This window comes from Lacerta agilis, chromosome 7 (genome assembly GCF_009819535.1).
Source record: "Lacerta agilis isolate rLacAgi1 chromosome 7, rLacAgi1.pri, whole genome shotgun sequence".
Classification (NCBI taxonomy): Eukaryota; Metazoa; Chordata; class Lepidosauria; order Squamata; family Lacertidae; genus Lacerta; species Lacerta agilis.
This window is the reverse complement of record NC_046318.1, coordinates 20,360,900-20,505,078: the sequence shown is the minus strand read 5'-3', so window position 1 is coordinate 20,505,078 and position 144,179 is coordinate 20,360,900. Positions and strand designations below refer to the sequence as shown.

Below are 144,179 nucleotides of genomic sequence, written 5' to 3'. Positions count from 1 at the left end.
AAGGCTGTTTCTGTTCTTATTGTGTTTTTAGGCTCAGCACTTCTGCTCTGGGCTCCTGAAGTCCATCTCTGTGTTACAAACCTGTGCTGGTTTCACTATCGTGGCTCCTCTCAAAGAAGCCTCAGGATCAGGGCCGTCTTAAAGGGATCGGCCGCTGTGGCGCAATGATCCCTCGGCGCCCCCGGCGTGCCGCCTCTCCGCCCGCCTCCCTCCTGCGCTGGCCGGGGGATGAGGGGCGTGGCACTGGAGTGGCACAGGGCTTTGCGCGCCCTTCCCAGCACTCCAGCTGGGGCTCCGGAGGGCGGCCGGCTTTCAGCTTGCCCGCTGGTGCGCGAGCGCCCGCCCGTGGGGGCGGGGGCGGGTTGGGGAGGGGGCGCCTGGTATTCCGGCGGGCTCACGGGGGCGCCCCTGGGGGGCCCGGTGCCCTGGTGCGCCGCGCCACCCAGCATCTATGACGAGACGGCCCTGCTCAGGATTTTACTTTTGTAAAAGCAATGCACAAACTTAGGCTCAGATTGCGTTTAGTTTGGATTAAGTCAAACTATTTCCTAAAAAGGAAGCGGTGGGGGGGGGGGGAGAGATAAGAACCAGGAAATATATTGGCTTAATCTGAGCCAACCCTACCTATCCTACATTTGAAGTACTCTTATTCTACTTTAGAAGAATCATAGAATTATAGTGTTGGAAGGGATCCCAAGGCTCATCTAGTCCAACCCCCTGCAATGCAGGAATAACAATTCCTCCCCCCCAAAAATCCTGAAGCTTGTAAAAGACATTGAGTTTTGTAAAGGACACTTAGAACCTTAACAAACTACAGTTCCCAGGATTCTTGGGGGACAGTCATAACGGTTAAAGGGTGCTTTAAATGATTTGTGTGGGTGTGGCTCCATATCAATTTGGATTTCATCCCATTTGATCCCATCCCATCCATCCTTCCTCCAAACCTTGGCCTTGCTATCCATGCACCCACTCAAGATATTTTGAACCACTTTCATTCCCTCTCGCCCACTTTCCTTTCTGCCACCGCTGCCTTGGCTGTTTCTCTTGCCCATTTCCTGGGATGCTGCTACACTCTGTGTACTTTTCAGATTAGTTTTACTGGATCCAGCTCTCCTACTTTTACTCAGATCCCTTAGAAAAGCAAAGTGAGCTTTCATGTTTGTTTTCTCTCTCTTTATGCCTGGGGGTGGGGAGACAAGTGGACAAAGTACCGGTGACCCACGGCACTCGCTCAGAACTCGAATGGAGCTGAAAAACTTGGCCAACTCCTCTTCTGCATAATCACTGGCAACATAAATGCGAAGGAGACAAGCAGAAACCGAACAATGAAGCATTCTGCTCCCTACAACTTTTGCTTGCTTTCCAGTGAGACTAAGAACAAAGCCCTTTGTCTGAACCTGACAGGAGTATCAAGATTTATTGATCTGAGAGAGAAATCTTTTTCAGAGATAATGTTTCACCTTGAGAAGTAATACAGTGTAGCATTTCATCAACAGAAGAAGCTGTTGCATAAGTTCAGGATTATATCCATTTGAGCAAATTAGGCTGGCACATTAGTTAATGGGAAACCAGACCAGCTCTTAAAAACAATGTTCACAGGGGTTGTTTATGTGATCAGGGACTATTTGGAGGTTGTTTAAATAAATTTATGACCTTCCAAGTTGGCTAATAATTTGTGATCCTGTTGTGATTTCCTTGCATGTGTTTTTTTGGAATTATGTTTTCCAAATTACTTATATTTTGTGATAAAGCAAAGAAAGCAGTGCAGCAACAGAGAATGGAACTTTGTTGGAAAAAATACGATGCCATACCATAATAGTTTAGGGTCAACAATAAATGTGTGACATACAGGAGGCTCTATGTGTTTGTATCATTTTTAATGCATTTAATGAACAGCAATCAAAATAATGTATACAAAACTTTATAGGATTAATACTTTGCCATCAATACTGTCCAACTTTATTGCACCCTTCTAAGGTTGGTCTCCCATGGACTGCAAGAAGATCAAACCTATCCATTCTCAAAGAAATCAGCCCTGAGTGCTCACTAGAAGGACAGATCCTGAAGTTGAGGCTCCAGTACTTTGGCCACCTCATGAGAAGAGAAGACTCCCTGGAAAAGACTCTGATGTTGGGAAAGATGGAGGGCACAAGGAGAAGGGGACGACAGAGGATGAGATGGATGAGATGGTTGGACAGTGTTCTCGAAGCTACTAACATGAGTTTGGCCAAACTGCGAGAGGCAGTGAAGGATAGGCGTGCCTGGCGTGCTCTGGTCCATGGGGTCATGAAGAGTCGGACACGACTGAACGACTGAACAACAACAAGGTTGGTCATTATTAACACCATTTTACGTTTGATAAGAGAGCAAAGGTTGGACATGACACCTTTTTTGCATTAAGTTTAACTCTGTATCTGCTGGGTTACACTCGTTTTTTCAGTCGGAACATTAATTATCTGCATAGACGTTTCATGTCTTATTCTAAATTTAGTGTGGGAGATACCATATGATAATCAAGCCGAAGGAATCTGCAGGGGTAATCAACATAAACAACTTCTGGGAAATGTTCAGGTGCAGATCTCCAACAGGTAGACCCAATAGTGCAAGGTCGAAGCCCAGAAATTTGTCTCTACGTGCTTTGTCATGTTGCATGAATGAGACAGTCACAAGTAAAATCTGTAAGATCTTGCTTATTGTGGTTGGCCCTCAGTGCAGATGTATTAAGGTATGTAGGGCCTTATAACCCAACTGTATGTACATTTACCCAGAAGGAAGCCCCACGTGTTTTATTGAGCCTTTGCATCAAGTAAGTGTGTTTAGGATTACAGCCTGAGCTAGTTAAGCCTTTAGAAGTTAACACTAAGACTGTGACAAATGTTTGCCTGTTTCAGTTTTCAGGTTGAAAAGAGCACTTTGGGAGGGAGGGGATATTTTCTGACACCCCCGTCAATACTACTGTAACTTTCTCCCCCAAAATGGTCCACTGCCATTCCCCTACTCTCTGCACACAATTATTTGCTTCTTTCTACTTTATTTCTATTAGGGCTTCATTCAGACATGGGATCTCATTCAATCACAGTTGCGGTTCATATTATGAACATGACGGCATCCATTATGCTAAGCAGCTAATCACACTGGGCTTGTGCCGATGTTGCTGGGGGGTACGCACAGCCAATTTGCAGGTAGGGAGATGCTTCCTGGAGTGGTCACATGGGCAAACTTAGCCAGGCAGGGTCAGGGAAGGGCAAACAAGATCTATTTAGCTGGAGGGCAGTGCTTCCTGAGCAGCCAACCTTTCTCCTTTTCAGTGCTAATGAAAGCATCCCCAAAAATTGCCCCTTTGCCCAGCCATGCCCTTGCTAAAAACCAACACCTTGAATTGCTGCCACTGCATTTTGGGAGAGCTGTAAAAAGGACGGCCCTTTGGACGGTTCATGACCTTAAGTTTATGAAGGCATATACATGCAGGACCTAAAACTGTCCGCTATTCCCACTAGCAACAGTCCGAATCATAAAACCCAGGAAGACGGATTTCAAGTATGGTTTATTAGTGCTGTCTGTAACTTCAGTAGCGATCATGTCAGACCAGTGAAATATTCTCCTTATAGGTGCGAACGGTGCCACAACGCCATCATCCCTGTCACATTGACACAAGCTGTATGTTTAGGAATGCTTAATGAATTGAATTCTTTCCCCCTCCTTCCCTGACTGACACATCTTATTGTCACTTACCATTTCAGGAAGTCCCATAACCTTGGGCCCTCTACTTGAAATGTCACTGTCTTATGATTAATGAACATAATGTGGCAATTTCTGTTATGGAATATGTTCTGCGAGAGGCAGTCCTTACTCCCATAACACTGGGACAAAAGTGCATCACTCAATACATATCTATGAACTGTATTATGACTGATTTTAGTTACAGGCCAGCATTCTTAAATGGCAGTGATTTTTGAAGATGAGCGTTTTAGGGTTGCCATTGTTGATTTTACTAATACTGGATATCTGGGTGTGGCTCAGGATCAGACCCAGTGCAGACAACAGCAGCTGGGTCAGAGGCAGAGCCAAGGCAAAACCTTGTGGGTAAGGGAAAGAGCCAGGGCAGGATTTTGGGTGTCAAGCTCAGAGAACATCATTTGGCAAGCATTTTCGGAAGCAGAACCTGAATTATCCTGTTTCTACACATCCTGGTAATAGTTAGATGACAGAAGATGGTTTTACAGATTAGACTAGCAAAATATTGGTTGGTTGGCAATCCTACGAGCATGTTGTTTTAGCAAGCATGATCCATACAGATCTCTGTGAATGGCTTGGCTTGATGGATCATTTGCAAAAGGGTGAACTCTCCCACATCCATCACTCTCAGTAGTGAGTGAAGTCTGATTGATGACGATGTCTATAGCCTATATATAATGGGCATTGCCAAAATTGACCATGTGCCTTGGGATGGGCGCTGTAACACATGGTTGGTGCTGTCAGAGCTGGCTGCGCTTCAGTATATTTAGCTCAACTACCCCGGTATGTACGCTTGTGTGTGAGAGGATATGGGGATCTTTTTCTTACTAAGTTATGGACTTCATTCCAGCAAACTGGTCACAACCGATGTTAGCATACATGACTTTGAAGGGGAATTAGGCAGCTACATGGAGAATAGGGCCATCGTTGGCTATTGGGCGCACTAGAACCTTCAGATTCAGAGACACTACTAGTTGGTGCTCAGGAGGAGCACCAGGAGCTGAGTATTGTCTTCTAACCTCTAGGTTAGATTACTGCAATGCATTATACATAGGGCTGCCTCTGAAGATGGTTCAGAAACTTCAGCTGGTGCAGAGTTAGGCGGCAGCCAGGTTGCTCATTGGCGCCAGACGGCAGGGCCGTCTTAAGGGGATCGGGCGCCCTGGTGCGACGATCCCTCGGTGCCCCTGGTGGGCCGCCTCTCCGTCCACCTCCCTCCCGCGCTGGTCGCCCCTCCGGAGGGGGGGTGGGCGAGCGGGGGATGAGGGGCGTGGCGCTGCAAGCCGGCCGCCCTCCGGAGCCCCAGCTGGAGCGCTGGGAAGGGTGCGCAAAGCCCCGCGCCGCTCCAGCGCCATGCCCCTCATCCCCCGAGGGGCGGCCAGCGCGGGAGGGAGGTGGGCGAGCGGGGGATGAGGGGCGTGGCGCTGGAGCGGCACGGGGCTTTGCGCGCCCTTCCCAGAGCTCCAGCTGGGGCTCCGGAGGGCAGCCGGCTTGTAACTTGCCCGCCGGGGAGGGGGCGCCTGGTATGCCAGCAGGCTCGCGGGGCGCCCCTGGGGGGCCTGGTGCCCTGGTGCACCGCACCACCCAGCTCCTATGACGAGACGGCCCTGCCAGACGGTTTGAGCACGTAATGCCAATACGTTACTTTCCAGGCCCAATTCAGAGTGCTAGTTTTTACCTATAAAGCCTTAAATGGCTCAGGACTGCAATATCTCATGGTCTGCCTCTCCTCATATGAACAGACCTTGACCTTACAATCATTATCTGAGGTGCTTCTTCGTGTTCCTGCTCCGTGAGGGTGGCAACGCAAGAAGGGGCCTTTTCTGCAGTGGTTCCCCGTTTGTGGAATGCTTTCCCCAGAGAGGTCTGCCTGGCACCTTCATTACATATCTTTAGGCACCAGGCAAAAACATTCCTGTTCTTCCCAGGCCTTTGACTAATTGAAAAATCGATAGCTTTTTAAACTGAGAGGGTATTGTTTTTGTTTGGTACTCTGTTAAGCAGTTTTGTGTTTTTGTAAACCACCCTGTGGTCCTTGGATGAATATAGAAATTTATTAAACAATTTAAAAAGAAAAAATGTCGAAATTCATGCGCTGCTTGTGGATTTCCCAGAGCCACCTTGGGTGGCCATGGTTAGAAGCAAATTAAACATAACTTTCAGTAGATCCAGCAGAGCTCTTCTAATGTCCTTACGATCAATGCCATAATGTCTTGCCCATTTAAAACAAATACTTTCTTTTTTACACCAAGGGTGCTCCATGATTGATGAGTGGCTATTTAGCTTCCTAGTGAAGCATTGAAATCTAAATATGTGCTAAGTAGCCAGCAACCCCCCCCCCCCAAATCTCCTGCTACTACTGAAAGAAGCAATTCTCACAGCATACAGACAATCTTGTTTTACAACGCTGGCCTGCTTGGCATTAAATGGTTACGACCTTGAACAATTTTAATTGGATAGTTTGGGGGTCAGTTCACATGGGAAGGAGGGGAATTCATGCAAAATTATTACGATGTTGTAGTAAAACCTCTTCATTAAGACTGTAAGCAACATTCCAATGTAAACCTAACAATCACTTCTCCAGCTTTGATAAAGAAAGACCCTTTCTGTACGAAGTAGTCCTCACTGGTATTCCACAGGCTGATTCTTCTTATGCCACAAATGTAAACAATACACAAAATTTGAAACTTGATTATAGTTTGGGGACTATCTGTTCCATTGACTTCTAGCTTGAGTTTTGGAAGTCTGTTCTTTCAAAAATATGGGGGGAAATAACACTCTATGTTGTTGTTTAGTTGTTTAGTCGTGTTTGACTCTTCGTGACCCCATGGACCAGAGCACGTCAGGCACTCCTGTCTTCTACTGCCTCCCACAGTTTGGTCAAACTCATGTTAGTAGCTTCAAGACCACTGTCCAACCATCTTGTCCTCTGTCGTCCCCTTCTCCTTGTGCCCTCAATATTTCCCAGCATCAGGGTCTTTTCCAGGGAGTCTTCTCTTCTCATGAGGTGGCCAAAGTATTGGAGCCTCAGCTTCAGGATCTGTCCTTCCAGTGAACACTCGGGTCTGATTTCCTTCAGAATGGATAGGTTTGATCTTCTTGCAGTCCATGGGACTCTCAAGTGTCTCCTCCAGCACCATAATTCAAAAGCATCAATTCTTCGCTGATCAGCCTTCTTTATGGTCCAACTCTCACTTCCATGCACCACTACTGGGAAAACCATAGCTTTAACTAACTGCATAGTCAGAACGATTATTCATTTCTTAGTGTAGGGGCACAATTCAGTGTGTTTTGTGTTGTATATTTATCACACTTAGTACCTGGCACAAAATAATGCAGTTTATTTTATTCTGCTCAGATCGGTGGCAGGGTCAAAGGGCCAATATTTATATATGTACATGCAAGTGAATGAGTGAGCTCTCTCACAATGCCAACTTATCCATTGTGCTTCACGGACATTATGCAGTGAATCCAGCCCGGTCACCATATAAGGCCAATCGGAACACCAAACTCCTGCACACTGAAATTTTTTGAAGTGAATAAACATTGTTCCAATTGCTACTAGTGCACTAGAAACATTGCTGTGGGGAAACCATGAGTATGCTCACATTTGTGGTTTGAAACGTTGTGAGTTTGTTCCTCCCGTTGCATTTTCAAGTTGCTTTTTCCTGCCGAAGTTCACACTGAAACAGGGTCAGGAAAGTCATCTTGGGTTGCAATATGTCCTCTTTTTCCCGGACACATCCTTTTTCTCAGGATTAAAATTTCTGTCTGGGCGGATTTTTAAAATTTGGCAAAATGTTCAGGTTTTTTGTTGTTGTTGTTGTAACCCAAGAAACAAATTATAGTGCTTTAGACTCAGATCTAAGGCACCCGGCTAAGCTAGTTTGCAGCAGAGAATCACAACAGAGCAGCATCTTAAACTAGCTACATACTATAGAAATCCCTTCTCCTGTGGCTGAACTAAAAGGACGCTGACTCAGCTACAAGATCTTGGAGAAGGAGTCTGGGAGGGCAAGAGCTAACACCCCCCTGCGATGTGAACATGAGCCCAAATGCTTTCACGTGGCAAGGGAGGGAGCAATATGCATTATTATTATTTTGCTCTTGAAAGTTAAGAGCATTGCTACTAGCAATATATCACAGCTTCAATAGCCTACATATAGTAAAAGCTAAAGGTAAAGGTACCCCTGACCATTAGGTCCAGTCATTGACGACTCTGAGGTTGCGGCGCTCATCTCGCTCTATAAGCCGAGGAAGCTGGCGTTTGTCCACAGACTGCTTCTGGGTCATGTGGCCGTTTACCTTCCTGCTGCAGCGGTACCTATTTATCTACTTGCACTTTGACATGCTTTTGAACTGCTAGGTTGGCATATAGTAGGGGTAATTAAAATGAGCGTCATCACAGCGATCTGTAGTTAAAAGTTGTTGTTGTTGTTGTTCAGTCGTTCAGTCATGTCCGACTCTGTGACCCCATGGACCAGAGCACGCCAGGCACGCCTATCCTTCACTGCCTCTCGCAGTTTGGCCAGACTCATGTTAGTAGCTTCGAGAACACTGTCCAACCATCTCATCCTCTGTCGTCCCCTTCTCCTTGTGCCCTCCATCTTTCCCAACATCAGGGTCTTTTCTAGGGAGTCTTTTCTAGGGAGTCTACTTTTTCTAGTTAAAAGTAGAAGTCGGCAAATGTGTCCTCTTTTTTGCTCTTCAAAATATGGCGACCCTAAATTGTCTTCACTTGATTATTTCCTTCCCTGTGCTGAACTCCAGTTCTCTGCATGCCCCAAAGCTGCCTGAACTGTTCACTCCACAGTGTAACTGTGGCTTCTGTTATGAATTTGCATGGAACCTGGTTTGATATAAAGTACATTGAAGAGGGGTATTTCTCTAAAAGCTACAATACTTCAATGCTCATCTGCCCCAGTCAGTAGAAGGGTGATGAGCAGGGGCTGTAGCCCTGTGTGTGTCTATGTATTCAAAATGTTTCTACCAAGAAAAGCTGAAAAGATACAGGAGTATAGAGATGAAGGCAATCTTTCTAGAAGTGACTCATTTTTATAAACGAATGTAAGTCTGCAGGGTATTAGCCGGAGAGTTTTCAAAGCAAAGGAAAAGGTTGATTTTGCAGATACCAAGACCTAAATATTAATCGAAACTTAGCTGCGATTCTGCTGACACACATAATGAAGTTTTCCAGCTGTCACTCACTTTCGCTCCTGACAGTTCTAATGAAATGCTGCTGGCATAAAGGGTGCTCCTCAAGGGCCTAAAAAACTGAAACAGGTTTCTGGCCTTTAAAAAAGAATAATTGCCAGCTATCTGCCCATTTTCCTCCCATCTAGAAATTCAGAACACTTTGCGTGTGCACTGGGCCAAGAAGCAAAAATTAGAGGCTTTGTAATCTAAGATGAGTTTGAGAAACCACACATGCCTACCTCGGTTTCTGCTCCTTCAAAAGTCCTTATGGAGGGCACCGGGAATAAACTTGACTGCGAGTGCGGTATTTAGGGCACAAGTCTAATTAAGGAAAGCCATTTTTGTTTCCTTTTTGAGAAGATGGAAATGTCACAGATAATAGCCATTAGTTAAACATTGGCAGCTGGTGGTAATAACACACCAGCCGCAAGGAAATATTGTCTGGGAAAAGGTTGCTCTGTAACCGAACTGCGTTAGGAGCAAATCATCGGCTGCCTTGAAGCTCTTAGCAATGGGGTGTGATCTCAAGCTTATAACACGAAGAAGGGCAGGTACATATAAGCAGCTGTGACAATCAATCCGGTCCTAGGATTGTGCAGAATGAAGCAGCTGCTTTAGGCAGGTGATGCTGGATTTCATGATCAGATTGTTGGATGCTTACTTTATTATTGTGGTTTTACTACCAGGGAGTGGAGAAGAGGCATTTCTGGTGGTGGTTGAGGTAGGGAGGTTGTCTCATGACTTTCTTCTTCTTCTTCTTCTTCTTCTTCTTCTTCTTCTTCTTCTTCTTCTTCTTCTTCTTCTTCTTCTTCTTCTGCAATCACTCATAGCCGAGTAAGATTGTCTTCCATAAACCTGGTTTTAACACTGGTTCTGTAAGTGATTGTGGAGGCCAGTTCTGGATCCACACGTCCTTCCACAGTGGGGGCATAAGTTTCCAGGCGGGAGTTGATCATGATGAGGGTTTGCCAAGCGTTTCTTCCTCTTAGCACGTTTCTCCTTTTCACCCTGAGTTCCAGCGTCTTCAAAGCCCATGACACCTTTGTGGTGTAGTGGTTAAGAGTGGTAGACTCGTAATCTGGGGAACTGGGTTCACGTCTCCACTCCTCCACATGCAGCTGCTGGGTGACCTTGAGCTAGTCACACTTCTTTGAAGTCTCTCAGCCCCACTCACCTCACAGAGTGTTTGTTGTGGGGGAAGAATGTTAGCCGCTTTGAGACTCCTTCGGGTAGTGATAAAGCGGGATATCAAATCCAAACTCTTCTTCTTCTTCTTTGGTAAAGGCTGTTTTCCAATTGGAGCACTCGCAGGCCAGTGTTTCCCAGTTGTCGGTGTTTATACTACATCTTTAAAGATTTGCCTTTAGAGAGTCTTTGAACCTCTTTTGTTGACTACCAACATTACGCTTACCATTTTAAAGCTTGCAATGGAGTAGTTGCTTTGGAAGACAATAATCAGGCATCCGCACAACATGACTAGTCCAACAAAGTTGGTGTTGAAGAATCATTACTTTGACACTGGTGATCTTTGCTTCTTCCAGTACACTGGTGCCCATGACTGAACTTGGGTACCAGGCACCTTGGCTTGCAGTGGAGGCATCCTAGGGTGCTTCCAGACTGTCACTATTGTTGGGGTGGGATTCAATCACATGCTGGCAAATTCAGGTCGTGCAGTTATAGATGATTGGGAGGCCTTGTGCCAACAAACCTGCTTCCCCAAAAGTATGGGGTAAAGCACCTCCTCCATAAAAGAGGGCACGTGTTGCGGTGTGACCTGGCCACCTGACCCGGTGTTGGGTGGGTGGTAATCTGGAAGCAGCCACAACCCCTGATAGGTCGGCCCCGTGTTGCTGGGGTGCAATCTGACCAATGGGGTGTCGAAAAAAAGCAGCAACGCAGGACTTATTTAAGCCCATGCAAGGCTTACAAGCTTCCTCTTTGGGGCTTTCACAACGGAACACCTGCCCACCTCTCCCTATATTTAGGGCTTGTGCTTGACTTTGCTATGCCAGCGTGTGTCTTCTGCCATTGGGGCAGGGGCATGGCAGGAACTTTCCCCACTTGGCTGATTGGCTGGTGCCATTTGGGTTTCGCCTGCAGCGTAGCAAATAGTCACAACTTGCGGATAGGCTCTGGTTCAGGTGATAGGCGTGGCACGTGAGATGGCCATGCCTATGCAAATGAATTCCAGTAGAGGAATCCAGGGAATCATTGGTTTGGCATTCCCCGAAAGGGGTTTGGCCTGCGCCCAAGTCCTGGGGACAGCCGGGTGGCTGATTGGTGCTCCTCCCAGAAGCTGTCCCTGGTGTTCATCCCCTGCAAGGGTGCAGGGAGTTAGTCGAACTAGAACCTATGCAACCACTCACTTGGTTGTAATCAATAAAGTTGTGGCTTAAATTTCTGCCAAAAACCAAACCAAATATCTGACTCTGGTGTGAATTTATTTGGGGAAAGGTAAAAGGTCTAAACACGCAACATTTGCTCTGATGCAGTGTCATCTAGCCTCCCGCTGCAAACAAATCAGAACAAAAGCTCATTCAATAGCAACACCATCTAATTCCTTTGCAATATCGATAAACAGATAATCGGGAAGCTCCCCTATTCAGCACTTAATAGCTTTTAATGTTTGGTCTGACCAATAGCATCATCCCAGTAACTGTCATGGACTGGTTGGATGCAGAGGAGTGGTAAGAGCAGGGGTCGGCAAGGTTTACCTTGCCTGGGCTAGTTCACTCCAGCGGACATCCCTCCGTGGGCTGGATCACACATGCTCATGAGTGTGCGTGGCCGCAATTTCCAGCATCTGCGCAGACAAGATTTCCGGTGTCGGCATCTGTGCAGGTGCAATTTTTGGCATCTGAGCACGCACAGATGTGATTTCCAGCACCGCAGAAGCAAGTCCCCGTGCTGCACTTTGCCAGTTTAGTGCAGCTCACAGCGGCTCGCTGAGTGGGCAGCTCAGTTTGGGGGCCACTCATGGGCCGGTTAAATGACCCCTGTGGGCCACTTGTGGCCCATGGGCCTTAGGTTGCCTACCCCTGGGTAAGAGGAACCAGCTGGGGAGCCCCAAGGGTAGAAGGGTTAGAGTCCGTGGATTGGTGGTGGGACGATAGTGAGAGGGAGAAGACTGGGAGAAGGACGTGTTAGAAGCTGTAGCAGTAGCAGGGTTTAGTGAGCAGGAAGAGGCTGTGGCAGAGAGCAGTCCAGAAGCAGAGGCAGAAGCAGAGGCTGGAGAAGAAGGAGGCCAAGAGGCATAGATGAGTAAGGCTGGTGAAAAAGTACAGGGATCTCCTGCTTCTATCACAACAAGCTCTCCTCCCGCTGGTCTGCTAAGACCAGGAGAGACATGAAGTGGGAGCAGCAAAGGCAGGCACACCTGCGTAGTCTGATTCCTTGGGGGAAAACCTTGGAGAGGTTGAGACTTAGGCAGCTGAGGGAACCTTTAGTCTCTGCAACTACCCTGTAAGAGGCAAGACGTATGAGAAAAGTTGCTACGCTCATTAGGCCTGGCAACCCTGAGCAGGCCTCATTTCTTCTCAGAAAGAGTTAACTCCACCTACTCTGTGTGATTTACTGTGGGCTCGCTTCTGACAGCAGCAATCAACTAACCTAGATTGTTACAACCTGATTTGTAGCATCACATCTGTGGTATCTGACATCACCTACAACTGCATTACACACTGTGATTGCTGTGGCAAGCCTTTATACATCAAATATGTAAAGGCTGAAGTTAAAAACATAGAGAAATGCACTCCCCCCCCCAAACAGTCTGGGCGAATCAGCTTTCCCAGACATGAGTACATGGGTGTTTAAAGATGTTTGTACACAGCCTTTTACTAACACACTTAACATGTTTGTTGTCGAAAGACACCGGGGTCTGCGAATGGCTGCAACAATGATTAGAAGCAAAATGAACGGTGCATTTGGAAGCTGAGCATGGCTTCTCTGTTCTCAGCTGAAATATCTGGGTGGCACAGCCTCTCTTCTACAAAATGAAAAAGTTATTAATTTTTAAAGCGTATTAACATATAATGAAGTGCATACATAATTCAGCTTGGTAAGCTCTGCTGTCCATGCCTCTTAGTAGCTATAAAGTACCTATTTAAATATACTCGGTTTTACATTCGGAGGCTGAACGCATTCCTGCAGATGCCACAGTTCTGTTTGCGTTGTTAAGGCTCGTGCAGAACTAGAAATATTGGTAGATATAATGTGATTCCCAGCATCCTGGTTCATTTGTTTATTCACTAAAAATAAATACAGAGCTTCCGGTTTTTACAATGACCTTCATACATAGAATGTAAGTTCTCCCACCTCTTCTAATGTGGCTGTCACTCCTGCTCAATGGTAGTAAACATCTAGGGGTGTCTAGGGAGTCTTATTTCCTAGAGCAGGGGAAACTAATCAGATGTATTACAAATAGAGATATTGGAGAATTCCAACAGGAACAGAAACGGCCGTGGAAATTGCCACAATTCCAATGTTCATCCAAGATGTGGAACACAAGCAAATGCAGTTGTACCTTGGTTGCCAAACGCCTTGGAACTCGTACGTTTTGGCTCCTGAACAATTGAAAACCGGAAGTGAGTGTTTCAGTTTTCGAATGAATTTTGGAAGCCGAACACCTGGTGCGGCTTCGGTGGCTTCCAATTGGCTGCAGGAGCCTTGGTTTCCAAACAGTTCTGGGAGTTGAATGGAATCCTGGAATGCATTCTGTTTGAGAACCAAGGTACGACTGTATGACTGGTATTCGCTATCAGTTTTTATAATCCTCGAATGATACATAATTATGTTTTCTGCATTTTTTGACTTTTCCCATCCGTTCAGATGCACTGAAGTTAATTACGTAATTAGTTACCTCATTAATTACATAGGTTTTTTGTAAGAGTGGATAGCGAGATGAATGATAAACATTTTAGTGGAAGCTGAACTGCAACAGAAGAGGAACAGCACTGATTGCAAGGGATTCAGGAAGGGCTAGAAATCGCTGGCTCCTTACATCCCTAATTACAAGGCAATTGGCCAGGTCGTATGCATTATGAAGTTTGCCTGACCCATGTCATCATCTGTCCATAAGGAATTCTAACAAAAATAGCTGCTCTTTGCTGGCAAAGGAGTGTGTGTTTGTCAGAGATTGGATAGCTCAGTCAGTAGTAGAGTATGAGACTCTTAATCTCAGAGTCATGGGTTTGAGCCCCACATTGGCAAAAAGATTTCTGCATTGTAGGCGGATGAACCAGAGGACCCTTGCGGTCCCTTTCTATTTTCCAATTCCAGTGTTACTTTTCCAGAAAAAGAGGTGCCAGGACTCACCATGAACGCCTCCCTTGTTCTCCTTTAATGGCAATAGTGCCCACCTCAGAGGTGCTGAAACTGAGTTCCAGTGAGTTCTGGCTGGGGGGAAAAAAAGCCCTGTGCAATTCTATGATTTCCTGAGCTATTATCGCAGAGCTTCCATGCAGATGTTGCACAAAACATCCTTGGATCTAGATGACCCTCAGGGTCCCTTCCAACTCCGCAATTCTACAGTTCTATGATCCCACCCCCCTTGCCCCTAATTTTAGCGGCAGCTGAGGCCTGCCACATTATTTTCATGGGGGCTTGAAATTGCTTATGTTCCATTTCCAATTGCGTTCCAGAAGAAAGTTTCTCCTGCCCAACTTGAGTGAGGTGGTTGTCTAGTTTAGCTTCGTTTAGTACAGCTCCATTTGCATTACTTTGTAGCAATCGTCATGATAAAGGAAGGAAAATGGAAAATACATTACAGTACTGGCTTTTTTTTTCTAATTGCTCTGCTCCAACATTTGTTTTGCCACGGGCTATTTCCAGCTGTACCAAAGTTTGGCAGCGCACTATCGCATTATCTAAATTTAGAATTCTGTTAAGATAACATAGTGCTTAAGCACTTTTAATTGGACATGTGTCTCCTTATGTCTCCTTGTACTGATAGCACACTCTGAAATTTCTCTTTTCACAAGGAATCAGAGGAGAGTGGTATGACCTGCCTTGCTGCTTTCAATTTAATGAACAACTTCTTTTAAAAAAGGGGGGGGGAGATTTGTGTCATTTGCAGTAATGTTTAAATCATATTTCATCTAGGCAAATAAGTGGAGAATCCTCGGGTCAAACATAAAGCGAGTCGTTTGTTGCGAGATTATTGCATTGCATGGTAATGTAATATAAACCACGGATGATGATGATGTTCCTTTCTATTAAGAAACAGTAATTATGTCAGACTTTCCCTAACTACATATAATCTATGTAGTCCTTGTAAAAGCTTTGAAATAGGCCAGACAGGATCTGATATCTGATGTTGACTGCATGGTGACATACAAGTTTGTCAGCAGTTCAAAACCCCTTGACGGGTTGAGCTCCCATTGCTCTGTCCCTGCTGCTCCTGCCAACCTAGCAGTTCAAAAGCATGCCAGTGCAAGTAGATAAATAGGTACCACTGTGGCGGGAAATGCAAACGGCATTTCTGTGCACTCATCACAGTATCCCGTTGCTGGCCACATGACCCGGAAAAGCTGTCTGCGGACAAACGCCAGCCGCCTGGACCTGAAAGTGGAGATGAGCACTGCACCCCATAGTCAAATTTGACTGGACTTAAACGTCCAGGGGTCCTTTACCTTTACCTATAAAAGTTTGTGTAGAAGTAAGTCCCATTCAGTTCAATAGGCTTTTTTCTAAGGTGCGTAGTTTTGCTCTGTATGTGGCTTGACTGTGTCCACTCAATGAGTTCATGTCTCTGTTGAGATTTAGATCAAGTTTGTTCAGGGCTTGTTCTCCTAATGACAACGTTACACTAAACCACAAGTAGCTCAACACCATTTGTTTGCAAATCTACTTCAACCCATGGCTTGCAATTCTGGTTTGCTGGCTGATCATGAGCTATGGTTTAGCCAGTTACAGGTAGGTAGCCGTGTTGGTCTGCCATAGTCGAAACAAAATAAAAAATAAAAAAAATCCTTCCAGTAGCACCTTAAAGACCAACTAAGTTTGTTCTTGGTATGAGCTTTCGTGTGCATGCACACTTCTTCAGATACACTGAAATAGAAGTCACCAGATCCTTTATATAGTGAGAGGGTGGGGAGGGGTATTACTCAGAAGGGTGGTGGGAAGGGGTCCATGGCTGATAGGCGAGGTAAACCTGCTGACTGTTATCGACTGCAATTGGCCTTGCAGGAAAAAGCAAGGGGTGAGATGGCTAGAAATAGCTTTGTCATGTATAATGAGATAAGAATCCAGTGTCTCTATTCAGAACAGGTCTCTCCATGGTTTTAAGTTTGGTGATAAGTTGCAATTCAGCAACTTGTCTTTCCAGTCTATTTCTGAAATTTCTTTGTATTAAGACAGCTGCTTTGAGATCTTGTATAGAATGTCCTGGGAGATTGAAGTGTTCTCCTACTGGTGTCTCTGTCTTGTGATTCCTGATGTCAGATTTGTGTCCATTTATCCTTTGGCGTTGTGTTTGGCCTGTTTGTCCAATATAGCCACTTCAGGCACTACCCCTTTCTTCCTTGTTCAGCATGTTGTCTCAGATAAGCCACAGTCTTGCAAGGTGCTCTGATTTTGAATTAGTAATTTGTTCTTCTGAATTTTCTCTATTCGCTTGTAGAGGTGCAGGTTTGTTTTGTTTTTTAATTGAGAAAAACAAGTGACAGAGAAAATGAAAAAGCATTGAGTTACCACACTGGCCTCAGTATTGTTGATCACTCAAGGGCAAAGCTGGTTAGTATGTGCTTGACTCCAGGATGGATAGTGAGGCCATTAAAAGCACTGAATTAATTAATATAAGTGGGGGGGGGGAGGTTTCAAAAAGAGCCTAGGACAATACGTTTTATGTTCTGTGACTTATTGCAGTTATGTTTTTTTTACACCAGCAATAGATTTGTGCAACGAAAGAAAAAAGAAAATATTTTTGGATGGTTCTTTCTGCTTTGTCCTGGTTCTGCCATGTGCAACAAAACAAACTCATTTGTTACTCTCACAGCAAGGGATGTATTTGTAAGGCGTGACACTGAGAGTACATTGTTGCTGCTCCCTTCTAGTCCAGCAGTTTGGTGTTCTTCCATCTCTTCAGAAAGCAAAGGCAGCCTGGGTAAAATTAATAGAAGAAAACAAACCTATTAGGGTTTTGCTTGCGTCCTTCTGAAGGGCGGAAAACAGAACTCAAAGGCCTTGTTGACATTAACCTCAAAGGCTCGGCTGGCTTTTGTTCAATTCACGCTTCAATCAGTTCAAAAGGAGGGTCAGTCTCCTGCTAGAGTAAAATTCTGCATACCTCTTGCATAGGTAGTCTTGTTGCCAAGAATCAACGAGGGAGGAGTGGGGGACCCTGGTCTGGCCTTTGTTTGGGAAATTAGAAAGACAAACAAGTCTTGAGAAACTGTCTTGAAATTTTGCTTCTCCTAAAAGCTAATGAGCACACAATGTTGACTGGCATGTTTATTAGTTTAGAGACAGTACGTGGCATCAAAATTGAGCAGCACAGATGAATAAAATAAAGCAAGGCATTTCATCTGGACCATCCTTTATCATTAAAACAATCCATTATAAAAACTATTAAAAACCAAAACCAAAACCAAAACCCAGGGATAGCCAAATGGCCATCCATGCACACCAGTAATTACTCCCGCACCTGCAAAAAGTCTCAGTGTATATTTACACAACAGATAGTTTGTTCTTCCCACTCAGTTCCTGTTTCCACTGGCTCAGCCTTTCTTACAAAGGGCTTCAGATATGACCACATTTCACCAGTGTTATGTACTGAGTTGAATAGGATCCAAACTGCAGCAGTCTGATTGGTCCTAGAACAATAGGATTGAGATTGCAGCAGTCTGATTGGTCCCAGAACAATAGGATTGAGATTGCAGCAGTCTGATTGGTCCGCAGGAGCCACCCAATCCAACTCCAGGTGGAAGTGAATCTGCACTCTGATTGGCATACAGGAGTATCCCGGAATTAGCCAATCACGTGGGGCCCATTGTGTAAATAGTGTATATAAAGCAAATGTTACGGGGGGAACTGCATTCCTCACTACTATGAGCTGAATAAAGAGCATGAAATTCACACTGGACTCCGAGTACATTTCAACCAGATATCAGGATTAGACACCCACTCAACCCTTCTGGTCTGAACAGAGGAGAGGTGAAAAGCACTCCTCTCCTTGAGCAAGTGTTCTGGGTGTTTATGTAGGTACCTTTGGCTATATACACACTAACCCATATGTAGCACAAAAAAATGCACCGTATACAGTGGCACCTCAGTTTAAGAACAGTCCTGTTTACAAATGATTCAGTTTACGAACTCCGCAAAACCGGAAGTAGTGTTCCGGTTTGCGAACTTTACCTCCGTCTACAAATGGAAACCGAACGGTGGAAGGGCACCGGCGGCGGGAGGCCTTGTTAGGGAAAGCGTGCCTCGGTTTAAGAATGGATTCGGTTTAAGGACGGGCTTCAGGCACGAATTAAGTTCGTAAACCGAGGTACCACTGTACTTCAAATAGCAGCTATTCTCCAAGGTTTGTGGTGAATGACCACCCCCAGCCCCACTTCCACGCATCTTTTAAACAGGAAATCCTAAGGACTGAGTTATCTTCAGCATGCAAAATAAGTTCTCTGTCCAGTGAGATACCAACCCTCCCCCTGAACATACCTGCTCAAAATTCTTCCACCTGGATGTTATGATTCCTCAAAGGGGGCCGAAGCTCCATCTCGAGATCAGCTAGCTTTCTTCAGTCCTACCCTTCCCGGTGTGAGTGACACTCCTGGGATGCAGGCTTGCATCTCCGATGCAGTTTGCCAAAGGACGTGCCAGAACATCTTTTGGAAGTATTGCAGGTTGTATTTCTTTGAGCTGGCTTAGGTAGTTCAGGGTTCAGCCTGCGGAGAGCTAAGGGCTTTTCATGGTATTGTAATGTGATTGGATCTTATTCTGTCGGAATAGGATTTTAGTATTTAAAAAAACGATCTGCCCTCAACCTTCAGGCTGAGAGTGAATGATAACTCTCAGTAAATCGACATTTTTCAAAGTAACACTTGAAGTTGATGTAGTCTCTGCCCTAAGCCTTATCTGGGTCATCTTTGTGTGCTCAGCTAGGCTTTTTTTCACATTCTCATCTAGCAGATCATTGCCTTGATTGCTGCAGTATGAAATTGCATCCCTTGAATCGCCAAGACAGTGCGCAGTTGACTCCCTACACCTGCCTTCAATGAAGACTGTTCTTCACTAAAAATCTCGGGAAAATGGCAGTGGTTGCATCAGGATTTGGGGGAGCCCTTGGGCAAAATTTCCCCCAATGGCTTGCCTTCTCTGGATGGGACCCACTCTTTGCCATGGTTGCCATTGCCCATTAACTTGCCATCACCTTTGAGGAGACTGATTGATTGATTATTTAATTTTTATACTGCTTAATATATTGAAGGTATCTTGAAGCGGAATACAAAAAACTGAAACAACAGGCAACTTAAACAAAATATTACAAAAATTCACAGTTGCATATAAAAACGTTACATTAATCTAAAGTTACTAAAATATATATACATTGGTATTGATTCCTTTTCCTTCTGGCACACATTCCCTCTCAGCCAGGGTCCGAACAAACCCCTCAGCTCACCGACAAGTTTCACAATGAAAAGAGTTCCTGGAAACAGCAGACATCACCCTGGTCTCCCACTCTAGACTTGCTTTTTATGGGCAGCCCCAAGGTGGATGGTGCTTCCTCAAACTGCCCACAGGTGTGTCCCATTTAGCTGCTCTGTCCACACCCAGTTTCAGGTGCAGCAGGTTTGTGGAATTTCCCAAGGGGTCTATAGGATGGGGAACGGTCCCCCCCTCCATTCACAGCTCTTTCTTAAAAAAAGAAAATAAAAGTTTTTTAAAAAATCACTTTTAACATTTGTCATCATACACAAATCATAATCATGTTACAAATAGGATTCTCAGAATCCCCGAACTTCCTTCCACCCCTCCACAGTTTTCCCAGATATTCTTTTCAAACTGCATCTTATCATAGTCTCCATATTTTATTAAATCTCAATTTTTATCATAATTCTCACTTCATTGCAAGTGTTTTTAAAATCCTGCCAATGTTTCCAATTGATTTTCCCAGTCATTTTCGCAATTTGGTATAGTCCATAATCTTTATCAGCCATTCTTCTTTTGCAGGTAAATTGTCCTCCTTCCATCTTTGGGCATCCGCACAGCTTTTGTAGCATACAAGAATAGTCTCTTCTGATCCTTAGCTATTTCCGGACCTAAAATTCCTAGTAAGAAAGCTTCAAGTTTTCCCCCCACGAAAGTTATTTTAAACATTTTTTTAACTCATTATAAATCATTTCCCAGTATGCTGCATTTTTTTTGCACGTCCACCACATGTGGTAAAATGTGCCTTCCTTCTCTTTACATGTATCTGTCTCAGTTCTATACATTTTTGCTAGTTTAGTAGGAGTTAGGTACCAGCGATACATCATTTTCATATAATTTCAACATGCTGTTCACAGCTCTTTCTTCACCCTCTGTCCTTGCCGCCTCCACCGCCTCCAGTTTCTCCAGGGGAGGACGCCCAGAATGAGAGGACAACGTGAGTGGAGGCAGCTAGTACTTCTCCTTGCTTCTTCAAAAGCCAGTGAAATGGCATTATAGGTGGGGTCTCTCCAGGATGGAAGTGAAGGAGGAGGAGGTGGAGGACCATCGGGCTCCTTGGGTTGGCAGGGGACCCTTCTGCGGTGTGGACCTTAGCAGGCAAACAGTGATGCTGACATCTAACACTGGCCCTGACCAATTGCATCTCACTGCCTCTTTAAGGCTTGATTACATAATTATAAATGGATAATGGTTACTGACTAGGATGCTTGGCAGGATGTGAGCTGCATGACATTGATAGTTAAAGCCAGCCCAACCCAGCCCAGTACTTTGAGAGAGTTGAAGGACTGGCTGTATTCCAGTAAGAGAGGTCTAGCCTCTGCAAATGAAGAAAGCAATCTTTCTGAGCTTCCCCAAGCCCAGTGGTGGCCAAACTCAGCCCTCCAGATGTTTTGGGACTACAATTCCCATCATCCCTGGTTCTGTTAGCTAAGGGCGGTGGGAGTTGAAGTCCCAAAACGCCTAGCCTGTCCTCCCTGGTTCCTTTCTTTATAGCAGAGCTTTCATCCCTCTCTCTTCTAGATCGGAGCACAGGACAGCTTACAACACAACACAGAGTATAGGTCAGGCATAGGGAACCTTCGGCTCTCCAGATGTTTTGGCCTACAACTCCCATGATCCCTAGCTAACAGGACCAGTGGTCAGGGATGATGGGAATTGTAGTCCAAAACATCTGGAGAGCCGAAGGTTGCCTATGCCTGGTATAGGTAGTTAAGGAAAGCAAATCAAAACAGCACCCTACACCCATTGTAAAACCAGCCACGCCAAGCCTCAAGTCCACCCATTATCAACATCATCGGGTTCAAAGGTGTTGTGCAAATAAATACATGTTCATCTGTGGTCTGAAAATAGCCAATGTGAAGGAATGCCCCATTAATATATATCTGGTCTCTGTTTATACTTGGCTGATATTAAAATAGTGGTAGCGCCAATGCAGTCCTAATAATAATAATAATAATAATAATAATAATAATAATAATAATAATAATTTAATTGATGTCCCACCCATCCGGCTGGGTTTCCTCAGCCACTCTGGGTGGCTTGCAGCATACAAAAAAACGCAAATAAACATCAAACATTAAAAAAAACAGAATATCCCATGCAAGCAATCACAATCAGTTTGAAAACATTCCTGTTTACCCAGGCGCTGGAGAATACTGTTCCAGGCAAACTCAAGATCACTGGATGGAATGATATTCTTAACTGTAACTGCCATAGATGTTTTTAACAGGGTTTTTTTTTAGGGGGGGAGGGGGGGAAAAGCATTTTAATCTTCTTTGAATTCTTTTTGGCTTTGCTTTTGTTTTTAAGTCGTATATCTCTTTGCCACCCCGAGCTCTTTGCCTCTTCCAGGAGTCAGCAAAACAGCCCTTTAAGTGGGACACAATATTTAACGCAGGTTTTATACCATATACAATCGTAAATAACTTTTCAAGCCTTTTAGGCGCCAGTCTTCGTGGAAACAGATATACAGATACAGATGAGGAGAGATCTGTAGCAAGAAGCTTGTAAGCATTAGCTCGGTAGCATTAATCAATAATACCATATATTGAGGGTACGTTTATAACTGCACTGTATGTTTAGATTAAATCATTTTGGAAAGTATAATATCAAAGTGGGGCTGAAGCCCTAGATGGAGGGAAAGGGAGAGGGGGAAGATAAAGTTAACCTTACAGGCATGGAAGCCTTTTAAAGGAAAAATCTCACTCTAGTAGGGTGAGATTGTCCTGAAATAACCGTCAGGGACTAGAATACAAGAAGGCTAGGTTAGAGACACTGAAAGCTGTAAATAACAAAAAGACCAGAGTCCAGGGGCGTACCCAGGATCAAAACAGGGGGGGGGGGCAAGCCATGGTCGTTCAGGTTGTGACATTTCAGCACGGAAAGGCGAATGAAACCAAAATTTTAGGAAAAATATATATAATTTTAGCAGTGCTTTATTACGGTAGTTATTACAATTATTTGCTTGAATTTTTTTTACATTTTTATTCTAGTTACATGTCTTATACCAGGGGTGGCCAACTCCCAAGAGACTGTGATCTACTTTCAGCTCAAAGTTGTTGACCTTTTTTGGGGATGAGGAATGCCCCGTTTTTTAGGGGTTCAGTTCGTTTTTTAGATTACTGACCATATTATGTAAACAGCAAACAAAAAGAGCTTCAAAAAACAAAAAAACTTTCCCCCCCAAACAGAAAGCCCCCAAATGGCTGAAAAACTCAGTTTCCCAGGATCCTCAGCACCTTGCAAAGGAACTACTCACCATGCAAGGGAACTGTTTCCAAAGCTCCTTTGCAACGATCAGCCGGCGCAACACACACACACACACACACACACACACACACAGTGGCCGGTTGCCGGTCGCAGAGCTCAATTGTTATTTAGATTTTGGGAGGGGGAGAAAGACCAATAGTTGAGCTTTTTTTGGAGAGCTTTTTTTCCTTTTAGGCTGCCGATAACCATTTAATTATTATTATTATTTCGCTTCGGGGGGGCAGGTGCCCCCCTGCTCCCCCTGGGTACGCCCATGCTAGAGTCCTAAGCCAGGGAAAATAATGAAAAGGGTATCACATTCTCTTCAGATTTTTCATTCCACAGAGATATAAAAATAGCCAATTTTTCTATGAAGTTATTCTCATATATTGCCTGGAAATAACAAGCAAATTTATACAAAACTGCAGCGATGGTAATTCTACCTCCCCCGCCCCAGTACTTAGCTATTGTCATTTTTTGCTGAGATAAAAAGAACAAAAAGCATTTCATATCCACAGTTTCGACATATCCGCCCAGATAATTTAAAAGTATATTTATCGGATCTACGGGTAATTCATAATTTGTCCCCACTCAGTCATGAAGTTCTCCTTGGGTCAATCGCGGTGTCTTAGCCTGACCTGCCTCACAGGGATTTGAACCCTGGTCTCCCAGGTCCTAGTCCACTATATTGCAGTGGCTCTCAAAGTGGAATACTAAGGAAATGACAGGTCATGATTTTCATCCGTGCCAGTGTGCTCAGTGTGACACAGCAGTGGACATCAGTGGACATCTCGCCACCATTTATGCATGGGCATGCTTCTGTTCCCCCATAAATCCCCTATGGAAATAGTGGGGAAATTGAGCCCTGGTGCTGAAATCCACTCTGAATGTCAAGCAGGTATGGTTTGATATTTTAGACTGACAGCTGCATGGTAGCTGAGTCAAACATACAATCAATCTTTAGTACAACCAGGAGGTTGGTAGGTTAAACCGACGTTCTGATTGTTGAGACTATTATGAATTGCTGTGTCAAGCATTTATTGAATGGCATTCTCATAGAGGAATCTGAAATGCAAATTATAGTTCCAAACTGTTCATGCTGGTGGGCTTTTGCTCAATTAGTGCTGTGGATTTCTCTCAGTGTAGTGTGTTTCGGAGAGGACGATGGCCTTTCTTTTCTGCTTGGGACAGATAAACGAGTCTCCGCTAAGGAGAGCAGTGTTTATTACATAGAAACGCCCCTCTTAGAAGCCTGTTTTGCACCAACAGGAGTGTAAGCCTCATAATTCACCGAAGTTTTGTGTGCGTTTGGCCTGATGCAGCCTTAGCCGAGAAGATTCATCTCTGAAAAACACCCAGAGCTGTTTGCTAAATCATTGAGGCCCATTCTGCTGAAGCCTTCAGTTATGCCTGGCCTTTTCAGTTATGCTACCCTTGGTATTTAATTAGCATGGTACACGAATGGCCTGGATTCCATTGTGTCTTTGCTGAGTTGGAAGCTTGTTGCCTGCTCATCCTCTGCAAAACACCCCAAACCTGGAAATACGTGTCCCAGTGCTGGAAAGTGGGTGGCACCACAGTCGCTGTAATATAGAAAAATAGAAAATATAGAAAAATAACGCTGCTTATATCGACAAATTCCTTAGTCTTAGAAGACAGCTAAAAACCTTGTTTTCTGGAGGAATAGTCACAGAAGGGATGTTTTGTTTCAGCCTCTGGAGGGTCCTTCTGTAGCGCTTTTGTATAGTGCTACTCCATCCCAATCTACAGTGGAGATGAACGAGGAACTGACTCACGTTGTGTGCTTGTCCTTCTGTTGCTGGCTAAGCCTTCACTTTCCCCTGCAATTCCAAGGGATCCTTCTGTCTCCAAGTAGCCAATTACTCCTGGACAGCAGGCAAAAGCACATCATGCGCCATCCATATATGCCATGTATGCCTCTTCCTTCCGTGACCTATTTACGGCACTAACCACATGCCATATGTTTTCCTTAGGATAGATTAGAAGGGGACATATTAAAGAGTCAGGAAGACCATATATTAGATGCCTTTTTCCTGCCACAATCCACCTTCTCTTTGTGTACTGAGCAATGCTTAATGCAAAAATTCTGCTTTGTAAATACACTTTAGCTATATTTATTTTATCTATTGCACAGGGAAGATAAAGGAGTGGTTCAGACACTTAAGCGTGAGCCTTCTTTTGGGGGGGTGGGGATTACGGCCACACACACACTCTTCCTGCCATACGGACATGTGCAGTACATGCCTATGTTCATTTAGTTATTATTTGGCATCACAAGACACTTTACAAAACAAAAATAAACAAAATAATACTGTATTGTTGTTATTGTTAAATCGGGTCCTCCCTTAAAGAGGGCACGTATTGCGGTGAGGCCTGGCAACCAAACCCTGTGTTGTGGGTGGGGTTGATTGACAGCCACAACACCCAATCGGTAGGTCCCTCAATGCAGGGTTCAATCTGACCAATGGGATGCAAGCTAAGTGGATCGAGGGACCTATTTATTCCCATGCACGTGACCCTGAGCTTCCTCTTTTCAGCGCATGCATCGGAACACCCGCCCACCTCTCCCTACTTTTAGGGCTTGTGCACTTGACCTTGTTATGCCGTCGGTCGTGCGTTGTCTGTCATTGAGAAGGGGGCATGGCAGGAATTTTTCCCACTTGGCTGATTGGCTGTTGCCATTTGGGTTTCACCTGCCGTGTAGCAAACCGTCACAACTTGTAAGGTTGCAGATAGGCTCTGGTTCAGGTGATAGGGATGAGAGAACGCTCTCACCATCCCTATGTGAAGGGTATTTTGTTAAAGGAATTGAGGGACTTTGATGGTTTGGTCAACCCCTGAGAGGGGGTTGTGCCCGTGCCGGAGTCCAGGGGGACATTTGGGTGGCAGATAGAGAATGTCCCCCGTAACTCCACTTATCCAGGTGTTCACCCTTGGCTGACCTATGCTAGTCGAACCAGAGCCTATGCAACCAATCACTTGCTGTAATCAATAAAGTTGTGACCTAAATTCTGCCAAAAACGAAACCAAAATTTGAGTCTTGTCTGAATTTATTTGGGGTAAGGTTAAAAGGTCTGAACAAGCAAATAATGCTGTAATAATAATAATAATAATAATAATAATAATAATAATAATAATAATAATAATTTATTTGTACCCCGCCCATCTGGCTGTCCACTGGTTATCCGTGAAAGTGCACCAGATTTTTTTTTTAATAGTGAACCAGACACAGAACCTTCCTTCCTTCTTTCTCTGCTTCTTTTTAAAAAGGCTTGATGGGAGGAAATCCATCTAAAAACTGCCAAACAGAGGGCTAAACAAACTTCTTAGAGGAAGAATTCCAGAGATTGAGGGGCCACCACTGAAAAGGCCTTGCCTCTGGTACTTCCTTAATGGCAGGCAGGGATGTCGGAGAATTCTGACAGAACTGGGAGCAGAAATTGTTGATGTTCGCTTATTCACCCCATGTCTCAATTGTACTTCAAAGTGGCATGTGTAATATTCCTACTTTCATGGCAAGGCCATAAGCTATTCAAACTGCTGTAGCAGCACATAACCTATCTTGGTCTGCACCAGTGTGAAAGTAACGACACGGGGCTTCTTCTGATGGTGAAAAGCTATCCCTCAAAGTGTTGTGCCGGCAGATGACTCTCTCCCAGAAAGTGACGAAGTCACAGCCACTGGGGGTTAGTGTTCATGCAAGGAACATCCTGACCCCCCAAACACCTGCTTTTTCCTCTGCTGTGACTAAGTGGCGCTGGAGAACAGGAAAGGCTCAGTCAGGCCTCTCAAGCACAGCAATACTCTTGCGGAAATGGGGTTTGGGCAGGAGAGGTTTAATGGAGCCAGACGTACGGCAAGAGAGAGACTCCCTTAACAGAAGTTGCTGGGCAAGTTTGTCTGTTAAGAGAAATTGGGAAGGCTAAGAGATGGTTGAGGAAGATAACTCATTCTTACCACTCCCACTCTTACCAGCTAGAGCGAAGGGGTGAGTTAGGAGTGTGAGCGTCTGTCAAAGGAAACAAAGAGACACAGAGTGCAGAGTTTGGTGGTGGGCTCTGCAAGTTAACATTGCAAGGGGGTGCAGGGGTGCCACTCTCTAGACATCTGATATGGGGCAATGGGCTCTCCGCTGGAGTTTTAAAATTGGATGTCTTCACCTACACTCAGTCTTTTTGTTTGTAAATGAATTCAGGGGTATTTTTGCCGAACTGTCTCTGCTGTCCTCCCCCAGCACTGTTCTCCCAACTTCCCAGAGCCAATTTGAGAGGTGGGGGAGCACAAAAATTATAGCAAAGGCTATATTTTCTGAAGAAAGAGCAAGTCTAATGTCATGTTAAACTTTCTGTGCACCAAGCCATTTATGGATCTGCAGAGACACAAAATCGGCTTCCAATGACACACTTGGCTGACAGGCATGGACCAGGAAGTGTGTCAAGCGTGCTAAGAGTGTAAAAAAGAAAGAACAAGGGAGACACAATTAGAAAGTTATGGACTTCTGTCCGTATGCTATAGCTCAGTGTTTTTCAACCACTGTTCCGCGGCACACTAGTGTGCCGCGAGATGTTGCCTGGTGTGCCGTGGGAAAAATTGAAAAGTAATTATAAAATACTTTCTTTGTGTTTATTTGATTCCTATTCAAGAGAATTACTTTATATATAGTCAATATAGGCACAGAGTTAAAAATTTTAACATTTTCTAATGGTGGTGTGCCTCGTGATTTTTTTCATGAAACAAGTGTGCCTTTGCCCAAAAAAGGTTGAAAAACACTGCTATAGCTAACCAGTGTAAACTAGAAAATGCAATCTCAGACCATTGTCGATTATTCTGTACAGTATTTGTTTTCCTATTTACATATTTGAGGTTTCCCCCTTACTTCTCCTCCTCTCTAGACAGCCTTAACCACACTGTGATGCCCAGTTCAAAGACTTTCTATAATGCCGCCTGCATCCCAGGGGATTTAAGAGTATTGCTTCCTGGGAAATTAAGCTGATCCAACTCAGAAATGCCAGGCATTAGGTTTTGTTGATTCTGAAACTCGTTGGTAATCCCACTGCTGTATGGGAGTTATGAGAGCAGCTCCTCTTCCCTCCCAGCGGCATTTGCTATAGAGGCACAAGTTGCTGTTGGTAATCTGTATGCAACTACGCAGTCATTTGTACTTAGGAGCAATTGTTTTACACAGCTACATAATGGCTATTAGGAGAAGCAAAGCATGCAATTGGCCTTTAACTGAGAAAGATATGCTTGGCTGGTTTTTTTTAACATGTTGCCTTTGCTTGTGGTAAATTCAAGGTGCGTGTAAAGAGAGAGACAGATCCTAGCTTGTGGTCCGGGTAATCCAGGCAAAATCTCTTTTTGCAATGCCTTATTTCTCATACGAAACCTATCCATCAACAGGCAAATCTTGTCTTTTGAGAGTCCTTCATTGATTTTGGCATTGTATATTTTCCACGGAAAACAGGAAGTTGGGTGCTCATTCCCATATTGCCAAACCATGGTGTTATATAAGAAAATACTGCTCCTTTTCCCTTATGGGGTATCCAAGAGCTCGTAGAGAGTCCTTAAGTAGGTCCCCTATCGGAGGGAAAAAATAACAAAGGCCAACCAGATAATATTGAGAAGCAAGGAAGCTAGTAAGCCTGATCTTTATTAACAGTTGCAACAGGGTGCTCACTACCACACGCAGGAGGCAGGAGGGACCCAGAACAATGGTAGTTGTTGTTCAGTCGTTCAGTCGTGTCCGACTCTTTGTGACCCCATGGACCAGAGCACGCCAGGCACGCCTATCCTTCACTGCCTCTCGCAGTTTGGCCAAACTCATGTTAGTAGCTTCGAGAACACTGTCCAACCATCTCATCCTCTGTCGTCCCCTTCTCCTTGTGCCCTCCATCTTTCCCAACATCGGGGTCTTTTCCAGGGAGTCTTCTCATGAGGTGGCCAAAGTATTGGAGCCTCAGCTTCAGGATCTGTCCTTCCAGTGAGCATTCAGGGCTGATTTCGAATGGATAGGTTTGATCTTCTTGCAGTCCATGGGACTCTCAAGAGTCTCCTCCAGCACCATAATTCAAAAGCATCAATTCTTCGGCGATCAGCCTTCTTTATGGTCCAGCTCTCACTTCCGTACATTACTACTGGGAAAACCATAGCTTTAACTATATGGACCTTTGTCAGCAAGGTGATGTATTTGCTTTTTAAGATGCTGTCTAGGTTTGTCATTGCCTTTCTCCCAAGAAGCAGGCGTCTTCTAATTTCGTGACTGCTGTCACCATCTGCAGCGATCATGGAACCCAATGGTATGCAAGCCCTTATATAGACTTTTGAAAGGCCCACCCTGTAGCTCAAGACCACCCCCCCAAACATCATACATCCATCACAGAAGGAGGCAGCCTACAACAGAAATCCTGTCTGGCAGGATACTGATAATGGTCACTTGGTTGCTTTACCTGGGCTGCCTGGCCATTCCTTTTGAGATGCTAAGTACTTAGTTCCTGAATCCAGTTCACAGGCTCACCCTATTCATACACAAATACGCCCTAAAGACAGGATTTGTAAGGAAAAAATGGGAAGGGTTTCCCCATTTCCTTCCTTACTGCAGAGGAATATTTGAGGTCACTGGGAGACTCAAAATGGTTTCAGGATTGCTCTCCTGTAGTATTTTAGACATGTGGTTTATATACTTATGCATGTGTTTGCCTTGTAAATTTATGAATATATTATAAATTGTTTTGGAACATTTTGGAAGTTGAACAGACTTCTGGAACGGATTCTGTTCGACTTCCAAGATACGACTGTAGCAATAACAATAACAATAACATAATAGCCTTCCAGAAGACCATCTTTAGAGCACTGAAGAACTCACTTTGATTTTTTTTAAAGCAGAGCAGCATAATATTTTATTAAAAATTAAATGAAGCTTTTCACTAAAAATAATAAAAATAATAAAAAAACCTGTTTACCCAGAAGGTTATCCATGTAAAAATGTTGCCCTTGGGCTGATAAAGCATCCCTTGCTATAGAAAATAAGTGAGTTTAGAATGCCATCTCAAGACATGATCCAAATCCCTCCAGCCCTCCAGGGCCTTTGTATTGTCTCCTGCCCAAAGAAGTGCACCGTCTGTTCCAGAAGATAAGTACAGAAACAAAGCAAGCTGGCCCGTATCAAGTCAGAGCCTTGATCTGTCTAGCTCAGTGTTCTCTACTCTGACTGGCAGCATGGATATGCCCAGGGATTGCACCTGAGCCCTTCTGCATGCCAAGCACCTTCTCTGCTAGCGAGCTCTGAGCCTTCCCCAGCACAGTCGTCTGCTCACAGAATCTTCGCCTGTGTTAAGCTCATCCTCTCCCAACATTTCTCTGGCGAAAATAGGGACGTCCGAAAAGCTTTCAGTGGTGTATTAGACAGCTGAATCACGGCATTAAGCTGTGATAGAGTGGGCGGAAGATTAAGAGTCTTTAAATATTTGAATTAAGTTTTCAAATACTGCTCTATGGCGAGCAATAGATACACACAGCAGACAATGACAACACATTCTTGCAGATGGTTCTGACGCAGGGAGAAAAGCTGCTCCCAGATTCACAAAGAGAGTTCCCATGCTTTTTTTTGTTTACTTTGTCTTCATCTTAGTCATGCTACAGGTTTATCCGGACTCGATAATATTTCTGTGGTTTTTTTTAAACTATCTTTGTAATTACTATGTAAATTACAGACTATGCTTGGATGTTTGAAGTGAGGCATTACAGATAATTTCTGGGATGCAGGTCCAGTTTCTATGGCAATCTGAATAATTATGAATTAATTGCTGGCTGCTGTCACGGCGCTTGGCGGTAATTCCAAGTTGATAATATTGTTAACCTACAGGGTTATGCTTTATTCATGTCTTTGGTACCTGTCAACATGCTCTCTAGGATTCTTCAGGAATCTTTTAAGACTCCTAATTGGGATGTTTAAAAAAAGATAGTGAAATTATCCCCAAAAAGCAACAAGCAGCCAGCTGGCATGCAGCTTGTTTTCTCTAGGCCAGATGTAAGTTTGCTGAAGGCACTTGAACCCTTTCTGGAGTAACAGAGGCTGCATTCACACTATACATTTTAAGACCCTCCAAGTGTCCCTATTTTTTTCCAGGGACAGTCCCGGATTTACAGAAGCCATCCCGGTTTCTCATTTGAACCTGGAATGTCCTGCTTTTTCCTTAGGGATGTCCCTATTTTCTTTTTCTTTTTCTTTTTAAATAAAAGTTTATTGGATTTTCCAAATTAAGCCAAATACAAATACCCACGTCCCATTGACAACACAATACACCCAACACACACAAAAACAACAATTATTTATAAATCCTTCACTTCTTCCAAATCTTACTTGGGACCTCCTCTCGCCCTCTCTTGTGCGTTCATTTCAAATCTTCTTTAGTAACTTTATAACATTGTAAAATCTAAATCTTTACATCTAATCATAATCTTACAATTATAGTCTACAAATCTTATATCATAAAACTTATTCTTGTCTAATACAAAATCATCTTCCATATCTTAACTTCTTATATCCTTCCTTCTCTTTACTTAGTTAAGATGTTGCTATTATTACTTCTAATTCCAATCATCAAAAATATTATAATCAACACATTTCCATAATAACCTAAATATTTCTTCCATTCTCCATATCCTTTTAACCCTCTGACGTCGGAGTACTATGGTTAGCCTTCCTCTTAAATCTCAAATCCCTTTACCCCACCCCCCTATCTCAGTCTCCCACCAGGCCTCCCCCCAGCATTTTCCCAGTCCAATTTTTTCTTCTCCCAAGCTCATGCAGTTCCCTTCTTCTTCCATAATGTCCCATTCTCCTTGATACCTAGAAACCAAAACATTGTCACAAAGTATCTTGCAGAACCAAACATTGTCACAAAGTACTTGTACTCCATTCTTCAAATCCAGTTGTAATTCCCAGAGTTTTTGTTCCTGCATTTCTGGACTGCCACCCCAGAAAGCCGTTATACAGTCTTGATTACCAGTTTCGGACCTCTCACATCCATGAAACTTTTCTTCTTGTACTTGTGCCTTATCTTCTTCAAATGAATTCTCTGGAAAATCCTTCCCTCTAATTGTTCCTAAAATTTCCTCAACAAAGTTTTTGCAAGTACTTTGAATCTCAGAAAACTTGTCAACAATGTTCTGTTGCAAAAGTTGTAGTTCCAATAAGATTTTCCTCTGCATTGAAGTCATCGCCGGGTCTAGAGGGACCGTGGGAACCAAGCAGGAGTAGGCAGGAGTAAGCAGGAAATAACAAAGTCTCAGTACTTTTCCATCTTCACTGCTCAGATCCCATCGGCCATTTCCCCCTTAATCAGAGGGTAAACTTTTCTTTCAAAACTATTCACCGTCAAGCAGAAGAAATAAATCAAATTTCTCAGTCTTACCCCAGACAGGGGTTTCTTAAGTCATCAGAATCAGAATCCATCTAAAACTTCCAAACAGTCTTAAATAGCAGCAGCCAAATCCGGTGTTACTTTGATCTTGCCGCTTCAGAGAGAAACGGACTTCCTCATTTTGCGTCTCTCTCCATAAGCCTAATTAAATCATTTTATATCCAAAATAAGTCCGTACTTACGGATTTCTTTTTTAGAGTCCTGATTGAGGAAAAGCAGAGCGCTCAGAATCCAGTGGCCACCTGCCGCTTCATTCCCCCGGTTGGAGACGGCTTCCACAGCCCCATGCCGGAGCCCGTTCACTCAAGCCTCCCTTTTACAAGGGAAGCCTGAGAACGGGTCGGCACCACGGAGCCCGCTGGAAACCCGGGACCATGGGACACTCTTCCCGTGGCTTACTGGAGCCCGCAGCGCGGTTGCGGGGCTCCAAAACTCCCGGGGGAACCGGAGCTGTCTCGGAGCCGAGACAGCTCCCAACCGCTGGAGATGGCGCTCACACCGGAAGTCCAGGGATGTCCCTATTTTCATTGGAGAAATGTTGGAGGGTATGGAGTTATGTGACCCCCCCCCCAGCCAAGGAGATAAGTAACTATGCAGCCTTTATAAGATATCTGAAGGCAGCCCTGTATAAGGAAGTTTTTCAATGTTTAATGTTTTATTATGTTTTTATATATGTTGGAAGTCAGCCAGAGTGGCTGGGGCAACCCAGTCATATGGGCAGGGTATAAATAATACAATCATCATTTACAGGTGGGTAGCCGTGTTGGTCTGCCATAGTCAAAACAAAATAAAAAATTCTTTCCAGTAGCACCTTAGAGACCAACTGGAAGGGTTGGAAGGGAGGGAAGTCACAATACTCGACAGAGTATAGGGATGTATAAGGAAAATGTATGGATGTATAATGGTTTTTAACAAGTTTTGGAATTTTTCTTTTTTATGTGGATTCTTTAATGTAATAAATAAAAGCATAATAAAAATTAAAAAAAAAAGTTTGTTCTTGGTATGAGCTTTCGTGTGCATGCACACTTCTTCAGATACACTGAAACAGAAGTCACCAGATCCTTAAATATAGTGAGGGAGTAGGGAGGGGTATTACTCAATTGCAACTAATCACCAAACTTAAAACCATGGAGAAACCTGGTCTGAACAAAGACATTGGATTCTTATCTCATTATACAAGACAAAGCTATCTTTAGCCATCTCACCCCTTGGCTTTCCCTGCAAGGCTAATTGCAGCCGTTAAGAGTCGTCAACAGGTTTTCCACACCTATCAGCTGATCACCCATTCCCACCACCCTTCTGAGTAATACCCCTCCCCACTCCCTCACTATATTTAAGGATCTGGTGACTTCTGTTTCAGTGTATCTGAAGAAGTGTGCATGCACACGAAAGCTCATACCAAGAACAAACTTAGTTGGTCTCTAAGGTGCTACTGGAAAGATTTTTTAATTTTGTTTTGACAATCATCGTTATAATTATGGAATAAAGGTAAAGGTAAACGACCCCTGACAGTTAAGTCCAGTTGCAAAGACTCTGGGGTTGCAGCACTCATCTCGCTTTACTGGCTGAAGGAGCCAACGTTTGTCTGCAGACAGTTTTTCTGGGTCGTGTGGCCAGCATGACTAAGCCGCTTCTGGCGAAACCAGAGCAGTGCACGGAAACGCCGTTTACCTTCCCGCCGGAGCGGTACCTATTTATCAACTTGCACTTTGATGTGCTTTCAAACTGCTAGGTTGGCAGGAGCTGGGACCAAACAACGGGAGCTCACCCCAGTTATGGAATAGGGCTCCCCTGTTTTCATCAGAGAAATGTTGGAAGGCAATCCCCTCCAACAGTTCTCCAATGAAAATAGGGACATCCTATTCCATCCCTTCCAATATTTCTCTGAAGAAAATAGGGACGTCCAGTGCTATTTTTCTAGAAAAGGAGGTGGGAAAAACTCACCACGAACCCTTCCCTTGTTCACTTATAATGGCAATGGCACCCACCCGAAAGGTGCTGGAACTGAAATCGGGTGTGTTCCAGCTACAAAAAAGGCCTGGGGACACCCTATTTCATACCCTCCAACATTTCTCCAGTCAAAATGGGGACAGCCTAAGGGAAAGGGGGACATTCTGGGATCAAATCAGAAACTGGGATGGCTTCCGTAAATCCAGAACTGTCCCTGGAAAATAGGGACACTTTGAGGGTCTGGGAGGGGATGCATTTTAAGGGCTATTATTCCACTTTAAATAGTCATGGTGCAACGAACCTCCACTTCACACTCTCCCCTTGTTACTAAGTGAATTTTTAATCAGGTGTTCTGGGTCAAATTTCAATCCACCCCACCTGTCCCTCTGAGGTCCGTCTGTGATGTCAATCCCCTTTTATTTTTAATCTGGGAATCTCTTAGTAATTGGAGTTTTCCTGTCCAGCGGCCGTGGCCGGTTATATCCTCTGCTCTGGGCTTCAGGGGTTAAACTCTTCTTTGCCTACAGTTCGGGGTCTCTCTTTCATTAGTTCCCTCACTATATCAGTTAGCTAAGCCCTCTTAGCAACTCTGTGGCAATACCAGGGTTTCTGCCCGCTGGCCCCTCCTGAGGGAACTCCAAGACACAAACTATCACCCTGCAGGTCAGTTTTGTCTTTCCCTGAGTTCACCTCCTCATGAGCATACATAACTTGCTGGACCAAATGAACGACGATATTTTCTTAGCTCAACAATAAGAAGTCTTTATTTCTTTCAGAACATAACGGTTTCAGTAATGGTTTATAAGCTTAGTTTCATAACAGTGTAAACTCTTTCTTTCAGCATCATATACACATCTTCAACGTATCCTAACCTACCCTAACCTACCCACCACTATCCTGGCCCCACACCCTCCTTCTTCCAGTCACCACTCTCCCTCTCTAATGGCTGCTCCCTCCTTTTAAAGAGCGGAATGTCCCGCCTCCCATGAGATACCTGCCACTCAAACTGGGGTGCCCATTAACTCATAAAACACTGTGGGTTTTGGAAAATCCCTTAACTTAGATCCGTTTCGTTACACATGCCTTCCCTCAAAGAATTCTGGGAGCTGTTGTTTAAGGGCCCTGAGAGTTGTTAGGAGACTCCTATTCTCATCACAGAGCTATGGTTTGCAGAGACCTCTGGGAAGAGCCATTGCTTGTTAAACCACTCTTGAGAATGATGCAGACATAGACTTTTAGGGGTGTGCAGATAATTGACTTTTAGGGGTGATAGTTTAGAAATGGTGGAGTTGTTCCTTTCCACTCCACAACAGCAAATCCACAAGGGGCCCCCTGTCATGATCTAAAATCCTTTCATGAAGCGAACCTCCTAGGAAAAATTATGGTCCAGACGTGCATCTTAATCCAGGAGAGACATAATAATAAAAATATTACTACTACCCATAATTTACAGAGCATTTAGCATGCAATGCGTGTTCGTTCTTATCTTCACAGGATTCCTATGTGACAGGTTAATTTCTCCCTCTTTTGTACAAATAAAGAACTGGGGCCGTGAGCTCAGACCTTAAGCCTGTAGTTCAGCTGGAATCTGAACTCAGATGTTGGAAGTTAAAAACTGTCTGTTTACATGCATCAGGCTCATATGGGGCAGGTTTTCTTACCATTCAGAATGCAAGTGGCGGGGTTGTTACTTTTTTTTGGCATATTTAAATATTTCTCTTCACACCTATCTGCATACAGAAAATGAATTCACCAGGGAGGTTAAGCTAGAGTCTACACAAATGGTATCGGGGGGGGGGGGGGGTTAAAAGACGCGGTCTCCCTTGTGATTTTGGTTTCTGTGTAGATTGCAGACTGCAGTTGGCTCCTGTTGACTAGTCATGTCACCCTAAAGAAACTGAAAATTAAATTTGGGTGCTTGGATAGCTCTTTCACATGATCTCCTGAGCCCGGCATTTTTGGTCAGCCCAGAGTGGCTTTTCCTTGCACTGCTATGGGCTCATAATGTCATATCTAAGATAAGCAGAGGGGTCTGTCCCTTGGTAGTTCCACCTCCTTCAGGAGTTTGCTTTTTGGGGGGTGTGGGGATAGCCAGCAGATGGGACGACCAGTAATCCCGGAGTTCCTGCTCCCACTGCGTTGTGAAAGGGTCCGCTGGCTATGATCTGAAGGTAGTTGTCGTGAGTTCTGAAGGTTGCTGAAGGTTTCCGAAGGTTTTCTGCAGGTATCTGGAAGTTCCGAAGATTCCGGAGGTCTCCGGAGAAGAAGATAGGCTAAGCTAGGTAGCGGCCAAAACTTAGAAGGCCAAATAAAAGTTTTTTAAATAAAATGAAATAAATACTAAGAGACTGCAGTCAATGGTGAAGAAGCTCTCAACTGCTCTGTGCAGCTGGTTTTACTTTCGGTTTCTCTCTGGCTTGTCTCGCACTGATGTTCTCTCTGGCTTGTCTCACGCATTCTCCACACACGCTACAGAGAGCGGAGGCTATTTATTAAGGAATCAAACATCGTCATAACATTTACGTAAACCAGTCACAACCTTGTCTCTATGCTGGTTTCAAGGCGGGAAACCATCTATTGACCGTTACATTGGCTAAATTGGCGCACTTTTCCCAAACGCGGAGGGATCCATGCAGCAAACTCCCTGCTGGATCCTTTGCCCTTCCTTCCTAACGTGGAAGGATATCCCAAAGTAAATACAAACAAATAGGTGCAGTAGCACCTTAAAAACATATTCCCACAGGGGGGTGGGGATTGGGTGCTGGCCCTGGAGAAGGAATTATCTGTGGCAGCCCTTAAATTGTAGAATACCCTCCCCTCAGAGATATCTCTGGCGTCTTCTTTTTTATTATTAAAGATTTTCTTGATTTACAAAAGTGTGTGCAATGTCTCTCTCATATTTTTTTCCATGTAACCTTTTTACAAATCAGTTTTGGTTGTTGAGACATTAGGGAGAGAAGGGGGAAAGAAGTGGGTGGGGTGGGGTGGAGGATGGGTGAGATGGGGTGACAATGTTTCTATTTTACTTAATATACCGGTATGTAGGGTTTGGTGTCAGCATTGTTTGTGTAGGTTCTCTGTTGTTCGCTTGTGCTTCTTTGGCGGTGAGAGAGGTAGAGATTGGCATAGGCTGTGATTGTTAATTTGTGGTTGGCTGTGGTGACCTTTGGTTTCCTGTGTGAGTGGGGTGGGTGGGTGTTTTTGATCAGGTTAGCCATATTGATTTGTATGCTGTCTGTAGATTTTTGTCATCGTCTTGTTGGGCTGTGTGTGTGATGAAGGGGTACCATACCGGGGTGAAGGTGTCTATGTCTGCCTTCTTCAGTACAGTTACAGCTTTCTTTGAATGAAAAAAAAAATGGGAAGGGACCACAAGGGTCATCTAGTACAACCCCCTGCAATGCCGGAATCTCTTCCCCAATGTGGGACTCGAACTCACAACCCTGAGATTTAAGAGTCTCATGCTCTATTAGCTGAACTATTCCAGACTTCCCGAAGACGCAGCTCTTTACCTTGGATACCTGGGACGTGTGTTTTCAGGACCTACCCTATTTCCGTGACTGTAATCTGTTTTAGCTGCTTTTAGTTTTGAGTGTTAAATCACAGTAGGCCTAACCTGCTCCGGGGACATGCTGGTGAATGGCGGGCGATAACATACAACTACTGTACCTAACTGCTGTTTCTCGCTTTGCACTGAGTTCAGGAAATGTGCTTATTATTGATTCAGCAGAGGTGTTTTTATGACTGTGGCAGTGCAGGGCGAAGTTAACCAAAAGCTGCACAGAGGACAGCTCTCTGTTTGAAAAGTTGATCTACCCAAGTCCACTTTATAGACAGAGAACCATAAGAAGACAAAGAAGACCTTGAATTGCCTATTAACATTTTGCACTTGAGCAAAAACACCAATCACCTGGTTGCCAGTTATTCCCTGCTATGGTGAGATGATGATGATGATGATGATGATGATGATGATGATGATGATAATTTTATTATTTCTGCCCCACCGATCTGACTGGGTTGTCCCAGCCACTCTGGGCGGCTTACAGTACATATAAAATATATTAAAACATCAGACATTAAAAACCTCTGGATACAGAGCTGCCTTCAGGTGTCAAGGGAGGGGAGGAAAAGGCAATCTGCTTTTATTCAGTTAGTTCTGTGTTAAGGTAGTAGTGCTGCTGCTAATAATAAAAATAAAAATAAAAATAAAAATAAAAATTAGGAAGCTCTGCTCTTCTAGGTAACCTTTGTTGGGATCTGTCTGTCTCTATTCAAATTACAGCCGCGATTTCTGAATTTGAAGGTTTCCGTCACATTTTGGTCTGGCGTGCATAAAAGCAAGTTGTGAAACGTATCAAATGCCAAAAAGTTAACAAGTGTCATAATTTGAGGCCCCCTTTTGAGTCTGAGGCACCAGGCCAAATGTCACTTCTGGCAGAAACAAACAAACAAACAAACAAACAAACAAACAAACAATAAATTGTATACACCCCCATACCCACAGGTCTCAGGGCAGTTCACAACATAAAATCACAATATAAAAACACAAAATACATAATATAAACATGTCAAGTGCCTGGTTGAAGAGCAATGTTTTTGCCTAGCGCCTAACAGTGTATTTATATTTCGATAATTTGCATCTTGCTTATCCAATCCTGGTTCTTTTATGCCTCATTCTTAGGTGTTTTTAATTTTATTTTGTATCGATATTATTGTTTCGTTATGGCTGATGCGATGGCCAAACAGTTTCTTAATTTAATTTCAAAATTCTCTCTGTGCTCTGAGGTAAAAAGCATCAGGAAGACCAACATAAGTTTCCAGATAAAAGCAGTCATGATTACTGGGTATGGCAGCCATTCTCTCTCCTTCTATTCAGCGATAATATTCTATGTATTGTAAGTTTTCTCTTCCTTTCTGTTGGAATTGCTATTTAGATTCCCCCCTTTTCATTTTTATTAAAGGTTGTTGTTGCTTTTTTAATGGCAAATGGGGCACAGCTGGGTGCCGCTGCCCTACTTGCCAAGTATAGGATAGTACTTTAGCTGCCGCAGCACAAAGAAAAATCGCACTGGTTTTGCTTGTTTGTTTGCTACAGCAGTACAAATTGATAAATAGTATGAGGTTGTTAGTGGATATTTATTTCTCTTTCACTCTTGCCATTAGAAATGAGTTTATTGTATGAAAACATTGCAGAGCTTGGAAAGTTCATTCTAAAAAGGAACTAGTAGTTCTAGTTCAACTTCGACACATCCCAAAAGGAACTAAACCAAGTTCAGATTTGTCCCTTTGCAAAATGAACTAGTTTGCTTCAGGTTCAGCTCACAGTTCAATTCGAAACAAAAAAAATAAAAATAAAAATAAAAATTCCTTCTAGTAGCACCTTAGAGACCAACTAAGTTTGTTCTTGGTATGAGCTTTTGTGTGCATGCACACTTCTTCAGATATCCTGAAACACAGGAGTTCAATTCGAGTTCATCCAAAGGCTCCTCGGTTCAATTTCCTTTGCAGGATTTAGAATATTACCAGCAGCTGTGCTGAAGTATAAAACATACTTAATAAGACTGTTTAATTTGTTTTCCGCAACGGTTATGATATTTACGCTTGAAGGCCCATATTGTTTAAAGACTTGAAATGTAACATGTAAGAAAATAGCCCTGAAGAAAAGCTAGAAGTTGTTCAAATTTCTACAGCAAAACCAGCTTGATTCATGTTCAGTTCAATTATGGGCACCTCTTTCAGGTGTAGTTCAGAGATTTTTGAACTTCTTCAGTGAACTTTGTTTGAACCAAGCTAGTTCTTTCCAAGCACTGAGGGAATTGACATTATTCTACCTTTTAGGCGGCTTTGTGCCACATCCTTTATTCGAATTTGCATGATGAAATCTGATGTCTGAAAAAAAAAACCCAGCGTGGAGAGGCCTAAAGAGAAGAACATATTTGTGTGGGGGTTTTTTTTGGTCACTTTTGTGTAGGCTACTTTTTAACAGCCTTCTTTTCACACTGCATGCTATGTTAAATACATAATACTATGTTACTATATTATAATACTATATTATGTTAAATACATAATACTGCATGCTATGTTAAATACATAAAAAAAAATGATTTTGAAGGAAAAGCAACTCTGCCAGGCCCCAGACTGGATGAAACTCCTAATGCCAATTTCTTGCTGAAAATAGCTTCCCCCTCCATTGCCTGGCTTCTGTTTACCCCGAACAGCCTTTTTTCTTGCAAACAGCATTTTTGAGGGCAAAAAAAGTAACAGAGGCAGGCCAGGGGAAGGTTTCTTGACAGAAAACCTGGTCTAGAAGAAGGAGACACAGAGGACTCAACTGCCTTCTCTTCACTAATGAATAATGCTTTCTACGGCCATAGCACCCTCAGCCACATGCTACTTTTATTGGGCCTCCGTCCAAAAATAATGCGTTGGTTCTGGACACATTCTGCTTTATTTGTTGTTCTGCACTACTTCTCCTGCATTACTGCATTATTGTTGGAGGAGGTCACTCTTGTGCTATAGTGAAACAAAGCCCACACCCACGGCGTGGAACATTTGTGGTATGAAATTTTCAGCAGGAAGTTATGGGGCCTGCAGCGACTGGGAACAAAGCAAGTCTGTCCACTTTTGCAGGCGGAAACAGTATCAAAAGCAAGATCACGTATAACTGCCCTGAGATCACCAGGAGCACAAATCATGATAAATGCACAATAAAACAAGTGTCCGGAGGGACCCTAAAACCACATCTGAAGCTACATGAGCAACCCACCTGCCAAGTAACACTGATCAAGAACGAAAAGGGCACCCTTAGGGCCACTGAAGGGGTGGTTCTGCCAGCAGCGACCACAATTTCCAAGTTGGCATTGCTGTTAAGCCCTTGCCCCCAGGAAACTGATGCAAGCTGATGTAAGCAGGAGGCAGATAGCGGGAAATTGCTGTGTCAAGCCTAGTCCCCTCTAGGAGGCCAGATTCCCTTGGAGAAGGAAGCACAGGTGTAAGACAGGCAAGCAGCAGATGGCCCGGCATGCACTGGGCAGGTGGTCTGACGGTCTCCATCTCTGACTTGAGCGTGCGTGTTCTGGACTCTCTTTTATTCCATTCAAAGCCTCTTCGCTCAGAATTCATTTGGAGTACTGCCTGCCTGCGTCTGTATGTGTGTAAATACATACGATATATAAAGCAATAGTATTCTCCTCTCCCATCCCCAAGGGATACAGGCATTAGTGAGAATGGGGATCAGCTGGACGAGACACTGAATTAAGTCAGACTTTTCTTTTCTTAAAGCAATAATAGATATCAGGGGTTATGCTTAACCCTTCACACTCCAACCTTAGTCTTGACACCTAATGCTGCTATTACCGTATTGGTCAGAATATGAGCCACACTCTCCCCCCCCCCCAAATTCTGACTGTGAAAAGTTAAAGTGCGGCTTAAATTCACAACCTTACAAAAATGGGCTTTTGCGATATCGCTGCTGAAACAGACATATGGTAAAACGGAATGGGTGTGAGTGCCTGTGGAATTTTAAGGGAGCGGCTTATATCTGGGTATTGTCTTTTTTCCTCCCCCCCCCTTGAATTTTAAAGCTGCGGCTTATATTCGGGCCAATATGATAGCTTTAAGTGGGCGAGGGGGGACTCCCATCAAGGCCAGTGGAACCATTTTTCCTAATTCCTAATTCCATTAGCCACTTTCATCAAGATCAGCATTGTGCATGGAAGGGATAACTCTCCCCCTTCCCAGTTGTTGAAAATCAGCCACCTCTATATATCTCCCTGGTGTGTTTTCTAGTGTTGCATATAGTGTCAGATGCTGTTTAGCCCCTGGGACAGAGGCAGACTTCGGTCTCTCAAATTGCAGGGACGCCCTGTGCGAGCCCAAAATTTGGCACCCCCCCTCTCATTTTCCATTTTGTTCAATTCACAACATCATCGTTGCAAACGTCCTACGACACCCCCTAGGCTTGGTGCCCAGTGTGGCAGAACCAGTTGCTCTGCCCTAAATCTGCCTCTGCCTGGGACATTGGGCATTTTCTTCTCTTTTGTTATTTGCATTCAGTTGAACTTCATATGGAAGGTCAGACTCTTGCCGCTTTAATCTGAATGGAAGAGATTGATATAGAAGATTGAATTGCACCTCTAATTTGACCTGTGATCTTTCAAGCTAAATGCTTTCTTTGAAGAGCTTTATTCACAAATGAAGTTACGGTGTAAAACAGAAACATTGAAAAGAATGTGGATGGTGATTAACAATCTTAGAAAGATAAATTGATGTGCCAATTAACCGGCAGAGAATCTGACAGTGCTGACTGTCTGGCATGTTTTCTGGAAGCTTTCGCAATGTCGGGAAAAACCCAGATATGGTGACTTAGGGATAGATTTAACTTCTCTTTATTCAAACAGATTACCTCGCATAATGAGATTCTAGTGTTTACGGACTGCAGCACACCGCTATAGTTGAACTCTAACCTCTATCACTGAAACAATCCATGACTGGTATTGAGGCAACCTTTTGGGAGTGTTTGCCAAGATCTTGAAGGGATTGAGATTAAAACTGTATATTATAGTTGGGGGGAAGAATTTCTGAACCTTCAAAACCACACATCCCATTTGGGTATGTGAGCGAGTAAAATCCCTCACCCTCATTTGGGGAAGTAGAGGGTTAGAACAGTGTATACTCAAAGGTTTATATTTCATAGCTTTGCACATGCAGCAAGAAATTGCCCGGCTTCATAGTTTCATGTAGTTTCACAGCGAACAAGAAGAGCTTCAGTGAGAGCCTCTGTGAAAATTAGGGGAGGAATTCAGTGTAGCACTAAGTTAAAGTCACTTGGTGGTGTACTAGTTGTGCTAGCAGAATCAATTGGGCAAGAGAAGCCAGCATGGTTCTCATTGCTGGTTACTCAACAGATTTCACAAGCCCCAATACTTCCTCTTGTGCACACCCTCCAACATTTCTCTGATGAAAATAGGGACGTCCTATTCAATTCATTGAATCATAGAATTGTAGAGTTGGGACACCAAGGGTCATCTAGTCCAACCCCCTGCCAATGCAGGAATGCCATGTATACTTTTTTTTCTTGTGGTATTATTACAGTGGGAGTCAGTTCTTAAACCAAAGCTTTCTTAAACCGAGGTGCGCTTTCCCTACTGAGGCCTCCTGCTGCTGGTGCCCTTCCACTGTTCAGTTTCGAGGCAAAGTTTGCTAACCGGAACACCTACTTCTGGTTTTGTGGAGTTCGTTGCCTGAATAGTTTGTTAACAGGACTGTTCGTAGACCGAGGTACCACTGTATTATTATTGTTGTTGTTGTTGTTGTTCAGTCGTTCAGTCGTGTCCGACTCTTCGTGACCCCATGGACCAGAGCACGCCAGGCACGCCTATCCTTCACTGCCTCCCGCAGTTTGGCCAAACTCATGTTAGTAGCTTCAAGAACACTGTCCAACCATCTCATCCTCTGTCGTCCCCTTCTCCTTGTGCCCTCCATCTTTCCCAACATCAGGGTCTTTACCAAGGAGTCTTCTCTTCTCATGAAGTGGCCAAAGTACTGGAGCCTCAACTTCAGGATCTGTCCTTCTAGTGAGCACTCAGGGCCGATTTCCTTGAGAATGGATAGGTTTGATCTTCTTGCAGTCCATGGGACTCTCAAGAGTCTCCTCCAGCACCATAATTCAAAAGCATCAATTCTATGGCGATCAGTCTTCTTTATGGTCCAGCTCTCACTTCCGTACATTACTACTGGGAAAACCATAGCTTTAACTATATGGACCTTTGTCGGCAAGGTGATGTCTTTGCTTTTTAAGATGCTGTCTAGGTTTGTCATTGCTTTTCTCCCAAGAAGCAGGCGTCTTCTAATTTCGTCACTGCTGTCACCATCTGCAGTGATCATGGAACCCAAGAAAGTGAAATCTCTCACTGCCTCCGTTTCTTCCCCTTCTATTTGCCAGGAGGTGATGGGACCAGTGGCCATGATCTTAGTTTTTTTGATGTTGAGCTTCAGACCATATTTTGCGCTTTCCTCTTTCACCCTCATTAAAAGGTTCTTCAATTCCTCCTCACTTTCTGCCATCAAGGTTGTATCATCAGCATATCTGAGGTTGTTGATATTTTTTCCGGCAATCTTAATTCCGGTTTGGGATTCATCCAGCCCAGCCTTTCGCATGATGAATTCTGCATATAAGTTAAATAAGCAGGGAGACAATATACAGCCTTGTCGTACTCCTTTCCCAATTTTGAACCAATCAGTTATTCCATATCCAGTTCTAACTGTAGCTTCGTGTCCCACATAGAGATTTCTCAGGAGACGGATGAGGTGATCAGGCACTCCCATTTCTTTAAGAACTTGCCATAGTTTGCTGTGGTCAACAATTATTATTATTATTTATTACTATTATACCCCACCCGCTGCCCCAGCCACTCTGGGAAGCGTCCAGCATATGTAGAAACATAATTAAACATTTTAAAACTTCACTACACAGGGCTTGCCTTGAGATGTCTTCTAAAGGCTGTATAGTTACTTATCTCCTTGGCTCAGGGGTTGCATAACTCCATGCTGTCTAACATTTCTCCAATGCAACCAGGGACGTCCTGCCATGAGTGCTTGTCTGGTTCAGTGTGAACTGGAGAGCCTTGAAAAGGTTCAACAGTTGCCTCAAGGAGAAGCCCAGAAATGGCATGATGCCATGGGAGAGCAGGTGAGCTCAATGAGGTCTTTGGGTGTGTACAGACCCAAGACGGCAGCAACTCAAGAGTTGCAGCACGAGGCTAGGTTAGTAGCCACAGGTTTCACTCAGGAAGAGGGGGGTCCATTGTTCCGAGGTACTGGACGCGCCCACTCCCAGAAGCGAAACCACACGCATGCTTTTAGCGGTCGCGACTCAAAGAGGTTTTGAGGTAAAACACTTTGGTTTGGATGCCTGCTTGGATTCCGACCTGGATGAGGAGAGGTACGAGGTACCTCCGCCAGGGTTCGAGGGCAGCAGGCCAATCAGGTGTAGAAGTTGCAAGAGGCAATCAATGGCTTGAAGGAGTCAGCCAGAGATTGGACCTCCGGTGTGCAGGAAGATTTGAGAAAGTCTAAGCAGAAGAACAACTTATTGGTGGGTGGGGGTACACCTGGTACAGTACAGCAAGACAAATTTCTGTACTGTACCAGATAATTACGAGCTGCAGCAACATTGGTACATGTAATTAGAAGAGCAGTAATATAGGCATCTTAGCTCCAGGCCAGTTGGGTACCATCGGAGGGGCCCTGTTTTCTAACTCAGTAAGCACTAGGTTCTTAAAATGTGGAGTGGGCCCCATTGGTGTGGAGCACAGGATGTCAGGGTGGGGTGGGGTTTTGAGGGTTGGAGAGGATCCCGAGGCAGGAAGCAGTGGCGTAGCAAGGTCAGGTGGTACCCGGTGCGGAAAATTTCTTTGTCACCGCCCCCCACATTGCTTTTTTTTTTTTTTTTTGCCTGCAAAAATGGTTTGACTTTATTTCATATTTTCTTACAAAGGCATGTGGATTCTGGGCCTCTGATAACAAGTAGGTGACTGTGGATAGATACTTAAATCTACAGGATGGATTGTGTTTTGGCTTGTGTTATTTTATTTATAGCAGGCATGTCCCAAGAGACTGCGATCTACTCCCACTATAAAAAAAAACAACTGGCAGTGATCTATGTGCTGGATTCACCAAAGTTGTTGAGCTTTTTTTGGGGGGGAGATCACGAGGAGTCTGCCTTCCGCCCTGCAGCTGAGGAGGGCCGTTTTGGCAGTGGGAATCCTTTGTGTGCCAAAGCCACAGCATCTCTCGCAGATGTTGAGTGCCGCACAGCGTTTTGTCACCCCCCTCAGAGGTGACACCAGGGGAGGACCGCGCCCACTTTGCTCCGCCCCTGGCAGGAAGAATATTTACCGGTACCTCTAAACTTGGCACATCAATTCAAAATAAATAAAGCCTAATTGGGGAGCAGAGGACGGATATACTTGGTATACTTACTGGATCCTTTATTTTTTTTGCACTAGAGCAGGATGGTATGTGTCAGCCTCTTTCACATAGACATTGACTGCACCCTTAACCCTGCAGGACTTGATCTCCTTCCGCAGGGCCTGTAAGACAGAGCTATTCCGCCTGGCCTTTAACTTCGCCTGATACTGCATTCCTGTTTCCCTTCCCTTTTTCTCTATGAAGAAACCCTTCTGGGTCGCCACACTTAAATTCTCCCTGGTCTCCATGCTGCCCTTAGCAGGACTAACTTGGCCACTTAGCCCTGGCGATGTTACAATTACGTTGTATTTTATGTTGTTTATAAGCTGTTTCTATGTCGTTTTTAATCAGTGTTGTATTTTTGTTGTTAGCCGCCCTGAGCCCGGTTTCTAAACCGAGAAGGGCGGGATATAAATATATTATTATTATTATTATTATTATTATTATTATTATTATTATTATTATTATTATTATTTCAGATTACAGTGGTACCTCGGGTTAAGAACTTAATCCGTTCTGGTGGTCCGTTCTTAACCTGAAACTGTTTTAACCTGAGGTACCACTTTAGCTAATGGGGCCTCCCACCTGATTTCTGTTCTCATCCTGAAGCAAAGTTCTTAACCCGAGGTACTATTTCTGGGTTAGCGGAGTCTGTAACCTGAAGCGCCTGTAACCCGAGGTATCACTGTACAACAATGTGCTGCAGCCACGGAAAAGAACAGGGATTTTGCATCAGTCCTATTGCCCTGGTATGTACCTGCAATGTTCTGAAGTACTACCATCTAGTGGCAGCACTGAGCTTCTTGGTTTGGAACATTATCAAATTGAAAATCACACGCCCAGATTACTTTCCTATTTTTATCATCTTCAGCATTTTTACGTAAAAAATTATAAGGGAACCGGAGCATTATGTATCAATACAGCACGTGTAGAGTGATTTAATTCTGCTATGTATTAATTTTTTTTTTTTTTAGTGCAACTGGGTTCAGAGAAGATTAGTCTCTGAAGATTTCTAGAATCAGGTTTGTGCTCCCTTTTAAAACACCAGGGGACACCCCTACCCGTGTTAATGTTTATTATTTTATTTGTTAAGCATATCACACAATTTCCAACTTACTATGTAAGAGGCCCAGTTTGGCTAACAAAGTACAGAAGGTGATAACTGTTTGTCATACTCACGAGTAGATTCCTTGAAATCAATGGGTCTAAGTGCATTGATTCCAGTTTGTCAACTTAGGCTAGGCACACACTGTACCTTTAAAACACATTCTCTCCCTCAAAGAATTCTGGACACTGCAGGTTATTAAGGGATGCTGGGAATTTGAACTCCGTGAGGCATAAACTACAGCACCTAGAGTTCTTTGAGGGACAGAAGTTGCTTCAAATGAGCTTTGAAGTGCGTACACAGCCAAAGTTGGATATTACCCTGTAATATGGAACTATTAATTTACATTAAAATGAATACAAAATTAGTCAAAACCTCACTGCGTCAAAAACAAACCAAGATGCATTGGGAAATGTTTTGTTTTGTTTTGTTTTGTTACGTTGCATACAGAAATGAGTGTCCTAGGATAAAATACATGCCAAAAGTGACTATTTTATGTTAAAACATGTCCAAGAACTTGTGAGCTTTTTGCATGCAATTTAAATAAATTCACAGATGGATGCAGAAACTCGGTAGGCAGCGGACATAAGAAGGAAACAGAAATAAAAGTACTGGAATGAACACATGCAAAGCTGATGGGGATCAGAACAGTGATGAAAGGACAGCAAATAGTAAAGTATTTATTACTGGTTTTATATTGCCAAGGAGGGGAGATTTTCTGTCTCAAGTGCCAAAATAACTTGACCAGCTTTGGGTGATATGCACTTTGATTTGTGGATTGGGGGGTCGTTAGCTGCTCCACCCCAGGCAGCAAAATATCCCAGGCCAGCCCTCGCAAGAACTTCATTTACCATACTTCAGCTGAGCGGGCAGCTTAGTGTTCAGAAAGGGATTCACGTGAGGAGCTGCCCCTCCACTGAAGTGAATGGGGACACTGATGCACAGGAGCTCTCTTTTTCGACTGAGCTGCCTGTCCAGTTGTGCATAAGAAGATGTAGAGCACCCATGTCCCCCCTGTTGGACTCAGCCATGAATTCATTGAATTGCTGAGTATAAATGTGCCTCTCAGTCTCAGTTCCTCATCTGCAGAGAGGGAATTTGCTGTACAGCCATACGATTCCAAAAAGTAGAACCAAAGAACTGTAGCGTTGTAAGGGACCCCCAAGGGTCATCTAGTCCAACCCCCTGCAATGCAGGGATCTCAGCTAAGGCATCCAGGACAGATGGCCATCCAACCTCTGATTTAAAAAAACTCCCAAGGAAGGAGAGTCCACAACCTCCCGAGAGAGACCGTTCCACTGTCAAACAGCTCTGACTGTCAGAAAGTTCATCCTGATGTTTAGTTGGACTCTCCTTTCTTGTAGCTTGAATCCATTGGTTCGAATCCTACCCTCCAGAGCAGGAGAGTACGATTTTGTGTGTGTGTGTGTGTTTAAATTTACAATTGAGAAATGTTCATTTCACATGCACCATATGGCAAAATGTGTGCAGCATATGGACAGCTTGAAGGTAAAGGTTAATAAGGTGCTAAGTGGGTTGACGGAGTGATCTTTTCTTTTCAGTGGGGGGAGGGAGAATCAAGTACATCGTTTTGTTCCTGTGCCGAGCTTTGCCGTCAAAATTTTGAGCAATGACACAGGTGTCACTGTCAGACAAATGAGAAAGGATTACCTGAAAATCTCAGGAAAATTGTGAGCGACTCTTGCTACAATCTACACAGCAACATTGCTTCATGGCAGAGAATCCCAATCTCTATCCTCCTTGATTTCTGACTGTGAATCTGGCTCAGCCCTATACCTTTTATTACTCTTCTTCTCTCTTTAGCGATCACTTGTGGCTGAGTAAGATTGCCTTCCATGAACACGGTCTTAGCAGTGAGTCTGTAAGTGACGGTGGAGGCCAATTCTGGATCCACACGTCCTTCCACAGTGGGGACATAGATTTCCAGACGGGAGTTGATCATGGTGAGGTTTTGCCAAGCGTGCCTTCCTCTTAGCACGTTTCTCTTTTTCGCCCTGAGTTCGAGCGTCTTCAAAGCCCATGACACCTTTGGTCAAGGCTGTTCTCCAATTGGAGCACTCACAAGCCGGTGTTTCCCAGTTACTACCTGAGATCTGGCATGCATGGCGAAAATATAAAACTCCAGCTCCCCATTTGGAGCGAGAGCTCTCCCAAGCCATCTTAGGGCTGCATTCCAGTCTTGCTAGTTTTGAAGTCTGTGAATTGTGCATCTGTTTTATGAAGAGGAGGCCAGCTCAGGGACAGAGCACATGCTCACATGCAGAAGCGTTGTTTTTACAATTTGATCACAGAGGAGCTGCAATTCTCAGAGTGGTTCAGCAGCCATTCCCTCTTCACAGGGAACTCTGGAAATTGTAGCCCTGTGAGGGTAATTCTAATGACTCAACAACAACAACAACAACAACAACGATTTATTTATACTCCGCCCATCTGGCTGGGTTTCCCTTGCCGCTCAAGCATCAAACATTAAAAACTTCCCTAAACAGGGCTGCCTTCAGATGTCTTCTAAAAGTCAGATAGTAGTTTATTTCCTTGACATTTGATGGGAGGGTGTTCCACAGGGCGGGCACCACCACCAAGAAGGCCCTCTGCCTGGTTCCCTGTAACCTTACTTCTTGCAGTGAGGGAACCGCCATTGGAGCCGGACCTCAGTGTCCGGGCTGAACAATGGGGGTGGAGACGCTCCTTCAGGTATCCTCAAGTACCCTTCCTTATCAAAATGCAGTTCCTAGGAATAAATGTATAAAAATGGTAAAATAAACAAATAAACATGTATTTTGAGAGCATACATCTAGAAAAGTGTATTTTGAGAGAAAATAATTTAAAATTTTGTGTTTAGAGAGAAAACACGTTTTATATGTTAACCCTTTCATACACACATGTGTGAGTCAGTAACTTTATATTATAACACTCTGTTCACTATCAAGACTATGGGCGGCTGGGGAGTGTGCTCTCATGCTCTCCCACATGCGAAATTTACACTAAGAAATTACTCATCTTAGGGAGTGTAAATGGAGTTTGTTGTAATTTGTATATGCATGAATGAAGGTATGCAGGAATGTATATATGAGCGTTGGCTCCACTTATATTCCCAAGCCAGATGCACATACATAAAATGATAAATATGCCATTTTATTTCTACCTATATTTACCATAAATGCACTTTCTTAATCCTTTGTATGAGATAATCCGTTGCATCCCCTGGGCACTTATTCATCAAAGCAACTTTAAACTACTTCTTCAAGATCAAATGGGCTCTTTAATCCAGGGTTTTTCAACCTTTTTTGGGCAAAGGCACACTTGTTTCATGAAAAAAATCACAAGGCACACCACCATGTTAAAAAATGTTAAATTTTTTTTAACTCTGTGCCTATATTGACTATATATAAAGTAATTTTCCCACAGAACACCAGGCAACATCTCGCGGCACACTAGTGTGCTGCGGAACAGTGGTTGAAAAACACTGCTTTAATTCATCTGCCCACAGCTCAGTGTGCTATAGAAATTAATCAAAAGTATCAGTTAACATCTGCAGCACACTTCCTCTGAAGCACTGTAACATTGTTATCATCAGTAATTCTCCAAAGGACAGGGAAAAGAAGAAGAAAAGGGTGGGTTGGTGGGTAAGTCTTCTGATGCCTTTGGCCACCTTTAGCCATTATAATTGGTCAACTCCTTCTGGACTATTTATATATAGCTAATTCTTAATGTTTACTTTTTTTTTTTTTTTTACAAAGGTTAAAATTTGAGTAGGGAAATCAATTGAGTGGGGGTGGGGTGGGGGAATCAATTGACTGTTGAAATATTTAATCAAATGTTGGCTGAAATATAGTCCAATCCAGTGCTTCTTTTCTGGGGTGTACGTAGGGGTACGCATACCCCTAAACATTTTGTGACTCCAACGGGAGAAGAAACAAATTTTTTAAATAAAAAAATAGTTTCTTCTCTAGCATGGTGAATTGTCAGTTCCATTGGTACCCCTGATGGCGGCCTCATTTCCTGTAACGTTGTTTCCTGAGTTTCAGATGGAAGCGAGCGTTTAATGTGTGAAGTAGGAGTTGGAATCTAGCATGGTGATTGGTCACCTCCGATGGCAGCCTCATTTCCTTTCCTGGTGTAATGCATGTTCTTTGTACTTTTGTCCATTTACTGTATTTATTTTTCCTGATTTGAACTATAAAATGGGTGATTTTCTTGAGTCAAAATGAGAGTACCCCGAAACATATTTTTTTTAAAAGAAAAAAAGCACTGGTCCAATCCAATAAATACATACATATCGCTTGTGCCGTAGGACATTGCAAATACAGTAAAGTGCTTTTTGTTGTTGTTGTTGTTGTTGTTGTTGGCATCCATCTGACTCTAGAGACAATGGAGTGCGCCTCTGGGGGTGAAACCGAATCACTGTCTTAGCGGCGAACTCCCCGGGGTGCAAGCCTAGAAAGTGTGTATGGAGGTCCTGTGCTGCCCGAATGGCAAGACCCCCCTCTTGGTTTTGCTGATGTGGTCCAAAGGAAAGCAGAGCAATACATTTTGGCACCAGCTTGGCCTCAGGAGTTGCCAAAAAGTGGCATACAAGATGCCACCCATCCGTCTTAGGGGGCTCTACTTCCAGATTTGTGTAGGGTTTACTCCTTAACCTTTTCTTGTCCTGAAGGTGCCCCACAAGGCAGCGGGTAAAAATGTTTATTAGCGTAGATATAAATAAGATAAATGCACATTCTGTGCAAAAAGCAATGAAGATCAAAATAAAATTAAAAACCTCCTTAGATTTAGCTTGCTCAGATGATGTCAGATAATAGCCAGGTATTGAAAGTATTATTTTTTGGAACAATATAAGCACCAGAGATAATTTTTCTAACTGCAGTAGCTGTAGCCTTCTAGAATCTAGAGGATCCAGTCCCATTCGGAAGGTGTACAAAGCCACATGGGACTCTCCTCCCCATACAGATACAATGGGCTGAAAGGTAGTCTTGGCATTCTGAGCATGTGCAACCTGTGGCATGCCACATTTTGTTTACAAACTTTCTGGCCGCACGAAAGCGTGCCAGGACATAAGGGTGAAATGTATGTGCAGAGTATTTATGCCCCTTTGTGATGGTGATTTCCCCCCCCCCTTGCATTTATTGTGGTCCAGTGCCCCGTGCTATTGTAAAAGCTACACTCCTTCAGAGGTGGGCTGAAAGGAGATTGTAGCCACAACCGTCACTGACCCTGCAGTGCACTCTCCCCAAGTGCTTTTGCCTGGCTGGACTGTGCCCTTGAATTATGATCATGCTGATCGTTTGTCTGGATGGAGGATGGAGTAATGTGAAGCAGAGTGGGATATTCATGTGTAGAAAATGCGTGACTTTTATGAGGCTAGAACGCAGCCTGTCTGTACAAAGGGAGGAGTCACAACTGTTGCTCCTCCCACTTGGCTTTCTGGACCCTCCCACCATTGGGAATAAGCCTCCAGATACTTGTCCACAAAGGGATATGGCCTTCAGAGTGAAAAAGGGTCCCCCACCCCCGATTTATCATCTTGGAGGCACACCCATGCGGCGTTCTTCCCATTCGCAGCTGCTCACCTTAATCATGCTGCCACCAGCTTAACCAAACAGTTAGACTTGATTTAAAGCAACACCCAGCGATGCTGCGACCGCAGCTTTAGATGGAACATAATGAGAACGAGCCACAATGAGCAAATATTTATGTCAATCATGTGGCGTCTCAAAACAATTTCACAATATCCACTTCACTTCCAATTACTTATACAGCCGAGATGTAACGACGATTGAGTAGCTTCTTGTTATAGGGTAATGATCTGCCGGTGTCAAAATAGCATTCACGGAAATTACTTCTGTTGCGCCAAGTGATTAATGAGATAGGCCTAGCCCGTTTCCTCCACTGAATGTTAATGGGTGCATGAGAATTTTCCCACAGTGCCGTTATTGGAAAGCTGGATTCTGATGGGCTTTTGTGCACAGGTCATTTTGCATCACAGCCAATCCGATGCCACATCCGTTCATTAGGACACCGTAGCCGTCTGCTGCTTAACTTTTCTTTCCTGGTAAAATGAGTCCGGGTAAAATGCTTCTTAACCCTTGTGTCCACCAATAAGTCGTTTGGCACAATCAGGCTGCTGGATGTGGATTGCGTTTTGCAGAAGTGCTGATCCAAGGCTGGCGAAGGCAAGATAAGAGAACGCGACCCAGAATGAAAAGTAAAGAAGCAAGTTAATGACACTTGCTAAACAGTCCCAGGTGTTCCTTAAAGCAATGATGGTAAAAGTGCTTTTGAAAAGTTCATGTTGTTGTTGTTGTTGTTGTTATTTATTTATTTGTGCCCCAGCCACATAATAATAAAATATTACACATTAAAAGGCTTCTCTATACAGGGCTGCCTTCTAAAGATGTCTTCTAAAGGTTGTTACTCACCTCCTTGACATCTGATGGGAGGGCATTCCACAGGGCGGGCGCCACTACCAAGAAGGCCCTCTGCCTGGTTTCTTGTAGCTTCACTTCTCTCAGTGAGGGAACTGCCAGAAGCCTTTGGAGCTGGATTTCAGTGTCCAGGCTGAACGATGGGGGTGGAGGCGCTCCTTCCAGTGGATTTACTCTGAGTAGGACTAACATTGGATACAACCTATGGCCACTGACCCTTTAGTTCAGCCATGGCCCAACTTGGCCCTCCAGATGTTTTGGGACTACAACTCCCACCATCCCTAGATAACAGGGCCAGTGATCAGGGATGATGGGAATTGTAGTCCCAAAACATCTGGAGGGCCAAGTTGGGCCGTGCCTGCTTTAGTCCGAGGGGGATTTGGATGTGTCATGCATTCAGAGGTTGTTGTAAGGGCCCTAGCTGGTTAGGGGCATATGCTGGCTGCGTCCCTATGTATGCTCTCACCTCTTTCCCCAGTGAAGGGGAATTCTGACTACATTCAGTTGGACGTGGTTGGAATCCTCCAGGTGATCAGGAGTTCTTGGGGTGGGAGGATCCTAACTGCATTGAACTGAATCTTCCACCAGACCTTTGCAACAATGGATGGAGGTTGAGAATGGAGGGACTGAAGCTTTTTGGGGGTGTGCACATGCCCCATACAAATAATCTCACTCCAGCAATGCTTCTTCCCCCTTAAATGCATGAAATTGTCCCAGAAAAACACACAAAGGGTCTATCCATTTGCTTTACGCTTAAGAAAGCCAAGAAGCAAAAGTCTACCGAGAGTTAGTAGTTGAGATGGCTCTGTGGAACCTCTAGGCTGAGAGGTTCATCATCATAATGCCACACCATGAAGCAAAGATGGGAGAAGGCCGTTGCCTTCTCGACCTCCTCGCCGGCTTCCCATGGGTATCTAATTCACCACAGTGGAGAACAGAATGGTAAACTAGATGGACCTTCAACGTAACCCAACAGGATTCTTCTTAAACTCTTACTTCTGAGGCATAAGACTTTCTTGAATAATCAGCAAATCCATTCGACACCATTCCTAAATGTCCTCAGTTGCTATGTATCATAGCTGCTGTGAAACCTGCTTGAATGTGTCACAGCCCTTACCTGCTGCCAATAAACATAGAAATAATGCTCATTCAGTGACAAGATTCTCATTTGTAGCTTTGTCGAGTTATGTTGTATGTAGTCCCAGTGTTGTTTTCAGATCTCCGAACAGTTTTTCATGTTTGTCTACAAAGTTGAGGCTTCATTGTGTGAATTCCAGACAACCTGTTCCTTGTTTCTTTGTGGGGAGACCAGATGATGTTGACCACCTGTGGAGCAATCTGATTGGTTTGTGGGGGAGGTTAGATGACGTTTCATCAAAGCAAGAGTTGCCTCGTGTTTCCCAGCACATTTGCCCATCACTTTCCTTACTGCAAAAAGTCTGATCTTTTCAGGAGGCGGGTTTGTTTTTCAGGACCTCCCAATCAACTATAGTTGTGCAACCTGAATTTGCTGGTGTGTGATCGAATCCCATCTGAAAATAATGACAGTCTGGAAGCACACAGCCTCTCTGCATTTTCTTTACCTCCCAGAGTAGCATGAAAGTGTGTTACTGAATCAGACCCAAGAGTTCACCTGTTTCAGCATTCTGACTGTGGCCGGCCAGATGGTCGCTGAAACCAGATGAAGTATTTCTTCGCGAGCTTGTTGTTCCCGTACCCAATTCTGTTACAACTCAGCTTATACATACACTTAACTCAGCTTATACATACACTTAACTCAGCTTATACATACACTTAATAAACTTTCCCCCTTCATGGGTTGAGAGGCACATTATACAGCTGTGTCTCTTTTAATTACAAATGCCGTTCTTTTTTTTTAAAATAAAAAAATAAAAAAATCTGCAGTGCCCTAGCAAGCAGGAAAACAGCAGGTGAAGCCACATTTGCTGCGACTGCATGACTCAAATTAGTCTTTTGGGGCAAATGGATATAAAGCAATTAAGGTTGTGGCTGTAGCAGCAATACACGTGTGACAAGAAAACTCTTTGTGGATACTGATACTGATGACGACAAAAAGATAATCCCGGGCCGCACAGGGCCGTCTCATCCATAGGGGCTAGTGGCGCGGCGCGCCAGGGCGCCAGGCCCCCCAGGGGCGAGCCCGCCGGCATACCGGGCGCCCCCTCCCCAACCCGCCCCCGCCCCCATGGGCGGGCTGGCGGCCGGGCGCTCGCGCGCCGGCAGCGCAGCCGCTGCCACCCATGCCACTCCCGGGCGGGCTGCGAGCTGGCCGCCCTCTCCTCCCGTCCTGGGAGCACTGGAAGGGCGCGCAGAGCCCCGTGCCACTCCAGCGCCACACCCCTCTTCCCCCACTCGCCCGCCACCAGGGAGAAGGCTGAAGGCAGGAGGAGGCGATCGGTGGCGGCGAGCTGGGCGCGCAGTGATCAGCCCTCCCTCCCTCTGTCCGCCCCTCTTCGGCTGGTGTGCGCGCCCCGCCTGGGAGGCGGGCGTGATCCCCGGCGGCCGCCCCTCCTCTCAGCACCACAATTGGTTGTCGGGGCACTTCTCCAGCCTGCCGCTCTGCAGGACTGGAGTAGGGCGCGGGGCAGCCGGGAAGGAGCCTGAGGGGTCCCGAGCGGGCGCTGTTTGCCAAAGGATGGGGGGGGGCGTGGGGGCGCCGGAGAGATCCCCGCACCACGGCGCCAGATAGGCTTAAGACGGCCCTGTGTTTGCAGATACTCTGGCCATTATTCCATCTAGCTCAATACTGTTGCTCTCCAGGATTTCAGGCAGGAGTCTTTGCTATCCGTGGTTGGAGATGCCAGAGATTGAGACTTCCTAAGTGTAAGGCTCAGTGCTAGAGCATCTTCCTTGCATGTGGAAGGTCCAAAGTTCAATTCCTGGCATCTCCAATCTGTCCCAGTCTGAAACCTTAGAGCAGGGGCCAGCAAACTCTTTCAGCAGGGGGCCGGTCCACTGTCCCTCAGACCTTGTGGGGGGCTGGACTATATTTTGAAAAAAATATATATGAACAAATTCCTATGCCTCACAAATAACCCAGAGATGCATTTTAAATAAAAGGACACATTCTACTAATGTAAAAGCATGCTGATTCCTGGACCGTCTGCATGCTGGATTTAGAAGGCAATTGGGCCAGATCCAGCCCCCTTAGTTTGCCTACCCATGCCTTAGAGAACTGCTGCCAATCACTGATGGGCCAATGTTTCTGCTAGTGAATGGTTCCATTGTCTCCTTGTGTTTATGCAGTACGTTTTTGTTGAGTTTTAAGGAATGACTAGTGAATAGTGGTTTGTGATTGTGTGGGAGATATTGAAGTGATTGAGCGGGTGGTGTGTTTGTGCTGGAAGTGTGGGAATAGAATGGGATGTGTGCTATTGAATGATAGCCTGTATAGCTCAGACAGTTAGAGTGTGGTGCTGATAAGGCCAAAGGTTGGAGGTTCAATCCCTGTATGGGACAGCTGCATATTCCTGCATTGCAGGGGGTGGGACTTAGATGATCCTCAGGGTCCTTTCCAACTCTATGATTCTACAGTTCTATGAGTTGCGGGTAGAGCCATACCTCGGTTCTTGAACAGAATCTGTTCCGGAAGTCCCTTCGACTTCCGAAAACGTTCGGAAACCAAGGCGCGGCTTCTGATTGGCTGCAGGAGCTTCCTGCACTCAATCAGAAGCCACGGAAGCCACATCGGACATTCTGCTTCCAAAAAATGTTCCCAAACTGGAACACTCACTTCTGGGTTTGTGGTGTTCAGGAGCCAAAACGTTTGATTCTCAAGGTGTTCGAGATCCAAGGTATAACTATATTGTATTGTGCAGATATAAGGCGGCATTAGGAAGTGACTTGTGTATTTGTTAGTGGGGCAAGTGTTGCATTTTGTTGGCAAGATGTGGAATCGCTGGCCCTAAACATGTTTACATGTTTCACAATGTGCTGCTATGTTTTTGTTTTGGGAGATTGCATTGCATCGTCATTTCAAAGTTCCATTATTGTATTTGTTTTTCATTGTTGTATTTGTTTGTTTTTGGTGAACTGCTTCAAGACTATATTAAGCATTACGCAGAATATATAAGTATATTAAATAAGCAAACATCCCATGCATATTTACTCAGAGGTTGGTCCCACTGTGTCCAAAGTCTTTTACTCTCTAGTAAGCTCGCTTAAGAATGCAGTCTTAGGCTGTAACCCGGTGCACACTTCCCTGGATGTAAGTCCCATTAAACTCAGTGAAATACTTCTAAGTACGCATGCATGAGCCTGAGCTGCATATCGGTTCCTAAAACTTCTCCTGCCCATGATGCAAAATAAGCATTTTAGATTCTTCTTGCTTTTACTATCTGCTGTTTTATTAAATTGTGGCTTGGGAAATCTATTTTGGCGAGGAGTTTCAATTTTTGTATACTTTCAGATCTGCCCTGAACGCTCTTGCTTGTTAATGCTTTGGGTAGACCTACGCTTGAATTCTACACACACCTCAGAAAAGAAAGTATTCACGATATGGAAAGTCTGCAATTGCACCGCTGGGTGGCACTGTGGTTCAGCAAAACAAAAAAACAAAAAACAACATTGAAGTTCATTGAGGCAGCGTTTTGAAACAGACTGAAATACACCTTGCGTGTTGTGAGACCAATCTACTTGTACTTAATATGAACCACCTGCTTCAGTTCTGTACTCATGTGGGGTTGCCAAAGAGGATGTGGTGGCAGGAAACAGATGTGTGTGGAGTAGGTCCAGATGAAAAGGAGCAAGGCAAATATGGGCACTTCAGCCTCTTAGATTTTGGTTGATGGATTCAGCATCATCAAAGGTTTTCTTATGTAGCCTAAAAGTGCTATTCAGTATCCCGAGGGACTGTAGCTGCTGAAAATAGTCTGTTGGTGGCTCAGTTCTTATGTTATGGGACGCGGGTGGCGCTGTAGTCTAAACCACTGAGCCTCTGCCAATTAGAAGGTCGGCGGTTCGAATCCACACGATGGGGTGAGCTCCCGTTGCTCTGTCCCAGCTCCTGCCAACGTAGCAGTTTGAAAGCACACCAGTGCAAGTAGATAAACAGGTACCGCTGCAGCAGGAAGATAAATTGTGGAGTTGGAAGGGACCGTGAGGATCATCTAGTTCAGCCCCCAGCAATGCAGGGATCTTTTGCCCAATGTGGGGCTCGAACCCATGACCTTGAGATCAAGAGTTTAAGTTAGGAATGTGATGTCCAAAAAGGCCAAGCATTTATTTCATCGAAATTACTTAAACACACACGTCTTTTGGTGTGAAGTGGATAATTTCCCTTGCCCATTTCTCTCCCACAATGCAGGCCTGAATCCATGGACCCAGACAATCAGTCTCATCCAGAAATGTCTGCAGTTGGTTCCGTTGCAGTCAGTTTCTCCAGGAAGGCAGTATTTATGACGGGGCAATAGTTGTTGCAGTCCGTTGAGTCTAGGGCTGGCTTTTTCAGTCGTGGCTGCACTACACTCTCCTTGCTTCATGTAAGGAAGCATTTGCAGTTCCCTGGAAACTCCCTGGCTCAATTTCACCAGCTGTGATGGCTGGGATCAAGAGGCCAGGGTTGTCGATGCAATGCTCATTGGTGTCTGTACACTTGCCAATGCCTGCTTTGGTGCCCACAGAGGCCTTCCTCCTGTACATTATACCTGTAGAAATGTGACTTTCAGCTCTTTGTATAGCTCATATTTAGCTTTGACTGGACACCAGGAATATTAGATATCAGTTGTAATTGGACGCCACCCTTTCCTTCTGTTATGGTCGCCACACAGACTGCACAAGGAGAGAGAGAGGCCTTAGTCTTCACTGAGCAAGTAGTGGTAGATTGAGTATGTGAAGGTTTTTGGGCTGAGGGGGGCATGAGAGAGAATGCTGGAAATGAAGCTGCCTGGTGCCCTCATCTGTGGCAGCAGACATGCCTTTGAGTGACCTTTTGAATCAACTTAAAGTGGGCTTTTTTTAAAAAAACTGGAAGAAGGTGGGGCTGAAGAACTGATGGGAGAGATTCCCCCCCCCCAGCCCTGCTGTCTCTGCGGAAGCCACTTCTCCTGGCTGAGAATGGACAGTTTTGAGGACACGGGCTTATAGCAGAACCCATAACTCACTCCTTTTGAAGCACCTATCACCACTTTCTCTGTCTTAATGTATTTTAAAACACTTTCTCTGTTTTAATGTATTTTAATATTTGTTGGAAGCCGCCCAGAGTGGCTGGGGAGACCCAGCCAGATGGGCGGGGTACAAATATATTATTATTATTATTATTATTATTATTATTATTATTATTATTATTATTATTATATTTATTTATTTATTTATTTCTGTCATCTAAAGGCTTCACAATAAAAATGATGCTGGCTTCCCCCCGCCCCCTAATCTATTTATGAGATCCTTTGTTTATTTGAGGATGCCTCATGGAGGAGCTGTTCTCCTGATTTTTTGGATCCTCCGATGGTACTGCTACTATCTGGAGCAGAAGTTAAATTATGATACAACCAGGTTTGTGAGTGTAGCACGCTGTAGTTATTATACAATAAAAGCAGTCGGCTAATTCCCCCTCTATATTAATATATTTGTGAATATTTTGTTGTGAATTCCACGCATATGTTCCCAGAATTCTACTGGAGGAATCGCAGGACGTTTCTCATAAACAGTAGGATAAATTGCAGTAGCTTGGAACCAGAATGGGCTTCTGAGAAACAAGAGAAAGGTGTTAGCGATATTGGGGGAACTCCAGGGTTTAAAAAAGTGCAAGGTACAACCAAGGGGAAACCCCTCAAAAAACTTCATTAAGGATTAGGAGGTTCAATAGCCACATAATATCATGTCTGTTGGAAATTGGGGGTCGGGGGGTCGGACACACATAGAACTGTTTGGGGTGATAGCTGAATGGACGATGTTGGAGGAAATCAAGGCTGGCTGGAACTCTGAACAAGAGCTTCCTCTGCTAGGTGGTGAGCATACGCTGCAACATTTTGTTGCAGACCTAGTCATGGGATTTCAGTGGGAGCATGCTGGAATGTTTGGAAATGTTTTTGGCTTGGGGATGCCCAAGAGTGAAAAGAATTTATGAAGCCCTTGCACGCTCAATGGACTTAGGGGCTAGGGGTGTTCTGACAGCAGTGTCTTTGCACGTGGATCAGAGCAGGGCTGGATCTAGACACATCAAAAAACCATTTCAGGAAAACACGTTGTAAACCTTGTAATGGGAAATCACGTTGGTGAAAGACTCCACAGCGCCATCTAGTGACACATTTTCTTTACTGATGTAGCTGAGTCCATAGTCCGAATCATAGTTATGGTCACTTATGATCTAGAGTTTCAGGAAGGGAAACCCCCACCCCTACCATTGCTAATCATGGTAGAGTAAGCAGAATACAGTGGTACCTCGGGTTACAGACGCTTCAGGTTACAGATGCTTCAGGTTGCAGACTCCGCTAACCCGGAAGTCGTACCTCGGGTTAAGAACTTTGCTTCAGGATGAGAACAGAAATCATGCTCCGGTGGCACGGCAGCAGCAGGAGGCCCCATTAGCTAAAGTGGTACCTCAGGTTAAGAACAGTTTCAGGTTAAGAACAGACCTCCAGAATGAATTAAGTTCTTAACCCGAGGTACCACTGTAGCTCATCTAGGCAAAGGAAAACTCTGATCCCAAACCTCTGCTGCTTTGTGGGATATATTTGGAGAAGAAAAGGCTAAGGAGTAAACCCTACAGCAGGCACCCCCAAACTCGGCCCTCCAGATGTTTTGGCACTACAATCCCCATCATCCCTGACCACTGGTCCTGTTAGCTAGGGATGATGGGAGTTGTAGTCCCAAAACATCTGGAGGGCCGAGTTTGGGGATGCCTGCCCTACACAAATCTGGAGTGGAGTCCCTAAGGCAGTTGGACGACACCTTGAAAACCTCCTTATGGCAACTCCTACAGCCCAGCTGGTGACAAACGTATTGCTCCGATTTACTTTGGACCACGCCAGCGAGGCCCAGAGAAGGGTCTTGTCATCTGGGCAGTTCAGGACCTCCATACCCACTGCCCGGGCTTGTGCCCTGGGGAGGCCACCCTTGTGCTGCTAACGCAGCCGTTTGACTTCACCCCCAGAGGCACACTCCATTGTCTCTTGAGACGGATGGGTGCCAAAAACAAGCAGAATCAGCTAGCAGTCAGGAAAGTCAGAGCTACCACTGTGCAACAGCGCTTTGCAACCCCTTCCAACTTAAAGTACCCCCAACAAAAAGAGTTATTTCGAGTTGCATTTCTTTTGCCATCCCTGATTAGAGGAACATCTGCGAGTGCCTTGAGAAGAAGAGCTTATGAAACAGAAGTATCAGACAGCGAATAGAGAATGTGCAGCGCCAGGAGTCTTGAGGCAATTAAGAATATACAACTTCCACTTTAGCTCCCACTTGGAATATTTTATAATAGCTGTGTTTTCTTCAGCACCTCTCCCCAGTTTCGAGTTGCATAGGGAATGGCAGTGTGTAAAATACTACTGCAAATTGCTATGCTTCCGTACTCAAACATAGTTTCTAGCAGAGGGGAAAAAAATCCTTGTCTGACCTTTGTGTGGTTGCGATTCATTTCCTTGGGGCGAACAGCTGTTTGGTAGCAGTTGCTGCCTTTGAATATACTGATGCGACAGTGTTCTAAAAAAAACAAACCAAACCCAAAACCCACACAAAATAAATGGCACACTCATTGTTGCAGTAACTGCAGCAACTGAGTCTAGTGAGCCAGAGTCTTGGATAGTATAAAAACATACATATCGTCAGTATTGTGTGGCATCAAATGGTCGTTCCTCCGCAATGTTTTGTGGGGGGATAGGGCAGAGGCAACGGTCTTCCCTCAAGGCAGCATAAGACTTTTGACAGATCTCATGATGACAAGCGGTGGGGCAGATTGCAACGGCCTTTGGAGTTTCTCTCCCTCTGTAGTATTAGCCCCATTCAGGCCTTTAGCCTGATCCTTAGGGGTCTGGGAATGTATATACTGCCCCCATCTTACTTCCTGCCATGCAACCACCCTGCACAACCTCCATGTTTCTTATTGAGCTGCAAAAGGAGCTTCTATGCATGTTTACCTGGGTGTGCGATGTTATTGCAGTCAAACCAGTGATTCATGTTTTGCCAGATAGGCACACAAAGGGGCTGAGGCTGACAGAGCTTTCCTGTCAATTTTCAAGAGAGAACTCTGTGAGATCACTTCCCTTGGCTGGAAGCTGTAACACTACATAATTCCTGCCTGCCAGGGCAGCCTCCTCTTTCTTCATCATGCTTCCAAGGTGACCACATGTGCATCTCTGAGCTCTGCAGCTCAGAGACCATTTTTGAACTTTTGTTACTTAAAGGTAAAGGTACGCCAACCGTTAGTTCCAGTCGTGGACGACTCTGGGGTTGCGGCGCTCATCTCGCTCTATAGACCGAGGGAGCTGGTGTTTGTCTGAAGCTTCCGGGTCATGTGGCCAGCATGACTAAGCTGCTTCTGGTGAACCAGAGCAGCGCACGGAAACACCATTTACCTTCCCGCCGGAGCAGTAGCTATTTATCCACTTGCACTTTGATGTGCTTTTAAACTGCTAGGTTGGCAGGAGCTGGGACCGAACAACGGGAGTTCACTCTGTCGTGGGGATTCGAACCGCCGACCTTCTGATCGGCAAACCCTAGGCTCAGTGGTTGTTTTAAACTTGCCTTCCTTTTGCTACTGCAACTGCTGCTTCAAGACCCTAGATTGTGTAAACAAGCACTACTTCTATTTCTTCGTAAAATGACGTGTGTGTGTGTGTGTTTTTAAGTGGGAGAAAAGGGGTAATACCAGGAAAATCCAGTCTGCCTTAAAGCATCCTGGATTATTGTTTGAAGGTTAAATCAACCTTGTCTTAGTTTCTGAGTTTATGCTACGAAGGAAACGTAACCGAGGAAGGAGAATAAGAAAACGATATATCCTCTCCTAGTGCCTAAATCCATTCATACAGTGGGGACATTGAAAGTGAGGCTTGTAGGTGTTGCCCTGCACCTCTGGACTCTTTTAACCCTTGTGTGTTCAGGCTAATGCCCCAAGACAGCTTCTGACTTGGGCGAAATAGGCCAGAGGAAGTGTGAGGCAGCTGTTCTTCCTATTCCCTACCTACCTTTGCAGTGGTATGGCTCAGACACCGATTTATCACCACCGTAAGAGGAGGCTGTGGAGGCTTTGCTAGGAGAGAAAGAGTTGTACTTCCCCACAGCAACCCCAAGGCCTCTCAAGCCTTCAGATCAGCTGCTACTGACATGCCAAAAAAAACCCTTACATGTTAATTATGTCCACACCCCGATTCCGTATCACCCGAGGCTGGCCCTTTCGTTAGACAAACGGAGGTAATTGCTTTAGGTGGTCGGGGCTCATGGGGGCAAATTAGCACCCTGCTCTATCTACCTAGCTCCCCATTGACATGGCTCTGATGCCATCCCTGCCCAGCTCTTGTAGGGCTCTCTAGGCAGGTGTTTATTGTGGGATTGGTGCTCCACATGAATGCCAGGTGCTTTTTTTTTTAAGCATCCACATGATGTCACTGCCATCAAAATGCCAGCCTGCAATTTAATCCAGATTTACCTTTTCTGGGGGAAATTTTATTATTATTATTATTAAATACTAAACCTGTTGCCAACAACCCATTTGCAATTCCTTCCTCCCCTCCCCACAACAATCTTTTATAGAATTAAGTCCCTCACCTGGAAGCACCCACGGGTGCAGAGAAACTGCTGGCGGGTGCAGTTTCCCAGTGTATTTCACACCCACATGCATTGATTTGCATGAATGTGGGAAGTTTGCAAAACCCAGTGGCCCTTAATCCTCTTGAAATCCGTGGACTTTAAAGTGTTTCACTGCTTCTTTAAACTTCACTGATTTTAGAGGGGCCTGAAGGCAGCCCTGTTTAGGGAAGTTTTTAAACTGTGATATTTTAAATGTATTTTAATGTTTGGTGGAAGCCGCCCAGAGTGGCTGGGGAGACCCAGCCAGATGGGCGGGGTACAAATAATAAATTATTATTATTATTATGGGTGTTCTGCACCAAATATAGGCCATTGTTGGGAGGAAGCACGTGGAACTGAAGGGAAGTGCTGTTTTAGACACGTGTTTCACATACGGCATTCCCCTATGCCACCTTTTGAAAGAGTGGATTGTGTAAGCGTTTTGTGACATTGCATACGGGAAGGAATACGCAGGGTGGGTTGGAGTGGGCTGAGCCTTGAAGCTCTTTGGGTCTCAGACATGGTTGATAAAACACCCAAAACACCATCTTCATATATATATATATATATATTTTCCTTCAGTTCAACTTTTATTAAAAGAGGTTCTAAGGTACTGTACTGTATCCAGCACATTATATTTATTACCAAAATTATTAACAAATATACAAAACTTATATATGGAATATTTATTACATCCATTTATTCCTCTATCATACCGCATTTGTTCAAGTAGGTTACCTACAGTGTAAACTTCCCTCAGTTGGATCTCGCATAAGTTTGGGAAAGCCCCCATATGGTTATCATATAATTTTCTTTTCTTTTATTTGGCTTTCACTGGTTGTTATCTGATTTTCACATTTGGCACATGGAGGAAACATAAACAGTGCAAAAAGAGGCGTCTCTCCCCCCCCCCGCCCCCCGGTTTAATTCCGAGTCACAGTTTCTAAAAGCCGAGGAGACTCAAAATACATTAATTTGATATTAGTATTAATGCATATGACACACAGGTCAGTTGTTATTCAAGTTGAGTGCTTTCAACTGCTTCCCGCACCCCATCGCTCAAGACTCTTCTGCTGTGCAAGATTGCAAAAGCCGGGCCCCTTTTTAGGGAGCTGAAGGACTCTTGCTGGTGACAGAAACCCCCAGTTTCATGTGGTGTTTTTTTTGTTTTGTTCTATTGTCTTGTGCCTTCTTGAATTTGCCAGCGAGCGACTGCTTTGTAAACCGAGATAGGAAAGGAGGGCATCCTCCACTGGGGAAGGCTTTCTGCAGACAATTTCCTCAAGAACTGAAAATTACGGGTCTTTGCACCCAGATGCAAAGAACATAATAAGCTGTCATGGGGTTTTTTTTTAAAAAAAAAATCTGCAAAAGGGAATAGTGTCATTCTATTTCAGGAGTGCAGCTTTCAAGTGTAGCCGTTAAAATAAAGAACCACCCAGGAGATGCTCCCACCCCACCCTTTTTCTTTTCTGTTTCTCGCCGTTTACAAATGTAGCTTAATGTAACTGAGTAAAGCTGATCCAGAGAGAGCTCTTATTTATTTCCACTCCTCTTCTGCATTCTCCCTCAAGCACCATATTGCTATATGTAGGAGGCCACTTCGCCTGTGTCCTCAATATCTGATTGAGTACAAATTCGGATGGCGCTGCGCCGAGTACCCGAGTAGTACTCTGCCTTTGCCTCTTTGTTACCAAAGGGCCCCGTTCCCTTCTGTGGCGCCGTACATTTCGGCCAGCTTTTTGAAGCGGGGCCCCCAGTCCGTCAGATAGTCGTAGCTCTGCTCTGAGTCCGTGGACGCAGACTGCAAGGAACTGAGCGACTCCGCCACGGAGCCGTTGCCCTCAAACATGTACGTCTGGAGAGAGTCAAAGGGAGGTGCCCAGAGGTCCATGTCGGCTTCGTAGAGCTTGGCCAACACGTAGCTATGAACGCTGCTGTCCATCGTGCAGGCTTGAGGAACGTATCTGGAGAGGCTTTCGATTTCCGGCATCATGTCCTGCCTGCTCTTCAGCACCACCTGAGCCTCCCTCGGGTTCCACAGGGCCGAGATGTCAAAGGCCTCCGTGTCTTCCTCCCCACCCCCCTCGTCGTCGTACCGCACGATGTTCTCGTGGATGTTCTCGTCTTCGTCGATGATATACGGCTGCTTCCTGTGCCTTCTCATGGACAAGATCAGCAGTACCAGCACTAGAGGGAGCAAGCCAAAACGCAAGACTTATAGAGCGCAGTCAGCATCACCGTGTTCCTCAGTCAAAGCTGAAGGCCTCCACAACAGATGCTGCCCACCCCCCTCCCAACCATTCTTGCCCTTGAAATAGCAGCAACATCCATGGTGGCAAAAGACAAAGCAAAACACAAACAGCATGTAAGTGGCAGGACTGGGCAATATCTTAGGGATGGATTCAGCAGCACTAGACTTAAAGCAAGCAGTATTGAGGGATGTAGATTTTACCCTGGGGGTATCTGCTACCTCATTCTGTGCTAAATGCTAAGGGAGCGCTTGCTGCATTTACCTTCTCAGTTATATCTAGTTCATGGAAAGGTCAGCTGAGTTTTGCAGATCGCTTCTAGTTCCAAGCAGGCATTTTATTTTTTGAAGGTCTCATTAACACTGTGAACGTAACCCAGTTTTCATGAAAAGGGAAATGTCAATTGCAGCTTGAAAAACAGGGTGCCCAAAATGCCCATGGCCACTTTCAAGGCCAAACAAGCCACTTGCCACCCCATACAATGGTGAATTATCGTAGCTATTGCCTAGGGTTATGGTAGCAAAAACTGTACCTGCAAGAGGATGGAACATGCCCTAAATCAAATACAATTCAAATCAACTAAGAACAGTACTTTACACAAAACGTTAATGAGGAAGCCTTTTCGAAAGCTTGCCTATTTTTGGAACATTGCTTTTATTGGCACTGCATTCTAGTAAGTATGGTAGCCACCTCTGTTGTGCCTGAAGAACAGATGGTGTTACTCTTAATTTAAGAAATGATATGTATACTTACCTAGCAAGACAAATATGCAGGCTAGAATGGCAATAAGAGCTCCTCTACTCAGGCTGACAGGGAGCACATAGGCCTCTGCGTTGCAGGACATCACAAGACCCTTGTCATCGCAGCTGCAAACGTGAATGGTTACCGTCCCAGTGCTACTCAGCATGGGGCGTCCATTATCAACTACCAGGATAGGAAGGTAAAAGATATTCTGCTCGTGCTGCCGGAAGCCTGATCTCCTGGTTAAAATCCAAGCTGTGTTGTCTAGAAGGTGGGGAAAAATAAAATAGGTCAATATTGATTTGCAATGTAAAAATAAATAAATAAAAATAATTGGAGGTAGATGCTATTAAAACTATTTTGCCTTGGATCCATAAATTTAGAACACTATATTTACTTTGGCCTGCTGCTGCTGTGTTGCTTTCCTTGTGAGAATGTGGGCAGAGGAGAGATGATGAAGCATATGACAAAATGCTAGAGAAACACACACCTCTAAGATACTAGGATTTGTAAGATTTCTGACATGCACACTAAATTCAGACCCTTTTCTCTCTCTACTATAAAACTTGTGATTCCACTTTCTCAGATGTTGGAGGGTATACATTTGACCGAAGGAGAGGGCTTGGGGTTGAGCTGGAGCTTAGCTAGATTTATTGTCAAAGTCTCCTGATGGCTAAGCAGGATGAAAAACAAACCAAGGTGGTTTCTTAGAGGTTAGCAGCATTTACCCCTTTCCATCCCTTTTATTTATTTTTTTGACAAGCTTAATGTCAGGGCAGGCATCTGGTGCACCGACCGCTATGGAAATTTCCAGGCTTGTTGACAGATTGACAATTCAAGTGCAATGCATTTGTGCCAAACCTTGTTTGCTCACGATAAGACGCCACAGTGATTTGATGCCATAAGTATTGTTTGCAAGTAACATGATGGGATAAGACATGGATGTCAGAAATCTAAAGCGCTCTCTCCTTTTTTTATGTTTCAGCACTGGATAGCGACCATTGCAGTATTCTATCACTTAAGAGACACAGACATTCCCCCTACCGAACTGGCAGGAAAAGTAGGTATCTCTAAATACTGTATATACTGAAATCTGTTGGAAAATGTTTACTTGTGCCAATTCTCTACCCATACATACTGTGCCAAGACTGCTAGCAAAACAACCTGCTTTGGCATGGTCAGGTAACAACAGACACGAGTGCTGATCATAAAAGTCTTGTCCAGAGAGCATAAAGTTACATCCCTTGCCAGGAGTGGTCAACAGTGGTGCTAGCAACCATATACAGTGGTACCTCTGGTTAAGTACTTAATTCGTTCCGGAGGTCCGTTCTTAACCTGAAACTGTTCTTAACCTGAAGCACCACTTTAGCTAATGGGGCCTCCCGCTGCTGCTGCGCCGCCAGAGCACGATTTCTGTTCTTATCCTGAAGCAAAGTTCTTAACCTGAAGCGTTATTTCTGGGTTAGCGGAGTTCTTAACCTGAAGCGTATGTAACCTGAGGTACCACTGTAATATGGGTTCTCAGCGCTTGCATACACTACTGCAGTGACACGGATCCTGACCGAAGGGAACTAGCAGTTTGGTGGCAGACGCATCACGGTGGTAATGCATGACCTGGGTGGGCAAATGTACAAATGTTTTTGTGAGCTAGAATGATCTTTTCATGCATTTGATAACTGATTTTTGTTTTTGCAAAGTCAACTCTGGCACTGTTGGTGAGGGCCAACCAGTGTTTAGGTCTACTTTATGGTGATAGTTATTTAAGAGTATTTGCATTATACAGTGCAGGGTGCAATCCTACAGGGCCTGGAAGGGAGTTCTTGAGTCCAATGAATATTTTGGACCTCTCTCAATGAGGGCAGAGTGGGAGGTCCTGTTACCGAAGGTCCTATCTGGTTAGCAGCAAAGGTTTCCACTGCCCAGCCTGTCCTGGGGCTGAAAATGGGGTGGCTTGGTGACAAGGTTGAAGACCAGTCTGGGGTAAGCAAGGATCTCTAAGATCCTAAATTTGTTAAGCCTGACATGCCTCCAAACACAACCGGAAACTATATCAGCCTAAGAGATGGTGGGGGGGGGGGGGAAATTATTTCCTTCCCAGAGGGAGAGAATGTAAAAAAAAAAGGGGGGGAGGCACAACCCACCAATACTTATGAAATAGTGGGAGTTCCACCACAAACTCTCCTGCCCCATTTTTTTAAAAAAATATTTTTATTTTAATTGCTCTACTGATTATGAAGTACAGTCGTACCTCGTGTTGCATTTGCCACAGGTTGCAAACGGCACGGGTTACGAACGCGCCGAACCCGGAAGTAACGGAACAGATTACTCCCGGGTTCGGCGGGTTGCACATGCGCAGACGCATCAAATGATGTCACGCGCATGCACAGACGCGCCGAATCGCAACCCGCGCGCGCACAGAAGCGCCGCTGCGGGTTGCAGACTGCTCTGGATGCGAACGGGGCTCCGTAAAGGATCCTGTTTGCATCTAGAGGTACCACTGTACTGAATACCAAAGTTTCTATTTTATTCTGACATCTTATCATTTCTAAAACCAAACATTTTCCTGATTCCTGAGATCCCCCCCCCCATTTAAAAGATGACAAGGGTTCAATGTTTAAATGAACATTTAATTGCCGCAGGTCAGGACCAATATCTGCTCTTGTGGCTGATACAATGGCTGCGCTTGAAAGCTGGTCTTCAAAACAAAACACAAGGAACAGCAATTCACTCATTGATGTCACTCCAAATTACACCACCTGTTTGCTTGGTGGGGGGTAGGAAGTACATCTGATGCTGAGAATTCTCCCCAAATGCCTGTCTCTTAACACAGTGCCTCAAGGATGAAGTGAGCCTGGATCACCCAATGCTGTAGTGATGGTTTCTTTCAACCTCATCAGCAACGCATATTCAAAAAAAGGAAGACAAGGTCACAGTGTGTTCTAGCAAGGCAATGCCCTGGAAATTCTGGCAGCCATTTGAAAATAACTGATATGGGCAGCTTAGTGCTAGGACATGCTGATGCAAGAAGACACCTCTTACTTACTGAAGTAGGTTTTCATTTTGTTATCTAAGGAGAGAAGATCTGCTAATATTTAGAATTTTTCAAAACATTTAATATGCAGATTTCTTTGAATAATTAGATTATTCATTTGTCCCCCCCCCCCAATGCCCAGGTTTCTACAATGCATTCATATCTATCCTCTGAATTTAAGAGATAGGCCAGCCCAAGACATTTTGCTGCCTGAGGCAGAGAAGCAAGTGGTACTTTGGGTGTAGTATGCAAAGCTGGCCAAGTTGTTTTGGCACCTGAGGCAAAAAAACACCAGAAGTGTTTCTAAAACTCTCTAGCAGTTAAAACAAAACAACAGCCTCCTAAATCAATTGACATTAATAATTTTGTTACCCTTTCTTGACTTCCAAAAACAGCTGCCTGAGGAAGCCAACTTACTTTGCTTAATGGTAGGGCCGGCCCTGCTTAGAGGAACGCCAAATAGAGGACCAGCTATGCTGGGGAGGGACTGGGTGAAAAGGAAGTGGAGGATCATTCACAGTGTACAGCATTCACAGTGACATGCTGATCAGCCTTTCAGATGATGTATGTAATAGAATCACTTTATTGCAATGGGCAAACGCTAAACGGAATAGTGCTCTGACCATCCAAAAGAAAAACTTAGATCTATGTGAAAATTACATATCTGCTCTTGTGAAGAAAATATCCTGAACATTCTATGTCACTTTTCAGCAAGGTGAACCGTGATTTGATGTACATGGAAATAACTGGAGCTTTCATAAATCTCTACTCCCACCACTAGGTGATGCTGCAGTGCTGTTCATTTCTATGCTGCCCCATTCCATACCATGCTAACAGCAAATGCAATTTCTCTGAGTGCCAGTCCTCTTAATAATGATCTATCAGGTGCTTCAGTTTTTGTACCAAGTTCCCTTTTGCTCTGTTTTAATGGTTTTCGTTAGTGTTTGGTGCAGGTTTTAGTTTGTACTGCTAGGCTTCTGTGATTTTATTTCGGGCTATGTATGAATTAAGGGACGAGGGTGGCGCTGTGGTCTAAACTACAGAGCCTAGGGCTTGCTGATCAAAAGGTCGGCGGTTCAAATCCCTGCGATGGGGTGAGCTCCCGTTGCTCGGTCCAAGCTCCTGCCAAACTAGCAGTTCGAAAGCACATCAAAGTGCAAGTAGATAAATAGGTACCGCTCTGGCGAGTGTGCTGCTCTGGTTCTCCAGAAGCGGCTTTGTCATGCTGGCCACGTGACCTGAAGCTGTATGCCGGCTCCCTCAGCCAGTAAGGCAAGATGAGCACCAGAACCCCAGAGCCGTCTGCGACTGGACCTAATGGTCAGGGGTACCTTTACCTTTTTATGTATGAATTAGCAGTTTAAACTGCAAGTGAGGCAGTTTCCCCCTGCTGAGTTTGAACTTGCATCTGCACATGGTTGTATGCACTAAAGAGGGGGCAGGGATATCCTCACCTGGTGCACATTATCTGTTGGGTTTCCCTGCACCTTCAGCCCCCCCCCCCGAACTCTTATTCGTGAAGTTGTCATCTCTGAGTGGGCTGTCACCTGCACATAACAAAATGACTGTCTCAAATGCACTCACCTCAGCTTAACTGTGCAGGGAGTGCGTTGCTTACAGATGGAACCAAGGAAAAATGCATCCAACAGCAGTATGTCTCAAGAAACTACAAGGTAGATATGAACTGTGGCTAATGTTACGTGTTGCATGGCAGCAGTGGAAGCCTGGAGTAAATGGAGATGTGTGTACACAGCCTTACGTGTTCTATTGTGAATTTTTTAAAATATAGTTTATGCACACTGCTCAGAGAACTTGGCTGGGTAGGCGATATAAAAGCGTAAGAAATAAGTAAGTCCAAAATGGCACTATCTGTGCACCAGGAGCAAAAGTATCAAATTATACTTGAAATTATTAATAATATATATTGTAAAAAAAGGAGGCAAAACACCCTCAAAAAAGGCCACTGATGACTGAACATTCTGGTTGACTTGAACTGGGTGGGGTAAAATGGAATGCAGTATCTTGGAACAGGACACAACTAAGGCATATTTTATGGAGGTCCTCTTGCATTCTACTTGCCATCCCAACTGTATTGCTTCTCTCTACACATGCAGTTGGAAGTATCTGCTCACTGGGTCTGGCGGTGGGCGAGGTTTGCAGCCTGGCGTCCGGCCCCGCCATCCTGCTGTACCTCACCCCCTTGGTCGCCGCAGAGTTTTTCTGGGCTCCCGCCAAAACCCGCTTGCGTGTTCAGACTCCGCAACCACCCCCTCGAAGATGAATAAAAACACCAGGACACAGAATATTTGGTTAATGTTACTGGGCAAATTTTGGCCACAACTTTATTGGTTACAGAATGTGAGTGGTATTGGCTTGGGCATTGAATAGACCTGACTATATCCGACTCCTGCCCGTTGCGCAGGGAGTGAGGTAAGGGTAAACCACCGGAAGCGGGAGCCCCATTGATGCAAACCAACTTGAGCTCCCCCAGGGTTCCCGAAGGGGTCGTGGCATGGCTCTAGCCCCACCCCGGGCTTATGACAAGATCCACACCCCTGGATTCCTTTAACAGAATGCCCTTAAGCTTGGAGGGGCAGGTGGATGGCCACACCTCAACTCACCCAACGCCTAACTGCCAAACCTTACAAAGTTGTGACGATTGCTACGAGGTAGGCGAAAACCAAATGGACCAAGCCAATTTGCCAAGTGGAAAAATTCCTACCAGGCCTCTCAATGGCGACCAACTGAGGTCCATAGCAAGGCCAGTTAAGAAAAAACCGGGAGGGAGGGAGATTGAGGAAGCGAGTCAAGAGAAAGCTCTCCAGCTCGCACCTCCGCTTACATGGGTCCCAGCCATGCCCCCTAGCCAGCGGATTGGTTGGCTGGTTGATGACGAGGCCGGGATCCTCTGGGCAATGCGTGACTTCGTCCCCTGCCCCCGGAGTAATGTGGGTGGCCATGTGGTCTACCGCAACTCCTCCACACAGTTAAGTGGAGTGGATTTTTCAAATTGGCCTCTCTGTGGGACGGGGCAAGAGGAGCAGACCGGGGGTCAGATTGCTGTTTTTCAGAGCCAGGAAGGAATTTCCTCTGCTCTGCACGTTTCGCCTTCCCCATAGCAATTGCCACAACTTTGGTGGTTTTAGGCCTTGGGCGGAATCCTTTAGTCCAACAATCGAGGAAGGGGTGTTGTGGTGACTCACCCCCTTTTTTGCAGTGGCGATATCAGGGTTCCCCATTAGAGGGGTGCCTCGGGCCATTGAGCTCCCTTCAGCAATGCGGGAGGGGGCCAGCTGTGTAAATTGCAAGTTTTGCAGTGTCCCCAGTGCCGGATTTACATATAAACTAAACAAGCTATAGCTTAGGGCCCCACTCTCTTGGGGGCCCAAAAAAAATTTAAAGGAAAAAAAAACCCCTGGATGTACATTTCCGAAATATAATATAAAAAACCAATAAAATAAAGCCTACGTACAGCAACAGTGGCAAATGGCTTTAGATACCTATTAGGTCCAAAAATTGCCATATAGTATATATTCAACACAAAAAACAGCGACAATTTGTTGTTGACAAAGGACATATAAAGGGCCCCATTACCTTCAGTAGCTTAGGGCCTCATCAAACCTAAATCCGGCCCTGAGTGTCCCCATATTTCCGATTAACCCTGTCTTGCCTCAGACCCGCCAGCCCAGGGGCTGAGAGGGATATATGCCCAATGCCTAAGCCATCTGAAATTTAATAAAGTTGTGGCCATTTTAATCCCAAATATGTTGTCATGTGTTTTCCTTGATCTGAGATCTGGCTTCCAGAGTGTGGGTGGTGGACTGTGCCTGGGCACACAAACTCCTCGCTTCTTCTGAAGTACCTAGGAAATGCTGTTTTCTGTGGGTGTGGGGAAAGAGACAAATAATAACCCCCTAGATTTCCCCTGCAATTCCAGTTATAAGCCTGACCTTTAAAGCATTTTGAGCAGGGTACCATTCAGAGAATGTGCCCATGAGCATGAAAACAAGGCTTGAATTTGCATGACATTGGCACATTTCCTCAAAATAAGAGAACCTGTCACTGGGGAAAAATGTATACAGGGGGAAATTTCTGTATTAACTGTTCAAAGTGTAAAATAATATGTCATTTTATTGCTGCCCTTAAGGAGCAGGTGTCACTTGGCATCATTTGCAATGGCAGTCTCGTGACGCAGTGCTAAGTCCAAGCCTCCCAAGACCAACTCATAGCAGAAGACGTTAGTTAGCGAAACAAATGGGTGTCCTCTCCAATTACCTTGATTGTCCCTTAGAGTAAAGTTGGGGTTGTTAGCTGCCTCGGGAGCCAAGCTATAGTAGAAGTGCTGTCCCTCTTGTGGGTCGTCCTGGTCAATCGCGCTCACTGTCTGAATCAGCTGTAGGAGGGGAGAGCAAAACAAAGGAGACAGCTGTGTTTCAGGATTACAGTGAAAAGCAAAGCCAAGCCCAGATTCATATTGTTGAGGGAGCAGGGATCTATGAAAGTAATCAATATGTTGCCAGAATCAATGGTGAGTGAAATGATTAAAAACAGTATGGGAGAACCTAAGCTGGCTAAAATATGAGAAGGGCAAATTAACATTGGGATGTCCCATAGACAGGAGACGGAGCATATGTTTGTATGTAGGAGGTTGAAAGTTCAATCCTTGGCATGCCTGTGAACCTTCCCCAGCACGCCTCCTTTCTGATAGCTCAGTGGGTAGAGTTTGAGACTCTTAACCTCAGGGTCATGGGTTTGAGGCCCACGTTGGGCAAAAGATTCCTGCATTCCTTGTGGTCTCTTCCAACTCTGCAGTTCTGAGTCTACAACACTGGAGCTTTGACCTTGATAAGGCAAGAGTTGCTGAGGTTATGTAGTGGGAGGCTTTCAAGATCTGTCTCCATCTCTCAAGGAGGAAGATCTGAAATAGCCTGTGGCCCTGAGGTTGCCCACCAGGATCATAGGACTCCAGCCTAAAGAAACTGTGCAGGTAACTCTAGGAGAGATTGTACCTCCTAGACACAACTTCTGCTTGAAGAAGAGCCTTGCAAATCCAAAGGGTTGTACCCAATGGTTGTGTGAGCATGAAGGCACCTCGTGCAACTGAACTTTCTCTTCCCCTCTCCTGCCCGTCTGCCTCACTAGTACAAACCTTCTTCTGAGGGTCTGAGGGGGGCTGAATGGTGGGGGCTGCTCTGTAATGCAGCTGCAGTGTGAGAGGGGAATTGGCTGGGATCGAGCAGACAGATCTTGCTTCAGCAGGAACTCTGCTGACATGAGGTCTCTCTGTCTGGGTTCAGGCAACTCCCCACCCGCTTCAATTGCTGTTCTGCACAACCACTGTTTATTCTCCAGCTTCCTGGAGTTGGGTTTTCAGGCTGCAGGAGGTGAGGATGAGGGGAAGAGAAGGACTGGTTGGATGAGCTGCCTTGGGTTAGTGCATCCATTGGATGCAACTCAAAGACTTGCATGCTGGCAAAAATTGCAAGAGGAAGAGGGAGGTAAATCACCCATTCTGTATTTTCATATGAAGGCTGCTTGCATGGTCAGATTTGTATTTAACTGCGTTTTGGACTGTAAAAGGAGAAAAGAAAAAGTGCTGTTTCAACATGTATCTAAATATAAAACAGGACCATGTGGGGACACCTTCACAGTAAACTTTCACCATGGAGAATGTCAGAGAAAGGTTAATATATGTGATTTCTTGCAGATGTAGCTGTGAATGAAATATGCAGAACTGCACTGGGTCGTGAATAATGAGCTAAAATGGAGTCAAAACAAATTCTCAGTAGTTCTTTGGACTATCCAGCCCAGGAACACAGGTAGCTATTAAACAAACTCCGTGCCCTGACAGTACCTGCACCCCAAGGCCTGCATAATAACCCTGGAAGTGAAAAGAACACAATGATTTAGCTGATCCAAGTTAAAGGGTCTTCTCTGGCATCCTGCTAGTTCACCCACCATTATTCCTCAACTCACTGGTATCTCCGAAGCAGCAATATTAAGAGTCACAAGCACAAAACATTAATTCATGGGTCCGCACAGTGCTGGTTTTCTAGAAAAAGAGGTGCCAGAACTCACTATGAATGCCTCCCTCTTTCTCTTAGAATAGCAATCGCACCCACCTGAGGTGCCAGAAATGAGTTCTGGTGAGTTCCCCCTGAAAAAAAGCCCTGGGTCTACAAGTAGTCCCCTTAAACCCCTCTCTCTAATTTTGTAAGCTCAGGCTATACAGTGGAGCATTCACACAGAAGATGGTGCCAGCCTCATATATAAAGTTTTTCTTAGCTTCTCTCACCTGTCCGGCTTTGGCATTTTCACATACAAAAGCCTCGTAGAACCTGGAGAATTCTGGAGCGTTGTCATTCACATCCAGCACTCTTATCGTGACAGAAACACTGCCAACCTGCGAGGGGTTGTCTGAAAGAAGATAGAACGAAGCAAAAAATAAATAAATCAAGAGTGGCTTGGTCCTGGTGTAAATTAATCTTGGTGCTGTGAACTACATTTGAGAGTTGCAGTTGCCCAAGAAGAGCAGGCAGACCTGCAGTGCGTTACAGCACATGTTGAGCTCTTGAGGCTCTGGTTTCAATACTTGATGTGTCTAGAAGGTTCGAGCGCACCTAGGGACGGCTGTGGGCAGGATTCCTGCATTGCAGGGGGATGGACCAGATGACCCTCAAGCCCCTTCCAACTCTGCAATTCTATAAAATCTTTCTAGTGTGTTCAGAGGAGTACCTAGGCTCCTTTGTACCCTTGGCAAGGAGCTGTATCAGTGGCTCCTTGCAAGGAACTCCCATCCCCTAAACCCTTGGCAAGGAGAAATATTGGTGCCCTCCCCCAAACAGCGGAGGAGCAAACTGGAGAACGCTTGGATGACTGGGTGGGCCGGCTCCTAGCCACTCCGAGCCAGAGTGGAGAGGCATGATTTTTGTGTGCGCACACAAGCCTGCACCCTTGGTGAGGGCCAACTTGCCCAGCCCCTAGGAATGCCCCTGAGTCTCTTACACAAAGTGCTTGTTGCATTTATGTATGAAAATTTGAACAGCCAAACGTCTTTTCAATTTTTGACTCTGATAGAAAAGTGTTCCCACAGCACGATTAGTGTTTCCAAAAGTGTCAATTACGTAGGTTCATTTGAAAATGCAAACCAAACTAATTTTCTCCCCCATCGGATGAGAATGTGACACAGATAACTTTTTTTTTTTTTAAATGACCCTTGTCTGCTGTAATGTCTATTTCTGGCCAGTGTTTCATACACTGAAACTCTAAATATGTACGGGGGCAGAAGGTTTCTCAGAAATGCCACGGTAGTTCTCAAGTAACAGTGACCCCTACGTTTCGGTACATATCTGAGACCCTAGTAAGCAGCTTTCCCTGCCCTAAACATGGGTTTATTACAAAATTATTTCCAGAGGCCACTAAAAAAAGCAAGCAAGCAGATGGTGATAACAGTCGCTTGCTACTGGCTCAAGGAGGTTTTGAACCAGTGACCTAGAAGTGAAAGGCTCTGAGCTCATTAGCAAATCCCTGAGCCATTCAATCCTTCCTGATAATGCTGCTTTCTACTCTGATAAGCCCTGTAATATTCAGAGCATCTGTTTTTGCTACTAATAGTTCTTGGGGCGAGAGTGCGTGTGCTAGCTCTTATCTGAACTGCATTTTTTTTATTTAAAAAAAAAAAGCAGGAAAGAGAAATTAAACAACAATTCCCTTGAATGCTAATGGTTTGAGTAAACATTTCATTTGCAGACCTCCCTAGGAGCGTAAAAATTAAATGCTACTTTCATTCCCTCAATCAGATGCAAAGCGTGGCTTCCACTGCAGTGCATATAAATATGCATGTTATACGGCTTGTGTAAGGCTGAACTCTGGCTGTTTCTTAACTGCAGTGAAGTTATCGAGGAAGCAGTCTATGCGTAGAGCAAGCCACTGTAAAGTTGCACCCCATCCTAAGCCTGGCAGAAGGAGAACAAGCCTTTAAAGTAAGTGTTCTGTGCCAGGTTGCCAAGTCACATGACTGAGTTGAATGGGATTATGATCCAGCCTCTCTCTGGTCCCACCCCAGAATGCCCCCTTTTGGGGGCTTACACTGGCCTCAGCTCAGCAAACTTTGGCTGAGCTGGACAAGTTGTGCTGGCATATCTTTGGCTGAGGACTTTGGTTGGGGACTTAATGCTGTCTGAACCAGGAACTAACCAGCTGAGCCACAAATCCACAGTGGATCTTGACATAGGATTGGACCACCACAAGAGTCTGCCAGGGTTGGCTTTAAATGCTGGTTAAATTGGAACCCCAGTAAAATACATTTGGAGATAACTGGAGTAAGCAACGTGCTTATATTGAACTCTTGTGTTTCCATGTTAACAAACAATAAAACATAACTGAAAGGAGGATAAGGTGGAGATAAATGTGCAGCAGCCTGAAATGTTGAAACAAATATATTTGCATGGTTTTTGTTCTCCTTACTCAGCTCCACGGCCAGGACGGTGATATTGTGCCACGAAATGTCTTCCCGATCCAGAGGTCTTGCAGTCATCAGAGCACCTGTTGCGATGTCGACATAAAAGAAGCGTCCGGGATCACTGCTTCGGTCAATGGAATACCTGTAAAAAAGTATACATTTAGAAGGCATTATATGCAAGGAATAAATCATTCCTAATGAAGGCTCCGTTCAGGTTCATTGGTAATTTTTAATTCTCTGGTTTGCTTCTAGTTCAGACACTAAATTTAAAGCATGGCTTGATAATTTGTTTGTTTGATTGCTCTTATCCTAAAATAGTTTTTTAAAAAAATAAAAGCAACAACAAGAATAGGAAGAATAGTTGAAAACAATTATAACTAATGTCGAATATATATTTTTTGGTCTCTCCTGACAGTGAATAATAAATACAATGCTCTGTTGTTCTATTATACAACTGTATAATAGTTATTTTCACCTGATCTGAAAACGAGTATAAGGACTGAAAAAGCTGCAGAAGTGAAAATAATAAGGACATGTTGCAACTTCATATGAGAAAAGGCAAGAGAGTATGAGACTTTCTTTAGTTTAGGAAAATAAATGACAACTAAGATGGACAAGACTGACGTTTACCAAATTATGAATGGTTGGAGAGCAGATAAGACATTTTTTTCCTACCCCCCAGACCCAAATAAGTCAATTGGCACAGCAGGTTGAGGACAGACAAACAGAAATACAGTCATGAGGCATCATGCGCGGGGATTCAGTTCTAAGGGTCACACATATGCAAAAATTCCATATAACCAAATTATGGGGGTCTCTTCTGTGTCTATGCTGCCTCCCCTCACTCCTCCATGCGGAAAGCAAGATGAGGGAAATGAGCAGAGAGAGACAAAGGCAGAATGGACCATTCAAAAGTATTAAATGAAATGGGGTCCACTGTACTAGGGTTCATCTATGTTAAAATGTATATCACAGCTTGATCGTCTGATGATTTGACTGCCTGAGTCAGTCTCCCTAACTAGCAATACGGGAATCATAAAACTGGCCTACCCCCTGGTGTTGTTATAAGGATTGACCCACTGTTGCATCTGGTAGGGGGGAACAGATACAAAGCATGTTGACAACATTATGTATCTTTAGGTGCCAGGCAAAAACTTTCCTCTATAACCAGGCCTTTGGTCCTGAACTATCTGTGGTCTTTCAGCAGTGGGTGATAAGATTTTAATGCAACCCCCCCCCAGCTTGGTTTTAATGTATCTACGTGGGGTGTGTTTGTAAGTTGCTTTGGGTTGCCTTGGTCAAAATAAAGTGACCAACACATTTAAATAACAACAACAAGTAGAAAGTGCTATACAAACAGTGAGCTGCAACTTGTGACCAGTGCTGCTGCACAAGTGGAGTTCTGCTCACACAATGGGATTCCTCTTTGCTCCTGTTCCTTGCATGACCCCAAAATCTGCCCCACAGAGTCTCCCAACTCTTTGGAGAAGATCTTGAAGGTTTACAGAGAGCTAGGGGAGGGCAGGGTAAAGTCCCATCAAGGAAGCGGAAGTATGTTGTGGAAGCAGAAGAACTGTGTGGGACACAACCCAACATGTTCTTATTGTGCAAGGGAAGCACGCGGCAAAGGAAACGTAAGGCGCACGACGTTGTTGAACTGCTTTCAAAGAAAGAAGCAGCTTTGTTTAGTCTAAGAATAAGAAGGGAGGGAAAAACATCGTTGTGAATGCTCTCTCTCACTTTTGAAATAAAGATGTATCCCAGTCTGCTAGATTTATTAAGGAAATCCACACAAAAGCTTTAGATTGTGAAATAATGATCTGTCTTGCAAAGGCCCATTAAAAAAAAATTCTCCTCTGACAGTTTAGGGCTAACTTGTATCTGAAATTGAATATGGCCTTGTGATTAGTGGTGCAACATTAATCACTGGTGTCATGCAGCACAGGTGGAGTCTGTACTGCATTCTTTGCACATGTTTGCCTGTTATTAATAATTGGTTCTCAGCACTCGAGTCCATTGAACTGTTTACATAATCTCCCTTAGTCATTCTGAATTAATCAGGCCATGCCTTCAGCAATCAGCATCTCCCAATGTGGGCAATCCAGATGTCAAGAAAGGCAGGGATAAGAGGATTTGAGAGTTTCTGGTGGATTCAGTGAGCATTCTGGTAATATGGCCCGCCTTTCTGAAATTCCGTTGACAAACATAGCATTGCCCTTATTTATTGAAATAACCACTGGAATCCCCGAATATTTTCTGGTGGAATTGTGCTTATGGGACGCCCGCAAAACCAAATTATATCAGTTATAATTCAGCTGTGTACTACTGGCATATCATGGGGTAAGACTAAGATCTGTTCATTAAACCATCTAGAATACTAAAATTGTAAGTAGCCACATTGGTCTATTTGGGGGGGGGGAATCTAATAGGGCAGACTAAAACCATCAGAAAGTTGTGAGCAAGCTTTCAAGTTCTTCAGAACTCTTGTTCACACTGTCTGTATTTAATAAAGCATCCCGTTAAGGCTGTTGGATGCTTCAAACTTTTGAGGATATTACAGGGTAGAGCACAATATTTAGAATGTAGAAAGCCCCAGGAGCATGTGTGGTGGTGAGAGACACAAGGGTTTGTTATTTTGAAGACACAGAAACAGAGACAGCAGGGGGTTGCCAGAATGTGAAGTGCCTTGGTGTGCAAAGTCTGTCTGGGCATCTGATGCAGATTTGCTACCTTGTAGGAGTTCCCCCTTTTTTCCTCCTTGTGGTATCTGGTTATATATTTATAAATGAAGCAAAAATGTCCTAGGCCCTCAGTGCTCTGTCACTCAAAGGAAACGAAACCTGGTAGCGCTACCCCTGGAATGTGTCACCCCCCCCCCCGGGCAGCTGGAGAGTGCGTAACAATAGATCACTGTGCTCACCAGAATTTCAAGAAAGAGATTCCCTTTATTTCTACATCTAAATGAAGACCCACCTGTCCCGAATCTTCTTTTCTATCTAAAGCCCATGCAGCTTTAAGGAAACTATAGCAAGGGGTGCATATTTGCACGCATCCCCTTGGCCAAAGTCTCCTGCTTCGAGGGGAAGATGAGACATTAAGGGTAAGATTGAGAGACCTGGAAAAAAAGGAGAGCACGCTCTCCCTCTTTTCACATAATAAATTATCACGCAATCATTACTCAGTTGCTCTGGACAGTTCCAGGTGTCTTTCCTCAGGCAAAACTTCTGTGACAAGGAAGCTTCAGTTTCCTGAAATTCGTGGGTGGCCTAGACAGGGCCACATGTTACGCTGGTCATGTAAATGATGAACATTTACTGTTCCCAACCCTAATCCTGCAGAAAGCCATCTAATTACATTTTAATTTGATATCCCGACTTGTTTTTATGAGGTAATTTAATTATTGTTTGCTTTTATACCAATGTTATATATTTTGTTAGCCACCCTGAGTACAGTCGGGGAGGGCTGGATACAAATAAAAGTTTATTATTATTATTATTATTATTATTATTATTATTAATTCTGAGTGTAACAGTGTAGAATGAGATTTTTTTGAGCAGGGATGACATAAACCATCCTTTTGTTGCCTGAATGGTGAGCTGCAGCCTCCTCACTGACAGAGACTCAATACCATCCGTCCTAAATTGATAATGGTTAATTAACTCTGGGTGCACTGGAGAGAGCCAGTTCTTAAATCTTGCCTCTGATTCAGAGAGGACAAGTAAATGGTGATTTTGCCTGCACAAAATAATGTATAGCCTTGCTAGCATCTAAGGTTAAGCATTTATTTGAAACTGGTGGATTAATATTCTTCAGCCTTTTATATGTGTCTGTGGGAAGGGGGGCCATTATTGTTTTGTTTTAATTATTTACATGTTCTTATCCTGTATTTCATTCTGTGGACTTACCCTGAGATCTTATGACGAAGGGTGGCATATAAATCCCATTAAATAAAGAACAATAAATTTCTGAATCTTCATTACTCCCCTAAAGCAACAAGAACAATCCTAGAAGTTAACATAGTGGATATTTAGGATGACTGGGGTGAGGGGGGGGGTGGGGAAGAGAAACAAGGAAAGAAAGGAACCTGATGGAGTTGTTGGTCACATCCGGGTCCTTGGCATAAATCATTTGTATGGTGGTCCCAATGTCCACATCTTCAGGGACTTCCACAAAATAAAAGCTAGGCTCAAACAGTGGGGGCTCTTCCACATCCTCAACGGTGATGTGTACAGTTGCAGTGTCACGGAAGGGGCCCAGGTTCAGGAAGCGCATTTCCAAGTGGGGGTTGGCACCCTCCACCTTTAAAGTGTAGCTCTTCTTACTCTCAAAGTTCAAGGGCTGAAGATGGAGGAGAAATAAAGCATTAGAAGACCTCCTCTGAGACTGAACAGAACGTCTTAAGCCATACCACCCAGTTCCTTTAAAATAAAATGCTTTCCATTTAAACTTGTATCACTTGCACTGTATATAACCGGCTGGATGAACATGACGGCCCCACAACTTTACTGCTTTCATTTTAACAAAATGCACCCCAGATATTATTGTAATAATCGGGTGAGGGTTGTCCAAGCAGCCACAGAGGATAGCGAGGTCTAGCATGTCATCTTGTGCCCCAGTCCAGTTCCAGCAGTAGCCAGGATTGGGCACCAGTATGTGCTGACCCCCCCCCCAATTCAAATAGGAACAGCAAAAAGAAGAAGCCTTTGCTCTTTTGAACTCAGTTCTCCTTTTTTGTGCAAATTAGGCCATTCTAAAGATGTGGAGCTGCTACAGAGAAGGCCCATCCATGTCCCACCACTTCTTGAATTCTCTTATGGTGGAATCACCAATAGGGTATCCCCTGTAGAACTTAATTCATGGACAGGATGATACAGAAGGAGTCAGTCTTTCAGATATTTGGGTCCCAAGCCACTTGTCAGCATAAGCACCATGAATTGGGCTCAGAAAATGACTTGCAACCACTGCATTTTTTTAAAACACTGGTGTTGCACAAGTTCAACCAGCTATTCCCATCCGCTCTCTGGACACTGCATTCTGCACTTGCTGCAGCTTCCAGACAGTCTTCAAGGGCTGCCCCATGTAGAGTCAGTTGCAAAAGTCCAGCCTGGAATTTGCCAGAACATGGGCTACAGTGGTCAGGGTTTTTTTTTTCCTATTCAGGAACGTCCATCGCTGGTGAAGCAGCCATACCTGAGAGGAGATACTCCCTGCCACTGGAGCCACCTGGGCTTCAAGTGACAAAGCTGGATCAAGGAGCACTCCCCCCTCCCCAAACCCCCAACTATATACCTGCTCCTTCAAGGGAGTGCAACCTCATCAAGGACAGGCTTTCTGCCCACTTCCTGGACATGGGAGCCCATAGTCCACAGCACCTGAGTCTTACCTGGGTTCAGTTTAATACCCCACACCTAGCTGTTAAGCACTTTGAGCATATAACAAAAATGTTGTATATAATGCATTTAATTATATTTTAATTGCTATAATTCAGTCAGGGTGAAGCACCATTAATTTTATTTATTTCAATGTGGGAGAGTTAAGCACATGGATTAGCTATTCCACAGAAATTAGCAACATTCAAATGTATTCTGTTTTGGCAGTTCTTCTAAGTCCTTTATTATTATTGCCTAAATGTTAGAGCGAGGGCTTCATCACAAAGCGAATCCGGTACTGAAAGGCAACCGTGCTAACGTCTTCCTTTTGCAGAAGACATTCTTTTTTCCATGCTGGGTTTTCATGCCCTTTCTTGATACAGTTTTACATGCAAAGGGAATTGATGCCGATAATTGTACTGCAGCGATACTTAGCGTGCACTTTTTATGTATAACAATAAAATGATAATTGAAAAGAATCTTAGCGGCAACAGCAAATCGAAGCCTAGGAATGACCAAAGAACCTTCATAAAAGTGGATCTAGAAATGGTTGCCAGGGTCTTATATAGAGCATTATGAGGCCTCCTGCTGATAATTTAATTTCCAAGAATACAATGGTTATACGCTCTTTACTTTTACATAATGGGTAGTTTAATGGTGAATATTAGCAAAATGGAATCCTTGTAACTGGCACAGACTTTGATCAAAACAAAATGTGTGCTTCTAAAGCTGTCTTCTTGGTTTTAGAGGCAAACACTGTCTTGGAAGAAGTTCAAATCTGTTTTCTGCATTGGGATTATTTTTTTTAAGCACAAATTGATAGTTTATATTTACTTTAATTTTGGGGGTTTGTATCTTTTTGAATAAGGCATATGCTGAATGGAGGAATGCATTAATTAACAGAGTCAGCAACGGCAAATCCCAGTTTGCTAGCAAACACTCGGCAGGGAACTATGCCAGTCTAGGAACATCCCTCAAGAACAATACATGATACATGTGTTTGCAGATAGATAGATGATAGACAGATGTATATGTGTGTGTGTGTGTGTTACATTTTTGGTATTATACATCAAACATCTTACATGTCCAATTTTTCATTTTCAAATGTAATGGCCCACTGAAGCCAATGGAAGAGAATTAGTTCCAATGGGACTTCACCTGGAATAGTCCCAATGAGTGAACGAGAGATTTTTTCAGACTTTAGAAATAATTAAAATTTTAAATGAGCAGACAAAACTGAGTAATGGCACAACTGAGACAGTCAGAAGGATGGCTCACATCCTAGTTTCTTTGGATGCAAACTATTTGCTACATTGCAGCCACATGCAATGTAGTCCTGCTAGCACGTTTCACTTGCAACATGCATAGCTGTCAACTTTTCCCTTTTTTAAAAGGGAAATTCCCTTATTCCGAATAGGATTCCTCGCAAGAAAAGGGAAAAGTTGACAGCTATGAACGTGTCCTCCAGAAGGGGCCATTTGCACCAGAGTGCTTAACCTTTCCCCTTAAAACTTTCCCCTCCCAGCTTCTTTTAACTTGATGTTCTTTTAACTCTGCCTGTGCCAGCCTCTCCCAGAATGGAAAAGACGTGAGAGTGCTTTTAATTTGTACAACTGATTGCTTTCCCCTCTTCTTTTGAAAACCCATTTTAAACTGATTTAAGTTAGGATCCTATACTATTTTCCCCAAAGTGAAAATCCAGACAAAGTTGTTGAGCTTTGTCTCCCCCCAAAAATCTAAGTTTTTGGCCTTTATTTGAATTTTATAAATTTCCCCCGGACATTTTGCCAATTTCCTGCCCAATTCCCAGATGTATGGCAGCCCTATCCTAAACTCAAGAGTAAGTCCCATTGAACTCAACAGAGGTTACTTTTGAGTAGACATGAATAGGATTGTGCTATCAATGGACTTAGTTGTACACTGTATTTGTAGGAGCGGTATGCAAAGTAGTAATAAAAATAATTACAACAACAATATTTTATCGCAATGGAAATTGCATTTACAGTAATGGTTGCACATTGCTGAGGAATGAACTTGTTACCTTTCTCACTGTGATGACACCAACTTGGCGATTAGGTTCGGTGGCAATATCAAAGACATCCAGTCCATCCCCATCCACAAAGCTGTATTTCATTTCAGCATTAATGCCTTCATCCAAATCTTTAGCAAGGACACGGCCCACAGTAGAGCTAACTGGAGCAGACTCCAGAACACTCATCTGATAATGTTCTGGGAAAAAAAAGTTAATTGTGAAATAAAATAAGTAAGTTCAATAGTATTTAAAAAGAGAACAATGCCGTCAAAATTAAGCCTTTGCAAGCTCCATGCTGATTTCAGTGGAAATCAAATAATATTAAATCATTTAAAATCAAAAGGCCCTGAAAAATGCCTAACTGGCTGAATTCTTTATGCCCTAAATACATTACAAGACTTACAGAAATGAAGAAGTAGCCACTGTGAATAAGTCTATAGAAAAATAACAGCACCATCCTAACTATTTCTGTTCAGTAGTGAATCCTATTTAATTCAATGGGGCTTACTTCCAGGAAAGCAGAGTTAGGATTGCAACCTTAAACTCTGAAGTTCCTTATGCTGGGCTGTGGAAGCACACATGGTCAACTCCAGTGGAGAAAAAAATCCAAACAAATTTTAACCCCCCCCCCTTGCTGAGTTTCAATAGCTTTCTCGACATATCGGGGGCATATTTAAATTGTCTGTATCAAACCATCCGTTCTTCCTGTGGCAAAGCTGATCTGAGAGCAAAACTTATGCATAACCAACAAATCTACAGAGTAAAAGGTTCCCCTTTGCTCCTTTGAATACACAGTAGCTTCGATTAATTCCTTCCTCTTGCAGCAGCATTTATTAACTCAAGAGTTGCACTTCAGACTAGCGCAGGAGGAGGAAATGGCAGCGTGTAATTCTTTGACTGAAAAGTAAAGTTGGTAGGGATATGAACAATGGAAGGCAACACCCCCCCCTCAAATGCAGGTGCTTAGTTAATTGATGAGCAGTGTGGTATTTTAAATTTTAAAATGCGAGGGAATTTAGAAAGTAGGCATGGATCTGATTCCCATCGGAAATCTCAGAGCTTTCTAGGATAACTACAGGAGTGTTCATTTTTTTCACCATCACCAGCGAAACACGTCAAACATTTTACAAGACAAAAGACGGAAGTAGACCCCAGTCCTCAAGAGCTGATGATACATTAGAAGCACAAACCTATAGACAACAACTCAGAAGTAAGGCCCATGGAATTCAATGAGATTTACTCCCAGCTTTTAAGATGAAACATGATTCTTTGCTGTTGCTACAAAGACTATCGTAGGTACCAACCAGTCCAAAAGTTATCAATCCTGCTTAGTAGGCATGGGGAACTCACAGCACTTCAGGTGCTGTTGGACTACAACTTCCATCTTTTCTGACCACTGGTCATATTAGTTGGGGATGAAAGGAGTTGGAGTCCAACAACAGCGCCACAGGTTCCTCAACTCTGATACAGAGGGAAGTTTAGGTAGGAAGTGGAAGTCATTCTGTTAACTCGTACAAGACTCGTTCTCCTTCATGAGAAATCTGCTGGAACAGAATCTGAGAGTCCAAATCTGTTGTTGTTGTTTATTAATTATAGCAATATAATTGCAGGCTAAAAGGTTTTATGAGAATCAGTAAATCTTCATAGGAATGTAGCCAGTATCTAGGGACACAGTGACATCTACCCAGTATTTAGGCGGCTGACTATTTCTTAAACCTCAGAACTGAAGTTTAGCCTCCGTAGCAGCTGTGAAAATTTGATGCCTCCTGCAATTGTTTGCACCTGCACGAGAAACACGGTTATATTCTAATAACAGGTTCGCATCTTTTGGGCCACATTTTGCACTGCTAGCTAAAGAGCACAACCACTATTTTATGTTATCAGAAATGAATATAGTTTGATAGCCTTCATTTAAAGATGCAAAGGAATACACCCAAGTAAAGAGACAAAAAAAGGAAAGACCATTAAAAAAAAAGTTCAACACTCTTTTAGGAATCCTCAGCATTCCTTCTTTGCCTTTGAAGTCTTACTAAGGGTAGCAGCCACTAATGCTTCCTGGTATCCACTTAAAACTTCATTCAGCACTAATACTGGAACTATCCATTCTGATTTCTTCCCCACCGTTCGTCTTCCATTCTGCTCTCCTATACCTCCATCAACCCTTTCCTTCCCCTTCCCCTTGTCACATACGGGAAGCGACCTACCCTGTTGCCTTCATGCCAACATTTCCTTTTGTTCCTCCTCCTGTTGTTCCAGGACTCTGTTGCCAAAACCATTCAACTCTCTGATTGCTCTGAAAAGCTCCAGATGTTTATCCTTAATCTCCAATACCCTTCGCTGTTTCCTTTGCCCAGAACTGCTTCTCCAGACAGATCTGTGATGTTGCACTGTTTTCAAAGCCTTCCTCAGAACTCACTTTTTCCTGTGAGCTGTATGTGAGCCCTTTAGTTCTTATCCCCTACGGCAACTAATCCTAAGTACTGCTAAGTGCAGAATCTTGCCCTATGTTACACTGCAAGCTTCTTGGGGTGGCAATCTGTCTTCTTGATTCTGCAAACCGTCATTATTGTTGTTGTTGTTGTTGTTGTTGTTGTTGTTACTGATAACTAGTAAAGCACATATATACTGTGCAAATATTTTGTCACATCTTTTTATTTGGGCAATGCGCCAGAGATCCGCATATTGTGATGTACACTTATCGTGTGGAAATCTGGGTAGGGACAAAACAGCGCACCAGGGGAAGAATACCCTGGAATTAAGAAATGTCCATTGAGAAGCTCCGCCCCCCTCCCAAAAGCTGAGACGTCATGGCTGAGACTTACTCTGTGGAAATCTGGGTGGGTTGTCATTGACATCAGACAGGGAGATATTGACTGTGGTAGTCCCAGCTAATCCTCCCAGCTGTCCGCCCATATCTTTGGCCTGGATAATCACTTCATAATATTCTTTTGCTTCTCTATCCATGTTCATTAGCGCTGTCCTAATTAAGCCTATGAAAACAGCAGGGAAAAATAAAGGCACACACAAAAAGGCATTTAATTGAATAATCCACACAAAGCAACAAATTTACTAACTTGAATATTGATTGGGAAATGCTTCCTTTTCAAAACGAAAAACAAAGTTTATTGGGAGCCACCCAGAAAGACATGCCCCTTTGCAGAATCAGAATGGACCATACTCTCAAGATACCAGGAATCAGATGCAACGCTGGTCCGCAGCCATGTCGGTGGAGTACTTTGTCATTCACGGAAGGAATTGCCGTGAACAGATCACTCAGGAGTTAGTGAAAGAAGGGCTAGAGCCTAGTTCTTCCTTTTGCTTCATACAGAGATTACAGTAGGAAACAAGTACATTTTGTCTTCTAATATGTTCTAAATTTGAGTAATTTGAATTAGCGAAAAGACACATTTTAGGTCGAGAGATAAGGACACACCTGTTTATTTTTTGAGGGCTATTTTAATTCTACAACAGAGAATACAAAATAAAATGTTAAAAACAACCTTTCCTCCTAACATTGACTGCTAGCTGGTACTTCTGCTTTTCTTTCTTTCTTTCTTTCTTTCAAATTTCCTTTAGTTTTTTTAAAGGCACCATGTTGGTAATGAAAATTAATCAGTTATTCATTTGAAAGGCAATCGATTAATCAGTTAGAATCCTTTGAATGGTGTGAAGTTCAAATAATTAGTTTTCTGTGGTCAAATCATCATTAGGCGCATATCTGATTTTGTGCTCTTGGTATCAGAATGTATATTTGCTGTTGCAAACAGGTTATCGTGGTGACTGAAGCTTTAATGTAATTAAACCAATTGTGCATGGCATGCAAAACAATGCTTCAGAACTTCATTATACTTCTTCAAGAGATGCTTGTGCTTTTGAATGTGGAACATGATGTGTAATTAAGCTAATTGCAGTTAGGGGATATGCATGCAATGCACAACAGTGAATCAGAGCTACACTGCAAAAGTTGCACACGGAAAAAGAGGCAGGATTCACTACCCCATAGTTAACATCCAGGGTTGTTGAAGTCAGTTTCCCTTCCTGAGAGTTTTACTGAAATAGAACATGAGGTGGCAGCAAGGTTTCTCTGATAAACTGTGCCAAAAACGTCCGAGTTCAGTTGCTACCTTTGCTGAATACTACTGCTCATGGTTGTAGAAGAATGGACCCCTAGGGCTAAACCTCTCTGGACTTTTAGGGTAATATTTTATTATCTTGCTTTTTGTCTTTTCCTCAAAGGACCCTGGTGGAATAGTCGATCTCTTTATTTTTATTCTCAATTTAGCATCTGACTTCTCTCTCTCTCCTCTCTGGATTTCGGTTTCCCTTCTTTAAGAAACAAAGACTATAACAACAAAACCAAAGCATGGTGTTCGGCTTTCAGTGGACACAAAGCTTGTGGTAGTGACGAAACAACTATTATCATACAAGTCACTGTAATCTTACATGCTGGTGATTTTTTAAATAAACATATATAATGCAATTCATCTTGTCTACAGTAACTATCATATCTACATCTGTATCTGAAGAAGTGTGCATGCACACGAAAGCTCATACCAAGAACAAACTTAGTTGGTCTCTAAGGTGCTACTGGAAGGAATTTTTTATTTTATTTTGTTTTGACTATGGCAGACCAACACGGCTACCTACCTGTAACTATCATATCTACAGTCTTTATCATTCCAGTCCTTTGATGCTTCAGCTAAACCTGTGCACTTCACTGAGTTAAAGGAGATGCATGTATTGGATTTCCATGCCCAGCCACAGAGTCCCCCATTCCGGTGTGCCTAAGTGCTGAGTGATAAAACGAATGGACTCTGCTTAGTGGTCTGGCCAGGCTAAGTAGATGGCCATGCCCCTCCCCCCCTCCCAGGCCACTGCGGATTGGCTCATTTGAAGGATGGGTCTGGCAGGAAACTGTGAGCCTCTACGGCGACCGGAGGGGATGGGGAAACATTCTAAAATGGTGCTGTGGGTCCAGGCGAGAGAGGATATGCCGTGTCGGGCCGCAACCGCCGCTCACTGGCAAGATGGTAAGCGGCTATCGCTTGCTGTTTGATTGTTAACCCTTATTAAGTCTGTGAACAATCATTCATCCCAGGAATCTACTGGGTTTTGTTTATTAAGCTTCACATCAACATACAAGGTGGCTTAGCCTAAAACACAATGAATAATTACAGATCACTCTGGCAGCTGAGTGGGTGCCAGGTGGCACTGTGGGTTAGACCACAGAGTCTAGGACTTGCTGATCAGAAGGTCGGCGGTTTGAATCCCTGCCACGGGGTGAGCTCCCGTTGCTCGGTCCCAGCTCCTGCCCACCTAGCAGTTCGAAAGCACGTCAAAGTGCAAGTAGATAAATAGGTACCGCTCCAGCGGGAAGGTAAACGGCGTTTCCGTGCACTGCTCTGGTTCGCCAGAAGTGGCTTTGTCATGCTGGCCACATGACCCGGAAGCTGTCTGCGGACAAACGCCGGCTCCCTCGGCCTATAGAGTGAGATGAGTGCTGCAACCCCAGAGTCGGACACGACTGGACCTGATGGTCAGGGGCCCCTTTACCTTTACCTTTACCTGGCAGCTGACCTGGATTTGAATTTGGCTTCTCCCTCCCAATACTGTACTCAACATTGTGGCTATATGGGGCATCCTCACACAGTCATAAGAGTGAAAAGTTGCTATGCTGCTTCATTCGCATCTGGCTGACATCAGGTTCACATTAAGTTTTCCAGGCCCTGTTCTCAGTTTAACCCACCGTATGGGGCTGAAACTGTAGGTTCAGGTTTGGCTGGGGATCTTCACCTAGAGATCGATGAGGTCAACTTTTTATCCTGTTGTTTCTATTTAACTTTTCTACAGACTTTGATAACATTAACCCTGAGGAAGCGCTAATACAGGTCACAAGATTGTTCTCTGAAGCCTGTACACAACTGTTAACTTTGCCGATTTCCCCCAACATTCATTCAACCTTATCTATTTTGCGTATTTCTTTTAACCTTCATTTTATTCATGCCGTTTCCCCACACTCAGGATCCGATGCAACGTCCACGGAAGTTAATAGTTCTTTCCCTTTCCATTGCACCAGCCTACAATTGCTGCTGGACTCGACACATCATTTCTCATTCATGTTTTTAACACTTCTTGGTGCTTTATTGAGAAACAATGGGTTGCATAGTCTTTGATGACTTGCATTTTGAAGATGAAGCCTAAGGTGAATACTGAATGAAAGTTAATGGAAAATGTCACATTCTTGGCTGATTTTTCTCTTGAATGAAATTACCTGTTCTGGAGTCCACAGAGAAATATGGCTGTCCTTGGAGAATGCTGTAGACTACCCTGGCACTGTTCCCATAGGTAGGATCATCAGCATCTGTTGCTGTCACTTGGATAACGGAGGTGCCTGCCAAAAACAGTGTAGAACCTTGTTAGATTTGTAGCTGTGGAGAGAGGACGCAGATCTAACTACGGTATGTTCAGTGAATTATAAATGTCCTGCTATACAGAGTATTTATTTAGGAGAATGTCCTCTTTCTAATGCTTGAGGAATTTACAGACACAGCTCTTAGCACTAATGGGGGTTACAAGCACAAATCCCACCAGACATCATTGGATCAGTAAATAATCTATAGCAGGGGTGGCCAACTCCCAAGAGACTGTGATCTACTTACAGAGTTAAAAACTGGCAGTGATCTACTCCTTTTTGGGGGGTTCAGGTCAAAGTTGTTGAGCTTTTTTGGGGAGGAGGAAAACCCCGTTTTTTGTCAAAGTTGTTATTGAGCTTTTTTTAGGGAGAAGGAAATCCCTGTTTTTGGGTGGTGCAGGGCAAAAAAATTGAGCTTTTCTTAGGGGAGCCAAAGTTGTTGAGCTTCTTTGGGGGAGCCAGTGATCTACAATGATCTACCACAGACATCCAGTGATCTACCAGTAGATCACGATCTACCTGTTGGACGTGACTGATGTATAGGATAACAGCATTTGTTGGTGAAGTGTTAAGACCCACAAGGTGCTAAACTTATCACCCTCTTTTCATTCTATAAGTCCTTCAGCTTTAAAATAAAATTTTGAATCATATTCGGTACTCTGCTAATGAAAAAACGGATTATATAATGCAGAAGAGAAGAACATTATCATGGGGAAAGTCAGAAAGTCCCTTTTAACAAACTGCATTCCAGAAACACCAACAAAATATCTTAGGAAATCTGAACAAAGAATCACGACTATTGTAGCAACCAAATTACATCTGGGCAATTAAATTGCATTTATCTAAGTAAGGTCATTCCCAAAAGGTGAAAACGGATTATATTTGCCAAAAAGCTTAATATTTGGGTGCAGAATTCTGAGAGTTGAAAATCATAACTGGAGGTGTGGTTCTTTGTCTTATTGTTCTTGAAACCTGATGGCCCTGGTACAGGCTTCCTCAACCTCAGCCCTCCAGATGTTTTCGGCCTACAACTCCCACAATCCCTAGCTAGCAGGACCAGTGGTCAGGGATAATGGGAATTGTAGTCTCAAAACATCTGGAGGGCCGAGGTTGAGGAAGCCTGCCCTGGTAGTTTTTATGCATGAATACTAATATAACATCCATGCAATGCTACAAATGCCATAGGGCATGATCTGGCCAATATTAAGCAGTTTTGAGTCTCACTAGTTAATGGCAGGGCTGGGCATGTTTTAATATGTTTCTCTTGAATTCAATAGGCCTTAAAAATACTTAGCTGTGGCTGTGTGAAGTAGGAGTGTGTATCACTAGTGTATTTCTTAGCATACTCCCCCCCCCCCATTTAACTTTGCAGTCCTGGGGATTAGATTGTTTAAAAAGATATTGTTATATATACAAAACAAGGAATATGTCTGGTGTATAACAGAGCTATCACACATTCACCATTCCAAAGAACTTGCGGGTTTATGCAGAGGGGAAAAAAGCAAATGAAAAGATGGAAAAGAGAAAAGACACATTGTAATAGAATTCAAGAGCAAATGCATATATACTTGGACAATGCTAGTGGGACTAGGAACAGAAGGACAGTGAGAAAAGTAAGAACCATTAATGAGGATCTATTAAATATATTTCAAATCTGGCTCTTTATATGATATGATACATTCAATGTGAACAATATTTGTGGCTAGGATTTGAATATTGTTTAATAAACTGCAGAGAGACAGGAGGTTACATTTTGTGCTATACTTGCTCTTGCAAAAAGACCAATGGATTTCTTATCTCATAAACCTTTCCAAGTTTAAGGTGCTTTAAAATCACCTTTGCCTTTCTCTGATCTATGGGCAGTCAAAGTCCTTTTTAGCTCCAGGTGTAAAACTGGCCAATGCTCACGACTGATCTAATTTACACAGGCTGATGATGGGCCCCTGGGGACCACAACACAGCTTGGAAATCAATGAAGCACAAGGCTTGTTGCCACAGGTCTTCATGGCTTTGTGCTTATGGCTCTTTCTTTGCTCTTTGTAGTGGGCATATGAATGACAGGTAGCAAGCAGCACACCTTGGTGTAGCACCACTTTTACAGCCACAGTCTACTGCAGGCTTGCACAACTTCTGAGCCACACATGCATAGTGGCCCACTGATCTTCCTATTGCCATCTGTTGGGTAAAGGTAAAGGGACCCCTGACCATTAGGTCCAGTCGTGTCTGACTCTGGGGTTGTGGCGCTCATCTCGTGTTAATGGGAGAGAGAGCTGGCGTACAGCTTCCGGGTCATGTGGCCAGCATGACAAAGCCGCTTCTGGAGAACCAGAGCAGCACACGGAAACGCTGTTCACCTTCCCACCGGAGCGGTACCTATTTATCTACTTGCACTTTGATGTGCTTTTGAACTGCTAGGTGAGCTGGAGCTGGGACCGAGCAACGGGAGCTCACCCCGTCGCAGAGATTCGAACCGCTGACCTTCTGATCAGCAAGCCCTAGGCTCTGAGGTTTAACCCACAGCACCACCCGCATTCCTCATCTGTTGGGTACTGTAGGATAAATATTTGGCAGTAGTACTGTTGCTATTAAGCAAGTGCCAAAGGGGCAACTGGATGAAACGAAATCAAAACCGGTAAACAGTAAACTAGGGCGGAAGGAACTGACCCTGGCACAAGATGCTGCGAGAACAAAGGGGCTCAAATGAACATTTAATCCATGGGCCTTTCAGAGCAGCCTGCTCAGGAAGCCACCAATATGTGGCTGTTGGGCTGTGTTCACCTTGGTAGGGTACAAGCCTCAACTACAGAATCTGCTGGCAAACAGAGAAATTGTACCACCTCTGGAGAGGTTTTCCACTTCAACAATAAACAGTACAAAGCAAACTGCACAGCCAATGGGAGGGAAGTTTCATGAGAAGTTTAAGGGTCATGCATTTCTTGGTTTCTTCCCTACACAGCTAGGAAAAGCAGAGTATAGGCTGAGGGGAAAATAGCAGACAGATCAAAGAAAGTTCCCTGCCACCTAGGAATCACTATTTTAGAACCATCCTTCGCTCCACATAGGCTGAAATTAAAATCTAGACTGTAAACCCAGTTCTCGCCCTTCCTTTTGCAATCTTTCTGCTAGGAAGCTGGAATAAAGGCCAAAGGTTTCTTTAGCATACTAACTGGGTTGTTTGCTATATATCAAAAGCATGTTCTCAAAAGTCCCACTTACCTACTGGTGACATTTCTGGGACCGAAGCAACATATGGTCCATCCAGGAACTTGGGTTCATTGTCATTGATATCTTGGATTTTGATGATAAATTCAGATTCCGGCTCCATCGGCCTGCCAGTCAGTCTATCCAAGGCTTGAGCCCTCAGAGTATACTGGGATCTCTCTTCTCGGTCCAGCCTCTGAATGGCATGGATATCTCCAGTTGCGTCATCAATGGTAAACACAATGCCTGCTCCTTCTCCCGACAGTATGTATTTGATGGATCCATCTCCTCTGTCCATATCAGAATGCAACTGCAGAGAGTAACCATATGTAGTTGGAACTTAGCTCACAGTATATGTGAAGAGTTATTTAATGCATTTGGTTCAGGACATTTTGATTTTGTGGTAGAGAAAGGCAAACAACTTCTGGTTATCATCCCTGCCACCAACCACCATCATTAATGTGCCATTTGTTTTAGTTGAACAAGCTGCTTCTTCCTGTCTTGGTTCTGTGGGACAAAGTAAACAGGTTGCAGTCTTGGGGTTTAGTCGACGCAAAACTCACTAGGAAGAGTAAGCAGGTTTGATGAAGGTCTGTCATTCACTTCTATGGGGGAAATGAAGCACTGCACTTAGGAACAACTTTATGGTTGGGGCAAAACATGCCCAATACCCTTGTCAGTGTTATGTGTGTCTGAGAGCGAGCTGGCAGTAAATCACACTGATCAAAGTTGGAGTTAACTCTTTATTAACAAAAACACAATCTTTACAGACTTGGCTAAGTGTCAGGCTTAAAGAACACAGCAGCCCATCCCTGGTAGGTTTTACCCCATGAATCAGTTGCTGAGACTGAATCTCCCCATCCCAGCACCGCCACTTAAGTCCCCTCCTCTCCATAACTTTCTCCAAGCAAATGGAGACTGCAACTGCATGAAGCCCTCTTCTGGTTCTGGGAGACAGGGGATGGGAGCTTTCATAACAGGAGGGGGAGACCATCTGTGTCTCTCCACCAGCCTGACTAATCTCTTCCACTTGGCCTCCTTCCTTCCACATGTCCTGCTTCAGCTTCTTCCTCTGATTCTAGACTTCTCTGTGCCACAAACAGAGGACAGTACTCTGCAAAGTAGGGCATATAGCCACTCTAAAAAGGACTGCGACTCTACATCCCACCCCCCACTCCATTTCCCCATGCCACAAAACTTGAAAGGCCGTTAGCTCGTGAACTCTCATACTACACAACACATTTCGTTTTTAATGTCTAGGAAAGAAATAAGACCGTTAGTTGGCCTGCATTTTTCATACAAAAAGCAACTGCTTCTTTGCATATTTTATGATGGCCCTACACCCCAAATTAATATTTCATTATTAACCTAAGATTAAATTAAAGCAGGAAAGGAGCCTTATGGCAGTGAATTGATTTCATAGAGATTCATGGTGATTGTAGGGGGGGGGGAAAGACACAGCTTAACTATTAGGAAATGAAAAAGTTGTAACATAGCTACTGTAAAAGAATTGGGCAAGGTAAGCAGCTTGGAACATCTGAATCATACACTCTAGCACAGCTGCTGCAGATGATAATGCACCCTAGAATATTAGAGGGAATTAGCGAATTAACACACTGCATGGCGGCTAATTAGTTCTGAGTAGGCATTGATAATTTGGGAAGCAACAGAACATAGACAAGCACAATGCAGTATCAATTATCTTTTACAAAAGGCAAGAAGAATGATTCAATTAGTTACAAGTCTGCTAAACACCTTTGCCTTGTGAAATAATTGAAAAATATTGAGAGCAAAATCACCCGAGGCTTAATCAAATGGCTTATGGGACCACAACTGGCAACAGTAAGAAAAAGCTTGGGAAGATTCCTTGCCTACCAAAACCTGCCTGCTTCTTTTGTTTAACTTCCTGTATGGGAATAGGAAGAAAATAGCCGAGAAACTAGTTGAGCAGGAAAGTCTCACACCCCAATACTTATGATGTGGACTCAGATGTAAATTCTACCAAGGTCTATGGGAGCTGTGTTTTTCAAAGATTGCAGCAGCTACAACAAAATGCCAATAACCACTTAGAGCACTTCAGGGCTTCAATGCAACATTTGTCCTTCCTGGAAAAGATCTGGACAATGTGTAATGGAACTGTTAGAGTACTGAATTAGGATAAGAGAGCCCCAGTTTCCAATCCCTGCTCAGCCATGATGTTTTGCTGATTGACCTTGGGCCATTCATTGTCAGCCTAAGCTACTTACACACCGTTGGCTACTCCTACATGGTCTTGTGTCTTCTGATGTAGCGGCTCAGAAAAGGTGTCAAGCACATCTGTATCCCACCCTTTCCTGAAAGAGCTCGGAACAAAGGAGTTATTCAATTGTTTTTATTATCGCAACAAAGTAGATTAACCCACTCTCTGTGAACCACATGCTCCAGTGGCTCCCATGTCATTAACGCAGCATCAGCAGGGGCCCTGACAGTGAAATCAGGTGACCATTCAGGCATGATGATCGGTTAAGAACAGACATGAAGGCAGCCTCCTGCCACTCAGTGAGCCAACTGTTGCCATGCTAGGAAATGTCAGGAAGCCAGAGATATGACAATGCTTATCATGCTGCTTGGTCGAGGCTCTCTGTGTTCTTAGAACTGTTGCGTTCGGTCAGGTTTTTAGCGACAGGTTCCAACATTATCTCATTGCTTTAGGAGAGTTGCTGGCTTCAGCACAGTTCCTTTCCACGATGCTTTGGTAGGCTCGAAGTCACCTAGGGGGAATTGATGACATAGCTACTTCCTATGCCAGCATTGCCTCACCTCCTGGAAAGTGCAGTTTCCCTCTCAGTAGCACACAGCAGCGGAAGCTGTGAGATCTGAATATCAGTAAAACACATCACTTGGGAAGACAGGAGAACTAATGCCAGTGTACTGGAAGAAGCAAAGATCAGCAGTGTCGAAGCAATGATTCTTCAGCATCAACTTCGTTGGGCTGGTCATGTTGTTCAGATGCCTGATTATAGTCTTCCAAAGCAACTACTCTATTCCGAACTTTAAAATGGTAAGTGTAATGTTGGTGGTCAACAAAAGAGGTTCAAAGACTCTCTCAAGGCAAAGCTTAAAAAATGTAGTATAAACACTGACAACTGGGAAACACTGGCCTGCGAGTGCTCCAATTGGAGAACAGCCTTTCATAAAGGTGTCATGGGTTTTGAAGACGCTCAAACTCAGGATGAAAGGGAGAAACATGCTATGAGGAAGGCATGCTTCGCAAACCCTCACCATGATCAACTCCTGCCCAGAAACCTATGTTCCCACTGTGGAAGGATGTGTGGATGCAGAACTGGCCTTTACCGTCACTTACAGACTGAGTTTCAAAAACCGTGTTTATGGAAGACAATCTTACTCGGCTACAAGTGATCGCCAAAGAAGAAAAGAAGAATTCTGGGCTGATGCCAATCTGGACCAACCCTGAGGACTACCTTGCAGAGTGTCATGGATGCATGTGAGCCATTTGATGGAGTTCTACAAATGCACAGAAATTTTCCATAACTGAGGAAGTCATGCTCATGTACAATGGAAGTGCTTCACTGAAGAACAACCTAGAAGAGTAAAATGGCTGGTATAAAATGTGATTTAAATAGTCCCACCTCCCAGTCTCAGCAGAAAAGCAAACACAGATTTGTGTGGCCTGTCTAAGAGAAATGACTAATCTGCAGCAGAAATTCCCCTTCCCAACTGGGATGTGGTTCCCTTCAACAAATAGGAACTTGTTGGGAATTTTAATTTTGCCTGGTTAGCTGCTATGCTGAGTGGCTGTCCAGTTGTTCATAAACATATATTATAGCACACCTGATGAAGTTCTGCTGACCCCTGCTGCATCCAGGTCTAAGGGCAGGCCTGTTGCAAGGTACCTTTGCACAGCAAGTACTATTTCCAAAACCCATGGGATATTACTAGCTTGTTAGGCCTATTGCCAATGCCCATTATTTTAGCTAGGATGCCCCTTAAAAACCTACTATGTATTGGAAAACAAACAAATGAACAACTCAACTATCTGAGTGGTATTATAGGATCCAGAATAGCTGTAATCTATAAATTAACATGTGCAAATTGAATGTATGAAAATCAATTCATTAGGAAATTGGTCTCTAGTGTCCACCAGTCTAATCAGTCTTGATGGTGGACTTTTGAGCTGATATTAAGGCCCGGGAAGGTTCATTTGGGTTGCTAGTTTGTTTTGTCTACATGCTGGCACCAGTCCAATTTGTGTGTGCATATGTGTGGAAGTATGCTGGAAGTAAAGGCAGACTGGATGCTCAGTCCTTTGCATCTCATCTAATAATAAGCTACTATATGACAGCTTTCTACATATTCTTAGAAGAGCACACTGCCCAGAATACATGAAATATAGAAAAGGACATGAGAGGTAAATCCATACCAATTGTACATTATGGAAACACAGCATACCAAAGAGATGCTGAAAAACACACACCAAGCAACGTGAAACAATTTTGTATAGTCTCATTTCTATAGTGCTAGAATAGAATAGTGCTAAAAGTGTTGGATAATTTTCCTGATTAAAAAAACAATAATGGACTGCACCGCGCCACTTTTCTGATCAGCCTGTTCTGTGTCAGTGGGGCTTTAATGAATGCAAGAGGTGAATGCGAAGTTTCACCAAGCAGAAGGCCTGACCTTATGACTCAGTGAATCTTTGGGGAATGTTGTTCTTCCCAACCTGTCAACGTCCTGATTTTGGCCTACATAAAACCTGCTCCTGCTTTTATTGAATTCAGAAGGTGTTGTGTAGGTCACAGCCTGAATCAGCAATACTGCAGCTGTGATTGAGGAAACATATTAGAAAAACTCCACATATTTCTGTTTAGCTAAGGAATCTGTTTTAAGCTCATTGCCACTGCAATGAATGGATCAAGATGACTAAAATGTCGAAATAAGAAAGGAGAATCAGAATTTTACTCTCAGGGTTGCAGCGTAATATGAGGTCTGTGTTCCAAACAAGAAAGTTTGGTTGAGTTCAGGCAGAATGGGAGTTATTCAGTCGTTCAGTCGTGTCCGACTCTTCGTGACCCCATGGACCAGAGCATGCCAGGCACCCCTATCCTCCACTGCCTCCCGCAGTTTGAGAGTAGGTGCTTTAAAAAACACCACCACCTTTGGCCTGCACTTTTCCTTACCAGATATGCTGCATATGAAAATCGAAGGTGGATTAGGAAGTCGCCTTATACTGTGTCAGATCATTGGTCTGTGTTAACTCAACTAGCAATAGCATTCCAAGGTTTCAGACAGAGATGAAATATTAAACTAAGAATCTTCTGGGTGCAGTATCTGTGCTTTACCATCAAGCTACTTCTCTTTCTACCATGCTTCATGTTTGCTGTTGTATGAATTTAATCTGCGAATGGAACCACTGAGCATTGTGTTTGGCCATCAGTAAGTTCATGGGGGAGAAAAGCAACAGATATATTAAGAACTATAAGTTCAGCCAAGCAGAACTGGCTCTAAAGTTCAAATCTTAATCATGAACATATGGGCTATAGTATCGAGTAAAAAAGAGGAGCAGGTGCAAGGCACAGATGGAGATGTGTATTCCATTCCTAGATTTAGATTTGCCATCTTCTTCCATAACAGAATCCATGGCAACTTTGGACCTGACAGCCAGGAAAATGGCTGTCCCCAAACCATACCCCCCCATGTTTTTATGATGCTGTCTTATGTTTATGTTAAGCACTCCTCTCTACCTTTTATGGAAATAGGGGAAGGGAAACATTGACTGCAATGATGCCACATCATGCATCTTTTGAACCAAGCATTACCAGCATGATGTGGGTTGGTGGCAGCAACCGTGAGTCAAAATGCCAAGTGGGAAGCAGTCTACATCCGAATACTAGATCCTAGGGTTAACAAAAGGGAAAGGCCACCATGTCTTGCTTAGCTAAGTGCTGTATCATTGCTGTTGGAGACAAAATAGTAGATTAAATGGGCTCAGGTCTCATTCATCAAGGCAATTATTATATTAAGGAATAGTTTGATAAAATGAAACCAGGGCTGTCTTAAGCATATCCAGCGCCACGGTGCAAAGATCCCTCCAGTGCCCCCCCTTTCCCAGAGTTACTGACCTTTTTTAGGGAGCTTTGTGGGGCTGGAGGGCAGCTCACCTGGCGGGGAAGAGGTGGAGGCGGGACACGGCAGCTCCCGGCTCAGCGGGCCACTTTGTGCCGTGGTGGCCATGGCAGGCGCAAGCTCCAGGCGTGGCGCTGCTTTGGCACAGCATGGTGGAGGCAGGCGAGGGCGGCGAGCTGATGCTGGGAGGCGCCGCGTCCAGCCTCCGTCTCTTCCCTGGAGCCCTCCAGAACTTGGCACCCTGGTACCCTGCGCCACTAGCCTCTATGGATAAGATGCCCCTGAATGAAACTCAAGGGAGAAATGCGCAAACTTTGTCTTTCTCTCTGTCTTTCTCACCTTCAGTTGTAACTATCAAGTGTGCTCCTGCGCCCTTGGAAGTGCCATAAACATGACTGCGGGGATGGGAGAATGGCATTATTATTAACAGAGATGAGACAGGACTGGTTTTTTCCCCCAAGTGCCTAAATACACTACTCTACATCCTGGTCCACTAAAACTACTGCAAAACATATTACAAAGGGTGCTGGAAATTACAGCCAGGGTGAGCTGTGCTCACAGTTGTTTATCTCCTCATTGCAAATTCATCCCATTTTGAACCAGCAAACTAAACTGCAGTAAATTAGCCGGCGGCATAGACACAGGTTGTGAATCTGTGGTGCTATATAGTCACACAAGATACATTAGAACACAAACTGCCCTGTGTGTAGGATACAGTGCCTTACAATTAGCGATGACTTTGCAGTTTGGAATTGGAGAGCTTGCAACGGTGAACTTGTGAATTTGTCCCTGTACTAAGTATGTTAAGCTCAAACTTCAAGTAAGTTCAGGCTTGGCTCCTAATAAGCGCATGCTGTTGCCATAACTCTCTCACACCACAGCTATCTGTTCTCTTTGCCACAAATGTGGCAGGCATCACCTGCAGTGACCAGGACAGCTTCAGTACTTCCTGTCATCTGAAACTGAAATTGCAGCATCCTAGTGTCATGAATCCATGGTACATTTCCCAGGGTGCTTCAGAATTTGGAAAGGGCACCAAGGCACCTTGGAACCTGCATGTCCCAGCAATTTTTCTTGGTACCATTTCCCCTCTTCTCCTTTGCCCAAACTGTTGTTTAATATGATTGACTGTGGAAACCCACGTGACTTCATGAGTATTCATGACAGTATCATGTCAGATTTAACATCATGGTATTATTGACAAAATTATATGTGTCACCATCACAGCCAGTATCATTGTGGGTAAATTGAGGCCAAAGGCTAAGAGGGAAAGGAGGCGGCAGCAATGAAGGACACTGAACAGCAGCACTGAAACAATAAGAAAGTGTTTTATCAAAATGTGGATGTGCTTTTTGAGTATGAGATATGATAAGCAGCTTTGTATCAACCGTATTTTAGAAGTACCGAAGCTTTTAGGGTTAAATTCTTTAGTGCTGAATGAAAATGCTGGTAAAATAAAAAAAAAATTGGATGAGCTTCTTTACCAGTATTAGCAAACGTTCTGTATTTGCATGCACAGGTATTGCTACAAAATGGCAAGAAAAGCTATGTTTGCAAAAAATAAATTCATGCATGCTTATCTACAAAATTGCTTGTTAGAGCAATTCTGATTCCATAGCAGAGTCCACCTGTGAATTTTTTAAAAGTCAGTATCACACACACACACACACCCTAAAAAAGACTTGAACTTTTACATATATAGTAGTTTAGAAGGTTTTGATGCTGCATCTTAATAACTAAAGCAAATAGACGCTGCTGATCTGCCCCAGAACAGATTTTAAAATCAATGAGACCACTTGGGAAGTAATCTGAGGAGAGCATACGATGCATTAAGAAATATGATCAGGTTTGTCTTCGTGTACTGAGAAACTTTAAAAGCACCGTATGTTCATTTTAACCAAGCCAGCCATTGACACAGTACTGAATGCATCCAGATAAATTAAGAGTTTTGCAAGTTCAGAGAGGGCTCTTCCTCCTGCCACCTGAATTCCTTTTAATTGGAGTCACTAAGGTTGGGACTTGGGACTGATGTGTAAGTATGAAGCCATTGTACTGAGTGAGGCCACCAGCTCATCTATTTCCCCCCCCCCCAGCCATGCAACCTGAAATCCTTTTAAGTGGAGGAGCCAAGATTGAACCTGGGGTCATATGCATACAATGTATGTAATGTCACTGAGCTATGGCAACTCCAATATATTATGCATGCAAAGCATATCACCAAAGAATTCTTGGAGTTCTCATAGGGCGAGTTGTATTTCTCACGTGCAAAGACACAGTTCTCCCAGTAGAGAATAAGAAAAGCACTCTGGTATAGCCTCACATAACTTCACTAAATATATTTTTTCTTTGGGGGTGAGGGGGGGCACCAGTAAAGGAAGACTTCCAGTCTGAATGATTTTGCAGGTTCCAAAAAAAACAAAAAACAAAACAATTCCACATAGGCAAATGCCACTTGGCATTCCCAAGCGCAAGCCCGTGCTTGAAGTAGCTCTTAGTTTCTCTGTTTACAGTGGTCCCTCGACTTACGAAATACTCGACATCCGAATTTTTCGACTTACGAACGAAAAAGTGGCCGCACGCCAATGAATTTTTCGACATCCGAATGGAAATCCGTTGGCATTTTAGATGCGGTTAATTCGACTTACGAATTTTAGATGCGGTTTCCTCGACTTACGAAGTTTTCTTTTAAAAACTGCTTCAATGCATTCCTATGGGGAAATCGCTTTTTCCACTTACGAACTTTTAGATCTACGAATGTGCTTTCAGAACTGATTAAATCCGTAAGTCGAGGGACCACTGTATATACTATCAATATGCAAGGGATGAGATACAACCATTTTAGTTCACATTCTGATCCCAGGATGTGCCGATAATAAGAGTGCAATGTTTATCAGATTATTGTTCTGGCAGACGTCAAACAAGAATGGACAACGAATGATGTAAGTTCTAGGGGCATAGTTGTTATAAGAACAGAACGATGGGAAAAAGTAATTAAGCATGCCAGTGTTCTACGAGACAAGAATGAAAGATGGTAGACTTTGATTTCAAGAAGGTACAAACTGAAGCTGTCTGGCAAACAAACAAACAAACAAACCCCCAAATGCCTACCCTGGCTTTCCTTTGACCTAAACATCTTCTAAGTAATATAGGAAACAGATTTAAGTGTGTTTTCTCCAGGTCTCAAACAAAGTTAAGGTGGAAAATTATTCTCAAATTTGGCATGTAGCGAAGAAAAGCAATATTGCAAGTAATATAACTGACTTTGCTTTTACTGTCATAAGAATGCAGACATTCATGAAAAGACAAATGCAGACTAGTGATTCAGGCTATCATATATTGTGTTTATTTTTCGCTGCCTGCTAGCCATTGGAGAATTCCCCCCACTGCCTGTTTTTATATAATGTGCCACTGAAATTACATTTTGTGTGTGTTTATACTGCTGTTCTAAGTCGGAACATAATCCATGACATCCAAACTCAAGCCAGCTTGAATCAAAAGAGCCACCACAGATGGAAAACAAGAACGAAAAGGTGAAAGCTTGAGTTATAGGCATGAAGAAGTCATTCTGAGGAGACACTTCACTGCCAAAAGCCCTTTTCAGGCATTATAAGCTTTCCTACCTGGAGAAATTCATGCTGTACCTGTTAGAAAAGTCACTTAAATAATGCAGACTCCAGAGAGAAAAGCCCTGATAACACCTTACCAAGGAAAACTGAACAAAAAGAGTGTACAATTGAAAATGAAATGATCAGAGAGGTTTTTACTTTCTTACATTAGGCCTTGTACATTCAACCAAAAATACAGGGGCAATGTTCCCTCAGAACTACACAGCCAATCTGGCCACTGTATTACCTTGGTGAATATAATGTGGCCTTGCTTGGTTGCTAAGCCACACCTGCAACTGTCCCCTTCTTGGCTAGTTGACTTCAACATTAACCAAATTAACCCCTCAACCACAGAATGAGCTTCTCTTCTGCATCTCCAACAGTACCTACCAAGACCATGGGCAGGGGGCTATTCAGCAAGTGCAATGTCAGTGGGTGGGGCTCTTTGGGGGGCACTCTCTTCTCCTGTTCTGCTCCGTGTGGAAGCTATTCATGCCTGCATGCTCTAACATCTAGGACAGGCACATTCAACTTCCAAGAGACTGTGATCTATTCACACTATAAATAAACTGGCAGTGATCTACCCATTGGATTGACCAGAGTTGTTGAGCTTTTTTTTTGGGGGGGGGGAGGATGAACCAAAGTTGGAGAGGAGGATCCCGCAATCGACCATGATCAACCACAGACACCCCACGATCGAACGAATATTAAAAACACAATTCAGCATTAACTGTATAATTACAGTAAAAAAACAATACTGTACAGCATAACATCCCTGATCTAGGACAACTTGTCCAAATTGTGATGTCAATACATTATGCGTTTCCCTACTTCTGCTGTACATGGTTTCCTGCCCCTGCTAAAGGGCAGGGAAATGCAAACTGCAGTGACATGAGGACAGTGGTGAGTTATCCCACAATATGTTGGTCTTCTGTTGCAACTGCACATTTAATATAACATGCCCACTTGTGCCATTGCAACTTCTTTCTCCCTCCCTCTCCTCAACCAATCCCTCCTGTATCAATATAACCTGCCTATGTTCTGAACCCGGAGCACTTCCTATAAAGACTGCCAGAGAGTTTCTAAGGGTGACATCAATTACACCGGATAATTGTTAGTGCTGATCTTTTGGAAAAAGGCAAATCATCGATAGCCTTTCAAAACAGACATTATTCACAGCTCAAGGTGACACCCGTCGGCAGCTCTTAGGAACTGAAATAAATTAGGTGTCCACTGATACACCGCCTGAAGGAGAACAGCCTGGAAAACCTGTGTGGTGCCAGATCTCATCTTCTTCCAAATTCCTCCTCAAAAACCACCTCTTGGTGGAGACTTTGGCTCAGCCTCTTAGTCCTACCCCAGAGCCGAAGCTAAGTGCACTTCCAGCAATCAAAATTTAGATTAGAAGATCTTCAGGAGAAGTGTGTGTGTGTCCTATTATATATTTGCCTAAGGCAGCAGTTTGGCACTGCAAACTACAGCTGCACCATCACAGCAGCAATGGAGGGCTGCAGTGGCAGGTGGCCCAGGCGAACCACAGGGCAGCTCCTCAGCAAACATCCTGCTCTACCACTGCCATGGCCACTGACCACCTCACCAGCGACAGTGTTTCAGCCTCAGCAGAAGTGGGGAATGTGGAGAGAGAGCTTCCTTGGCCTGTTGCAACTGTCCCTCCATGTCTCACCTGGGTTGCTGGCTGCCACCCATCTCCATCTCATTTGTAGGTCTAAAGGAAGTGGTGTGGGTGGCTTTGTTTGTTTGTTTGTTTGTTTTGAAAAATCTAATGGGAGCAGGTGGGAGACTTGGCAAGATCTACATGGAGATGGAGGCTGAGGAGGTCTAGGGGGCACTTAAAGTGTTGGGGAGGGTTGGGGAAGTAGGTGGAGTTCACAGTCCTTTGTACCCCTGACATCGAAGGTGGAAAGGAAAAGCAGGAGGATGGTTGCCAAAGGTTGTAAGGGTCAGTGCAGGGCAGGCTATGCAACCCTTCCCCTTTTCAACCTCCGATCATGTGACAATGATGTGATGCGAATGACATGTGGGTTGTTCTGCCCGCCTGTCAAAGTTGGCTCATAGGGTATGAAACAAAAAGGTTCCCCATCCCTGGTCCAATGGGACATTGGTGTGGGATTTGATGAGAGTTGGGTGGTTTGCTAGCAGGTGAGGCTGTAGGTAAGGCTGCTGAGCGCCATGGCACAGCCCCCCCCCTCTCTCTGTGTGTATCTATATATGTATATATCTGAAAGGAAGCAGGGATAATACCTGAAGGAGCATTTCCACACTCAACATTTAGCATAGACACTGAGATCTAACTCCAAGGGACTTCTGGCAGTTCCCCCACTGCAAGAAGTGAAGGTACAGGGAACCAGGCACAGAGCCTCCTTGGTAGTTGCACCCACCCTGTGGAACACCATCCCATCAGATGTCAAGGAGACGACACCTTTAGGAGACATTTGAAAGCAGCCCTGTATAGGGAAGTCTTTTAACGTGCAATGTTTTATTATGTTTTTATATATGTTGGAAGCTGCCCAGAGTGGCTGGGGCAACCCAGTCAGATGTGCGGGGTGCTACTGCTACTACTACTAATAGTGATACAACAACAACAATAAAGAAGAAGAAGAAGAGAAGAAGAAGAAGAGTTTGGATTTGATATCCCGCTTTTCACTACCCGAAAGAGTCTCAAAGCGGCTAACATTCTCCTTTCCCTTCCTCCCCCACAACAAACACTCTGTGAGGTGAGTGGGGCTGAGAGACTTCAGAGAAGTGTGACTAGCCCAAGGTCACCCAGCAGCTGCATGTGGAGGAGTGGAGACGCGAAGCCGGTTCACCAGATTATGAGTCTACCACTCTTAACCACTACACCACACTGGTGTATTACATACACATTTTTGTTTAATATAGCGACACCTCGATCCCCCCCCATACCACTTACCTTTCCCACATACAAAGGATCCGTTCCAGTGTATTCTTCCAAAACGAAGAATTGGTTCCACACCCAGCTCCTCTTCATTCGCAGATGCAGAAGCAAGTTGTCCGAGAGGCTGCCTTCTTGGCCTTTGCTGGGTGGTCTGCTGCTCCCAGATAACACAGCCGTAACGAGGTTCATCATTAAGCAACAACTTAAAGATATACTGAGTCCGAGCCACTTCCTTGCTCTGTCCATTTTACACGAAGTTCGTGTTGCCATACCAGGGTTGTTTCCAAAAGTTGGAGCTGGGTCCTTTAAAGCATCCAACAGAAAGGCCTCTGAAACTCCCAAGGGCAGTCTTTCAGTGATATGAAGCCAGCCACATTAAGCACAGTAGTTTCCTGTGAAGAAAACAAAACAAACCCAAAACCAATCCATCAAGGAATTTTGAGAGCATAGTTTCTTTTTTAAAGAAAGGGGGGTGGGTGGAGAAAGAAATATGTTTCATGCAGTATTTAACCCCTCTCATAAAACTGTGATAACAAGGTAATCCTCTTCCACAAAAAGAAGGCTCTTTTGCTTATAGCATGTATACTACACTCCCAAATGAAGGTAACGTTTGATTAGCTAAAAAGGAAGACTCTGGCAGTATGCTAAGGTAGGTGCCAGATCTCACTATATAATTGATTGTCTTGAGTGAACAGAACATTTTTGAGAGAAATATTTATGACCAGACAGCACTGACAGTATTTCGAAGGATTCACTTCATAAAAGTTATAATAGATAACGATTTGACTCTTTTTCCTCCCACCCTTCCGCAAAATTCTGCATGTCACCTCACATGTGTAAATGCACACACAAAAATATTAGAGACACACTGCAATGCTTTGGTTCAATTTTAGCAGCTGCAAGTTCTTTCTCACTTTATTCTTTTAGCACCCAACCGTCCTCTGCTTCAAGCCATGCTTCACACTCTGCTGCTTGCTCTCTGAGGAGTTGGCCACCGCAGCTAATGTGACATTTCTAAAATTCTGAATAGCCAGTTAATCATTATATCTGTCACAAAAGGTCTCAGGATGCTGATAGCCACATGCTACCGCAGCATATGCCTCAGTGAGTCAAGCGAACAACTCCCCCCACTTCCACCTTGAGCCTGAAAGACTCATTTAGACCAAGGAATGTTGACCTCCATCAGAGGAGACTTTCTCATCAGTCAAAGATCTTTTGTTGTCATGAAGTTAGATTAGCTGGTGACCTCACTCAGGCCATGTTTCGTAGCAGTCTTTTCTTCCCCTGTTTTGCTAGGTTTAATGAGGTGGCACTGCACTTCGCTACTCTCGTCAGTGCAGTTAGCAAACATCCTCTGCGTGTTTCAGATGTTCATTTTCAGGAGGGGAGGGCCCTTTGTGTCCTCTGAGGGCAAGTGAATTCTTTAGAAAGCCTAATATTGATCTTTTTATAAAGTCTTTAAAGTCTATTATGATTCCACTCTACTCTCCGTTGTGAAATTAGGTTGCTGTTTTGAAGGACCACTTAATATTTTTATCTAGAGATGATGATCTTTTAAAAATAAAAAAAACCCCAAACACCCCACATACGCAGCAGGAGATGCAGCCAGGCTCATCGAACTCATAACAGAAGCAAGGGCTATTATGAAATGATTATGATGTGCAAAAAATATGTAAATATTAGTGGAAATTTATGAACATCCACAGATTTAAGCTGCTAACCACAGCCTCTCTGTATCCATTTCCCTCACCTACCATACACACAACTCTTCCTTTCAAAAACAGACTGGTATCTACAGCAGGAGTTAGGAATCTTGAGGGTGTACTCAATGCAAGGGCGAAAGTAGTAGAGGGGACATGTTTGTGAGCACCCAGAACCACCTATCTGGCTGGCTGTTGTTTAATGCAGAACTGGAAAGTTTCATTGGCCAGTTGGACAATAAAGTTGGTATATTTTCTCTCACACATCCCTGATCATACCCAAGTGCATATGCTTGTCACTCATCCTATTGTCCCTAGGCATTATACTGCTTTTTACCACAGCATTCCATGTAGGGTTCTCTGACAGCTTCTATAAGCTATTAGGTGTCAGGAGAGAGACACACAGGGAGTCCAGATGTTGCCTTGTCTCCTCAAGTGACAGCCAAGTCCAATGTCTAGAGAGGAGTTGATTGCAAACAATATTGAGCATGGCTGAATTTGTTTTGTGAAGGGAAGTAATTTTGGAACAACTAGCTTGCATTGTCCATAGAGTTTTCTTGGCAGGGATATTGGAGTGGCTTGCCAGTTCCTACTCCAGGTGGATCACGTTTATGGTGCTGGAGGAGACTCTTGAGCAGGCATCCCCAAACTTGGCCCTCCAGCTGTTTTGGGACTACAACTCCCATCATCCCTAGCTAACAGGACCAGTGATCAGGGATGATGGGAAATGTAGTCCCAAAACAGCTGGAGGGCAAAGTTTGGGGATGCCTGCTCGTGAGAGTCCCATGGACTGCAAGAAGATCAAACCTATCCACTCTTAAGGAAACCAGCCCTGAGTGCTCACTGGAAGGACAGATCCTGAAGCTGAGGCTCCAATACTTTGGCCACCTCATGAGAAGAGAAGACTCCCTGGAAAAGACCCTGATGTTGGGAAAGATGGAGGGCACAAGGAGAAGGGGACGACAGAGGACGAGATGGTTGGACAGTGTTCTCAAAGCTACTAACATGAGTTTGACAAAACTATGGGAGGCAGTGGAAGACAGGAGTGCCTGGCGTGCTCTGGTCCATGGGGTGACGAAGAGTCAGACATGACTAAACGACTAAAAAACAACAACAAGCTTGCGTTCCTGTATGCCCCCTGGAATTCTCCTCTCCTGCTTCAAGGGTGATGAAGATCCTACAATACAGCATTCTGTCTGTGACTCAGGGTGAGAGTTCTGTACGGTAGCATGCGGCAGAATTTGTGTCCCGTATTTTGAGGGAGAAAGGTAGAAATGTCCAATCTACAGACTTTTTGAGTAAGCAAGGTATGTTGAGCCATGTGTGCATGAAGTTTCAGCTTTCTATCTGTTGTGAAAGTGCCTTAAGAATTTTGATATTCCTGTCAGCGATGTGAGTCAGTGAGTTTCACAGATTCCTTTACTGACAGCACTATCAAAATTCTTAAGTGTGATGATACTGATATAGCTATGGATATATGGGCTGCTGTATTTCATCTCCTGTGGAAATCTATGTCAAAACTTCCATCAGCTTTGATGGGCCCGGACTGTTCTCTTTGTGTTCCCAACAGACACTTGTTCAAAGGTTTGCAATCAAACCCTTCTACTGATCCCCATGGCAAAATGATCTTTGAATATGAGTCACCAGAGGTTCTGCTTAAAGTCATCTTGCAAGCAGTCTTGTTTACTAAACATCTGTGATCGTCAGCAAAGCTTAGGATAATGAAGAAAACAAATGATCAAGCATTAAACCCATTCTCACTGGAAACAGTTTGCCCATGCCAGTAAAGTTAATTGTGAAACATTTGAGTTTTAGCATGACCAGATTCTTCTATTGTATTACTGAGCAAAGGCAAATTGTTGTGGCTGAGGTTTTTTGTTTTTTTTTTTTTAAAAAAAATGGAAATCCATTTCCCCAAGGCATTCTGGGAATATAATTCCTCTCTGGGCTTTCCATTCATCAACAGTATAAGCCAGTCTTATCTACTAATTGTAAACTCATTCTCTGTGCATGAATCCTTATGCAGCCAGAACAGCACCATCCATGCACAAGAGGAACGAATCAGCAAGGTTTTTAAAAGATCTACACACACACACACACACACACAACCCTCCAACAGCAACGAAAAAGCTCAGTGAGGACTGAGCATGCTTTGTGGGCATGGAATGCTAAATACCTGTTTTGGTAAAAGATGGAAAAGTAGGGGAGAGGGGTAATGAAATGGAGTATTCAGGATAAGGGCATGACTGGTTGGCTGGCATCCTGAACAGCAGCTGCCGGCTTCTGACATCTCCTCCTCCCAGTCTGCTGCCTCTGACCACTCATTGTTGTCCCACCATCAATCCCCTTGCTGTGAGCCTTCTTCCCTTGGGGGTCCCCCAGCTGTTGCCTCCCACCACTCCTCAGCATACAGCCAGTCCTGCTATTTGCTGGAGCACTTGTGCAGTCCAGGGCCTGGCTCCAACACTGCCCACCAATGAGGGTGAGCGGACTTCTCTAGCTGAATTAATTTATGTACCACGACAGCAGGGGTAGGCAACCTAAGGCCCGTGGGCCAGATGCGGACCAATCGCCTTCTCAATCCGGCCCGCGGATGGTCCGGGAATCAGCGTGTTTTTACATAAGTCCTTTTATTTAAAATGCACCTCTGGGTTATTTATGGGGCATAGGAATTCGTTTATTCCCCCCCCCCAATATAATCCAGCCCACCACATGCTCTGAGGGATGGTAGACCGGCCCACGGCTGAAAAAGGTTGCCGACCCTTGCACTACAGTATAAACTGGGGATGCGGGTGGTGCTGTGGTCTAAACAACTGAGCCTAGGGCTTGCCAATTGGAAGGGCGGTGGTTCGAATCCCCACAACAGGGTGAGCTCCCATTGCTTGGTCCCTGCTCCCGCCAACCTAGCAGTTCGAAAGCACGTCAAAGTGCAACTAGATAAATAGGTACCACTCTGGCGGGAAGGTAAACGGCATTTCTGTGCGCTGCTCTGGTTTCGCCAGAAGCGGCTTAGTCATGCTGGCCACATGACCTGGAAAAACTGCCTGTGGACAAATGTCGGCTCCCTTGGCCAGTAAAGCGAGATGAGCGCCGCATCTCCAGAGTCGTTCGTGACTGGACTTAACTGTCAGTGGTCCATTACCTTTACAATATAAACTTGGAATATCGTGGAAACAGGGATTAACACTTTACTATTTTTTCTTTGTAAAACAAATAAAATAAATGCATTTTACTAAATAGGATAAAAATAGCATAAAACCTAGCCATGACAGCTCTCCCAGCAGCAGCTGTTCTGCCATTCTAGAGATTGGGGAAGGATGTGAAAGGGTGGCAATGGTGGGGATGGGCTTTGCCATAAGGGAATTATTGGACTATGGGGGCCAAGAATCAGGAGTTATGGCTTTAGCCCTGTATGTTCGAGTCCATTAACAAAGTTTCTCCCCATGAAATCTAGTTGCTGACATGGTCAATACACCAAAAAGCACCATAGAAACAGCAGCAGCACTTACCACCAATATTTCTCAGTAGGGAGAGGAAAGCCTTCAATTTTCCTGGAGGTCATCTAGATTAAGGCTGAAATCCTATGCACATTTACCTGTGAGAAGCCCCACAGTGGGACTTGCTTCTAAGTAAACATACATAGGATTGCCCTATTAAAATACAGTAAGATATACATTTCACCATACATTAATAAAAAAGCCTTACTGATTCCTTAAAAATAGAACCTGCCTTCACACAAAAACAACTGCATTATTATTATTATTTTGGCATTCATCAAAGAGGAGCTCTTATTGGAAAGGGCATAAGTACACAATGGTTTTGATTAACTGGATTACACAAGCCTTTTGAAAATCATCTGTCTCGTGAGTGTGGTATTTGCTTATTCCTGCCAAACACCCAGTAGTTTGTACATTGCATGTTAATGCAGACTGGTGCAGTAACTTGGGGGAGAAACTTTCAGTGCTTCGGTGTGTATTAGATGCAGAGTAGCCTACCCAACAGCCTTACAGGATCGTGCTCCTTCATCAGTATTATTACTATTTTTAGTTGTTTTGATTAATTAGCAGAGCAAAGGTAAGATGCACTCTGCATGCATGCATGATTAATATAGCCATTTAGTTAGGTAGTAAAAAGCAATTATAGGTCAATACATACACTCTTATAATCAGTTGTTTTTTTTAAAAAAAAAATAAAGGCACTCTTTTGCATTTATGCTGTATGGTAGAGGATGAATTAGAGTTTTGCTAAGGGAGGGTGTAAACACGTGTGAGGGATGAGCATTATCCATTCCTGCAGTATTTCCAATTTGCCCATTTTCAGCAGATCATTATCACATATCTTTTGGACTGGGAGGTCTGTCATTATATAGAATTGAACCTAACCATTAATGATAACCCATGCCTTATTTGGTATGGGGGGAGGAAAAGGCATATTCTTTTTTTTTTTTTTTTGCAATTAGCAACACGGTAATTTTTTGATGGAATTTGTAACTGGAGTAATTTTGCTCAGCTGTACTGTTGATATCCCGTCTCTCAGTCCTGCCACCCTCACAGGAATGCTTGGTGGGTAGAGGCGGTTCTAGGGGGCTGTGACCAGTGTGGTCGCATCAGATCCAGAGCAGACTTCGCCACTATTACTCCAATGGAAGGCAAGAGACCGGGGGAGCTGGGCACCAGATTTTGAGTGCAGTTCTGTGTATGAAAGCTATTTCCAGGAGGGAATCAGGAGTGCCATATTGGAAGAATCATTTCAGTTCAAATACTCTTTTAAGCAGCTTGTATATATTTTTTTGTCACAGCCCCATCCTCCTCAAATAAATACATACATTTCATATATTTAGGGTTGACATTATACAAGTACAGGGTGATTCATAATGAAGTATACAGTATACTTCATTATGCATTACCCTGTACATCTAGGAGCAAGTCCCATTGAACCCTATAGGGATGACAACTGAGTAGACATATATAGGATTGTGGTGGAACTCCCCACTCAAATGTCAACAGAAGCCACCAGTCGCACTGGTTATACATTTCTCACCCCCTCCCCAAGTGCCTGCACTTGCATTTCAACAGAACTCCCCAAAATTACCTCTGCACCCAAGTCTTTCTAACCCCCGCCACATCAACACACATGCATCTTGGCAAAAGTGGGTGGTATTCTATGGTAGACTAGACTAGACCCATAGAAGTTAATAGACACGATTCACTTAGGTTCATTAATTTCAGTGGGTTTTCTCTGAGAAGGACTTAGCTGAACACAAAGTTAAATACTCCAAACATAAATAAAAAGCATTTCCGAGTGTGTGTGTGTGTGTGGCAAAGAAAAATGTATAGGATAGCAGAAAAGACGTACAGAAGCCACTTAGTCACTGGAAATATATTGATATTATTGCTGGGGACAGGAAAAAGCTGGACCATCCCTTTGGAGGGTTGTTTTCTTTTTTTGGGGGGGGGGAAGGTGTTGAGAAGCTTGGCAGGGCTATGACCCTTTTTGCCTGTAAGAAAGAGGGGCATCCCTTAAATGCTCCTTTGCCCCCAGTAACCAGTGTCCCTGGTCTGTTCAGGACAATGATGACATATAAAATTTTATTATGATTCTGCTCTGGAGGGTAGGGCACAAATGGCTTCAGGTTACAAGAAAGGAGATTCCGACTAAACACCAGGAAGAACTTTCTGACAGTCAGAGTTGTTTGACAGTGGAATGGTCTCCCTCGGGAGGTTTGTGGGCTCTCCTTCCTTGGAGTTTTTAAAGCAGAGGTTGGATGGCCATCTGTCATGGATGCTTCCTGCATTGCAGGGGGTTGGACTAGATGACCCTTGGGGTGGTCACCTTCCAACTGTATGGTTCTATGGTTCTTTGATTCTGTGAACCTGCCCTTCACCCTAAGGACCCAGGATGGGTTGCAACACTAAGACACAACATGAAAGACAGTATAAAACAATTTACAAACACAGAGTTATTCCATCTAGATAGGTCTCCAGTTGCACAAGTGCTGGGCATCCTTTAATTATATGGAAAAACCACTTTGATATTTAGGGAAACTTTGAATGTTAAAACTATTTCAGCTCTATTTTAGTGATACAGGGGGCATACAGTGATACAGTGTTTTTGTTCTATTTTTTATTATGTACAGTGGTGCCCCGCTAGACGAATGCCTCGCTAGACGAAAAACTCGCTAGACGAAGGCATTCGTCTAGCGGAAGGCTGCCCCACAAGACGAATTTGTCTATGGGGTTGCCTCGCAAGACGAATTTTTTTTTTCATCTAGCGAAAACCGCGGTTTGCATTGCCGCTTTGCTAGACGAAAAACCCGCTAGACGAAAATACCCGCAGAACGAATTATTTTCGTCTAGCGGGGCACCACTGTACTTTGTGTTTTTTTATCTTGTATGTTTGTGTTGTGAACTGCCCTGAGATCCATGGATGAATGGCAGCGTACTAACTAGCTAACTAACTAACTGAACAAACAAACAAACAAACAAACAAACATGAATGCTTTTAGAAATGCAGGTGGCAGTTGCAGAAGGGACCGATCAGGTTGGAGCTGTGTTGTGTGGTGGTGGTGGTAGGGAAGATGGAAAGGAGTTGTTCAAACTTCCTGATGAAACAGCCTTCCCAACAGTCCCACCCAAAGCTGCTCCTCCAAAGCTGCTGATTGTATCGAGAGGGAATCTCCAATTGCTACCAAAACTTGAATACTTCGCCTGGTTCTGTGTGCAGAACATTATGGGCTTCAGGCTGGCTTTGCAAGAAAAAGCAAGAGGGAAGGAGAAGGGGTTATGTGCTCGGCTGAGTCAAGAAGGAGAAAGAGGGATGCAATCAAATTTATAAAATTGCATATGTATGTATCTATACTTAGATTTGATTTTTATATATATTTACATAGCAAGCAGTTTCTAGCTGCGCATTCCCTGTTGCAGGAATACATTAGTGGAGATTGACTTCCGTGTGTAATGACTTCTTTTAAAAAGATTTTCCTCTCCCATCCTTATCCTGCCTTAAAGAAAGCAAACAGCTTGGTAATGAACACAGTAGGAAGAAATTAAAGCAGAGTGCAGAGTATGCTTCAAGTGAGCTGTTTATTTTGCCTTTTAATTTGTTGTGATATTTAAAACTGAGAGCAGGGGGTAAGTACTTTTCTTCATTAAAGGGCTTAATTTTCATGCTTTCTTTACTTCTGCAGTTGTCCTACTTACTCTTTCAGTGCTCGCACCATTGTCCTGTAATTCTAGCTTGGATGGCTAAAAATTGCTATGTTCCATGCGTTTGAATGTCACCAGTCCAATCCATCCAATCAGGATGGTACTGAAACTGTGTATTATGTCTCATCCAGAAGAATAAGAAGTTTGTATACACTGCCTTACGTCACTGTGCTATGCCATAGAAAAAGCTGGTACTGCTCACACCAAATTCCAGGTAAATTCACAGATCAGTGCCACTTTGGTGTAGTGGTTAAGAGTGGTAGACTCGTAATCTGGGGAACCGGGTTCGTGTCTATGCTCCTCCACATGCAGCTGCTGGGTGACCTTGGGCTAGTCACACTTCTCTGAAGTCTCTCAGCCCCACTCACCTCACAGAGTGTTTGTTGTGGGGGAGGAAGGGAAAGGAGAATGTTAGCCGCTTTGAGACTCCTTCGGGTAGTGAAAAGCGGGATATCAAATCCAAACTCTTCTTCTCTTCTTCTTCTACTTTCTAGGTTCGGTTTGCGAAAATGAGCTCACCAGTAGCTGTTGGAAAACTGAGGGCTGGGGAAGTTTTGTCAGATATATGCTACAGTACTTGTAATCTCCAGCTCCTCAAAAGATTCCACCAACGGTATCTCTGAAATTTTTTACACATGACTTGGGAAGACAGGCGAACTAATACAAGTGTACCGAAAGAAGCAAAGATCACCAGTGTTGAAGCAATGATTCTTCAACATCAACTTCGTTGGACCGGTCATGTTGTGCGGATGCCTGATTATCGTCTTCCAAAGCAACTATTCTGAACTTAAAAATGGGAAGCATAATGCTGGTGGTCAACAAAAGAGGTTTAAAGACTGTCTGAAGGCGAATTAAAAAAAAAAAGGTATTATAAACACCAACAATTGGGAAACACTTGACTGCGAGCACTCCAATTGGAGAACAGCCTTTACCAAAGGTGTCATGGGCTTTGAAGACACTGGAACTCAGGATGCAAGGGAGAAACGTGCTAAGAGGAAGGCACGCTTGGTAAATCCACACCGTGATCAACTCCCCCCTGGAAATCAATATCCCCACTGTGGAAGGACATGTGGATTCAGAATTGGCCTCCACAGTCACTTACGGACTCATTGTTAAAACTGTGTTTATGGAAGACAATCTTACTCGGACAAGAGTGATCGCCAAAGAAGAAGATTCCTGAGTAAAGGAAGCTTTCATGCTAACCTGAAAGTCCCATTGAACTGACTGCAATCCTGTGCATAATTGCTCAGAACTCCTATCTTAACTAAGGGCTCGTACACACTCCTACTTGTCCAATGCATAGAAAGCGCAGGTCAGAGAGGTTTCCTGCTTGTCCTGTGCTTTCTAAACAGTGGGTCCAAGTGGTTTTCGTTTGCCCTGCCGCTTGCTGTTTACCACCGAATCGAAGCGAACGTCAATCTGCAGAAAAAGACGATTGACACCCCCCCCATTAAATGATAAACAGAAAGTTTCCCCAGAGAAAGCAGCAGGACAAGTGGGGGCAAGATTTGGCAGGTGGAAACTGGCCAAGAAGAGATGGTGTTTGCCCTTCTCACATCAAAAACAACTACCTGGCAATTACGGATGGCACAGTAGGGCAGAGGCACTTACCTGACCTCCTGGCAGGTGAGTCGCTGCTGCTTACTTGGAAGGAAAGGTGAGTGCGGCGGAAATGCTCCTGCCAGCGCCCTTGCGCTGACATCCCCTCCCCACTGCCTCACTCCTCTTGGTAAGCAGCAGCGACTCACCTGCTTGGAGGTCAGGCAAGCACCCTCACCCCATCCATGCCATCTGCTCTTGCTGCCTGGTGTTCTCATATCATCGGATACTGGAGCTAAATGTCTTGGCTGGATGGCTGCTGTACATTAGTATGAGTTTATTTTTTAAAAAAAGTGTCCTGGGGCATTTGTTTTCATTATTGAAAGAGACTGGGTTTTAGGTTTTTTAACTCTCTCTCTCTCTCTCTATATATATATATATATTTCTGGAAAAATACAATGAAACTTGACAATGCACCATATGGTGCATAAACATTAACTCAGAATACAATCCAGTGTCACAAAGTTATAACCACAGATCAGTCAGCAGGCTCTCTTGGGACACATCAGCAACTCATTTCACTCAACATTCAAAGCATTTCATCTTTCTTTTTCTTTCTTTTTTAAGTGGGTGGGGGGAGCGGGGAAGAACACCTCTTACAGAATAACAGAAAAGTTCTGTCCTATAAATCCCAGAGGAAAACTGACACTACCCTTTGCATAGTATTGTTTCTCTATTCTTAAAGGTGACTCGTACAAAGCCATGCCAGCGACCTTCATAAGGTGAGAATCTTCCTGCAAACTTTCTCTAAAAGGGTACTAGATGGCAAATATATACCACACTACAATGCACCCAATTTGCAATTCATTTGGCCTATTTCCCCCCAAAGTGAATTCGAAGGCACACACTTGCAAAACCCAGCATTCACATAGCATTTTAAAGCCTCATTTAAAACCTCCACATGCATTAACTTGTAATCCTCAAAACAGTTCTGTTAAGGTAGAAAGCTCTCCCTTTCCCAACCTGGTTCCCTTTAGAAAGTTTTAACTACAATTCCCATCAGCCCCAGCCAGCATAGTTAACAGTCACGGACAACGAGAAATAGTCCAACAACATCCAGAGGGCACCAGGTTAGGGGAGGCTGGGACCAGTTTACCTTTGAGAATGTCTTACTCCACATGTGCCCACTCAACCAATACCATCAACAGAATTGGCACTACTACAGGTGCCACAAAATACCTGTTCTGCATTTGTAAGAACTTGATCGTTCAGTGTGGCAGCACCTGCACTTTGGAAATCTCCCTGCCTATTGAGATCAAGCAGGCGCCTTCACTGTACTCTTTTCAGTGCCTGGTAAAAACACTACTGTTTAGACCAGCCTACACAGATGCTTAAGGATGCGGGTGGCGCTTTGGGTTAAACCACAGAGCCTAGGGCTTGCCGATCAGAAGGTTGGCGGTTCGAATCCCCGCGATGGAGTAGCTCCCGTTGCTCGATCCCTGCTCCTGCCCACCTAGCAGTTTGAAAGCACGCCAAAAGTGGAAGTAGATAAATAGGTACCACTCCGGCGGGAAGGTAAACGGCATTTCTGTGCGCTGCTCTGGTTCGCCAGAAGCGGCTTAGTCATGCTGGCCACATGACCCGGAAGCTGTACGCCGGCTCTCTCAGCCAATAAAGTGAGATGAGCGCCGCAACCCGAGTTGTCCGCGACTGGATCTAACGGTCAGGGGTCCCTTTACCTTTACCTAGATGCTTATAAAGTTGAGGTAATTCTAACCTGTTCTGGTATTGTAACTTTTGTTATGTTTACAGTATGGCTGCAAATTTTTCTTAGATTCTGTTTTATCTTGTGCAAACATATTTGATGCTTTTTACAATCATGTAGTGTGTAAATTTTATGGGGGGGGGGAGAAAAACCATTTCCAGGCAGGATTTGTTTTGTCAACTGGTTTGTTTTTCATTGCTGGTTGTTAATGTGCCGCACACAACAGGTAAATGTGTGCAAGGAGGTTAGCAGCCTTTGCAGACCTATTTGAAAGGCTGAACCAGGATGCTGGTTTTCCTGCAGTAGTGCAACACTATCTTTTCCTGGAGATCATGCTTTGCAAATCAGGGACCAGAGGTGGGTATGTTTGCTTCATCTCCTTCCCTCCCTCTGAGAATGCCCCCTCCCTTTCTGCGTTGGCATTGACCATGTTTTAGATTTTCATTCTGTGCAGTGACACTAAAAGAACTTGAAGTCGTGGTTTCAAGTGGCTTTACAAAGGATGGTTATGAAAAAACCTGGTTATTGTTCACCATTTACATCTTGCCTTTCTGACCTAAAAAAGGGGGCCTGGAGGTAGCTTATTACATTTAAAAACAGAGCAGCATCTATTATTAATTGCCCAGTTACATGATAAGAGCAGAAAGCTTTAAAAACAACTGTGTAACAGAACTAACCAGCAGAAGGGAGGAACTCAAGTCCAAACACCAGGCAAGATTAAAAAAAAAATGTCTTCACCACTTGCCTGATGAGCCATGATTAGGTTTGGTGCACATGCAGTTTAGGCCGGGGTAGGCAACATGATGCTCTCCAGATCTTGTTGAACTATAACTCCTGTCAGTCCCAGCCAGCATGGCTAATAGTCAGGGATGATAGGAGTTGTAGTCCAGCAACATCAGAAGGCACCATGTCATTGGCTGCAACTGTTCTTAACCAGGGCTTGTTACTGGAAATCGGGGCAGTTTTTTTTTTTTTTGTTATTAGATATTGGGATGGTTATATTCCAGGCATTCAGAGAAGAAATAAAGACTTCATTACACGAGCCTGGAATGCTTTTGTGAAATTTACATTAATTTTGTTTATCTTACATTAATGTCCAGAAAAACCAGTCCAACGGAATACAGCACAACATCTTGAAACTTTGGGCTACATGGGTTTACATGTGGCAACCCAATGAATCATATACCTGCAAGGAATGATGCAGCAGGAAGCTCTCCCACCATTGGTTGCCTGTCTCTCCACCCAGGCCAGCAGGAAGGAAACGTGGGCAGAGTTTACAACGGGGCTTGAGCGTGACAGAAGAAGCCATTGCTGCAGCATCTCCCCTCACAATTTCACAGCTGCTAAAGAGAAAGAAAGGTTCTCTGGGTGGCAGCTTTGGTCTCAGACCTGCTAACTACCTAAAGTTTCGATGGGGGGGGGGGAAGAGTGTGAAGAAGAAGAAGAAGAAGAAGAAGAGGAGGAGGAGGAGTTTGGATTTGATATCCCGCTTTTCACTACCCGAAGGAGTCTCAAAGCGGCTAACATTCTCCTTTCCCTTCCTCCCCCACAACAAACACTCTGTGAGGTGAGTGGGGCTGAGAGACTTCAGAGAAGTGTGACTAGCCCAAGGTCACCCAGCAGCTGCATGTGGAGGAGCGGAGACGCGAACCCGGTTCACCAGATAACGAGTCTACCGCTCTTAACCACTACACCACACTGGCTGTAAACCTGCCAACAGCTTACCCCCATCTCATAACCTGCAGGTACAAGCGAGCCTTCAAGTTGTGCAAATGTATTGGCTTTTTATTTTATTCATTTACATTTATATGTAGGGCAGGTGCGGGGAACGCAACGCGAGGTTTGATGCCAGTTCGCCCTGTAACGCTTGCAATATGTGGTAACCCAAGAGCTAATTTATCTCTTCCCGGTACTGACATTTATAACGGCTAGCTAGAAGTGACATCTATACTATCCGGTCCTGACCTTGCTGATTGCCTCAACTCCATGAAGGAATACTATTAGCTAGCAAGATAAAGAACATTTTCGGCTGTCTGTGAAATCAAACCAGGAAAAGAAATAAGAGTCTTTCGGTTGGTGTATGTATAACTATTTGAGGTGCTACTGAACTGTCTGCCTTGTTCTTATATCCAGGTTTCAAAGGACCTCTGGGAATATGAAATATGAGTCCACAGCCTTCACAGCAGTCTTTCTGGCTAAAAAAGAAAAAGGAAATAAAGACACCTCCGCCCCTTTTGTCCCACAATGGTCCGAAATGCTGCAAAACTGATATTCTCGGAGCTTCAAATGCCACCTCAAAATCCATGCAATTCTGCTCCTTCAGCTCAACGGTGGCCCCACTCTAGAAGAAAACTGTGTGAGGTACCTACCGTACAACTGACCTAGCCAAGGCTGCAAACTATAAGAACTAACAATGTACTTCAGTGTGAATATGCCACAACCCAGGCTTGTTTTCATTGCCAAAGATAAGTGCTGTTACAGCCTTTCTTGTCTTTTCCCCGAGGCCACTCTCTCTCTCTATATATATACATACGCCATTGGTGTGGATTTGTTTTTGTTACAGCACAAGTGTTTTAAGCTGGGACTGCATGGAGTTTGTTCACAATAAATGTGTGTTCTCAATAGAATAGTTTCCCAATATACCCTATTTTCCCGTGTATAAGACGCCCCCATGTATACGACGTGATTGGTGGGTGCTGCAAGGTCCGCTGGCTATTGGCTGCTGCGGCAATTGGGCAGGCGATTGGTGTTTGCTTTTGGGACTCCAAATAGAGACAATGGGGGGAGATTGCCCAGACTTGTTGAGCTTTTTTTGGGGGGGGGGTTGCTGAAAATCACTCACCCGCAGGAATGCGACAGCCAAGTGCACTCACATCGGCGAAGACAATAGTCAGCGGAACTTGCAGCGCCCACCGTTTTTGAACTTTCTCGGTTCTCCTATGTGCCACCCTCACCATTGTGGCGGCACGGGGTCATTATCCTGTATTTGGACTCATGCCACTTGTTATATTATTCATCAATCCAATTTGTTCAGATATCGCTGTATTTTTACCCTTTGTTTTCATTATTTGCACTTGGCACTTTAGCATGTTTGTGAATCTAATGGTTACCTGCTCATTTCTATTCTAGTAAATTTGGTTTTATAGTTATAGCCAGTTTGTGGTGTTGCTGTTTTGTTTTGTAGCATCCACCATTCACCCGCAAAAACGCCGCAGATGATATCCTGCTTGTGGCAGCCACCAATCGCCCGTCCCACCTCCCCACTATCTGTGTAGAAGGCAACCCCAAGTTTTTAGCATAATTGTAATAAAATAACCTAGTCTTATATACGGGAAAAATACAGTATAATGTAAACAAGGTATTAATGTGCATACTAGTTTCATGAGAACATGGAACATCAAAGCAATACTGTGTGGATCATTGCATTCTTTCTTTTATAAAAAAAAAGGCATTTAATTGCATTTTCTTCCAAACATAAATCCAAAGAAGACCACGTAGTCACATTCTTAAGCTCCTTTCAGGTGACTGGCTGTTGGGCTCTAAGTGTTTGATGAATGGGTTTAGGTGACACTGCATTGCACACCACCAGTTGCATGCTTCATTGCATGTCTGCAACTTGCATACACTTGTTGGAATTTAAGGCACATCTGTATCTGCAGGTGTGTGATAGAAGGTGTTTATGGTGGTGGGGTAGAGCCTGCCATCACCCCACCATACAAACATTCATTCAGTAGCAGAGCTGTCAACCTTCCTTTGTTTTTGCATTGGGAAACGGCCATAGCTGTCAACTTTCCCTTTTTTGCAATGGGAAACGGCCCTGGAATAAGGGAATTTCCCTCAAAAAAAGGGGAAAGTTGAGAGCTATGTTCAGTGGGCCTAAACATCTGCACAGAGCTATACTCTGAAGAGTATCTGAAGGCTAGTCACATTAAATGGTGGTGACGGAGCTCAGGATTATTAATTATTTTAGAATTTAATCTGCACTGTGGAATTAGTCACCCACTTTATACACAGAACTGCCCTGTGAGTTAGCTTATACTGAGAGACTATGCCTGGCCCTAGATCACTCGCTGAGCTTCATTGCATAGCAAAAATCTGAAACCAGCTCAAAACCCTTCACGGTCCATAGAAAATATTGAGCCAGATGAAGCAACATGTGACTTAGTATAAGGCACTTTCCTACTTATAAACCCATCAAACAGTTTAGTTGCCCCTACACTAAAATGGATTCCAATAACAAAGAATCTGAACTGTAGTGATTGTTGTCTAACAGTTCGTGGGATTTCACAGAGCTAAACCAAATTTGCTGGAGAAATTAAACAAGCACACACTAAATGGAAAGCTGTCATAAAAAGACATGTGAGAATATTTCTTGCACAGTACAGTCTACTTACCTGAGATTTTCACTATTATCGCTCTCTATTTGTACACTTCATCATTATTTATACACTTTACGCAACTATTTTTTTTTAACGTTTCATATTTGAAGATTTAATAGAGTAACCCTATGCATGCTTGCGCAGAAATAAACCCATCTGTGTTAAAATGGAGTTTATTTGCGGGCAAGTGGCTATAGGATTGCACCTGTAACTTACATTTTTCCACTACAGCATTCACTGGATAGTAAATTAGCTAACTATGAAAGTGGCCAAGAGATGATGCGTGCATTAAACCAATCTATGTACCAAATAAAATGGTACTACTGAAGGAAGACACTGATGGGATTTCACAGTGGCAAGCTGGACTGCCACAAGAAACAAGGGCACAAATAATGTGTTTTTGAGAGTTGGAAGGCAGAATGGCAAAATGGTAACACCATCATTATCTCTGATGTACACACTCATTTATTTTGTCCCTTTGTTGCCTCCAGTCAAAGAGGGTTTACAAGTATCTGAAGCATTAGTACAACATATAAACCCCGATTGATTAGAGGCAACAGCTCAGTGAGTCGGCATGGCATGGGCAATGATGGCCCCACACATTCTATCTTCAACTCTCTACAGCCCCGGTGTCTTCAGAAAAACAATGTAAGAATGTAATAGAAATTGCCGTGCCATTAACGAGTAGTTTATTTGAGCAAGTATAAATATATCAGTGGATAAGAAGGGAATAGACAACAGATTCAAGTTTGAAACCTGGCACTAAGATTAATACAGAATATTCTCGTTTTCTTTTAACAAACAATTTTCCATCAGACTCAATAGCTACAACTTCTTTTGTTTCTTCTCCCACAGGGTGCAACATAGTCCTTCACCTGTGTTTTAGAATGTGGATTGAGGGGGAAAGCAACAAACACATCCTGTTCCATTGTGACTGCTGCGAGCTTCTTTTATTCCGAGTAAGGGATGGATAATATGTAGACGGGCCTCTTAGTAATTGCCCTAATCTTCCCTAATGTATTGCCAGTAGAAATGAATAGAAAAAGTCTATAGTGGACATTGTATCAAGACTTCTTTGTTTGCAAGGTAAAATGCCCTGATTTCTGAAATCTTTAATTGAATGGCATGGGTGGGTATTTTTTTTTTTTTTTTTGCCTATAATTAATTACAGCTATGGTGTCTTTAATGCCCCTTTCAGAAAACATTAGTTGCTTGTTTGTCACCTAGTGGCTTGCTTTATTTCTAAAAAATTATCATTGTGTTGAGTGGAATGCACTCTGGACATGTAATTGTAACGTCCGGAACACTGTAAGCTGCCTTAATGGAGTATTACAGTAATCCTCAGTGTGATCATCTTTATTAGACAGATGTAGCATTTATTCAGAAAAGATTCCTTCCTTTTCCAAGGGCTGGCTGAGATCTCTGTGAAAGATGAGCTGAAAACTCCTAAACACAATCTTTTCCTCACAGCAATATGAAAGTATGCATTATGAAAGCACTGGGGTTTTATTGAATGTTTGACATCCCACCCACCCCCTCTAAGTAATATGAACTGAAAGCAAGCAATTTAACAACATAACCTCTAACCTGAGTATCAGAGGTTAGGCTAGTATGGGAAAAGCGAAGTCCCATTGAGTTCAATGGGGCTTTATTCTACTCAGGAGATGCATGGGATTGCAATCTCTTTGCTATGATCTTATACTTGCTCCTTCTTTGGTGCTAAATTTTGGAAATGTCTATGAAACAGTGTTAGGATTAAAGTGCAATCTCCGTTTTCACATGATTCCAACAGCTTGTAACATCTGAATTGGGCCTCTTCTTTAAAGAAATAAAGGTAAAGGTAAAGGACCCCGACGGTTAAGTACAGTCGCAGACGACTCTGGGGTTGCGGCGCTCATCTCGCTTTACAAGCCGAAGGAGCTGGCGTTTGTCCGCAGACAGTTTTTCAGGGTCATGTGGCCAGCATGACTAAGCCGCTTCTGGCGAAACCAGAGCAGCGCACGGAAACGCTGTTTACCTTCCCACCGGAGCAGTACCTATTTATCTACTTGCACTTTTTGGCGTGCTTTCAAACTGCTAGGTTGGCAGGAGCTGGGACCAAGCAACGGGAGCTCACTCCATCACGGGGATTTGAACTGCTGACTTTCTGATCGGCAAGCCCAAGAGGCTCAGTGGTTTAGACCACAGCGCCACCCTCGTCCCTACTCTTTAAGAAATACTACGTCCCTAATTATGAAATATAGCTCTTGCTCTGACTAGCAAATTGTTCAGATGAGCAAAGGCAAAGGGGAAGTTGCAGAAAGATAGAATGAATTCATTCTATCTCTTCAGGACATGTAGAAATCATGGGGATTAGATTAATTTATGTGCCTGTAATGATGTTCAAGTAATAGTAGAGTGACCTTGATTGAATATCATAGGCCTCATAAAAAGAACTTCCATAAGGGTATGTAAAGCATTACAAGAAAACAGAGTTGTATCTTCAAAACAACAATGCTTGTGTAAAATCACTGGCAATAGTCTTATCCTTTTTTTTTCAGTTAAGGCCTGCAAGGCAAGGGCTCAGATTAAAGTTATGCTTCAACAAAACTGCTTGAAATCAAGAGGACAAAATATCAGGCTCCCTTTCACCTTGCCTGCACTAGCTTCAAATAGGAAAATCAAGACAAAGTTGTACTTGCTAATTCTGCTGATTATACTAATTTTCTGAAGGAGCTGCAGCCTTATGTGGCAGTGGATTCACAAGATCACTAACCTTTCTCTCCCAAAGTTGTAACCTTACTGTGTGAAAATGGTGCTATGCATGAACCCTGGGTCTAGACAGCAGCACTGGCATTATCTAGAATGTACTTATCTCAATATTTGACTAGGAAGTGAATCAATATATATTTCTGTACACTTCTGTCTCTCAGATATGAAAGAACACCCTTTTCTTCTCAATCTCTCATGGAAGTTGGCACTGTCAAAATATGAAAGATGGGCTGCAAATCACACATAGTACTTAACTATGTTCATTTACTTGATGATTTTCAGTGGGTGTCTACAATTTGTTACTGTCAATAGTCTCTCTTTAAGTTCAAGTTATTATAAACCACTCTGAGTGTGTAGTGATAGGGTGGTATATAAGTACTTCAAATGAATGATTAAAAAATGTGTTGTATAGGACTTTACAAACTTTTGGGATACTTCACAATGCATCCACGCATGTCATTTATAAATGGCTGTGAGAGAGAGAGATAGAAGCCATCACACACAACAGCACCTCAGGTTGGACTTTTGCATTATGCCTCAGGGACCATCTTATTCAATGGAGTCCATTCACATATTCAGCTGCCGGTTATGAAGGGCTGGCTCACCCATTCATGATCCTCACAATTTCTCACCATTTGGTTGCTCACTGTGTGAATCGACTCCATTAACACACACGTGTGTCTGAAGTGATTTGAAAGTTCTGTTTCCATTGTATGATCATCATTGCACCATCATTAGTCAACTGTTTATACATACAAGCTCCTACTGGATTCCTTTCTTAAGCTCCCTTCCTGCATTGTAAGCCTGCATACATGTCTCAGTTTAATCCACACCTGCATCTTTTAAGTGCATAAACCGAACATTGAGTGGTCAGAAACCCAAGTGACGTGTGTGTGTGTGTGTGTGTGTGTGTGTGTGTGTGTGTGTGAATCAACCCCCAGGGACTGCCTTCTCAGGCTCTCTGCCCTGCTGGTTTTATAGTCCAGTGAGACTGGTCCCTTGATTGGATCTTCTGTTTAAAAATTAGGAACTGGCAGGGCACATCCAATGACCTTAATGGTGAACTCCTCCTAACTCTGCAATTATGTCATACCCAAAGCCTGGCCCTAAATATCTCCCAGTTTAAATAAATAAATGAATGAATGAATGAATGAATGAATGAAACAAAACCAAGATTAATCTAATTGCAAGTTACATTTTAATGTTTTGACCAGGTTTTAAAATTTCTGTTCGTTACCATGAGCTGAATGGGAAAGTGTAGGAACGAACACAAAAATACGCACTGAGATCTAAAATGTAAGTTATAAGAAACTAAAGCATTTCTCTGAACTGCTTGTCAGGACCAGACGAGTGTCTAACATTTAATTAGCATAGCAGGGCTCCATTCAGTCATTGTAATTTGTCTCTCTCTTCAAAGAAATACATACATTGTTATAGACCACTCTTTTCTTTTGCTATGAGGCATATATCAAAAGAGGGAGCACACTTCCATATGCAATACCATATCAGTCTGATTATATCCTACATAACAAGACATGCCCCAAGATAAAATAACACTCAGATATTTATTTGGAAGGAATACTTTGATGTTAAGTGAGCTAAATAATTCTTTAAACTCAAAAGGCAAGATGGAGAATTTTTTGTGTGTCATTGCAATCAATCTAAATCTACAGTAGAAGGCAGCGCTCTTTTACAAGTTCAGCCGTAACAACGTAATCCAGTTGGGATCTTCTTTTGTCCAGTCCCGGTTTTCTAAAGTGCAACCTGTTCTGAAATTGCTATGCACGCTTCTAGGAGGTTTTGAAAGCATCCTGAGTGAATTGGTGGCAGTGGAAAACTGAAGAAGTACAGATACTTAACCTGTGCTCATGCAAGTGAGACTTAAGGAACCCAGAATCCCCGAGAGTGGTAAAAAAGCAATACTTTCCCACCACCATGCATCCTCCCAGGCTACCCTGTGGATATTTTCTGGTTGGTTTGGGGCCTTTCGTATGAGGTGAGGCTGATATGCCAACTGCTGCCCCTCCTGGGCAGAGAGAAACTAGCCACAGTAACCTATGCCCTGAGGTTTGGAACAGCACAGAATGTGGTTTATGTAGTGAAACAGGAAGGTGGATTGACCAAAACTAGAACTTTTGTTTCACGAGTGGGAGTGCCTTTCTACTTGCACAGGGACCACTGGATCCCAGCTTTTAAATAAAACTTTGGCTTATCTAATTTGATTCCTATATATAGCCCCCTAGCAGAAGCAAAGCAGAAAGACTTTGTCCCAACCACTGACTGTTAACCTGCCTCAAATTCCTCCATCTGAATTGTAAACGGAACTGTGGAATACATACAGTCTGTCTGAAAGTATGGAGGAACCTCCGTTTAATTAATTAAGCTCCAATCAATTCATGTTTTAAATTTCAGAACTTAAAGTGATCATAACACAAGAGTTTCCATTCAGTTATTGTTTAGATTTTTTTTAAAAAGGAAAATTAACTCACACTTAACTTTTCAAACTGTAACGGGAACTTAGGCATTTTGGTTTATAGGAAAGGCACAGCTAACTTTGGATGAACGTTTTTGTGTATTCTACTGAAATAAAGTTTTGCAGCTCTGAATTCTGCATAAAACAGAATATATTATGACTTCTCTTTGCATATTAAATATTATTTCTGAAGCCAAAGGATATTACCATGTGATAACAGATGGAAATATTATCCGTTTTAGTCGACTATTTCCTCTTCAAGAAAAATTTGAATTAAAAGAAATGACTTGTTGAAAAGTTCCAGAAGTTGTACAGCTTTATTCTTAAAAGCTTTTACAACACTTAAGGCTGCAGTTATCTGCACACACTTACTTGGGCACAAGACTGATGGGGGAACTTACATTTGAACAAATATACACAAACCCAGCTTCCATGAAAGTTAACTTGCTTTCTTAAAAAAAAAAGGAAAACTGTATCTGCAGCTTCTTTTGGATTTTATATCCAAAGCCATTTATTTCTGGACAGCTGGCAGAATTTCAGCCAGTTGCCTTCTGGAAAAAAAGGAGGGATTCAGAGCACATCATGCCATACAAAAATAGCATTGTATCATACCTTCCTTTTTCTTTTACTGATGTCACTGTGTTGGCCTTTCCTCTGAGCTCCTGTCACTTACTGCTGCAGCTGAGGTTATAGGTAGATACTTCATTCAACAGCTTCTCTGGCAGGAGCCTCTGCAATTCTCTCCTTTTATCATCACACTGTAGCTTTAACCCACAGAAGAAAGAGAAAAGATAGAAAAAGAGTGTTTCATTTGTAATTTAAGATTCCGCCTTCTCTCGGGCAGGAAATATAATCTTGAACCTACAAGAGATTTTTTTTTTCTCTCTCTTCCTTTTCTGCTTGAAGCGCTTAGCTAGATGCCGAATACAGCAGGCCACGAGGCAAGGTATGCAGAAGCCATTCACAAGGAAGATGCTGATGGCACACAAGCCACTCGGATGAGTACAATAGGACACCGTTTTATGACAACATGGTCCGGAATGAATAATGCATGTATGAGGATAACGGCTACCCGCCTTGACTTGAAAAAAGAATGAACTGGGGCATCCCAAGGATTCTTTATGCAAGCCCGTGAGCTAAGTTGAAAATAGCTTACACCACTCTGCATTTCGCTCATGATGAGACAGCAGTAGCAAACTGTTGGGCTGAAAACTACGCAGTAGTTAGCTCTGTAGTCTGTGTAACAGAAAAGCCCTCTTGCACTATAGGAGACTAGATGCAGCAGAGGCAGGTCACCGCTGCCACTAACAATTGTGCAGAAAGGGGAAAGTCAACGCATGCGACTTTTATCACCCCTTCCCGAGAAGATGCACATATAAGGATTCTGCCTTTGCCACATCTGCTATTGAGCAGAACAACTCAGCCCTCTAAGTGCATTTGGACATTCTTCTCGTGTATAAAAGACGTACCTATCAACACACAGCCTGAAACAAGTATGTGCTTGTTTCTGTAGCTACAATTTAAGTTGCATTATTGTCAGGGGTGTAGGAAGGGGGATGGGGGGGACTGCCCCTGGTGTCATCGCTGAGGGGGGTGACATTCGGCATGCCACCTACCCGCGACTCCCAAGCCTACCTCGAGCTGTCGGTGTGTGTGTGTGTGTGGGAGGGGTTGACAAAAAAAATCTGCACCGGGTACCACCTGACCTTGCTACGCCTCTGATTATGGTCCAGCTACCCTACTTCACTAAATGTAGCATTTCAGCTGAACTGCCTTTCAAAGTGTTGTTAATTAAGTAATGCTCCCTGAGAAACCTCTCATTAACAGCAATGTGGACTGAGCTGGTTTATTTTGCTCCCCTCCAGGCTCTTGGAAGCTTTAACAAACCAGCTACTAACATCAGCATCGAACTTTTATTTCATCCAGGCTTTTTCTTGCTTTTTTGTTTCTTGGTAACTGCCGCATAAAATTCTTTCCCCAGCCAGAATCATTGCACAACTTGACCAAGGGATAGTCAGAGGGTCGAGTCACTAGTGGTTTCCCATTGGAATAGTTTGTTTATAGGAAGAGAGAGGCTGTACTAAGTTACAATGGCATGAAACACTGCACTGTTTTAGAATAGTACAAACTCCCACTCCCATCCCCAGAAAGGGTATAGTTCCAATGTTTATCCTTCTAAACAAGGTGCCTGATTGAAGTTTCACTTGTCACTTCAGAAGCCTTTGGGAGAGGTCACTTTCCTAGTGAGGTATATTCTGTTTGTTACTTTTCAGTTCACATCACTGATTTTCCTTTGAAATGTATGTTATTAGCACAGTGGGGGCCTGTTATTTGTATGTCATGAACCTAACTTTGACATCTCTCCCTAGCAACTGCTTTTGGGATGTCATATGGCTAGAACCAATTGTCAAACTTGCTAAACATGGAAAAAGTAAGGAAAATTCAAGCAGAAACAGAACAAACTAAGAATTTAAAGTGATTTCACTGGCAAAACCCTTCCCCCCGCTCTTTTACTTAAGAGCTGAGAATAAGAAGAAGAAATGTGGGAGGGGGGGGGAGCTCTAAAGGAAAAACCTACCCTTGTCATCACACTTTTTAACAGCACCCGCACGCCAATTTAAAAAGAACTGCAGCCTCAGCGATTTCTTAAATAACCTGTTCCTTTCTTCATAATCATCCAATATATTTGCTTCACCTTTTGACTATTTCAAGGCTTTTTAATAAAGTAAAATACTTGGATTTTGCCAGAATTATATTTTAGAAAGCTCAGAAATATATTATCCTTACATGCGCTTTTAAAAAGATTGAATTAATGTGGAATTCTGATTTGTTGAAAGAAAGAAAAAATGGAAGAAGCCAACTTGTAGCCTGCCTTCCAAACAGACTTTTCTTCTATTCACACTCTCAAATTAATCTTACAGTAACCTTTATCAGTAATAATAGAATAATTCATTTATCTATAAATAACATACAAAAGCATTACAGTAATCTACGGAGGTAAATACACAAAACGGATCCTACCCTCATCGCACCAGCTCACAATTTGTGCTCATCTCTCCAATTTTGGCTCTCGCTTGATAGCTTTTATTCTTTTCTTTTTAAGGTTCTCCTCTCTCTTTCCTTCTCTCTCTTTCTTTCCTTCTCCCCCTCTCTCTCTCTTTTCCCCATTAGGATTCGAATGGGCTGGTTCTTTAGCCAATATGTCGATATATGCCTGAATACACTTGTAGAAAAGCAGCTTCTCCTTTTGTTTGGGTCCTGTATGGGTGAGCGTCCTTCCACACCAATAGGCAATGGCTTCCCTCACAGTGGGAACTTTCCAATAATTGCCAGAACAAATTAAAATGAAGCTTATCTGTTCCTTTCCCCTTTCAGTTGGAAAATGGGGGAAACTGAAGAACAAGCCCAGTTTTAACTGGTAACAATATAGCGTAGCAATAGATTGGATACAGCTAGGGCAGAGTCATGTTGTGGACATGCTGTTTTTTTTTCTCTCTCCATGGGTGAAATGGCATTGCATCATGAGCAAATCAATTCTACAGTCCCTGCAATCCAATGAAGAATATCAAAGTGTCCTTGTAGGTTAACTAAGAACCCACCCATTCAAAACTGCCTAAGGCACCCACAAAGGGTTCACTATTATTTCATGTAACATGTGACTGCAAACAGTGTACTTGAGGGCTTGGCATGGCATATTTTATTATGGGAAAATAACAGTGTGAAGGCCACAAAGGGGCAGATTTTTGATACTATAATTATGCTAATTTTGGAACTGGGGCCCTAGCCATGAGAAATGTTAGCCATTCATATAGGCATTTGGGTGTAGCAGGCAAAAGCAACACTACTACTGTATATTCCTAGGAGCAAAAGGCATTTGGTATTTCTGTAGGTGTGTTATTGATGAGTTGAGTTCTTTATTCTTGTTTTCTGTTTACATGCATGTTAATACACAAATACATAAACTGTTCCTCCCCAAAGAGAACCAATTACCTCATTTGCAGGCTACCGTAAACCATAGTTACGAAAGAATTACAGCTTACCATGAATGAGGAACACATCGGTTCACCTTATTTAAAAAAAAAACTTCTGCACCACTTCTACTTTGGGCAAGTGGGAAGGATACAAACACCCATGCTTGCCTAGCAGTATGTGTGAACTAGAGCTCATGGGTTTTTTTCCCTTTACAGATAAACCATGATAGAAAAAGCCAAGGTTTTATTCTTGGCTTCCTCTTGTGAACTGTTTCAAGTGAAACAAACAATGAGTGCTGGAACAAGGTGGACACAATATAAGCAGCATAAGCAAGAACTCTGGGGTGTATATTTTATCAAACAACACACATACAAAAAGAAATTAAAATAAAACTTCTCCAGAACAAAAGAGATGCTCACTCTCCCCTTAAATTAGTGCCTAGATATTGCAGACATGAGGGAGTGCATGTGGCGTTAGGGGAGGGGTGGTATATCTGGTGGGGGACATGTTGTGCTCCTTCTGGAGTAGTTTTTCCACCTTTGGTCCTCACCCTGCACTCAGCCCCCACTTGTGGCTCCTAGAAGCTGATAGCTTGTGGCAGTAGCCACATCTTGGGAATGGCTAGCTAAACCAGGTTGGGATAGGTCATAACCCCTCAGTGAATTGGGGGCTTGTCTATCCCCTGCATGTGAAGACAGGGTCTGCAGATTGAGCAGACGAGATCAACAGTGGGTCCAAAGGTCAGCAAGGCAGTTAATGCATGTGCTGTTGAGGGAAAGGAGGGGCAGATGGGGCTCATTGACCTGGGAAGGCAGCCCACCTAGGAAAAAGAAAACCGAGCTTAAACCTGTTACAGGTAGGTAGCTGTGTTGGTCTGCCATAGTCAAAACAAAATAAAATAAAAAATTCCTTCCAGTAGCACCTTAGAGACCAACTAAGTTTGTTCTTGGTATCTGAAGAAGTGTGCATGCACACGAAAGCTCATACCAAGAACAAACTTAGTTGGTCTCTAAGGTGCTACTGGAAGGAATTTTTTATTTTATTTTGTTTTGAGCTTAAAACTGCACTGCCTTGCAGTGATACTCATTCATAAGGAAGTCTTCAGGGGTAAATCCTGAGGCATACTGTAATCCGTATCCACTGCCTTGCGGGAACTATTTGGGAGAAGAAAAGGCCAAGGGGTAATCCCTATACTAATCTGGAGTCCCTAACTCGGTTGGATGGTGCCTTGCATGTCCCCTTCCAGCAACTCCTGCACCAAGGCTGGAGCCAAATGTATTGCTTTCCTTTCCTTTGGACCAAATCAGTGAGACCGAGAGAGGGGTCATGCTGCCCGGGCAGCCCAGAACTTCCCATATAGACTGTCAAGGCTTGTGTCCCAGAGAAGTCACTTTGGTGCTGCAAATGCAGCAAAAACAATGAGGGGGGCAGCAAGTTATGAGTTATAAGCTCAACCAGATTGGCAGAAGGTACGACACCTATGGGCTGCTTTTGTTGGTGGGAGAGATCATCGTGTGTCACTAGTCAGTTACTGCCTTCATTAAACCAGGCAGCCTCTAGTCAGTAAAGTGCCAACCTGCTACTAGGGCCGTTGGCAGACCAAGATGTCTGCAGACACGACATGAAGGCTGGCAACATGAACCCTGTTGTATGGGATTCCTTTGCAGATGATAGCAGGGCCCGGAGACAAACAATCAGGTCATGTATAAGGAGCAGTGACCAGAGGAGGAATTAGGGCAGAGAGAAGAAAAGCCATGGTGCACCTGTAGCTGCAGAACCAGATGCCTTCATCTGCCCCACCTGCAATTAAAATATGTACCTCCCATATTGGACTCCAAAGCCACAGCAGGCACTGCAAGCTTCCAACAGTTTGACTTTACAGCCAAAGGCACACTCTTCCATTGTCTCCAGAGACAGACAGATGCTAACAGCAACAAACAAGTGCTCAGCTTGATCATGCTAAGCCATATGGCTTAATGTTACATGCAGATGGGGCCAGTGACATCATGTGGAAGTTATTTCAATGAGTTCTCTCCTGGTGTCTGTTTTTCTATCATTCCATCCCAGCCAAGAAGCATTTACTTCTTCCTTGATTGTGGCACTTCCTGATCTTGTGAGTTTAGGCACTCTATTGGCAGTACAAACAATGGCATGATTTCCCCCCCTTCAGTGACATTCAGTTCCACATTACCACCCTCTCGTAGTAGGCCATACCTTTGCCCAATTTTCCTTAGATGCTAGAAGACAGTTCTGAGATAGATGATGTTACCTTGGGAAGTGATAAAGAGTTGCTTACATTTTGCAAAATAAGTAGTTCAGGACTTGGCAAATATATCCCCCTTTAGGAAGAAGTACATATTTCCTTTGGTAGTATGTATGGTAGTTATCATATCATCTTTATTCTGATGTTGGTGTGGCCACATTTGGGATACTGCATACATTTCTTGTTTATCATAATGCTGGGAAATGATACAGAAAAGAGGCAGCTGAAATATTAAAGGGGTTGGAGTAGCTCCTCTAGGAGGAACTCCAAAAACATTTCAGCTTTTTAGGTTAGGAAATAAGAAACTGCTTTATACCAGCTGTGTGTGTGTGTGTAGCATTCAGAACACTTATATATAATTATATTATTACAACCTAATCATATGCATTGTTAAGTAAATATTATTACAGCACAACTGTATTCATTGTGAACTACTGCAAATATTTATAGCCTGCTTTTCTGTTGAAACAACATCCAAAGTGGCTTATGAACAAGTCTATAAAACGGCAGCAACAAAGGCAATAAGTACACAAAAACCAGAACGGAAAAGAAGTAAAGTTCAAATAAAATCAAAACCAACACAGTAACAGAAATTATAAAAAGGCAAGCAAGCAAACACTAAACACTAAAGGTCTTGGCGAACAGAAAGGGCACTACAGTAGATGCATTTTCTAAAGACAGAAGAGTTGGAATTCCTTTTACTTCTCGTGGAAACCCATTCCTCAAATGAAGTGCCAACCCCCAAAAAGCCATTCGTACAGTTGCTACCCACTTAACCTCAGTTTGTAAGAGTAACTGAAGGAAGAACTCTAATGCAGGTCTTAAGTTTCAGGCAGGTTCATATGGGAGAAGATGGTCTATTAAGTATCCTTGCCTCAAGTAAATTAGGGGTTTAAAGGTTAAACTAGCACATTGAATTGAGTCTGGAAGTGCAGTAGAGGCAAGACCACATTTTAAAAGATGGGTGCTGTTTGGTTAGATCTATCTAGGATAGATTGTAACTGGAAAACCAGCCTAAGCCAATGGATGGCCATCCATGCTACAGACACCATCTGGGCATCCAAATTAAGGGCCAGATCTAGTAGCACCCTTAAATAAGAAGCTTATTCCTTAAGGAGAAGTGCAGCCCTGTGCAGAATTAGTAACACCACCTCCTGAAACCACTGAACTGTTAAATAGCAGCATCTCTGTTTTGCATGGAAATATTTTTGTATTATTAGCCCTCCTCCAGTCCAGGTACATGTTCAACACAATAGGATCCCACCTGATTCTGAAGTAAAGGAGAAATACAGCTGGTTGTCATCAACATAGACACCTCAGCCCAGAACTCTGGACACCTTCTCTCATCTCCCATTTCATGCAGATATTGGGTAGCAGAGGCGACTGCACAGAACCTGCTGAACACAACAGCAAAATCCAAACTAATGTCTGCCAGTCCACCTTCCAACACCTGTCAATCAGGTAGGGATGGCACTACCATAAAACTGTACCCTCTACCCCCTTCCTGGACAGGTGATCCAGTAGGGTACCATGGCCAAACAGAATTTAAAACTACTGACAGAGCCAAGACCACTTCCTGATGTTCTCCCTTCTCAGGTGATTCACTGAGACAATACAAGCAGACAATAAAACCAGGTTGATCAGTTTCATGCAGAAGTTATGGAGTTGTGCAACAACCATTCAAATACACTGTCCAATTTGAGATAGGTTGTTAGCTGTTATAATCATCTAGGTCCAAATCAGGCTCTATAAGGAGTACGGACACAAATCCCTCCTTATAAATGATGATGTTTTCACTGTGAAATAACTTCAATATGTTTTATGGGAAGCACACTGGCGGAGGAAGAGGGGGGCAGGGGGAGCACACTGCCCCTGGCAACATGATCCCGGTGGGGTGTCCTTGTGGCTGCCCCCCCCCCCCACGCTGGGCAACTTGCCCCTGCAGGTGGCGCGCCATGCCCCAGGATGCGTGCCACACCTCCCCGGGATGTGCGCCAGCCACACCCCCATCTGCGCTCCGCCACTGGGGAAGCACTTCATAAATGGAATCAAATAAATAAATAAATGATCAGTCCTGCTCATAATGAGGCAATAATTACCTCTTAAACTCAGCTGGTTCTCTCTCCTCAATTACACGAGATCAGTGAAGAAGGAAAGAGTCGTGTGGACAAGTTGTAGGCTGCATCCCAGGAATGTAGCAGTAAATTCTGAAGCGCAAGCATGTCAATTCCTGTAGCAATGCCCCTTTCTAAGAATATACAACAAAAATGTGTTTTGACCAATGCACACCTTGCAGCTTCGTTACCAAGCTATCTTTTTCTCACACCCCTCCTCTTGCTTTGCTTTAACATCCAGCCTGATGAAAAATTCCGGTTTTCACACAATTGTGTAGCATTTTGGGTTGGTCATAATAAAAGGACTTTGGTTTTCTTCAGGACCTATAGCAACTGCATGCTGATGCAATTAGCCTCTTCCTTTGTTGAGCTTATTTGGTGGGTTCCTCTGTAAGAATTCAGAGGAATGCGGAGGACTGGCAAATAGCACTCTAAGAGATGGCATCATCGTCCCTGCTGTGAGCTAAGTGATGACACTTTGTCTCTTCGTGTCCCTGCTCTACTACACCACTGCTGTATGTCGCCGAGCAATTTGTCCACATCCTCAGACTACTGTAACAGCACTCGAAAAATTTCACCAGGAAATATAGCCCGCTTGGTAGATCGCATAAATTGGCTTTGTTTATTCTTCACCAAGCCATACAGTAAGTTTGGTCTGGGAGGCAGCCCCTCCTACATCCAAGCATTATGCAATATAAAGACATGCAAGGACCAAGTCTTCCTTTTCACTATCATTTGCAATTCCACAAGGACACTTAGTTTGACATTTCTATCAAATCTATTTGCATACCGGATGGGAAATAATGAAATGAAACTCAAACAGCTATGAGGAAAATAATGTGAAGAGAGAAATAGATCACATTAATTAAACTATTAAAAATTGATCCTAGCCACATTCTCTTTTACGTCAACACACATAAAATTTAGGCACACTCTTAAAGGTGCTTTAATATGACACTTGGATATTAAGCGCTATTATAACATTACGTGCTTTTTATCTAGCTATAAATCTACACTGTTGCCTTAATTTATGGTTGCAAAATATACAATATATGTACTGTATAATCTATTAGGAGAATTCTTTTTCCAGGCAGGGAAGTAAAAAAATAAATTAATAAATTAAAATGGTAGTTAAAAATGGCCATTGGTTTAAGCTATGGATATCTAGTCAGACACGTCCCATTGAATTCAGTGAGTCTTACACTCAGTTAATTGTGTATAGGGCTGCAGCCTAAAGTACTTTAAAAGATGGATTTCCCCTCTAATAAGGGTGAAATTCTATGGCCACTTACATAGGACTAAGGTTGTAAACCTATACAGCATTACCTAGGAGTAAGTCTCATGAAACTAACCTAGACTTGTGGGATAACCAGCCTCATATAACCAACATGCTTAAGTCTAATTAATGCATGAAGAGGTTAATACCACAGAGTAAGCTGTCCAGCCAGGCTTAGCTATGTCCTCTTCAATTCACTTGGGAGGAACTAAGTAATCAATCCTTTGTTCTCCTCAGTCTACCTGAGAAGCTCAGCATGTGAAGAGGCTTGAGCTGGTTGCTTCAGTTCAACTGCATGGCTCTCACAAGCCAAAATTGTGTTTCTATACCAATAATATTGAAACTTTCACCACTTTGTAACTAAATTAAGTTTTACTGCCTGTGGAACTTTCTGAAGCACATGAACCTGACCTTTGAGGAGTTTGTAAGCAAACCATTTTTTAACTTACCAAATGTGTGGTCTTTTTCTTATGCAGGGGGGGGGAGAGGGAAACTTTGGAAGGAAACTTTTTAAGGGACATTGTATTATAACTGAGAAAAGAATGGTCCAGTATGAACATCATCTATTGGTTCATTACTTCCAAAGAGAATTGGAAATTTCTCAGGAAAACTAAATTCTGGCTAGGGTGTTGGTAATCAATGGCTTTTAACCAGCTTTTACTGTTTTATACCAAAAAGAGAGAGAGGATAATCAATAAATGACCGAACCTTATTATGAAATTTGGCAATGGTTTGTAATTACAGTGGTACCTCGGGTTAAGTACGCTTCAGGTTAAGTATGCTTCAGGTTAAGAACTCTGCTTAAGAACAGAAATCGTGCTCTGGCGGGGCAGCAGCAGCAGGAGGTCCCATTAGCTAAAGTGGTGCTTCGGGTTAAGTACGCTTCAGGTTAAGAACGGACCTCCGGAACGAATTAAGTACATAACTCGAGGTACCACTGTATATGTTTTAGAATACCAAGAGCCTCAACTGAACGTGTACCTCAAAGAAACTGGAAATGAACTTTTGATAGAGAAAATGGCTTGTTTGGCAATGCTGTTCAGCATTAAACAAGGAATGGTTATTGGTCATATTAAGCAAATGATCAGCATTCAGACAATTCCTTTTCTCTTGGAATGCTATTCCAGCCACTAACAGCACTTCAATGGCTAAATGCATGTCTTGGCTTTGACCACTTCAAATCCACATGATGGAATGTTATTATTATGAAAAAAATAAAGAATTGCAATACACAATAAAGGCAGCACATCAGGAAGATGGCTAGGCTAGAATCCTCCTTCCCGATATCCAGTTTTCGCTGTCCGTGATTTACTTTTGTTTTTTAATTCAGAGACAGTGTTCATTCATGTGAACCCACACTGGCAGTCTGAACTGGTACAGTTCAGACACAGATTTATGACCTCATATGCTATTTGTGAGAACAAGGCCTCAGTGAGGATAATGAATCAAATAAAAAGTTCCCCCCCCCTCAGGGCTCCAATTGGAGGTCACGAGCTCCCAGATCATGCACATACTGAGAAAGTTCATGTGCTTGGCAAAGTGTCCAAGGGCTATGTGCCACTTTGTAGTGGATTGTTGACGCTCAACTATATAATACACACAAAACTGACACATGTCAGATAACTAAGGTATATGTATGTAAAATCTCTGGCTTTCTATTCTAAGGTATATGTATGTAAAATCTCTGGCTGGATGAAAAGGTCTCTTGCCTTAGGTGTTAATTTTTTAATTGTTTTTAAACCCATTTCTAGTTGTTTTGTACTTTTTTAAAAAAACCTTTTAGCTGTTTTTATGATATGACCAGATATCTCCTCTGAACATATGTTGTTAAAGGAGATTCATAATTAATATAAGCAGACAGAGAATTTTGTTGCACACATGTTAAAGGGGATTTCAGCCCATGAAATCTGACGTGATATGCACTTTGTGCTTGTTTATTGACCAACAAGACCAACAAGTACAATATATAGATAGATAGATAGATAGACAGATAGATAGACAGATAGATAGAGAGAGAGAGAATACTTGGAGTACAAGAATGGAAAATGCAGAAGTTAAATACACAGTATAAAAAAGAAAAAGGAAGTTTGAAAGCAAATGCTGTGAAGAAAAAAATTGTACTGGAAAGAACAGAGACACTGGGAACACTGGTGTTTTGTTGGGGCAACTAAAATCAAACTTTGAAGACAGCAGACAGAAATATATGAAGCTGCTTTAGGCTGATCCAGATGTTTACTGAGCTAGATCAGTAAACCAGCATTTCCTACACTGGTGGGAAGCAGTTCTCTGGGGTTTCAGGTGGAGGCTTACCTGGAGATGCTGAGACCTTTTGCATGCAATGTATATGGCTTCATCACTGAGACATGTACCTTTCCTGGGCAGACGTAGAAAATCTGCTTTGATTTTGATTTTTTTACATTCAAGTGGTATATAATATTTTTAATGAAATATATAGAAATAGAAAGCTGTGGTATTATTTGGAAAAGTTCCAACCAATTCCTTACTGTAAACCAGGCATGGCCAAACTTGACCCTTCAGCTGTTTTGGGACTACAACTCCCATCATCCCTAGCTAACAGGACCAGTGGTCAGGGATGATGGGAATTGTAGTCCCAAAACAGCTGGAGGGCCAAGTTGGGACATGCCTGCTGTAAACTGTCTTCAAACCACTACTGCAACTGTCTCAGACCCATCAAATGCAAAGTATTCTGGGTGCCAAAGAGAATCAACCTGGAATGTGCAAAAATGTGTCCATTGTTTTAATATCTCCATGTGCAGGCAGTTACCAGATGGTGGCACTTACAAAGCCAAAGATGCTCATGAAGGAAAACACATATGGAATACTTAACAACTACACAACTACAATCTTTCTGTCACCAGGTTACGCAATTTTCATTTCCCCGGGGATTGTGTGGTTGTCCTCTGTCCTACTTCAACAGTTTTGTATTTTGGTTGTCTCTCAGTATTATTTTTGTTTGAAGGATATTATGCTGATTTCTTATATCATATTTTTATGATTGGACACTGCACTGGGAATCACAAGAAGAAGGGTGGTGTAGAGTTCTTTTAGGTAAATAAAAATAAAGATCCACTGCAAGCTATGCAAAACTAATATTAAGAGGACCAATGCTGAACCAGGTTGCTAAGTAACAGTAACGCAACTTTCATTGTGACACATCATCCAGCTGGGTGACTTGCCACAGGTCTTTGGTGAGAGCAAGTCTTTGAGGGGAGTTCGAAGACAGAGGAAGCAGAGCGAGGGAGACAGAGAGTCAGGGAGTTATTGCATTAGAGAGTTACTGCATAACAGTTATATCATTAGTTAGAGTGTCATTTTATTAGCAAGAGACTTATAGTGTTAGAGAGCTGTACTGATTAATAAGAGAGGGAAGGAAAGTGTACAGAAAATCATTGTACCTTTTAAAATGTAAGTAGAATTTCTTAGTGGTTTCTGAATTTTCTATCATTATCCGGGAAGGTTCAGAATCACAGGGGACCATCCCTCCGCAGGCTGGATTATTTTCAAAACATTGTTGTCAGGCCAGTTTAAATGCTCCAGGTGATATAGCTTGCCTTTCATTTCAGGGGCACATTCAGAATGAGGACATATCCAAGTTCTGGAGGATGTTTTGACAAGATGTTATCAGTTCCTCCAGCTCCTTTGCTGCACTCTCTGCAAGTTGCTCATGACAATAAATTCATGTCAAGCCTGGAGGTGTCAGCTGCCTTGAGTACAGTGCAGTGATATAGAGCATGGAGACATTATAGTCGCAGTTTCTCAACTTTTCACTCCGTTGGGTTGCAAAAGCTTTGGGAACTCTTAACAAAGAGGCATGCCAATGATAAGTCATTTAAAGCATGGAGGATGTGTTTCTTAAGCAAAAATGAGCTTTGCGGAGATGGAGGAAGAAGCGACCAATGCCAGGCATTGCTGCCAAAAGTTTAAAGTCCATCCCCTGGCCTGGAAGAAAAAGCCTCAAATTCATTTCATTTTTGAGCAGCCCAGTGCCCTGGAGATGGATAGGGCTGGCTCTGAATTTTCAGGTGAGGAATTCTCATCTGTGCTGATGATGAAATGCTGTGAGGCCAGTGAGAATCTGGCTAATTGGAGAATCTGGCTA

The 144,179-nt window shown here is 43.6% G+C and overlaps 1 protein-coding gene across 1 annotated transcript; it reads right to left on the bottom strand.

Annotated features, from left to right (window-relative positions):
- Window positions 1–65,647: 65,647 nt before the first annotated feature.
- Window positions 65,648–133,551, bottom strand: CDH20 (cadherin 20). Its single transcript, XM_033154427.1, has 13 exons — window positions 133,456–133,551; window positions 131,047–131,198; window positions 108,638–109,014; window positions 95,993–96,287; window positions 92,636–92,755; window positions 89,187–89,354; window positions 86,374–86,561; window positions 83,048–83,301; window positions 78,969–79,105; window positions 76,798–76,919; window positions 74,778–74,895; window positions 67,484–67,735; window positions 65,648–66,668 (listed from the first exon to the last, which is right to left on the bottom strand). Exons 3-13 carry the CDS (start codon window positions 108,890–108,892, stop codon window positions 66,169–66,171), a joined length of 2,409 nt encoding a protein of 802 aa, XP_033010318.1. The 5' UTR covers window positions 108,893–109,014; window positions 131,047–131,198; window positions 133,456–133,551; the 3' UTR covers window positions 65,648–66,168.
- Window positions 133,552–144,179: the final 10,628 nt, after the last annotated feature.

Coding starts and splice junctions, on each gene's coding strand:
- CDH20 (XM_033154427.1), bottom strand. CDS start 108,892: ATGGCAACACGAACTTCGTGTAAAATGGACAGAGCAAGGAAGTGGCTC. Junction 92,756..95,992: donor CCCAGAAATGTCACCAGTAG/GTAAGTGGGACT, acceptor TGTTTTTGGCAG/GCACCTCCGTTATCCAAGTG. Junction 89,355..92,635: donor CTCTGTGGACTCCAGAACAG/GTAATTTCATTC, acceptor CTGTTTTCATAG/GCTTAATTAGGACAGCGCTA.